Raw genomic sequence first — 144179 nt, forward strand, 5'->3', positions numbered from 1 at the left:
TCTTCTTCTTCTTCTTAGCCTCCATCTTCTGTGGTGGTGGTGGCACTTTGGGATTGGTCCTTACTAAAAGTGCACAGGTCAATAAGGGTGAAAGGTATTGGGGAAAATAGGTAAATATTGTATACGTAGTTTTGAGTATAAAGATAAGTGACCGCCCCGGGGGCTCTCAGTGTGCTCATGGCTGGCTGGTGCAGACCTCTGTCGGGCCGAGAGAAAATCTTTTAGATAAAAAACTAATAAACACTGAAGACCGAGAAAAAACCTGAAGCCTCTTTTCGTCCTTTGGAGCGCGGGCTGTCCAAGGCCATCCCGAGCCTTCCCGGGCCATTAAAACAGCCGAGAAAGAGACATTAGTGGGTACTACAAGTTGTGTCTGAGTGCAGTGGAACGCGCTGTTTTTGAAGTTTAACGACAGTGGGTTGCTATTGATGTAAAATAGTGAGTGACAGAATTTAGCAAGATGCTTTCTTTTTCGATGCTTTCTTTATCGAGGACAAATAGAAATTTGATTTGATGTTTCACGACAATCTTTTTTAAGGTGCTCTAGTTTACTACAATTAAAGCAGACAGGCTTTTTATTAGGATCTACTTGTACGGTATTAACAGAATTTTCTCAATGTTTTTCTTGTTTTTCTAAAAGCTTTTCAATTTTATTTATTCGTTGTGTCAAATTATGTTCTAGTGTTTTTTCTAAAGTATTGACTTGTGAATTTGCAGCATTTTGTGAACTCATAAGTCTACTGCAAGCTGTTAGCATCTGTGTAATTGTTGGAGGCTGATTAGGTAAAGCTAAAATAATTTTTCTACATTCATTATTAGCATTTACAGAAGCAAGATTTTGAATGATATAAGACTGGGCTTGTTCATCTGGACATTGCTTTTTAACAGCTTGAGTTAATTTATCTAAAAAAGAACTATAAGATTCAGTTTCACCTTGTTTGATCAGTGGATAAGAGCTTAAATGTGAGCTAGTAGGCTCAAGTGAAAGTAAGGCTTTTCTAGCAGCATCTTTAATGTCTGTTAACACAGGCTGAGGCAGTTCAGTTGCTTGATTTTCAGGCTTATTGTAAGGTGAATTACTAGCTAATTGAGCAACATCTAGATTGGCATAATTAGTATTTGCATATCTTTCAACTAACTTGTTAAGTAGTTTTTTCTATTGTAATTCTCATAGTAAGTACTGCGAATTGGTTAAGATCAGAGAAGCTACGTTCTTGCAATCAGCAGGAACTAAGTCATAAGAGTTAAAAGTATTTTTCAACACACTATTAAAATAGGGAGAAGAAAATCTACTTTCTTTCAAAGCTTGTCGCAAATCTTTTATATTATGATGATCAAGTTTTTTATATTTTGGACTTCTATTATTTCTTCTATATTTTACTGGTAAAGTAAGATATTGTTCTTTTAAATTTGAATCTTTTTCTAGTTTCTGATTAATGTATGACCAATCAGGCAAATTTAATGGAAAATCAAAATTGTCACTTTGCTCAATGACAGGTTGACTTTTACTTCTAACTAATATATTTTCTGATTCTGAGAAATCACTAAATCTAAACTTTTTAGGCTCTCTGCTTAAATCTAAATTCCTGACAGGGACACTGTACTCTTGTTTAGGAGTTCTGCTAACTCTGGGAACTCGGCTAGTTCTGGGAACTCGGCCAGCTCTGGGAACTCGGCTATAAAAAGCAGGGATGGACTCTCACAAACAACACGCTTCTTCTGAAGCTCGGCTCAAAGGGGCCGGGACAGAGGTGTGTTCTTCTCTTCTGGGAACAGTGCTATTTAACTTTGAGTTCGATACTTTACTACAAGTTTCACATTGTCTCTCTGTTAAGAAAAACTCAGCTGGGAAGTTTTCAAATCTAAGTTTTAAACTTACATGGTTTTGTTTTAAAATACAAGAACTAGGATCATGACATTTTAAAAACTCAACTCGTGTTTTTTCAGGTTTTTGAGAGTTATCTATCTTTTCAAAGGACTCTACCCTTAAAGCTAATTTTTCTTTCTCTGTATCTATAGACTGACAAACACTAGAACAACCATGTTTTTGCTTAACTGAAAAAGAGTTCTCCGGAACTACAATTTCTCGAGTGGAAGCAGCTACTTCAGCTTCTACTTCAGGTTCAACAGAATCTAATTCAGGTTTCAGTGTCTCTGCACAAACAATTTTAGAAGGTACAGACACTTTTTCATTCCCATCTTTTACACATTTTGTCTTCTTTACAAGAGTCACATATTTTTATATTAACAGAACAACGTGAAGAAAAGTCTGAAAGACTTCTCTTCTTTCTCAGAGAGAGAGAAGAAAGATTTTTTTTAACAGAGTTTAAAGCAATACTTTCAGCATTTGCAACAACACTTGTAACATTCTCTGATACACACACAGTCTCTGGTTTACTGGAATTTAAAGAGACAGAGCCAGAAGCTTTGTTTTCTGAGTCTAAGTTGATTTTATTATTATCAGTTTGTTTAAAACACTCTAACAGCGCTCTACAAATCGGCATAAGTTCTCTTAAGCTTTCATCTTTTTTGAGAGAGACTAGATTATAGATTCTCTAGTTTATCTGATCCCAAAAATGAAAAGTAAAAGCAGACTGCAAATTTAAATCTTGCGTATTCGCTTTAACCCAGATAAGTAAATTTTAAAGCTCGGTTTTTGAAATTTCAGAGTGACTTTTTCTTGTAACATTGTCTCTAATTGATGAAAAACATCTCATTCAACTTTTGATAAATTCGTTCCCATTTTTGTGTTCTTTTAATAATTTCTTTTTCTCTATTTTTTTTCACAACATCACCCAAGCGCTCTCCCGAGATAAGTTACTTACAATTTTCTTGGCTTCGGTGGGAGAGATGATACAGTGTCCTCCTTGTTAACACTTGGGTCTCTGCGGCTGGTACTTCCATGATTTTTCTTTTTTTTTTTTCTTCTATTCTATGTCCTCGGGTCTCCTCACACAGGGCACCAATATGCGGGGGACAGGGTAAGTATAAGTCTAATTGTGTCAGGAACTCACGTCTTAAAAAAGGAACTCACTAGGCTGTGGCAAAATATCCAAATATGGATAACATTGTAACCAGACCAGTGAAGAGATTTTTGCTTTTATTTCTAGCACATCAGTCTCAAAATACAAAATGGAGACATGACAGCTCACTGATCTACACCAAAAAAATGTCTCCTCCAGCAGAGCTAGTACAGAAATACATAAAATCATCTCGGACTAAAATTCAGCCAATCAAACACAAAAAACATGTATTAACAAGCATTCTATCTAATCCCACAAAGCACACACAATAATAGTTAAAACAAAGACAATTCATAAGAAACAAAGAACAAAGTTCTATTCATACGAACCTTCTAAAGATATGCATTAAATAACCTTGTTGCCATCTTAAAACCAATTCTACAGAACCTTATTATTATTTGTCATGTATGCTCTACTACTTAAAAAACTTTTCTACTTGCATAAAAAACTTTTCTGCTTACATAAGAAACTTTTCTGCAATGCTAACAAAACTCCAATCTAAAGCCTACATACTTCTTTAAACCATTTCTTAAAAATCTTCTAACCTTATAAATTCCAACACAGAACGCTGTGCCCAAAACTATAAATTGGTCCAAACTATATAAGGTTTGACAGGAAAAGAAGGAATCTCCCATTGTGTTTTTGGAGAGGCTTAAGGAGATAGCAAGGAAATATACAGATCTCCAAATGGACACAGAACAAGCAAAGGTTCAGCTCGCTCTCATATTCTTGGGCCAATCACAGGACGACATTCGTAGAAAATTGCAAAAATTAGAAGGGGAAGAACTAAGGAATTTGGATAAGCTACTTGAGGTTGCTTGGAAGGTATATAACAATCACGAAAAAGAAGCTAGTAAAAGGCAGCAGCAGAATCTATTGGCAGTAATACAAGGAGAAGGAAACCCAAATTTCAGGGGACGTAACAGGAATATTCAAGGAAGGAGACCAGTCACGCAAAGGTTAAACCTGAATCAATGTGCATATTGCAAGCAGGAGGGCCATTGGAAGCAAAATTGTCCAGACTTGAATAACTGGTTTCACCAGAACAATCAGTTCCAACAGGTAACCAAGGCGATGGTCCTGGGGGAGTATACCAGCTGACCAGGCATAGAACCAGTAAAACAAGTTAAGGAACCTGTTATAAATATACAGTTAGAGCATAAAGAGGTCAGATTTCTAATAGATATGGGAGCTACTTTTTCTGTATTGAATGATTTGTGAGGACAAATTGGGGACAAGGAAACAATAGTGAGAGCTACAGGGAAATGGCAAAAATGGCCATTCTTGCAATCCCTAGATTTGTGTTTTGGAAACAAGGTTAGAACACACGAATTCCTACACGTACCTATTACATCGACCTGATGAGGGTCTTCAGGGTGAGAGAGAGACGAGAATCTTGGTTCATGATCAGAAGGCTGGATTTATTGATATATGATACATAATGCATTACGACTATGCTAAAAGGAATAGAGAGACAAGTTGCAGAGGCTTGCTAAGCTAAGAATAGAACAGAATCTAAAACCAAGAGAGTTCTCTGTCACTGTGTTCCAGAGAGCTTGCCCTGTGATTGGCCCTTAATTGTACACATGGACCATGAGCCAACCACAGGGGCAACCTGCTACATTTCACAGCAACCGATAACAATTGTTTACATTCTTCTTCTGGGGCCTCAGCTTCCCAGAAGATGAACAAATCCCAAAGAAAGGATTTCTATGAAAAAATGTCTGTTACACGTACCTGAGTGTCCAAAATTCCTCTTTTGGGGAGAGATTTGCTAGCGAAACTTGATGCGGTAATAACCTTTGAAAATGGAGAGCTTATAATGAAAATACCTGAATCAAAGACGGGACAGATATTAATGATCAAAGAAAAACCTGTTCCCTCTATCCCTAGGGAGATAGAAGATGCAGTGATTCCCTCTGTATGGGAGACAGACATACCAGGGAAATCTAAATTGGCACAACCAGTGCATGTACAGTTAAAAGAAGGGGCAAGGGCTGTACAAGTCAAACAGTATCCCATAAAACCAGAAGCACGGCAAGGAATAGTAAAGATTTTTGAGAAACTCTTGAAATACAGAATTTTAGAAGAATGTGAATCAGAATTTTATACAGCAATATTTCCAGTAAAGAAGCCAAAATGGTGAATATAGATTAGTGCAGGATTTGAGAGCAATAAATAAAATAACAAAGGACATTTATCCAGTGGTAACAAATCCTTACACATTGCTAACATCCGTAAAGGAGATATATAAGTGGTTTACTGTAATTGATTTAAAAGATGCCTTTTTCTGCATCCCCCTTGACAAAGAAAGTAGGAAACTGTTTGCCTTTGAGTAGAAAAGCCCAGGGAATGGAAGAAAGACCCAGCTCACCTGGACAAGACTTCCACAAGGCTACAAGAACTCACTGACCCTATTCGGAAACCAACTGGCAAAGGAAGATTTGGACTGAAAATGGGCAAGTACCAAGAGACCAATACTTATTGTTGCAGTATGTTGATGATATACTAATAGCTACAGAAGAAAAAGCAACCTGTATAAAGGTAACCATGAAGATTTTAAATTCACTGGGAATGGGAGGTTACAAAGTATCCAGAGGAAAGGCACAAATTGCTCAACAGACTGTGATATACCTGGGATGTGAAATTTCACAAAGGCAATGAAAACTAGGTACTAACCATATCCAAGCTATTTGTGCTATTCCAGAGCCCCAGAATTTACATGAGCTGCGAGTCTTCCTTGCGATGGCAGGATGGTGTCACCTGTGGATCATGGACTATGGACTGATTGCAAAACCCCTGTATGAATCTCAGAAGACGCAGCCATTCACCTGGGGCAAACCACAGAAAGAAGCCTTCCTAAAATTAAAGGAAGTACTGACAACTGCTCCAGCATTAGGGTTACCTGATCTGTCTAAAGATTTTCAGCTGTTTGTACATGAAAGGCTTCGCCTATAGCCCTAGGAGTCCTGACCCAATGTCTGGGAAGCTGGAAAAGGCCGGTGGGCTACTTTTCCAAACAACTTGACAACATAAGTGCCGGGTGGCCTCCATGTCTGTGGGCAGTTGCAGCCACTGTCATGCTGATACAAGAAGCCAGGAAGCTTATTATGGGAAGGCACATAGATGTCTATGTACCACACATGGTAACCACTGTCTTAGAACAAAAGGGGGGCCATTGGCTATCTCCCAGCAGGATGATGAAATTCCAGGTAGTCCTGACTGAGCAGGATGATGTCACATTAAAAACAACTAACCTTTTGAATCCAGCTTTGTTCCTAGGTACCACAACTGAAGAAGGCCCATTAGAACATGACTGTGTAGAAGTAATAGTGTATACTTATTCAGCAAGAGAAGACCTGAAAGACGTCCTACTAGAGCAGCCGAGTGGGAGCTGTTTACAGATGGGAGCAGCTTCGTGGAAAACTGAACCCGATACGCTGGATATACAGTAACAACAGTCAATACAGTAGTGGAGGCAAAAGCATTACCACCAAATACATCTGCCCAGAAGGCAGAACTGGTTGATTTAACCAGGGCACTAGAATTTAGTGAAGGGAAAAAGGTAAATATCTGGAGTGGTGCATGCACGCGGAGCACTGTGGAAAGAAAGGGGACTATTGTCTTCTCAGGGTATGCACATTGAACATCAGGATGCAGTCCTGCAATTGATAAAGGCAGTACAAATACCTGAGCAAGTAGCAATCATACACTGCAAAGCACACCAATCAGGAAACTCCAAAATCTGTGAGGGAAATCAAAAGGCAGACTGGGCAGCTCGACAGGTTGCTCGAGAGGTACAAACAACAATGGCATTGATACCTTTAACGCTTAATGTATCCCAATTCAATTTGCCTCCAAAACAAAAATATTCAGTAGAAAATGAGAGACGCACGTTTGCTAAATGCACAAAAGAATTCAGAGGGATGGTATGTGACTGCACAAGGACAAATAGCGGTACCCCCCTTGATAATGAGAGAAGTTCTACAAATTAAACATAACGAATGTCATTGGGGAGCAGAGGCATTGGTAAAATTGCTAAAGCAGAGTTTTATTTCAATACGGATGTTAACAATGGCAAAATCAGTAATGTCAAAATGTGATATCTGCTTGAAAAACAACCCAGTGCTAGGTGACAGGCACAGCTAGGAAGGAATAGAGCCAGGAGACTATTGGCAGGTAGATTTTGTACAACTGTCAAGAACTTGAGGATACAAATACCTGTTAGTGGGGGTTGACACATTCTCTGGGTGGCCAGAGGCCTTCCCTGTTGCACAAACCAAGCAAAGGAAACAGTTAAATGGTCACTACAGAAGATTATTCCCAAGTTCGGGGTACCCCTAGGGGTATCATCAGATAGGGGGCCCCATTTCATGGCTACAGTAGTAGGAGAGGTAAGTAGATTGCTGGGGATAACTTGGGACCACCACACACCGTGGAGACCCCAGTCAAGTGGACAGGTAGAGAAGATGAATCAGACACTGAAAAGGCAAATTAGTAAAATATGCCAAGAAGCCAAATTGCAGTAGCCCCAGGCTTTGCCAATAGCATTGTTGAGAATTCGGATAAAGCCTAGGAGTTGGATGTCAGTCAGTCCTTATGATATTTTGTATGGGAAACCATATGAATCTCCTGAGCCTAACCCTAATGTACACGTCACAGGAAAGCAGGAAGTGTATAATTATGTTCTGTCTCATGGGAAAACTTTAGCACGGCTCTGGAGCATCCTCGTGTGGAATAGACCACTGATTCTGAGAATCCAGTTCATAACATACATCCAGGAGACAAGGTGTACATCAAGAACTGGAACGAAGAACCGCTTAAAGAAAAGTGCAGTTGACCCCATCAGGTACTACCGACCACCTTTACAGCAGTCAAAGTAGCTGGCGTGGACCCCTGGATTCGCTACACCCAAGTGAAGAAAATCCATCCGTGATCAAGGACTGTGTAAACTGTGAACAAACAAGGCTGCAGATAAGATGTGTTTAATTATGCTATCAGTAATTGTGCTAACGTTATGGTCATTAATGTCTTTGGGATGTGGAATGCAAACTGATCAACTAACTACTCTTCATTCTAGAATGAAGAGAGAAGTACAAACAGAAACACAGGTGATAAAGGTTTCTAATGCAGTTCGGGCTGAGAATGTAATGACTGGATTAGTCAAAGATTTTGCCAAAATGCAAAACACCAGTAGAATAACTGCCTGTCTGCCAATACCAAAGGCAGCAGGAGATCCAGTAAATTGGGGAATCATAACATCAAAACTACCTGAAATACAAAAGAACAAACAATTGCATGTAAACAGGTACCCGAATCGAGGCAAGTAATCAAGAAAACTTGGGAGAAAATAGGGACATGGATGAGACCCATGAGCCAGAAAGACTGTATTCTAAGTGATGGCATACTAGGAACCCCTATGGGAGAATCAGGAGGTGTCACACAATGGCAGTGCTATTTGCCACACTATAAAAAGATTATAGAAAATGTTACAGAAACCACTCTGGTATGGAAGTGTGAGGCCAAGGATCAGAAAGATCAGATAGAACCTTGGGACAGTGCATGGTCTGTGAGTATTCTTCAAAGATTCCAATACATGGCAAACACCCCTTGGTATATTAAGTGGGAAGGCCCCGAGAATGAAACAGATCCAGCAATAACGAACACTGCCACTAGCAGCAGAACGAAGACAGACAAAGTAAGTTGGTGGGCATGTAATAAAACTTATGACTGCGCTTTGGATGATGCAGAGATAAAACAGATGTCACCCCTGGGAATAGCCCTACAAATTGGTTGTGCTTGCAGAGGGATCAAACATAAACAAGGCAGAGTGAATTATAAAGTAATTATAGGGTGTACCAGGATTACAATCCGAGGTCCAGGACAATTTGTATGGGCAGCAAGCAGTGGCATCTGGACAACACATCTGCCTGTAGATGGGAAAGTAAAGGAGATTACTTTAGGCCTTCCAACCTTATGCCCAATTTGGAAAAAGTCCCCATTTAACGGACAACATGAACTTCTGCAGATAAGAGCAAGACGAGAAGTTCTAGACAATGAAAATCCAGATGACACTTGGCAAGAACCCTCTAGTGGAGTGGAATTTGGGTGGGCCCTAGAGTCATTGCTTGGTCCTATAGCAAAGTATCAGAGTAGAGAGATGCTGTACAAACTTACAGGTCAGGTAGACAGACTGGCAAGATTCACCCAGGAAGGATTTAAATAATTAAACATACAATTACAAGCTACCACAAAAATGACTTTACAAAATCGATTAGCCCTAGATTTGCTACTCCTGAAAGAGCATGGAGTATGTGGATTTTTAAAGGGACAGGTTGATCATTGCTGCATTCACATCCCAAATGTAACTGCAGATGTAGAATATGACATGAATCAGTTGAAACAAATAGAGCATGAAGCACAAGAAGAGCAAAAGGACTTGACTACAAGCTGGTTGGGAAAAATCTGTAAAGGATTAGGGTGGAATGTGACTTCATGGATTAAATCTATCATTGAGAGTGTGATTATCTTACTAATTGTATTCTTAGCAATTTGGTTAGTTTACAGCATCTTAAAGGGAGAGATACGGAAGAAAATGTCCTGGAACCATAAAATAATAAAGGCACTGACACGAGATCCATGCCCACCATCTTCTGGTTCTCCAGTTCATGATAACATTCACGACAACGTTTACGTCAACCCTGGATTTGAAGAACTAAGTATAAATTGAGGAATAAAGTATAAATTGAGAAATTTACACCTATAGTGAAGTGAAAATGCTTTCAAAGTGGGGAGAATGATAGTGGAGCCCTGGAAAATGTTAAAGATAGAACTCTGAAAAGACTTTGTATTTTCTCAGATCACTGCACCTGCATAAGCAGTATGATAAATGATGTAATTTTTAGATGTGATGATTGTTTAGTAAATAACTATAATTATTATATAATCATAAGAAGAATCATGAGAAACTACGTTGGAAATTTAAAGGGGGACTATGTTTAGCTGAAATCTATGTATACAATAGAACAGTATAAGTTTAATAATTAACATGAAGGTTATATAACGATAGAGTATGAAAACACGTTCATCTTGAATGTATGGTTGGAATCAGATTTGGGTTCTAATACCCTGATTCCCAGAGCTCTTAATAAAAAGTACCACATATAATCACTTATGTGATTATGTGGTTTTGAATGCTAACAAGACTAATGGTGAATAACAGCACATTCTAGTGCTATTTAGAATTTTGAATCAGGATAGTTGATATATGCTTGAGACCATTGAATAATTCAGAATTCTGCTGCTGTGAATGTAATTTATTCTAAAAATCTAGAATAGTTTCTAGGAATCTCATTTCCTGGCCTAATATACCACCTGGAGATCCCAAGGGAGCACCTCCTTCCTACTGAAATTTGCAAGCCTTCCTCTTGTTGCCAGTCAGCCATATTAACTGCAACTCTGAGTATCATCTGAAGTGAATGGGAACTTTGCTATTGGTTTGGGTCGTCAAAATACAGAACAAAATACAGAGAAGTAAACTTCAGAAATGTCTTATTATTCTGCATGTCATTCTAATGGTTTTTGAGTTAAAGAGGGCAGCTTTTTTAGAGCTTAGGTCTTTTTGGAAATTGCAGAAGTGAAACCTAAGTTGGTTTTGACTTTGTAGAAGTGTGCTCAGCTTCAGCAGCACTCACTAACTCAGTAGAGTTCTGGAATAAACCTTTCCTATGAATAAGTAAGTGCAGATTTTTCAATTTTTAATAAACCACATGGTCGAATAGCATATTCTTGCTTGTTGCACAGCTGTTTAAGATAATGTAGCGATAGCTAACTAGCTACTTAGAAATAATATTTTCTCATTGGTTTCTAGAAAATATATTCCAAAATACATTCCTTATTTTAGTTGGTATTCTTTCAATAGTAACACCAACAGGAAAAAGTCTGCCTTGGTTTGTTGTTGGTTTGTTGGTTTGTTTGTTTGGTTTTGGTTTGGTTAGGTTTTGTTTGGTCTGGTGTGGGTTTTTTTGATAAGCCGAAATATAAAGAAATCTTTTGCTTTGTTTGGAATTTCTCTCCTCCCAAATCAAGATTAATAAAGCATTTGAAGACATTAAGTTGTTCAGGCTGCAGAAGCAATAACTCTAAAAATATGTTGCAGTTTTATGCCCTCTTTCTTTCTTGTCTTTAAACTGAAACTTAATGTGCTGGTTTCTCTAGGGAACAGGAAAGACCTACTTCTTACTTTTCAGTGAATTTTTTTTTCCCCTGAAACCTGTTGGAAGTTTTCTTGGCTTTGTTTATGTTTAGGCCTTCATTATGTTATTGGGAAAGGGAGGTTACCTTTCTTTAAGCTTATTGATATCTTGTTCTGAAGAATGGGATCATGCTATTTGCATTGGTTCATATGAAGACAAATTGGACAAGATTACCATTATTACTACCTAGTACTTGGAAAATGTACTCACAAAAGTGAATCTAAATAATTGGTGAAGAAAGATACAGGCAACAAATATTTCAACTTCAAGAATGGTACATCAAATTTAACAGTTGTATTTGGACAAGGAGGACATGTGGTATCCTGTCATGATTTTATCTGATCTAATGGCCATTGACTAAGTCTATGAAAACTTTTTTGACTTTTTTTCCTTTAGTATTCATGAAAATTAAATTTAAAAGAGAGCAGAAAAAAACGTTAGTTTGAGTTCTTGCTTAAGGAGAATAACTGAATAATAATAGATGGTAAAGTGGATCTGGGCCCTGCATTTCTTTTTTCATTGGTTTATTTCAGTAGAGACTTAACATATATTTATAAATAAATTAAACTTTCAACCTACAAGTATTAGTCTCAATGTTCTTCCAGTCTTGATTCAAAAGGAAAAGTATGGTTAGACACTGACTTAAATTTTGTGATAAAAGATGTATACATGTTTATTAATTTTGCATTGCCTTGTTTGAAAATGACACAGGAGAATATGCTTAGCCAGTAAATTTTAGTTTTGCTTCAAGGCTTCAGCTTCTATGAGTGTTTGAGGGAAGGAAAGAAGGTGGAATCCAAGACTGTGACTTGATCTTTTAAGCTTGTTCTCTGTGAGGCTTTTGGCACTTTAACCTCCTGTCCAGGGTTTGGGTCAACAGTTTTCTTAAATAAAAGGTTTGTTTTTCTGCTCATTAATCAGGTCATGTCAACACTGATTTTTGTTTAATAATTTTTTACTTTGTGCTTTGCTCCATTCTTGTTTAGGAAGGGGTAGTAAACAGCAGTTCAACTGTAGGGACTGGCAGGTGATTTAAAATCTTCCTGAAAGAAAAGAATAATACCTGGTTTGGTGGAGATTTTGTGGTTTTGAGCAAATCTGTTCATTATCATAGCATAAAAGAAAGGATCTATAAAAACAAACCACTAGGAGTTCAGCTTTGTTGAACAGAAGGAAGACTTTGCTCTTTTAAGCTGAATGACATCCTGATTAAAAAATTAGTGGCCACATAAAGCACTTTTTCTTTATTTTCTGGATGTCTTAAAATCCAGTTCTTAAAGAGCTTTGTCAACTTTCAGGAATAAATTTTATGCACATTAATAAACCTCCAAAAGACATTTTGGAGAATTATAACTAGGTTTTAAGTTTTGGTAGAGAGTAAAGCCTTTCACAAATATTGCAGATACCTCCTTAATCACACTCAAAATCATGCATGGGTCATTTCATATTTCTGACTGGCACTATATACCATGCACATATTATGGGTTTCCATTTTATTTTACTTTTGTGCATGCTGCAGTAATTTCATAAAAAAAACTTAATCAAGGGCAGGTACTGCCTGAGCAGACTAGTTTCCTCTGATGATAGAGTGACTACATCAGTGAACAAGGGAAGAGCTATGGATAGCATTAACTGGGACTTCCTTAAGGCCTTTGACATGGTCCTTTGCAATGTTCTTCTCTCTAAAATGAAGAGATATGTATTTCATGGATGGATAATTTGGTAGATAAGGGACTGGCTAGATGGTTTAATGTAGAGAATTTAAACTGTATTTGACAACTAATATTGTGAAAGCATTTGTTTGTTTTCTGTGTGATTGGAGTGGAAAAAATGGGCCATGGAGTCACACATCCTTTCAGATAGGCTTGTCAGGCCAAATAGCTCACTGCTGCTCAATATTTCTTACTCCTTCAATTAGAAGGTCTAATTTTACCAAGAAAGCAGTCTTCTGATTCCTGACAGTGCAACACCCAGTCCAGCTATTAACAATTAGTATTTGAGACTTCCTTTCTTAATTGGCAGAAAAGATGCTCCTTTTATTGCCTACTTCCATATTGCTGCAGAGATTTTGCCATGCTCTAAAATAGGATATTAGTGAAATTACAGACAGAAAAGCAATTTGATAGACACTGCAGAGAAAAGAGCTATTCACTCCTGTTCCTTGTTTGCTCAATGAAAGTACTATTGTGATTCTATGAGATGACTTAAGGAATTAGCAGATATTTTTGGTATTTTTGTCTGCACAGATATTTTACTCTCTACAATAAAGCACTCAGAGTAAAAGGAACCACTTTGTTCCAGGAACCACTTACACTGTTTCTGAAACATGTTCTTACTGACACACAGTCTTTATCTGTAAGAATATTTTACTTTTTATCATATACATGATAGGAGCAACATTGCATGAAGCTCCATTTCCCTGGAGGTAGTAACACATTGCTGAGCAAGCATAAGACTTATGTATCACCTCTTAATTGCGCTGCATTTTGCATGGCTTATAAGTATTGTGATGACTTGTTGCATGGGTGCATTTCACTGTATTTGAGGAATGGATCTGCATACTAGAGAATTACTCAAGTGATAGCTCAGTAAGGTACTTTGTTCTTAGTGTCAGTGCTTTGAAAACTAGAAGTATACTATGTGCCCTGTAAGCCTTCTCACCATTTATTTTCAGTTCAAGATCTCAGTTTGGAGGGGTTGCACTTTCTGTACTTGAGGAATATCCTTTACTTTGGAGAATCTCCTTTAAATAAGAACATGTGTTCCCAATCCTCAGGGTTATAAGGATTAACTAGAAATTTATTATATAAGTTATAACAGCCCAAGGCCACCTGCTGAAATAATCCTGATAGCCAGCTACAACATTCCCTTGCCTTTCAGAAGGCTTTAATGCCTTCCTAAAAAAGAGCTATGTGCCTCAAGGTACATAGAGACAAAACAAGTGGGGAGGGAAGTAAGAACATAAAATTACTACTGTTGGAAAGGAATGTGCATGCCAGGGCAAAAGTGTAGGTCCACGGGCCTATACCATGGAAACCCAATGGTATGCTATTTCCTTCTCTGAAAATTTTCTTAATCAGTCCTGTGGAAACTGTCAGTGATCCAGATACAGAAGCTGTTTGGATGTTTGCTGTTGACATTAGTCATGACTGGAAAATTTTCTTACTCAGGGATAACAATGGAACTATTTAATAGCTCCTGCAGTGTTCATTTAAGGTATAGGTAAGAAGTAAAATGAGTATGATTTTCAGGTTTGTCATATTTGGAATGATGTGACTCATTTAGCATTTATAAGAAGATAAGTTGGCATATAGCTGGCTTTCCATCAGTCTTTCATAGCATGAACTCTGGTAAGTATCAGCATTCCATACTTCTTGTCTGATACAGAGGTAATAAATACTTTATCCATATGGAGTTGCTGTGATGAAATAGTCAATGACTTTGAGTCCATAGGTCTCTGTATTTTGTATAAGAAGTCATTATGTCTTAACCAATACATTTTCTAAGGCAGCACTGGCTATGGGTAGAATGTAAAAAAACATTGACACTGCTTTGTTATAACTAGAAATTACCTTAGTTACTACTTGAGAAGGTCATACTACAAAACATCATGTTGTTTTCTATGGTAAATTGTTTTCAAAATATTTTCTTCCCTTCTTCAGACCCATATTTCTAAAGGTAGCATACAACTCTGGAGGTGCTCAGTGCAGTCATCATCAAAAATATAATTGTGTTTTTCATCCATAAAGTACAACTCAGCATCATATCAAGCTTCACACTAATTTTTTAAAATTTTTCATTATTGATAGGAATATTATCCTATATATCTTTATTATGAACTGTATTATAGGAAACTTGATAAATACTTTGGCTAAATAACTTATTTTGAACTTAATAAAAGTCTCAGAAATATAATCTCAGCACTGTACAAATGTCAAATATTTTGGCTAGATGTATTGTTTGCACACTATAAAGCAAAAAATCCCAGCAATTCTCATGAATTTCTTTTTGCTTGTATAAAGAAAATGATAAGAAATTATTTTACAGAACATTTAAAAAAATAATCTGTAGGAACAGTCAAATATGGAATAAGAAGCTGGGAATAATGTTTTATTTATTAATCTGAAGATTACTTTCATTTTTACCTTTATTATTTTACATTCAAATTGATAACAATTGAAAATTAATTATGTAAAATTGGAGTTTTAAAATTCCAGTTTACTTTGGTTCTTATGAGGTTTTAAAAGCTTTAAATTAAATCATGTCCTTCTTTTAAAAAGCATTGGAGTTTATCACAGATGGAAATGTTTAGAAGAATGACAAATCTGCTTCCTTAACAGATCTAATGGGTTTTATTGTGTTCTGAGACCCTGTGCTCAGCACTGATGAAGCCACACCATGAATTCTATGTCCAGCTTTTGGGCCCCTCATAACAAGGAAGATGTTAAAGTGTTGGAATATGTCCAGAGAGAGCAGTGAAGCCAGGGAGAGGTCTGGACTTCAAGTCTGATGAGAAGCAACTGTGGGGGCTCAGTCTGGAAATAAAGGAGATTCAGAGGGAATCTTATCACAACTTCCTGAGAGGGGGTTGTGGGCAGGTGGAGATTGGTCTCTTCTCCCAAGTCACAAGCAAGAAGACGATAGGAAACAGCCTCAAATTGCACCAGGGCAGGTTTAGATTGGATATTAGATAAAATTTATTCATTGAAAGAAAAGTCCATGTAAAGTCCTAGAACAAGCTTCCCAGGGAAGTGGTAGAATCATGGTCCACGCAACTGTTAAACAGGTGTCTAGATGTGACACTCAGGGACATGGTCTAGTGGTGGACTAGGCAGTGCTGGGTTAATGGTTGGACTTAACGATCCTACAGGTCTTTTCCAACCTAAATGATTATGTGATATAAAATTACACACAGCAATAGAGAGTTGTCAGAGCTTCATGCCATGTCCATTGTGATACCTAATACGCATTTCCTCATCATGACAATGGGAATGTGGAACGAGAGGCCTGAGACCTCAGTCATAAAAACAGAGCTCTTGAAAATTTATTTTGAGAGACTATTGCAGCTGATATAACACTAATATAACAACATCATGAGATCTGTTACTTTTAACATACAGTTTTAACCTATATTTTTTTATTAAATGTGTTTTGCTGAAGTACTAATTTTTCTTCCTTTCCATAAAAGTATATGGCAACTGTTTTGAGATTCAGGCATTACTACATCAGTATAGTTCAGTCAAGATTGCCAGAATGGATAGAATGGAATATAAAATTACAGGATATTTTGCAAGTAGGTGGCTATGCCATGGGTGCTGCCAGTAGCATCCAGTTTCCACCGCTTTACAAGTTCTTCCTCAAGTAAAAGTCAAATTTCTTTGCTGTGACACAGTACATCGCCTAGCAGTGCCCAGTTTCAAAGTTAAAGAAGGCAATCTGTTAGTATAGTCATGATGGTATTGAGTAGGAATAAGTGCCCCTGTATTCCTTTCAGCTCTGATCTTCTGTGTAACATTATCAAGGAGCATTTTGGTACTGTATATTTAGCAGGTTCCCTACCTAACCTGTCATACCAAAATGCTGCTAGTGAGAGGCTCACACAAAACAAGAAGCTGCCTGAAAGAAATTGTCCTTCAGGATATTCTCTCTCCCAAAGAGCAGTTGTGGAAACCCAGGGCACTGGGAATATTTCTCTGTCTGCTCTGGGGTGCCCTGACCCCCCGATTTTTGACCCTCATTCATGAAGAAAGTTTCCTAGATAGACTTCAAGATATACTAGGATCCACAAAAGTGTGAAATAGATTATAGAGAATAGTGTAGGCGCATTACTTGCTGAGAAATTTAGATTTTGGGATTTTTAGTACGTTGTGGATGGAAGCAAGATGGAGGGCACAGGGTGTTGTCCTGGGTTTCTTCTCCATGCTTCTTCTTCCTTCCTGTTCATGGGTTTGGGTGGCATTTTGTAATGGGCAGAAAAGTCTGCATTGCAGCTCTTTGGGATCAGTTATTGGGTTAAAAGGGAAAATAATTTAGGTGTCAGTTCTTAATTGGATAGTTTAGTCTTAAAAGACCTTGTAACAAGAGATTGTTGGCCATTTTGTTCCTTCTAATTAAAAGCTGCCGAATTCACAGTTGTGAGACTGTTTTACTGATAAGAAATAATAAACACTTGAGTCCGAACACAAATTCCTCTCTCCAGTGTCTTCAATCCAGACCCAGAAAAACTGACGACTGGTACTGCCACAGGCAGTTTTTTCCCTTACCAAGTAGAGGTGCTTCCACCACTTCAGTTCAGCTGGCTAAGCAATCCTCAGCTTTGGAGCAGCAGTGATGGTTTCCAGCATGTTAGTAGAGGAGTTCTGCATAGAGAGAAAATGCAAATTGTAGTTTCATAATTTTCAGCAATCTAAGTAATTGGAGGATCTAAGTCTTGCTTTCTGTAAAATACCTGCCTCACTAAAACTTACATCTTTAGCATCTCAGAACTTTATGGACTATTGTTTAAGTCATAATATTATACAAAGTGATTGCTTATTTTCTAATTTATTGTTTTATATAAAATGTGAAAGCAAATTAAGGAAAGAGTTTTTTAAGTCTTGATCATTTCATACACTATCATTAACATATGTACATGCTAATATAGATTTTATTGACATATTTATAGTTAAGCATCTCAATATTGGGAGAGCAGGAAATGCTCTTGGCAAAATGCTGCTCACAAGGGAAAATTATTTTATACTTGCCTAATGTAGATCACATACAGATAACTGTGACAATTACAGGATTTTCTGAATGTCCTGTGATTGCCAATGATGGCACCCTTTGCTGTAGGATTCAATATGATTTGATAAACGTCTTGAAAGAGTAATTTTGATTAATTTTGTAAGATGAATAAATAGCTTAGTAAAGATTTTTCATGAAATTCAAAGTAGATTAATACACATTCCTTTTCACAGTTTTGCAGTACAGTAAGTCATACATATAGAATATAAACAGAGTCTGAGAGATCATCAAAAGGAAAATACTTTTATCTCATAAAACTAAAATGTTTTTGTGGTGCAATGTAGCAGGCCCTGAGTCTACAATGCCTCATAGCATTCAGCAGCCTAAGACAGGAAATGCCAAGTCATGGTGAATGGGCTAGAAGCCCCTCTCTTACGCCTTTGCCTTCGGGTTCTCTTGCTTATCTCTCTGTAACCCTATAGGTCACTTTCCTTTAACCCTTGCCACTGGACAATTTCTGATACCCTTGTACCCTATATGAAGAGTTTTAGCCCAGCTCTGGCAGAAGAGCTGTCATTGGGAACCTTCACAGAAGAATCAATAAAGATATCACTGTGGAACCCCATATGGCCTTCTCCTCTCTCTCCCTGCGTCTGACTGCCTAGGCACCTAGCAAGCTAAAGGGCTGAAATCACAATAAGCTGATAATCACAAAAGAGATGATCTCACTTAAGCTTGCTAAGGCTGCTTCTGGCTAAGAACTGCTTGGGAGCTCAGACAGTCTGTCTTGAACAGGACTGCGCTATCCAGGACCCATGCAGCCAGCTGGGGACACCCCGAAACCCAGCAAAAGGCTGCCTTAGTGTAACAACACTGTATTTCTTCAAAATATTTTTTGTAGTTTTCAGCTCAACTTATTTCAGGAGTCCTCCTGGAAAATGAGGTTTCTGACTCTTCAGCAGCAACATCAGGGCAGATATGGCCAGGGGATACAATGCCAAGTGTCATAACAAAAGAATTGATACAGTGAGAGTAAGGGAACTTAGAGATGTAAGAAAAATAGAAGAAACTAAACCAAACTCACAGCTTATAATTCTGCTAGCAAGTAAAAAGAAGGCAGTAACCTATTTGCTTCAGTTTACATTAATGTTATTTCTCATGTCTTTCTCTAAGCTTCACCGCGATAAAATAATGTCCTATTTCTACCATAAAATTAATCTGAAGGCATTTTAAATTAGAGTTAGAAAGACAGTTCCTGAGATTATCACTAATATCACAGAAATAGAACAATAATGGGTCTCTTTCTAAGAAAAAAAGGAATAAGAAAGGACTTTCTTCATGGCATATGTTCTCCTTGTACTTTCTACTGTTAGAACAATTGTTATGATTCCTCTCTTTGTACAGCTTTATTATTTTTCATTTATGAACATGCAAGTTATATAGGTATAATAAAGTCTCAATGAAGCTCATATTCCCCAAACTTTAATAATGTTTTTCAATAGTAGAATTAAGTATTAGGATTAATACTTCAATACTTTATTAGAATTAATTTATCTAGTAACCACTTAGGCTTCTAGCAAACACTAAAGACAAGAACAAATTGTCTTAATTTGTGCCTGCTATAAAGAAATTCAGTACTGAAGGAGTACAAAGTCTCCAAGAATGTTCTCTGTCTTTGGCTTAGTTTGGGATAGTCAGCTTTTTGCACATGTTGTTTTCATATATGGATTAAGCTTCATTTGACATATTATATTCCTTCTTGAACACATGTAAAATGGAATCATAATCGCAAGATCATATATATTTGATTATATCTAAAACAAGTGTGTCATCTTTGGGACAGTTGTAAGGGTTGCAAAGTTGCAAAGGCTGGTGGCTCTTTGGAAGTCAGTGCAGGGCTTCCTCCCGAGATGAAAGGGCAGGGCAGGGCAGCTCCTTGCCAAGCAGAGCTCATTCCCAGTGTCAGATGCCATCAATCTGAGAAGCTGCTACATAAGATTGACTAGGCCTTTGGGGGGCCTGGTTCAGCTAGCTCTGAACCCCTGGCCCTAACAATCTCACAAGGACAAAAATAAAAGACGGGAGGCTCTTTATTCTCAGGAGCAAAAAATCCCACTGATTTATTGTGGAATTCCTCTAGGGGGTCTAGGAAGAGCAAGTGGTCGATTCTGTGATGACAGGAGATTTTAAACCCAGGGGAAGGGGGGCGGAGGAGATGGGTCACAGCCAATGGGATACAACTGATGGGAGGGGCAAGGGGAGGAGAAATGTGGGAAGAGACCATCACGACCCGAGCTTTGTGGGAGAGGGGAAGGCAGAAAAAAACCTTGTGATACAACATAAACTATTCGTGCAATATAAAAACTACTCAGTGCAAAAATTCCAATTACCAGTGCAAAACAATAATTAAAGAAACCACTTAGTGCAATACAACACTGCTAATCACAGGAGACAAACTATGTCTTTTTTTCCCCAATGTCTGAAGGACAGGAAAGAAAAGAATGCACTTTAGTGCCTGAAATTTTCTTTAATCAGCAATAAATGAGCATGTGTCTGCACAAGTTCTTTATCAGTAGAGTAAGAATTGTATTTGGTGGGCTTTCATTATTTGCTCTGGCTGAATTGAAAGGGCTTTCATTATTTGGTCTGGCTCCTTTTCTGCAGTGATGTCAACATAGTTCTTTCTGTCCTCTCCATCTTTCTTATTGATTAATTTTTGACTTTTGCTTTTATATTTCATTCATATATGTTTGTTGCTATATTGTTGTATAGTTATATAGTTCTTAGTTAGCCCTAGTAGTTCTTCATACTGGGAGGGATGAAGGAAGGGAGGGAGGGATGAAGGAAGGGAGGGAGGGATGAAGGAAGGGAGGGAGGGAGGGAAACCCTCCAGGTCTTGCTGTCGCTTTCTGGCTTTCCTGGCATATAGACATGCAGTACATTTTTTTCAGCACATATAGTGTATCTTAAAAAAATCCCAGCTGAAAATGGGATCATCTAGCTCTCTTTCATCCCAAATATCGAACTCCAGATGTTAATGGCAACCATGTTTCATATTTTATAAGGTTAATGCTTAAATGTATTTATCCTTTGAAGTTTCAGGCACTCATTCTGACTGGTGAATTGTACCAATGTAACAGAAAGTACAATTAGAAATCTTCTTCAGCAAAAACTTGCTATGGTTCATGAAATAAAAAACCACTAGAATGGTTACATAAATTCACAGTCTCACATGTAAAGTTTTACATTTAACCCTAGATTAATATAGCCAGTTAAAAGAAAGACTTTCCCGCACTACCTATGCAACTGTGGCATCACAAGAGCAGAAATTTAACTCACACTGGAAAATACCTTACAGTAAAATTTATATAATTAGTGTTATTTTCTCTTAACTTCTCCTGTCGTAGTTTATTTTCATGAATTTTCTGTAGGATGGTGTTGGAATATGCCCCCTGTTGACAGAATGACCAAATTATCCTTTGTCTTCTTAAAAAGGAAAAAGCACAGAAATTTCTCCTACCTCAATTTGGTAAAAAGACCCTCATAGGACCTTGGAGACTTCACCTCAAACCTAGGGCTGCCAATTGGACAGAAGCCAAAAGGTCCCACCAAAGTAATTCACTAGAAGAAGAAGAGACTAAAAGAACTAATTGCTTTTGTGGGGTGTTTTCAGCAGAAGCAAGAACCTCTTGCCCCTCAGTTTTTCTCTGCAAGAGCTTTGTTATTTTGCCTTTTATTAAAACTTTTCTGTTTCCAACACCACCTCAGAAAGTCAATCTGCTACTTCTATGCCATTTGATGTAGCTGGGCTATCTCGGGTGTAATAGGTCCTCTGAGAGCTCTTAAGACCTGGCTCAAGGAGAAAATATATCACTTGGCACCCGGACCAGTGATTTCTCATATTGAGAGACATAGTTCAGGAATTTTTGATTGGCCCTCCATCAAAACAGGACATTTTTTCTTTGGTCTTGCGTTTTGGGGAGTGCAGGCCTGCAACTGGGTTTTTGTGGTGCCAGAGGAAAAAAACCCAGGTTACGGAGGATCTGAGACCATTAGAGAGGGCCACACAGATTGAAGCCTCATGCTCGTGAGAATGGGCTTGTGAAAAACGCCAATCACTTGTTTTTAAAATTTTAAAAGTTTAATAGTAATAAAATGGTTAAAAAAAGTAACACAACTAGAGTAATAATAATTTGGACAATTTGAATTAGGACAATATGAGACAATAAAAACAAAGAGTTACAGACGTCCGCGTACCTTTTTCTGGGCATCACAAGCCCGTAAATGGACACCTGTTAACAAAGGATTAACCCTTAAAAACAATAGTCTGTTGCATATTCACACACTTCATACATTATGCATAAATGCCATTCAAACACAGGATTCTGTCTGGTCATCGTCAGCTTCTTCCTCTGAATCCTAACAGCACCTTCGAGGCGGGAAGAAGTTCGTTTTTTCTGATAAGAAGGCAATAAATACTTTTTCTCTGAAAGATTTAGGTGTCCTGTGGCTGCCATCTTGCTGCAAGTCCTTTCTTTCAAACAAAGCATCTTACATAGCATAGTTTCTATTTTAACAGTTTTTATAATCTAAAATTATATTTAACACAATACTTAAGAGAATTAAAACACCATTACTTTCTAACACAACACATATAATGTTCATTTTAATATTTGCGAAAAGCCAATCATAAAATAAATGCATTTTTCACAGGCTGAAACCAGGTCAGGCTGGAGAATGCGCTGTCAAGTCGTAAGGACCTCTTCAGAGACAGCTGCTGTTGGCTGACACACTGCTTTGTTTCCAGACCTGGGGAGTTCAGGTCAAGGACGGTAGCTGCTCTGAAAACCATCCTTTGGTGAGTAAGAAAATAGGGAAAAAGCTAACTGTAGAACAGCAGGATCTTTATTTTTATTTGAACTACAAATTAGAAATTTAAGATGTAAAATTTGAGAAGGAACAGCTTAAAAAACTCATTAGATGGGTTTTCACAGAATTCCTGACCATAAATACAGCTGAGACACTTACCCTGAAGTTCTGGGATGCTGCGGGACTCAGATTATGCAGTTTGGAAACGAATAAGAACTCCAGCCTAAAACTACATCCTATATTTTGGACAGTGTTACAATTGGTAACATGTGAGAGTGAAAAGCAAGCTAGAGACAGTCACAAAAAGCTCAGACCATTGACAGAGCTGACCACAGGCTGAAGAAGAAAGGAAGGAGGGTGGGCAGAGGTTCCAAGCCCCCAGCCGTGTTCCCAACACACCCTGAAGCACACCAGCCCCAGGAGGGCAGGCGAGAGATGACCAGGCCAGCTGATCGCTGTCTGGCCCTAATTCCTTCCCCAGGAGGGAAACAGACTTGTCCTGGCCAGACAAGTCTGCAATCTGTCTCTCCTAACCCCCCTAACCTGATAAATTTCCCTCAGTTTCCTCTCAAAAGTAACATCAGATGCACTAAATTGGTGAATTTTGGCAGTCAATTGAAAAAAACTGAGCTGAATCCATGCTCAGTGAGGACAATAGCCCACATGGCCTCCACCATGTTTCAGAGTTGCTGAAGTCTGCCCTTCGTGGCGTTCCATTTTCTGTCTCCCAGGATTCCCTTTCCAATTCATCATTAAACTCCTGCCCATCAGACGCAGGACATTCCCCTTTTGTGGGCCGTGCCCCGTCTGTCTCACTACTCCAACTCCTGGCCCACATCCCGGGCCGCCCCTTACCCTGCCTACCATGGGAACCGGATGTGACTTCCCAGAAGTGACCCCTTCCAAAATGGCGGCACCCCCAATTTCAAACAGATATTCCCACAATCCCTGGGATAGACCCCCAAAATCTGAGGACCAGTTTTATACATCAGGAGGTACAGATACCTGGCAGAGTATAAGAAGGGATGCAGTCCAGGACAGAGAATGGGAAATTGCCTCTAAGATAGTGTTTCCAGTCTGATACAATGTTGGGGGTGCAGAAGGACCACAGTGGGAACAAATAAGCTTTGCAGAAATAAAAAAGATATGCAAAGCAGCTAGGTCGTATGAGAGGGAATCAGCATATTTCTAAGGTCTATTACAAGCCACCTTTTCAGCCAATGTATTCACCCCTCATGACCAAAGGGAGCTTTTTACATCTTTGCTGTCTCCAACAGAGAATTCTGTGAGGGAATTGGCATGAAAATGTTTACTAAATGACCTTTTAAGAGGTTATGCAAGAACTCTAGCCACTGCAGTAAGAGCCTGAATGCGAGATGCGGGACTCCAGGTGGCTTTTCAAAATGCAGTTTATTACATCCAAGACATTACCACAGTCCAGGGTTGTGAGCGACAGAGCCTGTGCCTACAGCTGTAAGCTCCAGCTGCAGACAAGCCTGGAGACCCTTAGTTTAGGTTACAAATGCATTATATATTTTTCTTTGCTGAGCATCTTAATTCAGTAGAACCAATCTATACCTTAACTTTTATCTACAGCCTATCATAACTACTATAATTACCATATTCATGTTAGTATTCTCCAATCACTAAAAGTTAGTATATTAGTTTAAGCTAGAAGTTGTTTTTCAGTTTTCTTGCAGTGGGAAATTCTGAGACCTTTTTTCTACTTGCAACATCTGCTGACTTGTTTGCCTGTGCTATCTTTCTGCTTGGTAAAAACATTTTCTTGTTTGAGGTGGGTTTATCCTTTGCTCTAAGTCATAAAAACCCCCTTCTAACTAACATACCCTTTGCCTCCTTATTTATCCAGTAAGACTGGCTCAGCAATTCTTCTATATCAAAACTTGATTTCATTTGTATTCCTTCTTCAGATTCTGCATTCAAAAATCTTTCTGCCAAGCATACATACCTGTGAGACTTTCTTGTCAAACTTTAATCCTTCCCAACAACTGCAAATATAACCCTTGATCAGCTTGCTAGGAAATGAGCCTACATACATCCACAAAGACATGCAAGGAACCTCTGCAGAGAATTATAGTTAAGGATTTAGTTCTGTTGTTCATTTTGTTAAGGAGTGGTTCTTAGTTAAATTCACCTAGGCAGCTAACTGATGAAGCAAGTGATGCCTTAGATAAGGTATCCCATGCCATTCAAACTCATCAAGCACACAGAATTAATCCAAACTTACCATTCCTGCCAGCTATTTTGGGAAAAGGACCCAAACCTCATGCCTCAACACACGATTGGGAATCTGACATTGAAACAGTAGAAGGTTCATCCCAAATAGCTGAATAAGCTGCAGTTGTCAGGGCTTTTTCTGAGTTCACACATTCTTTTAACTTGGTAACTGATTCTGCTTATGTTGCAGGCATCATTGAGAGAGCTGAAAATTTGTTCCTAAGAACAGTTGCTAATGATCAGTTATATTCTTTGCTTAAAAGTTTAATTTTTATTCTTTCTCAGAGACAACACCTCTATTGTGTCATACACATTCATTCTCATGCTTCTGTGCAGGATTTCTAGCAGAAGATAATAGACAAGCTGATACCTTGGCTGATACCTTGGCTATATACACGACACTTCCAAACATCAGATAATAGACAAGCTGATACCTTGGCTATATACACGACACTTCCAAACATCTTCAAGCAGGCTTTGCTCAGCCATGTATTCTTCCACCAAAATGCACTTGCACTAATACACATGTTTCATATCATCAGAGATCGAGCTAGAGCCATTGTCAGTACATGCTCTTATTGGAATAGGATCCCAATATTACCAGGTAGATTGTGCCTGGGCTCGTCTGACCCTTGCTGCTGGGCCAAAAGCGGCAACTGTGGTGTTTCACCTCAGAGACACCTTTGGCTGGCTGGATGTTGCAGCTGGGTGCTGAAACAAGTCCAGGTTTGTAGAAACTCAGTTTACCTCAGGTGAGAAGGCTTCAGGCTAGGGTGAAGAGGAAAAGTACACGGATTCTGCCAGAGGGTTAATATCCAGAGTTTATTCCATGGTCACAGACATCTGAATCTTAGGTAACAGCTCCAACAGAATCTCGAGCACATGGTCCTTGCTCAATTTAAGCCCAGGGACAGGGGGAGGGGAAGGGACAGATGAGCACCAACCAGGTGGGAGGAGGAGGGTCTCAGGGAATGAGGGACACATAGGCCAATGACCCCCAGGCTTGAAGAGCATCCTTTGAACTTGATCAACCACACGAGGCCTTGTTGGAATGTTAAGCCTGATTGACAGAACTCACTCAGCAAGGGGGTGAGGGGGAAGGGAGAGAGGTATTGCCACACCTGGGAAGGGGCTGGGAAGTTTAAACAGGAACTTGCAACACACTGCAACATCTCCCCCTAGTTTTGTTTAAAAAGAAAGGGACTGGGTTTGTGGTGAAACCGGTTCCTCCTCTACAGGAGGAGGAGATGGACTTGAAATTAACTTGAGAACCACGCGTTTGATTAGTCCAAAAACAATACTAACATTTGCATTAACAATAACTAAAAGAAACAGTACCAAAAACAGTTTCCAGAATAGATCCCAACCGGCCCGAGAGTCCCCAGCCTTTGAACAGTCCACTCAGCCAGTCATCAGTTTCTCTGTTGATGTCCGAGAGCTTTTGTCAAGGTAGTCCATATGTGCTTTGGGCTGAGGGACTATCCAGGAGATCGCAGGTGGCATGATCACAAGTAGGATGAGAAGCAGGCTCAGTCTCATGGCGTCTTGAGACTACACACTAACACTGGGATCTAAACTGGTACAAGGAACTTGAGACAAACAGATATTACAAACTGTTCCAAATAGGAGGCTTAAATGGAATTTCCTCCAGAGAACGCATGCGGCGTTTCCTTCTCCAGGCAGCATTAGCAACCTGGGGCACTTCTGTAGATTTCTCTGAGACCTTGGGAACATAGGGCTTTACCCATTTGGAAGGAACCCACTTTAAACCAGAGGAGGTGGACACACAGGTGTATCCACATCCCCAGGTAACCATTTTGTAAGGTCCCACCATTTTCCAAGTCTCAGGGTCCTTTACTAAAACCGGAGGCTTTTCTTTCATCAACCTATGACTGCTCCCCCCAAAGTGGCGTAGGATGGGCAGGTTCAGGCTGTCAAAGGAACAATTCAGAAAATTGATTGTGAATTGCACCCTGGATAACCGGATGTGGGGAGGTTCCACCTTCAGAACCTGTTGTTGCTGGTCCAGGACTCTCTTAATATCACAGTGAGTTCATTCTACAATGGCTTGACCTGTAGGGCAGTAGGGGATGCCAGTTTTGTGCTCTACTCCCCATTGCTGCAGGAAGCTCCCGAATTCCTTGGATTTACAAACAGGCCCATTATCAGTTTTCCACTTCTTGGGGATGCCCAAGAAAGAAAAAGCCTGTAAGAGGTGCTTAATAGCATCGATAGATGATTCTCCTGTGTGGGCAGAAGCATAGATCGCACCAGAAAAGGTATCTACACTAACGTGAACATATTTCTGCCGTCCAAATGACTGTATGTGTGTAACATCTGTTTGCCACAGTTCACAACTGTTCAGTCCCCTTGGGTTTGCTCCCATACTCACTGTAGGGAGTGCCTGTTGTTGGCAATTTGGGCATGTGGCCACAATCGCTTTGGCCTGTTCTCGAGTGATGTTAAACTGACGAACCAGGCCAGGTGCATTTTGGTGGAAAAGCTGGTTGCTGATTTTTGCCTGTTCAAAAACATTTGGGAGAGTGGCCATCACTGCAGGTGCAGCGAGAGCATCTGCTCTTCTGTTGCCTTCAGTGATAAACCTTGGCAAGTCAGTGTGTGACCTGACGCGCATCACATAAAATGGTTGCTCTTGATGAGTGACTAACTTTACCAGTTTTGAGAGCAATTTGAAAAGTGCAATGTTGGACACTTCTTGCAGTATTGCTTGATCTGCCCTGTATACTACTCCTGCCACATATGCAGAGTCTGTAATCAGATTGAATGGTTCTGAGAACCTTTCAAAAGCCCTAACAACTGCAACCAATTCAGCAACCTGAGGTGAACCTTTCATCTCAGCAATGTCTGTCTCCCACTGCTGGGTTTGAGGATCCTTCCAAGTCATAACAGACTTGTGGGACCTCCCAGACACATCTGTGAAGACAGAGCCTTTTTTAAAGGTCTCCTACTCTGAGCACTTCTCAATTTCAGAGTAGATTGAACATCTTGTTTGAACAATTTGTGTGCAGACCGCACTACAGAAATTTGTCCTGAGTAGGAATCCAGAGCAAACTGCAACACTTGATTTTCTTGAAACAATTGTTCCAGTATTTTCATAGAATTTTGACCTGATGTTAACTCAATTGGAATGTGAATGCACTTAAAGTCACATCCTGCTACCTCCCTGATCCGGTTCCTTGCTTTCCGGATCAGTTCCGCTACCAGCTCCTGAAGCTTTGTCAATCTCTTGGACCTTTTGTGACTGAGGAAAACCCATTCTATGATCAAGAGAGGGTCCCTCTGGTCCTGGTCCTCTTTTGGTGTGTCCTTTGCCTTAGGTGTTTGTTTTTCCTCTCACTGAAAAATGATTCCATGGAGGTGTGGCAACTTACCTAGGATGATAAATTTGAATGGCAGGTCAGGCCGGCATCGGTTGGCCTGTCTTGTGGACATTGCAATCTGAACCTTTTCTAGAGCTTTCTGTGCCTCTAGGGGTAATAGACCTAGGAGCACCTGGGTCCTCTCCCCCTTTGAATAAATCAAAAAGAGGGGCAAGGTCTTCGTTAGTCAAACCGAGCCATGGACTTACCCAGTTCAAAGACCCACACAACTTGTGGACATCCGCACGGGTCTTGATCCTTGGATTGATTTCTAGTTTTTGAGTCCGACTGGTCCTATTTCCAATTTCTAAGCCCAAATATTTCCAAGGTGGCATCTTTTGAATTTTCTTTTCCTGGAGCTCGAACCCTGCAACAATCAATGCATTGATTGTTAAGTCAAGCGCATGTGTGAGTAATCATCATTGGGGGCACACACAAAGATATCATCCATATAATGATAGATTATGGCCTTCTCTGAGGCTGCACGCACTGGGGAAAGCAGGGAAGAGACATACCACTGGCAGATAGCTGGCGAGACCTTTAGGCCCTGAGGGTGAGCTGTCCAATGGGACCTTTTCATAGGGGCTTTCATGTTGATGGTAGGGACCAAGAATGCAAAACGCGGTGCATCTTCAGATGCAAGGGAATTTTGAAGAAACGATCTTTAATATCAATAACAGCTAATTTCCAGTCTTGGGGAAGCATTGTTGGGGATGGCATACCAGGTTGGGGAGAGCCCATATCTTCAATTACATTATTAATTTGTCGGAGGTCATGGAGGAGCCGCCATCTCTTTTAGTCAGCTTTTTGGATGACAAACACTGGGGAGTTCCATGAGGACATGATCTCCACAATGGGACCCTTTTTTAGTTGCTTTTCCACTAGTTCCTCAAGCGCCTTTATTTTTTGTTTACTGAGTGGCCACTGTTTCACCTGAACTGGTTTGTCTGTTTTCCATTTCAGTTTTTAGGTAGGGCGCTGTTGTTCAATGACCGCTGTACAAAAATGCTGTGGAGAGTCTGGAATATCAATTGTGACACCCCACTGGGCCATTAAATCTCTCCCTAACAAAGGTTCCAAATAATCTAACACAAATGGACAGATATTTGCCAATTGTCTGTTTGGGCCTTCGATGTGAATGATGCTTTTGGATTGTCTTGCCAGTTGCAGACCTCCCACACCTCGAATGTGACCGGCAATGTTTTGCAAAGGCCAATGTGCTGGCCAGTCTTGTACTGGAATCACTGTGCGGTCTGCACCTGTGTCTACAAGCATCTCAGTGTGTTTTGACTCCCCACCCCCACTGCCATTACACCATAATTTGGGTTTGTCTTTCCCAATAACTTGGACCCGGGTGACTGTGGGTCTTGTTTTAAAGTACTTTCAGGTAAAAATGGCACAGGGATAGCTTGTGCAACAATTTGTCCCTTGGGAAGAAACAGGGGTGGGTGGAAACAGTGCAGCCTGAGAACGAATTGCTCAGGATCTGATGTTGTCATTCCTGGAGCAATTTCGATCTCTTGTGGTGTGTGTTTGGTGTCCCCAATGACGATGTACTTACAACAAATTTGGTGCCAAGTACCCTTCTGTTCTGGATTGACAGAGACAAAATGCCAGTCAGTGTCTTTCAAGTGAAGCGATTCTGTCAGCTGCAACCTGTAAGGCTCATTGACAGAAGACGTGGTTAACATACGTTCACCTAAATCATAACAAAGGTTATTTTGTTTAACTTTCAACAGTGGACTGGCAGCCGTGGTCTTTGAAGCATCTGCTTCACTTACAGAAATATTAATATTATCACGCGCTTAGTTTGTTTTGCTACCCTTATTCCCTTGGCCTGCTCTTTTTGTTTCTACATGCCTGGCAGGCTGACGCTCCCCTTTCAGTTTTTTTGTTGCTGTTGACCCCCTGGGAGTGCTTGTAATTGTCTTCCCCTGCCATTTCTAAATTCATCAAATTGCCTTTTCAGGGGGCACTGGGTACTCCAGGGCCCAAGGTTATTGCAAAGCAGGCATGGCTTTGTGGGGTCAACCATTGCTGGTCTTTGCTGCTGCCCAGGGTACCGCTGTGCTGAGGGAATAGGCGCAGGGCTGGCAACGGCGACATGCTGAGGGAGTTATGGCAACAGCCTTGGTCTGGTGTCTTCAGCCACACTCATCAGAGGCACTTTCCTGTTACAGACTAGAAGCATATTTTTTAGTGTAGGGGGAGGTTCTATATGGAGACTCAAAATTGCCGCTTGGCACTGTTCATTTGCATTTGTACATGCCATTTCCTCTAAAACCTCTCCCCTTGCATTCTCTTTTTTAACTTGTATTTCAATGGCTCTAGTCAACCTTTCTACAAATTTCAAAAAAGAGTCTGATAATAGCTGCTTGATCTTACTATAGGGCTCGAAAGGCCCTTCAGGTTGGAGGGAAAAGAAAGCTTTTTCAGCTGCTTCTTTTACTTTCTTGAGAGTTTCTACAGGAATTGCTGTAGCTTGGATTGAGAGTAAAGACCATGGTCCTCGCCAGAGAAATGCTCAATGGTGATAGGGGTGCCACTGTTGTCCTTCGCTGTGTTTGGATCAGCATGCAAGCCTGGAAGAGCCTCTTTTAGCAGTTGTTTCCATGCTAATTCCCATAATTTGAATTCTGTGGAGGTCATGAGACACGAAAAAAGCTGTTTTAAATCATGTGGGACTACTACAGTCCTACTCAGTTCAGAATTTAAAAGGCCATGGAGATATGGACTGTGTGGACCATATTCTTTATGAGATTTACACATCTCTTTAATCAATTGTCGTCCAAAAGAGTTCCAATTAGCAGTTGGGGCCGCCCCCCTTTGTCCTGCAGGCTGAAACGTAACAGGAGCAAATGACAATGTAGGACCCTGTATCAGGTCTGCAGTTTCTTGCTCTGTATCCCTTGAATTGGAAGCATTGGGATAACAGATACAGGTTTGGGGACAGGCAGTGGGTGTGGCCCCACCGTGGGAACCTGGGGAGAGGGTGGGGACGCAATGGGCACAGGGGGTGGAGACAGGGGGCTGGCAAGGGGTGGGGATACCGTGGGAACAGGGGACAGGGACGCCTGGTGACATCACGTCAGCAGACGCCCCCTGGGAGGAGTAGAGGGGCGGAGCTGAGGGTACTGCAGGAAAGGGAGGGGGAGGGGGAAAGGTATCAGGAGGAACAGGAGGGGAGGGGGATGGGGATGGAATTTTGGGATGCTTAAGAGGATCTTGGGAAGAAGAAGACCAGGTTTGGGACGGTGCCACAAGGCCTCCTCCATCTTGTGGATCCCCTAGGGACTGGGGGCCATTTTGGGCTTCACTGCTCTCTGAAAAGCTGGCACGTGCTCTGAGTTTCAGAGGAGGGGACACAGAGGTTTGGGAAAGGTTCCACGCAGCCTGGCCAGGGCCTTGTGGGCAAGAAAACTCAGGCATTTTAACCAGCTCAGGGAGTCGACTTCCCAATGAGTGTGCTCTCTTTAAAATACCAAGTTTTGGGGTAAGAGGTTTAGGGGTTTTAGAGCAAGGAGAGGGAGAAACAGGGAGAGCAGAGGTACATGGCTTGACATTTGGCTTTTTCTCCAATTCCTTTTGTTTGAGCAAGGCTGTTTGAATTTGTAAACTCCAGAACACAAATTTAGCTGAAGATGTGTTCCCAGACTGTCCTAAGGTTATCAATTCATTCCCTACTTTATCCCAAAATTAAAGAAGTCCATTGTGGACTTCTTCAGGGGAGATTTGTGGGAAGTGTAGAAAAAGCCATCTTATAAACTGTTTCAATTTTCCTTTAGAGAACTTTACATTACCACTGATTAAAATACCAACAATATGATACTACACTCCTTTTTGTACTGTGCTAAGCTTTGAGCTCTTCTTAGATGTAAAAGGCAAAGTACAAAATCCCATCTGACCAAAAACAGAGCCAAAATCAGCTACCGATTTCTAAAAAAACCCACAGATAGGAAAGTGGTAACAGAGCAGACAAAAGCTTTACAATGCAGCTGTATATACTGCTTTTAAAATTGCTGGGCGCAGCAGCGGGACATGCCCTGCTGAGCTGAGGAACAGACGAAGCCTCCCCCGCCTGAGAATGCAGCCCCGCCGCAGTGCTGAGAGAGAGCAGCCTCCCCGCACCACGTGGCAAGCTGAAACCGGGACCGGCCCGCGTGTACAGAGCAGCCCCGGCCACGTGTAGAGCCCCCCTCCCCTGCATAGAGAGAGAGCAGCGTCCCCTGCACCGAGAGAGCTCCACGTATAGAGAGACCCCCTCCCCTGCATAGAGAGAGAGCAGCGTCCCCTGCACCGAGAGAGCTCCACGTGTAGAGAGCCCCCTCCCCCGCATAGAGAGAGAGCAGCGTCCCCCGCACCGAGAGAGCTACCCCCGCCGAGAGAACCGAGCACGCTGCGCTGCCGAGCCGGGGCGAAGGGCAGGGAGAGCACCCCTGCTCCTCCGCTGGCGGCACGAATTCTAAAAGACGGCAAAATACGCCACAGAAAACTAAAGCCTAGAACGCAATGGTTTCCATCTGCGGGGCTGTGCAGCCTAAATGCAAGAGCAAAAAAGAAACAGAACTTATGGCAGAGCCTGTTCTTGAGCTCCTGCTCCACCAAGGATCAGAGATACTCACCGGAAATTGAAACTGTTGCTGGCCAGGTCCCGGCAGGCTGGTCTCCTCACCGGAATAGGACCCCACGGGCAGGAGAGGCTCCCCTATTCTCCCCTGGAAAATCAGCTCACCAGAAAGGAGCTGCACTTTCCAAAGGTGCAGAACAGGCCGCGAGGCTTCTTGTGGGTTAGTCCCAAAGTCTCTGCTGAGAGCAGTGCAGTCAGAACTCTTCAGCTGGGTGCTCAGCTGCCAAAGTCTTTCCGAGGTACTGAATGAAATAAACAAGGGCCAGGAGACTTCTTCTCCTGTTTAATGCCTTTATTAAAAGTGATCAGCTCAGGATTGGGCGGCTCGGCGGGTCTGCAGCGTCCCGTCGTCTCCCAGGGCGACTCAGAGGAGGAGGATATGCACAGCTCTGTCCACCAGGGGCAGAGCTGGGGATCAGATCCTCTTGGGAGCCTTTAGGGCCGCCTGATCCCATAAGATGGTGCCTCGGTCCGGGTCTCCAGACGCCCCCAGTCCTGGCTCGGGGGATCTCGAGGACAGGGTGAGGAACGATGAAGGTTTCTCGCATCTCTGCAGGCTCAGCACTTGGTTCCTCACGTCCAGACATCACTCCAGTCTCTCAACTCTTAGGTGGCTCGTTGTTTTTGGGGTTTCTCCATGAGTTTGGAGATGGGGGTCCCACAAAGCATTCTGGTCTTGCGAGTCACTTTGCATAACCCCCCCCACCTTCTCAGGTATCTTCTCTATTCTGAGAAAGGTAAAACTTAGCTTCGGGCAAGGTCCCCACCCAGGAGAAGGGCCATTACCTCGCCCCAGCCAGGGCTTTTACTAATACAAAAACAACCATTAACGACAACGACCCGTGATTACAATAACAAAACACACAGAACTTGGGCAGGGCCAGTGGTCTGGCTGCCTTTTTGAAACTTTTTCTCATAAAAAAAATATTAACCGAGTTTTTGTTCATAACACTGAAGTTCCTTCTTGGGGCTGCAGAGTTGCTCAGCCCCATGCTTGGGTGCCAAAATATTGGAATATGATCCCAGTACTACCAGGTAGAACGTGCCTGGGCTCATCTGACCCTTGCTGCTGGGCCAAAGGTGGCAACTGTGGTGTTTCATCTCAGAGACACTTTTGGCTGGCTGGATGTTCCAGCTAGGCACTGGAAAGAAGCCAGGCTTGTAGAAACTTAGTTTACCTATTGTGGAAAGGCTTCAGGCTAGGGTGAAGAGGAAAAGGAGATGGATTCTGCAGGGGGTTTAACCCAGAGTTTTATTCCATGGTCACAGACATCTGAATCTTGGTAACAGCTCCAACAGAATACCTGAGCACATGGTCCTTGCTCAATTTAAGCCCAGGGACAGGGGGAGGAGAAGGGACAGGTGAGCACCAAGCAGGTGGGAGGAGGAGGGTCTCAGGGAATGAGGGACACATAGACAGGCCAATGACCCCAGGCCTGAGGGGCATCCTTTGAACTTGACCAACCACACGAGATGGCCTTGCTGTAATTTTAAGACTGACTGACAACCCAGCAGGGGGCGAGGGGGAGGGGGAAGAGAGGTATTGCCACACCTGGGAAGGGACTGGGAAGTAAAACAGGAAATGAGCTCTTCCTGCAATAGCCATTTTTACCATACCACCCCGTGACTCTCTGCATTGCTCTGATTGCTTTTTGTGAATAGATGCCCCTGTAATAATTCTAAATTGTAAGCTATCCTTTTAAGCGGAAATTACCTGATATGTGTTTTCAAAGTACCCTTTTCTGACTAAAGAAACTGAAAGAGCAGCTCCCACCTCGCAACTTCCCTGATGTGAAAAAAGTTACTACTGGAATGAAAGACCTAACCCTCTCATCCTAAAGCAACTTTTGACTCAGGGCTTGTTTTCTCATGAAACCACTTAAGGAGATAATGTTAATATAATTGTAATGTCCCAAGCCTAGATTTAAATACCTTCTGTGAAGGAAAATAAGCAGATTTAAGTATTGTCAAGTCATTTTTTGCATTTGTTAAAAAGTAACTTTATGTTTTCACTGAATGACTGTTCATTAGCGAAATTCAAGGTTAGCTATGTGATTATAGTGTATTTCTGGAATCAGATAGCATTAATATATAGAGTTTTCATGAAGGGATTTGGTTGTAAGATAATTATTTTATGTTACTTATGCACATTCCTTTAGTTATATTAATAAAAGTTTTCTTACAGGTATTTTAGGGAAGCACTTTCAGTCAAGGCTTGAGGCTCTGGCCAAGCTCTAGCCCTAGCTGACTGGGGATTATACTGTCAAACCCAGGTGTTTCTGTCCTAAAAATTAAATCAAGTTACTTTGACTTGTAAATTTGGTCTTATGAAAACTATACCCCTTTTCAAGGTAAACTTGAAGGCCTTATCTGGGAGGGGCTCTCCAAGTCCTTGCTAGGAAAAGGGGCTCTCCAGCTATGGCAGACCTTGGGGGATGGTAAGCATTTAGGCAGTTGTAAGTATTTTTTGTTTACTAGTCCATATTGTTTTGTTGGATGTATTGTTTTACTCTTCATAACAAGATAAGTGCTAAACACCCTTTTGAATTTAATAGGTTAAATAATGTTCATTTTATAGTTATTAAGGCTGAAAACAGCAGTGAGTACTGATAACCTATTCAGATACCACAGCAAATATTTATTGTCTTGATGTAAATACATCTATATAGTACTATACGGTGGAATGGGAATGAAAGACTAGAAAAAGTATCAACTTGGTTGCTTGGTGCTGTGCTCTTTCTGCATTTCTGTGTCAAAAAGCAGAGATGCAAACATAAAAAGTCAAATTCTGAACACCCATAAAAGTGCATTTTGATTGACTAGTGCTCAACAAGTCAAGTCCTGCACAACCAGTAAAACCTTTTAGATGATCCTATTATAAAAACTATGGTACTTTAGCCTGACAGCTAGTGTTTATAATCTTAAGGCTTCTAAAAGGATTGTCCAAGATACCATAATCCATTAAACTTTTTGAAAAGACCGGTATCTGCTAAGGAAGGTAGGAACCTCCTTTGAAATGGAGAATGTAAACCCTCTCCCTCTAAATTATTATAATTTTGAAATTAAGGGGCTCTCAGAGATATTGGGAATAGGAATAACAATTCTTTATTAGGGAAAAAATAAAAAGCAAAGAAAAATGTAGTAATACAAAACAACACTCCGAGAGTCAGAATATGACCTGACACCTGTTGGTCAGGGTGTTGGTCGTAGTCCGATTAAATGGTGGCTGCAGTCTTTTTGGAGTGACAGATGTGGTTCTGTTGAAAAAGTGATCCTGTAGAAGGGTGTCATTTTCCTCTGAAGGTTCAGTGGTGATGTAGATGGGCCTGGTCTTCCTCTGGGAGTCTAGTGGGAAAAGGCTGCTTGTGGTGCTCTAAATCTCCAATTAGATATAGGTAGGAGTGCTTGGCACCTCCCCCTGGGTGGAGCTTCTCACAATGGGATGATGTAATTTTATCAGTCAAGCAGTGGGACTCAATGGCCCATTAACAGAAGATATTTCCCAGAGGGAGGATTAGTTGTGGAAGAGATAAAAAAAACTGCCACACCTGGTTTTAACAGGTGGCCCATTAACAGAAGATAACTGCCCCACCTCTAACAGATGGCAGTAGAATATACAGCCCCATTTGTGACCTAAGACAGATGCCAATATTCAATTCATGCACACCTGCTTGGTGTGTGTGACCTCGTCTACGCTCTGCTTGGGACCACAGCCAGCAGCATCTCCCTGACGGCCCCTCAGCAGATGCAGTGGAGCAGTGAACAATCTTCTGCACTAGCTGGATGGAAATCTGAGTGGAATGACAATTCACCTGTGACTTCACCTGGACCTCAAGATTCAGACACTTTAAGGACATTACTTACTGAAGGAAATGCTACCTCTGATAGTTTTAAATGTTGCCTCTGATAGTTTTAAAGTTATTTTGTTTATAAAGTTACAACAGTCAAGTTGTAAGTTTTAGGAAATTAGCCTGCCGCATGGCTCCCAGTAAAATTGTGCCTTTGATAGCTCCTGGTGATGATCCTAAAACTCTTTGACAGGACACACTGAAAGCTAGAAAGATTTGGCTTGTCGAGTTTAGTGAAGAATTTGATTCTCCTTGCACCTTGTTTGTTGTTCTCTCTGCAAGGGGCCCTTGCCAAGAGAGGGATGAAAAATACAGGTTTTATATTAAAAACAGAAAGGGAGAACTATGACGGTGAAACAGCTGGACTATGAGCCTCATAGGAAAGCAGATGCAGCCAATCCCAGAAGATAACCTAAAGAGGTAGATGTTGGCCAGTGAGCTGGGTGGTAACCAAACCTTAGTCAATCAGGTTCAAACACAGAGTCTTTTGAATAGAGCAGTGCACACCATTAATTCTCTCTCCATCACATGAACCTCAGAGTGTTTTGTCATTTCTCCCCTGACTCTTTTTTAAATTGTAATCTAGACTCAGAAAAGGCAAATATTAACCTGATTGTCTAATATGTCAGCTCAATCAGCCAGGCAGATTCTCATTATTAGAGTAAAGGCTAGGATAGTGTTTACCAAAGCTAGAAAAATTCTAAAGATGTAACTGCTGTGAAGGCACAAACTCAGCTCTGTTTTGATACCCTCTCTGTAATGTGTGTTCAGGATCTTAAATCTGAGAGTTCTTAATATGCACAGCCTGCTATGAAATACCTAAATCCATAGCTGTGATTCTGAACACTGTAGATCAAATTGTCTGACAGCATTACTTCACAATTTTACCTTCCAGAGGAGTATTCTTTTTTCTCCTTTCGGCATCACCTATGGCTAGTGTCTGCACATGAACAGAAAATCTTTCAGACTGGTCAGGTGTTTGCTCTTACTTTATCCTGAGGCCAAAGAAAAAGCTGGAAACATAGACAGCTACTGAGATGGTCATCCCACGTATGCCTGGGCTCCCTGAATTCCATAAGCCTACAGATATTTGCAAACATTCATCCTATTCCTTCTACACACTCAGCTGTAGGCTTTCACAGCCTGGGAGGATGAGTGAGGCCCTGTTGGCATAAATCCCCTTTTTCAGAGAATATCCAACATTCTTTGCATCTGAATGAGAAAACGGATGAAAGTAAAACTGTGAGTTTTGGGCAGTTAGGTGAGGAGAATAGTAAAGAATACTCCTGTAATTTCATGTGTATAAACTAGACATCTAGAAAGAAAATTAATGCCACTAAAGATTTTGTTTTTAACATAGAACTTAGGTAGAAATCTGATCCCACCAAAATCAGCAGTTAATTTTTTTTTCCTTTTTTTTCCCTCCTGTTTCACTGTCAGGTTTGAAAGCATTATAACCTTGGTATGTATGCACACCTGTCTTCTGTGTTTCCTCAGGAGGAGTGTTTCATTTGTGGAGAGCTCACATGCAATGCAAGTTACAGTCTTTAATATATAAACTGTTGTGGTATTTTTTACAGTCCAAATCCGTGGTGATTTTCATAGGTAAATGCAGGGCATAAGCAGAGTAGCTCACATTTTGATGTGTAAATCTATGCACTTCAGTAGATCAGTCACACATTTACTTGATTATGTAACTTTGGGCCAGCCCTGCTTTTCACATAATGCTTAAGGGAAAGAAAACAGCTTTTCACATGAAGTTAACCACAACCCTAAGTCTTGGTAACAAGACTATTGTTGCCCTCTTATGATTCGAAAATCCAAATGATAAAATTGACATAGACACTGAAAATGCATGTATCATTTAGTCATCAACTTATCCCTAAGTTCTGTTATTAGACATCAATACTAAAAGCAAAAATTAGACAGAAAAAGTGGTACATCATTGTTGATCAATGAAAATTAAGCCTTTATTTTATTTGCAGTACATAAAACACAAGTGCATCAAAATGAATATGAGGAAGAACATTTATATTGTGCAGGTGACTGTGCACTGGAAGAGAATGCCTACAGAGGTTGTGAAGTCAGATTCTGAGTCTGGTTCAAATTTTTTAGAATTTTGAATGTCTTCATTTTTTGCCATTCTGTAATTTTTTTTCTGGTGAGATCTGACACCCATTTGCTCCATTGCTTAGTTCTTTCTTGTTCTGGGTTGGCTGTATGGTGCTTTAATCCCCAGTCGTCTTGTTCTGTTTATGCTGAATAGTAAGTTTTGCACTTTTAAGACTTATTGGAGAGAGTGAAGGGGGAGAGAAGTGCAGGGTTTTTTCCTCCAGACATTGCTCTCACTCCCCCACATTCCTCCTCCTGGACTGTTGTCTGCGGACAGACAGCGGGACAGAGTTCTTTCTTTTGCTTTTTAGTTAGCGTTAACTAGCTGAGGTAAAGAAGTTCCCTGGACTGTGTTTTTTTTCTTTTCTTTGGACCTCTTGAAACCTGCTCTGGACTGAACACCCAGGGAAGTACCGGCAGCTCATGTCTCTGGCCCACCGGGCCAGGCATGGCCTGCAACAATTCCTGCACCTGAGGGACTGATCAGAGACTGAGTGACCTGCAATGCGGGGACGGGGTTTTCTCAGTTTGTCATCTCTTAGAGTGCCAAGGGGTCTCATTGTTTGATATTGTTTTGGTTTTATTGTTTAATAAACAGGTTTTTTCCACCTTTCTCCAAGGAGGTATTTTTTCCTCCCGGACCAGTTGGGAGGAGGAGCCGATTGGATCTGCTTTTCCCACCGGAGCTCCTTTGGGAGATTCTCCCCCAAATTTGCTCTAAACCTGGACATTTCTGTAACCCTGTCAGAGTTAATCAGAACTGGTACTGTGTGCTTCTTTCAAACACTGTCCTTGGACTTTGTGTGAAGATGTGTTGTTTAGACATGAATTCTACCATTTTCCATTGAATGTCAACCACTACCAAAGTCAGATAGCACTCTTGTATTGAAATGCTGAAAGCATATCTACCAAGACCAAATTTAAAACACTATGTAAATTCGGAAACATAAGTTAACATGTTGATGTCATCAGACCATCAGCACAGTTGCTAAGTGATTTGCAGTAGGTTCTAGATGTTCAGCTGTCACCATTATATTTTCTGAAAAATCCCGTGGCTAGGATTTTTTATCCTGAGAAGCCTCAGAAAAGAAAACAATATTATCTGATCGCTTATCCCTGTGTTTTGCTGCTTTGGAATGTGACAGGTGCATCTTTGATTGGTTGCATATGAATTGCTTTAACTTAATGACCAATCCGAGTCCAGCTGTGTCAGACTCTCTGGTCAGTCACAGGTTTTTATTCATTCTTGTCTAGCCTTCTGGTGTTCTTTAGTATAGTTTGAGTATATAATTTCTTTTAATATAATATCATAATATAATAAATCAGCCTTCTGAGAACTTGTAGTCAATTCTCATCTCTCACCTCGTCCTGGGATCCTCACAACACCACAACATTCAGCTGCTTCTGTGATGTTTTAAATCTGGTAGCACCTAATTTTCATATTCACAGGGCTTTTGAATGATGATATGGTTAGTTGTCTCTTTTCCTTTCCTCCAATCCTCTTCCTTCCTTTGAACCTAGTGCTTCTCTTTCTTTCCAGTGATAAGGGAGCTTGGCTTCCTGCCCAGACTTCTAGCTGCTCATATGTCTATCTTGAAAAATGTAATAGCTGCTGCTCAAAAGCTGAATTTTAACTATTCTCCACAAGAATACAAAGTTGGAGATAGGATGGAAAGAGGGAAGGGTGAAGAAAAAAATCACTCATCATGCAGTAAGAATGCTCAAGGATAAGGTACAACTGCTGTGGGACAGCTTTCATCACTCAGAAATTTCTGAGGTAAGGATGACAGGGAGGCACAGATCCTGCAACTTGCAAGTGTGGATAAGAGGGCAGAAAATAAAGGACAGGGAGAAGAACATTCTGTAAAAAGTCAGTATCAATAAGACATTCAGATAAGTCCCTGTAAATTTCTGTATTCCTAAATATTACCACAGTAGACATATCCCTCCCTCTTCTCAAGTAACTTTGACTCCATAGGTCCTTGGATATGCTCAAACCCTAAATCAGACTCAGGCACACACTATAAACTCATTTGACTATAATTTACTGGGGCTAGTCCTCATAAATATGTAAAAATTACTATTATTACTTGTTGTGTATCCTATTTCTAGGGTCTCATACCTTCTCTCAGTGTTTTCTTACAGCAGCTCTTCACAGCAGTGTTGTTGGCACTTCTCAGTCAGGGCTCCTCTCCCCAGTGTTCTCCTTGAATGCCCCACTGCCTTTTATCCCGGCTACCTCCACGGGCTGTAGCTGCTGCCCAATTAAGGACATCACAGCTGCAGCCCATTTGCAATAACTAGAATCGGGGCAGGGTCACTTTACAGTACAGAGATCTTTTACTGCCATACATATATTTAGTCAGGCCCCTATAATTACTATGCTTTCCAAATTTTATTCCCTCTGGGCAAGTTTCAGGGCTGTTGAAGTATTGGGAAAATTCCTCTCTGTGTGAGCATAAAATAAATGAGATCATGTACTACTACTACATAGTGGTAGCAGAAAGCAAAGATGCTACATTAGAGTTGTTACAAAATAAAATTTATCAACATTAAACAACTTCCTTCAATGTAATTAGCAAGGCAACAAGCAAAGACTCCACCTCACATCGTCTTCAGTGGTGCTCCAAACCACACACTCCATGGGACAAGTGCTCAATTACAGTCTCTGGGAATACATTTCATTTGAAACATTTTCTTGGTCATGTATCTAATTTCATCTCCACATTCTTCAAGTTATATGTCTTTACTGATTCTTCTAAATTCTGTAATATATGGTAGGGATAATTCATGCTATTAATGTATGGTATAAAATATTGTGAAATCCAAAACATGTCTTTTGACCACCCTGGCCAGGAGCAGCTGTCTTATTTAGATTCAACTAGTTCCCAGACACGAGTTAAGATAACCATCGATGCCTTAACGTAAGAATAGAAGCTTCCAGGACAATGATTACCAGTTTCCCGAGTTGTTGGGAGCCACCCAAGAGCGATTATTGCTTTGCCGATTGCATCAATCAAGATAGTCAGTGGTGCCAACCTGATACATCTGAATACACGGCTCCTCCAAAGCCGATTTACATCAATGGCACACTCAGACTCGGCCTTTGTCCACCTCTGCATGTGGAAAGAAACAGCAATGCATGTGAAGAGACACAAAGGAAATTTGGTCATCTTTGCCTCAGGCAGAATAAACTGTATAAAACCTCACCGTGCGAGGCAGTGAGTGTGAACGGGGGAGACTCTGACACTTGGGAGGTCAGATCCGAGTTCACCTGGTCCTGATCCCAGGCTCAATGTTGTCTCTTTGGCTGTGGTGGTTTCGAAGACCGAAATCTTTACTTAATTTTTTTGATAATTTTGTCTCACGATTTGATTATTTATAACAATACCAAATAAAACCTTAAAAAAAGCACTTTCATAAATATGTGTGTGTTTTGGTTTTTTTAAGACATTCCTATGGGAAATGCAATTCCTATGGGAAATTGAGCTCCCAAGGCCTCAAATATCCAAGCTCAGAGATAGAGATGGATACAGCGTTTGACCTAAGATCTTGGAGAAGACTTGAAGGTTTAGAACAGGAAAGTGAAAGAGACATGAAGTAAGAATAAAGATTTGTAGATTAAGCAGATATATGGTTTAAGCAAGTAGAAATATGCCTCATGTAAGCAAATAAATTTGTTAAGCAAGATAGTAGAAAACAAAGTCTAAAAATAGAACTTGTTAAAGTATTGATAAAAAGTAGAAGATACAGAAGTAATTTTCTGTAGAGTTATATGAGTGGATAAAAAGAGACATATTGCGACAGAATTGTGTCAAATGTTGCCATTGGTTTATGAAGATGCTAGAAAACTTTGTGGAAGTAGCTGATTAGATAAGAAATTTATAAAAGATGTAACTAAAATCATAATGGCTTCTGATGTATGGCTTGCTGATGTGATAGCTTTGGATATAACAACCTTACAGTCTCGCTCCTCCATGAGACTGATTTTGCAATAAACCATCTTTTATTCGCCTCATCAGTCAACCCCATCTGTTCTGTATCCCAAACACATTTCCCCTAAGCATTATTTCCCAATTTCTCAGTTCTCTCCAGTTTTAAGTTATTATATTTTAAAATTAGAATCTGAAAAATCCTCATAAACCCATGACAGGGTAATCTTGTATCCCAGAGAAAAATTGTAAATGCTGACTTCAATTTTTTAAGTAGAACTACTTTAAAAACTGGTCTGGGAAAATAAGAGGGCAGAATGGAGCACATTTAAATATTGTCGCATATGAGGAAAACCTTATATGGGGAAAGGCCTTGTTACTTCAGCTAAATTCCCATGAGAAAGGAGTGGTAACAGTGAGAATCAGCTTGCATATCAATTTATTCTTGGGAGGAAAACAATTTGCATCTCTGAAGAGGAAAAATTCTGCCCGTGTGAAACTGTTCTTCTCAGGGGACACAAATGTAAACATCTGTAAAGAGGAAGACCATTAGCATGTATGCTCATGAACAGCTACTAACCAATGAACAGAGTGGAGAAAGGTTACTGACCAACTGGAATTAAATGCAGTGCCTTCTGATAACCTTATAAATATAAGGTGTGTGTAATAAACATTCAGCTAATGCCACTTGAACTTTGAAGTGTTGTGTCTGTCTTTGTCTGTCCCCAGAGCAAACATATAAAAATATATTTTAATGTAAACATTTGAAAAAATTTGAATTTAATGGGATCTGTATATTTATTTCCATGGTTGTTTGTATAAATATTGCACTTCAACCTTTTCCTCCTTTTTAAGGATATATGCTCTCCTGTAAGGATTATATAGTGTTTGTTGGAGAGTTTTGTTCAGACATGGCTTGAAGGAAAAAGGGCCGTGATCATATACAGCTGGTTAAGCAGTAAAAAGCAGCTGTAAGCAGTAAGTTCTCAGCCTTCTGATTACGAGACAAACAAAAACATTGCATCCTTGAGCAAATAACAAGAAAAACACAGTGAAAAACATGGAGTCCTTGAACAGTCAACAGCATGATATGAAAAACAAGTATTAGCCTCAACAAGAAACCACAGGTATTAGCAACAAAGGAGGGGTTGGCATGTAATCTGTAACCTATGATGAGCTCGGTTTTTGCAATATGTATGAGCTTAATTAACACTACTATAAAAGTATGTAAGCTGGATCAATAAATCCAAGACAAAGATCATCAATAGGACGTGCTCATCTCCCTTCACTTTCCTCAGTGTTGATAGAATTCTTTTATTAATATATTTCTACTGGAACTATTCAACTGAGTCCATTTCTCCCATACAGACTGAATTTTTGGAAGGACACTAAACTGACCTTCAAGTTTAAATAAGAGAGATAATAAATAAATAATTAGTAGTAATTTTAATAATAAAGTTTGTTTCCAATGTCTTTTAGTTTTTTCCCTGCCAAATTATTGATACAACATCCTAGAAGACAAATCTTTTTAACATTTAGCTATAAACTTGATGAAGCCTTCAATTTGAGCACAATAAATGTGTTAACTATTCAACCACATTATTCCCAATGTGCTCTTTATTATGACTGAATGATTTTCAGTGTTTCCTATTCCACACTTTTCTTTTGAAATTTCCTAATCATAAAGCTTCAGGTTTTAACGTAGAATAAATGATCTGTTTGTCAGAATAGAACACAATAGAAAAACTATTTTGTCTCATAATAGGAATGACACAATAAGGACTCCTGGCACTTCTTAAATAAAAAAAATTTTTTTGGTAAGCTTCAGACTGTTCACGCTGATGTTTAAATATGCCTGGTCGCATCAGACTGATTGTGCATCCATCTCCCATCTTTGTCTTTTCAGAGTGTCAAAATCCAAAAATGGCTTGTTTTGGAGTGGTTTACACCCAGTTTTACAACGGTATAAACCTTTGTAAAGGCACCTCAGTACAGACCATATGTCAGATTTCTTTGTGAAGTGTGTGCATGTTTTATGTGGTCCCTTGACATATAGAACACTTTTACAATCAAATCAGAACTTAGGGAATCTAAGGGAGCATGTGATGGAATGAAGAAATAACATTTTACAGGTGCTTGATAGAAAGTCTTGGATCTAAATGTCTTCAAGATGGTGTTTTCCCAGATTGTGAAAGACGAGTTTATGCAAGCCTTCTGTTGCTGTTTTTTTCTGTGACTGCAATTCATGGATATGTTTCCTAAGCTCCTAAGATGTCACATTGATTAACAAAATATAGAAGAAAGGTTGAATTGTTGATGCCTTTGTCAGCCATCAGGAAGAGGATCCAGGAGCTGGGAATCCAAGTACTCAGTTAGTAACTGGTATCTGCAGCATCTTTGGGGCTGCTTGAAATATTGGTTCTAATTCTAATCACACTGTTCATTATTCTAGTTCAGAGATAAAACTTTGCCATCAGAATGCTCCAAACCTCCTCAGCTTGCAGTAATCAGGCGTATTTGGCACTTTATTTTCTTGCATTAAAACCTTTTTATTTAAAAGTAGTCAATCAATAGGAAATATGAGGTTTAAGTAGCTGTATTTATTCTTAATGCATTTAAGGCTTTTAACTACTGTAACAACCATGGACTCATGTAGCAGCAATACTAAGATGATTATTGAGAGAAATTAACTGGTTTTATGCACTTCCTCAAGACACAGTATTTCCTAATAGGACATTTTTCACTTAGCAACCTATCACACATTACCATGTCAGCAGCATAATATTTTCATGTCCTTATATGGGGTGATCACGCACAGTTCAAGTGTCAGGCAGCTTCTCGCAGGCTCTTCTCTGTGGGGTGTCTGCCACCTGGCATTTTTTTCCCCCAAAGTCAGGAAGAGACCAGTTTCTCCGTGCTGCCATGGTGTTCTGCAGGCATGTCCCACAGTCTGTAACTAATTCTACCTTATCTCTCCCTACAATTCCCCCTTTTTTGTTTTCAAACTGTACTACCAGAATATTTTCCAATGTTTGATCAACTATATGAACAAGAATCATAAAAGAAAACACTCCGAGCATTAGAACATTTTTGACCCATTGCCCAAACCAAACAAGCTCCATTCATCTTGTTCCCTCAGCTTGTCCACAAGCTGATGATGAAGCAGTGGTAAACAAGGCTGGTCAGACCACTCTTGCAGGTACCCATCATGGACTGGAATCTGGAATCACAAGCATATCCTCACGCCCAGGTTATCAATGGAAAGGGTCCTCTCCATTTTCCACTCTCAAGATTCATAACAAGTATTTGAGCTTTATTCTAAGTAAACCTGTGATTCACTAAAATGTTGTTGGATGGGGATTAGGTCGTTCTGAACGCAATTCAAAAAATTAACAGCATATAAGTCTTTTTGTAGTCTTTCTTGGGGGGTATATCCCATCCCTGCACTCCCCCATTTTTGTTTTAACAAGGTGGACTTAAGAGTGTTATGGGCCTGTTCAAAAATCATTTGACCTGTAGGGGAATGTCGAACACCCACAGCGGAAAAAAATGCCATCCATTTCAATGCATAGGCTCATCCATTATCAGTTTTCACAAAGACAGGAACTCTACAAGGGCTGCAAAAGTGGACAAAAAATGACAGTGGATATCTTTTACACATTCACCTGTATAGGCAGAGGCAAAAATACATGTAGATAAGGTATAAATCATAACATGAATGTATTTAACCTACCAAATTTAAGAATATGTGTAACATCAGTTTTCCAGATTTCTCGAGCTTGAAGTCCCCAAGGATTGAGTCCAAGGCCAGACAAAGGTGCGACCTGTTGACAGTCAGCAGAGGCTTGCACAATTTGCTGTGCTTCCTTGTGTGGAAGCTGAAAAATTGTATTCGAAGAGCTGCTGCACTCAGGTGAAAACCCCCCGTGATGGATATTGTCGTGGTTTAGGGCAAATTTGAGAGAAAACCTCCAAAAGGGGGGCCCTCCAGAAAGCAAGCCCATACAGTCCCTCCCTCCAACTGGTTCAGGAAGGATTTCTAGGAGAGAAGTGGAAAGAACCTGTTTATTTAACTGGCACAGCACCCCCCAGCACACAAAATGAACGACATTGGATGACACCACTCTTTCACCACTCTGAAAAAAAGATGACAAATATAGAAAGTCTCTCTTGGGGGTGGTTGCTCTGTTATCAGTCTCTCCTATGCTGGGGGTAGCTGCTGCAGCCACAAGGTGCAAGCTCTCGGTGTTTCCCAGGTTCCAGTCTGGAGCAGGTTTGAGTAGGTCCATAAAAAAAGGGAAAGGAGAAACAGTCCAGGAAAAATTTGGATTGCTTAGCTAAACTAGCTAATGAGCAGAAGCAAAAAGCAAGAGCAAAGCAGGTGCAAAGCAGAAGCAAGAGCAAAGCAAAGTGAAAAGCCAAGAAAAAAGCAAAAACAGCACTATGTACTATCCCATCTGTGTGTCCCACCGAAGCAAGAGCAAAGCAAAGTGAAAAGCCAAGAATAAAAGCAAAAGCAGCACTGTGTACTATCCCGTCTGTGTGTCCCACCGGCCATGGGAGAGCGGCTGATAGCAAAACCAAAACAAAACATTCACTCTTCAGAGCCGGTCTTGAAGGCACAGAACATAATATCCAGCATAAACTGAACACACGAATGGAGATACAAGCATCATAATATCACCCTAGGACAGGCATGCATGACAAAAAACATCTGTAACAACAACAGCCCTAACTAACTGGTCTGCACAGGGATTACCTTCAGAGATGGGGCCAAGAAGACTAGTATGAAAATGTACACATAGGATATAATGCCTTTTCATACACAACTGCACTGCAAAATGCAAATGTAAAAATAAAGAAAAAGGCAAAACATAAGTGGAGTCCGTAACAATGTTGAGTTCATCTTGAAATTTTTCAAAATCTGTTACTGTAGGTGCTAGTTCTACCAATTGTGAAGAACCAGGAGCTACTTCTGTATCTTGTAGCCATTGCCCATTACTTTACCACACCATTATACGCCGCCCAGTCCTTCCAGAGTCATCTGTGAACACCATACGAGCATTGGCAATTGAAACTGGGGAACAATAAGATTTTTCAATAAAATTCAACTGTGATAGGCTGCTCAACAAAGTATGGGAAGGCAAATAAATATTTAATTGATCAGAAGACCCTTGGAGGGTAACCTGAAAAACCAATGAGTGTATCGCAGCCAATCTAAATAATCTTGGGTCATGGGTAAGTGCATAAGAGGGATCAGCATCATCAAGTCACAGCAGGCACTGTCAACCTCTCTGTATTGACAGTGAAATCAGATCTGTGCAGGAAACAATGTTTTTTCCAAATTGATGTGGCAAAAAAATCCACTCTAAAGTAACAAGGCGGTCCTTTGAGCATCATCCCATTGGGCCAAAGCATACAGCTGATAAGAAGCATTGATTGATAAGATAGAAATTGACAGGAATACCATCAACTTTTCTACAAGCCTGTCAAGCAGTTAACATCTGCTGTTAAGTGTAGAACATCTGTGATCTGTTCTAAGGCTCCTGTTGCTCTGGGTGTCAGGGTGTAGGGGGAAGTAAGTTTGGGGTCCCCTTTCTGTAACTGGAAAAGGGGGTTGAATTGTTCAGTGGTGATACCCAATAAAAGGTGTTCCTAATAAATTGCTCCTAAGAGCTTTTGCAAATCATTGTGGGTGGACACTTGAGATATCAATTGCAGCTGCAAAGGTTGAATAGTTTGATTTTAAAATTTCCACCCTAAATATTTCTAAGGAATTTCTTCTAGTAGCTTTTAATTTGCTACTGTCAAACCCTTTCATTCTACAGCCTCAGTAATCAACTGTTTTAGCCTTGCTGCTTCAGCACGAATGTTAGCAGCAATCAAAATATTGTCCATGTAACAATAAAGTAAAATATTAGGTGATTTCAAGTGTACTGGAGCTAGTGCTTGAGCAACAAAAAGTTGGCAAATGATGGAATTATTTTTCATGACCTGAGGTAAAAATTTCCAATGCTATCTTTGCTAGGGCAGCATTAATGGAAGGCACAGAAAATGCAAATGCGGGGGCATTGTGTTCACAAAGTGGTATGGTAAAAAAAAAAAACATCTTTGAGATCAATAACAATGAGAGTCCAGGGTTGTGGCATCACAGGAGATGGTAGCCCTGGTTGTAGGGCTCCCATAGGCATGGTAACATCGTTGATTTTTCTAAGATCGTGCAGCAATCACCATGATCCATTTTTTTTTTCTGTATAACAAAAACGGGAGAGTTCCAAGCACTAGTTGTATGGACAATATGTCCAGCTTGCAGCTACTCTTGCACAAGTTGGTGCAAATGTTGTCACTTCTCCCAAGACAGAGGCCACTGGTTCACCCACACAGTAGGTGTTGTCCAGGTAACAACAGGGACATGCTTCTTGGCAGTATTCCCTATGGTAAATTTGTTCCAAACACAAGACCAAATTGGCTAAGGCAGTCTTGTCCCCACAAAGCAGCAAGCAGTGAGAGTACAGAAGGTTTCACGGTGGCAGTGCAACCTTCAGGGCCCTTGACTGTGGCAAAATTAACACTCTGCTTTGGAATAGAGAGGCCTCCAATCACAGCTAGGCCCTTAGTGGCTTGAATCAAAGGCCAATGACTGGGCCAAGACAAAAAGGCTATAACAGTACACAATTTGTAGCTTCTCATTTTGATGCCAGAGGGCACATTTGAGAGTGGGTCTATGACTGGAAAGCAATTGTGCCCATAGGATTTGTGGCTGCTCAGTGGAGCTAAAACTTCTGTTTCCTCTAACAGCCTATGGAAGACTGCCATGGTGGTCAGCATGGGAATAAACAAGCTGAGCAATTTGTGTGCATTCACAAATTTGACACAGGGGTACAGGTATCCAAACCATTATCTGAATCTTCCCAGTAAAATCCTTATCTATAAGTCCAGGGAGAACAAAAAGCCCTTCTTTGTGATTGATAATCAACAGATCACAAGTGCACTGCACCCCTAGCCCAGTGCTCCCCTGACATCCGAAGGCAAACAGTACATACCATTATCCTGAAGAATAATTGTGATGGTGGAGACCAGGTCCATGCCAGCACCACCTGTTGTTTGGGCTCACAAGGCATTTGCTGCAATGAGTGCAGCAGGGCCTGGTTTACTCTCCATGCATGGTTCCTCCTGGCACTCCGCTGGTGGTTTCCCAAAGGGTCCATAGATGTAGCTGGGAGCAGCTCCTCTCTCTCCTTTAGTAAATTTAGATCAGCATTGTTTTGCATAATGCCACTCCCTCCAGCAATGCAAGTATATGCCTAGTCCTTCAGAACCTCATTTTTTTTCTGGGAGCACTCACACCTCATGTGACCTGGCTTCCTGCAAGAAAAGCAAAGATTCAATCCAGAGTGAACGCTCATTGTAGCGAGAGCCTCAGAAAGCAAAGCCATGACATGGCTGGCAGTGCTGATTCCCTGACAAACCTTAAGCATTTCTGTGACAGTGGGGGCTCACAGGGGCTGTAAAACCTTTTGACAGTCAGGGTTTGCGCTTACCACTGCTAAGTGCTTCAGTAATATTTCTCATGTGGTGGTGCTATTTGCTTTTTAGGGCAGCTTTTAGCTTATCTAGAAGCTTAATAAAAGGTTTGTCAGCTTTCTTTCTTATATTAACAAATGAGGTTGTAGAGAGACCACCATCTGGCACTTTATGAAAAGCTCATAAAACAAGTTCCTTTGAATGCCGAAGTGCTTCCACTGGAAATCAGTCAGTGCATATTGGCCCACCCCCATAAGAGCTTCAGGACCAATAGGTCGCAAAATGTGCCCTTGGGTTTGCTAGAAACTGTCCCTAGCTTGAACAGTGCAAAGCTCTCTCCTCTCTGACATCCAGACAGTGAATAGTATACCCATGTCAGCATAATTGGAACAATTTGTGTAAAGTCTTGTGGTGCCAAATCATACAAGTTCACCATGGTTTCCAAAAGGCTAGTAAAAGGGACATTGATGCCATTATCTACGGCAGTGTGAGGCAGCTCTTTTATGATACTGTAAGGCAAGCCTTCCCATCTAGGTGGTTGGTTGTGCTGATAAATAACCAGAAAAGCATGCAATAAGTCTGCATCCTCCTCTGTTTTCTCTCCACTGCCCATAGATCAGGGGTGAAAATATCAGGCTCCCTTCCAGAATCAAACAGATCAGGGGACCAGGGGCCATCCTCTGATTCTCCTTCCACAGCACCGAGAAACTTATGATCAGAGATTTGTATTTTGTTCAATGCTAGCACAAAAGGAGCAGACATGGAAGGAGCCGGCACAGCTGTCACAGTGGCAAAGGGCATCCTTCTTTCTCTGGTCTATGGGTGCTGCATGTGCCATGAGCGCTTCACACACAGTCCGCCACAGACACAAAAGCTCTGCCAGCGCTTTGTCGCCTCATGTTAACTCAGTCCCAAAAAGTGCCTCCTAAAACATCCTGTGGTAAATAGGTATGATATGTGTTGACAAAATTGAAACAGTAATCAATGTTGATACAGTAATTAATATTTGGAAATAATGAAACAGTTAAAAGGTGTAATGCCAAGAAAAAAAGAGAGAGGAGATGTTCACACCGCCCCCCCCCCCCCCCCCCCCCCCCCCCCCCTTTCTTGCAGATGTTCAAGGCAGGAAAAAGCAAGAGATAACAGTTACTAAAAATTAACAGAAAGAAAGAAAAATCTGGTTGGGTCCCAGGAAAATGCTAGTTATAAGAGATTTATTGCTTTGATGCTTAAATATAATATTATGTTAGTTTTGGCTTACATTGTACTAGCTTGGTGCACATGTGTAACCCGAAGGTGAATTAAAGGACATCGAGGAAGAGGAGAGGCCTTCAACAATGACAATCCCTAAAAGAGTGGTGCAGCATGCGCGGTGAACTTGGTGATGAGGGCGGAGGTAGAAGTGTGATGAATTGAATATGGGAGGAGATGGCATTGACACATGGCATATAAGGGGATATTTTCGCTTGACAGGCTTGTATGTGAGGTGGCAGGGGTCCAAGGATCCTGCAGTCTGTACCCCATGCGATTTTTTTTTTTTTTTTTTTGCTGATGGGCTATTATTGAAACACAATTATTCCTTATTTTTAGCCAAATTATATTATCAATATTTCAAGTGTATCTGATTTTATATATTTTCTAAGCTATTAAATTAAAATTACTGCTACCTCTAATATTGTTTGGGGGTTTTTTTGGATGATGGGATAATTAGGAAAATATAACAGTCCCATGTCTGAGGGTAAAAAACATTGGTACTATCTAAAGTTGAATCACAGTCTTTAGCCCATAACAAGATTAGATTCAACTTTCCTTCTGTGTTTTTTCAAAATCTGTTTCCACACCTCCACAGCTCCTTTTGTTCCCAGGATACACTGCTCCCCATATTTCTTGGCTGCTTACCTTCTCTTCTGCGGAAAGTCGATCAGCGCCACAGGCTTCATTCAGCCACTGGGTTTTGTTTCAGCCCGCCTGGAGTTCAGCCACTCATTGTCACCAGTGCAGCCACTACTTGCCTATCAAGTCCCTGATGCAGGATGCCATTTATAACAACCAGGGCATGGACTCAGACCGGCAGGGATACTGAGACATTAATTGAGAGAAACAAGTTGGTTTTATGCACTTCTTCAAGACACACTATTTCCTAATTGGATGTTTTTCACTAAGCAACCTATCACATGTTGTCACATCAGCAACACACTTTTTTAATGTCCTTATAAGGGGTGATCACGTGTTGTTTAGGTGTTTGGCAGCTTCTGGCAGGCTTCTCTCTGTGGGGTGTTGGCCGCCTGGCATTTCTCTCCCCCAAGGTCATGCAGAGACAAGCGTCTCTGTGCTGCCATGGTGTTCCCCAGGCATGTGTCACAGCCTGTAAGTCAATTGTGTCTTGTCTCTCTCTCCAAACTATAAACTGGGTTTATTTGGATGGTAGCTTTATTTAGAGGACAGGACAAACAAAATGAGAAAGTTGATGAGCAGCTTAATACGGAGTTGGTCTCTCTATCTAAATGTGAGATGCTACTTTTTGTGTGCTAAATTTTCAGTGGGCTCCTCTGCTAGCGCAATTGCTTTCTTTTACACTTGTGAATTATTCATCCTTTCCAAAATTAAAAAATTTGAAATTTAGAAATTGAGACAGAGAGATAAAGATCAACAGTATTTGCTAAATTAGGATGAATCTGTTTTTTGAACCAGGCAAGATCTGACAACACCACAAAACCTTTCCCATATCTGAATGAGCCATAATTTATACTGTTTTCATCATTTCAGCACTTCAGAAATTCAGGTCAGGCTGTAAAAAAGAAGTGATCCCAGTCTGACTAGAATGTCAGAGGTGTGATTTGCTTTAACTGACCATTTTTATAGCTCTTGAGAATTCAATTTTGAGAATCTTTCAATTTCTAAAAAAACAAAGTATTCTCTAAGGCATATATTGGATCATTTCCAAAGCAGTTTTGTCTTGTGAACTGAATGAATTTGGATTCTTTTATTCCATCCCCTATACATTACAGTATAGCCTATAAAGTCATTATCCTATCAATGTATCTCCTGTTCAGGTATTTGCAACTCCAAACCAATTAATCAACTAGCCATTTTGCACATAGATATTTAATAACACTTTGCAAAGGAGTATTTATTTTTTTTTTACCTTGAGATCATAAAATCACAAAAATATGATCTTGTGAGAATCAAATGAATAAATATCTGTTGAGCAAGTAATGTGTTATAGAGGAGTGTTGGTCTAATTGCAGATTTCTCCTTTTATGTCTGGCAAAGAGAGCTAGCTTCTTGATTCCAATTGAACAGATTCTGAACCTAGACTTTCTGTTATTTTCACTGCCTTGAGGAAGCAGTCTTTAAAATAGCTTGAATATCTCATTGTCCTTTAGTCATACTTGGAGCTGCACTAATACGGCCTTGGCCAGGTTTCAGGGTATCCCGGGCTGCCATGAGTCTGGATAGTGCAGTCCTGTTGAGCACGAGTCCTGATAGCACACTCCTGTTCAGCACAGCCTGTCTGAGTTCCCAGGCAGCTCCCAGCTGCAGGCTACCTTAGCAAGCTCAGCTCTTAGCAAAATCAGCTCTTAGTGATAATCAGCTCATTTTGTGATTTCAGCGCTTTTCTTGCTAAGTGCCTTAGGCAGACACAGGGAGAGAGAGGAGAAGCGCTGTGTGAGGTTCCACAGGGGTGTCTTTATTGAATCTTCTGCAGAGGTTCTCAGGGACGGCTATTCTGGCCAACTGGGCAAAAGTAGGGCTTTTTATAGGATACAGGAATTTTAGAAATTGTCCAATAGTAGTGGTCAAAAGGAAAGTGACCTATAGTCTTACAGAGGGATAAGCAAGGGTCCAAAGGTGGGAGAGGGGCTTCTAAGGTCCAGTCATCATGACTTGGCATTTCCTATCTTAGGCTGCTGACTGCCAGAGAGGCCTTGCAGGCCCTGAGCCTGCTACACTGCACTGCAGACACAATGAAAGAAGATGAGTGATAAAAATCCTTCTGTATAGCAAAAAAATATTTAGTGTTAGCATCAAGTCAAAATAGATCACCAATATGACACATCTTATCCCTTCAGATTCTCTGAATAATTCCTTAGAGGACATGAAAATGTCCTTCAACTTACATGTATCTCCTGCATATTCTGTTAATATTTGCTCTGGTAATACTAGCAAAAGGTTTTCTCAGTTTCCTACTTTGATTCCTTGGTAAGTTTGCTTTCAAGATGGCTAGGAGGTCTTCCATGCTTTTGGAATCATCTTTATAGCTTTCAAAAGGGACAGCTTTGGGGGTATAAAATAACCCCTGAGGCTCTGCACTAAACTGAATGTCTTTCCAGCAGGGAAAATTTGCTGTCTGCCCTGAGAAATAGGACCAGGGGAAAGGGACAAACTGATAAGAGAACCTTGGAATGTCTTGGTTTTTAGTTGCTGCCTGAAAAGGTGGATAATTGCTGGTGGCAGAAAAAGTCAGAGAAGATGCTCAATATAGCCTGAGTACTCTGTTAGCAGAAATACCAAACCAACAACAATGATTAAAGGCAAAGTGTGAGGCCATGGTAACTTACTGTTCTCCTGCAGTCTGCTTGCTTATTTAGGATCTGGATTCAGATCTGACACAGTGCTGATTCCAACAGAAAAATAAAGGAACTTCGGTTGCTATAGTTTAAATTAAGGTGCTGTAGTTTAAATTTTTAGTTCAAATTACTAAGCAAAGTAATTTCTGCTTCTGACAAGCTGAAAGGTCATGATTGGCATGAACATATATATATATACATATGTATCTTCTATGTACACATTCAGGCTATCATGATTTTAAGGCCACAATTTTTTTTTGTTCTGAGAGAATCTTTTTAATGTCTAACCACTGCATCTTCCTTTACTCCATAGATAGTTTTCAACCATCTAGATTGAAAAGAAAATCTCCAGCTTCATATTTGAGTCCTGGTCTGACACCCATCACTCTCAGATTAGTAAATACTTCACTTGCATATACAGGTAATGATAATGGCATTTCAAAATCCAGTATCCTTTATATAAGACACTGCCTGTTACTGATGAGTCATTGTATATGACTTATGCCACACATTGACTCACCTTCAATGAGTTGAAAGGAAAGCTGCAGCAACAGCAATTAAAGAAGGTTGTAGACTAGCTAAATAACATTTTTCCCCCCATGTGCTTTCTAAGAATTTTCTTCTCCTTTTTATTTTTAAAATATAAGAAACCTCTGATTTCACTGACTTCCTGAGCATGTATCACTGCTGCAAGTGGGATAACTAAATTGGAATATGACCATTGATTTTGATTGTAAGGTATTATTAGCTCATTAGTCAGTACAATTGACTCTTCTGCATACCAAGAGTTAGTAGCTTTGGGGAATTTAAATTAAACCTTTGGTATTTTAGTGAGATCAGTGGATGACGCAAGTAGTGGGGACAGGGATCTTCTATGAGGAAAATCACACAACATAAATAATTTCTCTAAAACAGCCAAATCAGACAATAGCTGAAATCTGAAAGGTTAAACAGCCTGTAATGAATACAATGTATCCTTTATCAAGTATTATCAGGTAAGTTAGGTAGTTGTAATATGAAGGTGTTATAAGAAATGTATTTTCCAGAGAACTTTAATTTTTAAAATTAATTTTTAAATTTTTAAAATTAAATTTCTCCATAAGTTCAATAGTTACATATTTTTTAAGATGTGATACTAATGCTTTTTACTGTACTTCCAAGGAGTGAAGACTTAAAAATTTACATGCCCAAATGTTTCACATCTGATCCTCATTTACCTTCTCTAGTTCGTATAGTTAGGCTTTTCTTTTCTAGTGTGACATCAGTGTTATAAGGAACACCATAAAAAATTAATTCTAATGCAATTTACATTATGACACTGACACAACTGAAACTCTAAGAGAGCTTTCTCTTTACAGAAAGATATATGTTTAAATCCTCAGATCAGTTATCTATTTATGTGCCTGAACTTAACATAGATAAACAATTGAAAAATTGGTAATGCGAAAACAATGGCACAAACCTGAACAAATAAATGACTGGAGTTCCTGATATAATTGATGGATGAGTAATAGATCAATAAAATTAAAACTATATTGCATCAGAAACCCAAGGCAATCTTACCCCATAATATCAGATAAGAGTTGATTGTAAAAGGAACATATTTTCTGAAATTAAGGCTTTATTTTTCAGAATTTATAATTAATAAATGAGAGGATTTTTTGTTCTGTTTTTTTTTTGGTTTTTTAAATTATATAATTTATTACATTTATTACCTTATTACATAAGGTAAAACATGGGAAAAATATATATAGTATATTAGTATATATAGTATACTGAAGCTCCGTATTTTTCTCTGTATTATGAGATGGCTTATAAAGGTTCTGATTTCATTACCAGCAGCCTATCACTCTTGATCAGCATCAAGCATTTTTTGCAGGTGTAACAAAACTTGCACTGTTTTACAAGTAAGTCCTATTTCTAAAGAATTAGAGTGCAGCAGCATAGTATGTTAGTCATTGGCAAAGAGCATAGTACTGTCATAGAGCTTAACTCAGGAGTGACAAATACTGCAACTGTGTGAGAGTGACTTTGTGACCTGAGTTGTTTAATGTACTACACAATAATGTTCCTTCATTAAAGATTGACCAGACAATAATTTTTGGCACCAAGTCGCTACATTTAAGTTCAACTCTTCATCTTGGAAAATTCAAGCCTGGGAACTACCAGAGTTTCTTATGGGCTTATATTCAAATACTAATATTTTATTCACTTACTCCACTTACCACTAAGATATCTATCTTAGTGGTAAGTGGAGTAAGTGAATAAAATACGCATCACAGTTCACTTCACTAGGCAGTTTCAGTTTAAGTGACTGTGATGCTGGTTGTCTTGGCGATTCAATAACTCATAGTTTAATTATTATGATATTGTCCTAAGGGGACTTTATAATGCTCATATCCCCATTTGTCTGTTTATCCCAGAAATAAGTTTTGCATCTTTAAGATTAGTTCTGAAATTGAGGGGGTGTGGAAGAAGAAGCATGCAGTTTGTTTTTAGAAACTACACTGACTCCTCCATATTCCTGCTCCTAGACTATATTGTCTGTGGAGAGACAGACAGTGGGACAGAACTCTCCTTTACTTTTAGTTAGTTTTTAGCTAAAACTAAAAAAGTTTCCTAGACTGTAGTTTTTCTTTAGACTGGTTTAAACCTGCTCCAGACTAAACACCCAGAAGAGCAGCAGCAGCTCACACCTATGGCCCACCGGGCCGGGCCTGGGCTGTGGCATTTCCAGCACTGGAAGAACTAATAAGAGACTATTGAGCTGAGCTGCAGCCCACAAAGGGGACTTTCTAAGTTTATCATCTTCTTTAGAGTGGCAAGAAGTTTTGTTGTTTAATATTGTTAAATTTTTGTGCTGGTAAATGCTTTACCTGTTAAATAAATTACTGTTTCCACTTTTCTCCAAGGAAATATTTTCCCAAACTGGTTGAGAGAGGAGCTGCTTAAATGTGCTTTCCAGAGGAACCCATTCAGAGGTTCTGTCAAAAATTTGCCCTAAACCAAGACAAATACAATTTTTGGCATCCAACATACAGCTCAAAAAAGTAGAAAAACCTGTACTGATTGCATTGTGGTTGTACTTACTCTGTATTAAGATAAATCACTCAGTAGCCATGTTGCTTGAATTCATAATATATTTCTGGGTGGAAGCCTTCACGTGTTTCTAGGCCTTTTTGAGGTATTAATACCTTTCTAGTCCCTAAGTTTATTTTCTTATCCAAAAATAGTCCCAATAATATCCCTAATATGTAGCTTTTACAGTAGAGGGGCACAGATTGGAGTAACTATTATGCTGGGCTCCATGATAATGATTTATAGGGAGTTTACAAAAGTACTGGAGTCCATTCAAAATATATATAGTCTCTTCATCCTTCCCTGCATCCCAGTTCCAGTAGAATGTTTCTTGGTAATTACATCCTGTTTATTAGTGGAAGAGCAGGGGATGAGGCTTTTCAGCCTTTCCCTTCCTTTTTCTCCTTTGAATCCATTCAGTCACTTTTAAGAATGTTCAGCGTTATAAATGGATAATGAGATGATTGGCTCTCGCAATTATGGGATGAATATCGTGTGTATATCAAGAGAAGGTTTATTGATATATAGTTATGTTATTGTTGTTTAGATGTCCCCTGTTCTCCCCATAGTCCCCTTTTCCCTGCTCTGTACTGTTACTACTGCAGAGACTGGGATATCTAGGACAGGTAGAAAGAAGGCATGAAGCAGTTGAGAATGGAAAAGCTTGGTGCTAGGGGGATGCAGCATGACAACACCTGATCCTCTAATCAAGTTACAAGAAAGTAGTCTCCACCAATAAGCAGCAAAGAAGAGTCCCCTGACAGACTTTGGGAGCGGCCAGGCTTGGCTCATGCAACCTTCCAGGGGTATAAAAGGTGAAGCATGCATCTTGAAAGTGAGTCATGGGGAAGGGGGTCGGGAGGTGGGGGGGAACTCCTTATTTTTCCTTATTTAGTTATTTTTGTTGTATTTTTTGTAAAAGCTTAATAAACCTTTAAAATTTTCCAAAAGTGACTGGTCATTTGTCACACTCAGTTTCCCCTATATATTAAAGAGACCACCTTCTTAGTATTTAATCTGGTAAACTTCCTCTATATGGTCTGAATTGTCCAGAAGAGCTGATGAGACCCTGTCAGACCATACCCAGAGATGGGGCAACGGAGAGGTGTTTTAAAAACTTATATTTCATTTTCAGTCTCATGAGAAGAGTGAGACAATACAGATGTTATAACTCATGCCATCACAACCAGAAGCCAGCTATTTCCTAATTACAATACACTATAAGCATTTCTTGGCCTATCAGCATTTTTGCCACACCATGCTGTAGATACCTTAAACATCATCTAAAACTACCTCTTGTGGGTCCTACTACAATGCATCTTTCATAGTTCTATTTCTTCAAAGTATCTGGTCTTATTTGCAAGGCCATCCTTTTTCTAGCTCCATTTCTGTCTCAACAATATCTGTCCTCTTCTGTGGCATTTCTAAGTCAGCATTTCTTATCTCAAAGTTTGCATACAGGTGCATACTCTATGGGCCTGCTGTCAGGCCCTGAGAACTTTCTACAAATCCATTTCCCACATTCCCCCTAACCCAGGTGTAAAATTCCTCAGTAGCGTAGAAAATGGGAGAAAATAGGTCAAACCCTGAAAGAATCTTCTGATCTCTCAGCCTGGGAATTTTCATGTAGACAAATTCAGAACCCAGACAAGGTAGGGAATTATCTAAAATAGAACTGCCATAGTGACTCTAAGGAGAAGAAGATCATTGCAATAAGCTAAGCCCCAGCATATACTTACCACTGCTAAATACTGTAGGGCTGCAGATAGAGGCAGGGAGGCAGGGAGATAAATCAGCAGCTATTCCAGTCACTCAAGCTGCAGCCAATATCCCAGCTACTCAAGTTGTAGCTAAATCAGTCAGTGAATCTAAGCCTGCAACTAAACCAGACAGTAGGCCTACGTCTGCAACTAAACCAAACAGTGAACCTCAACCAATAGCTGTTGGTCCTACCACAACAAGCAGAAAACACACATTTAAAACCGATGGTCCAGTGGATGGTAGTAATGATCTGGAGGAACGACTCTCAAAGCCAAGAACTCAGACAAAATCAGAGATCACTCTTGAGTCCATTTCTCTGAAGGACCTTTGTAACCTAAAAAAAGATTATACTCAACAACCAAATTAATCTATCATTGGTTAGTTAGTCCATCTTTGAGAGGCTGCAGGAAAGGCTACAATCCTGGATGGTACTGAAGCGAGGCATTTGAGATCCATGTACCATGATCCAGTTATTGACCAAAGAATGATGAGAGGGGTTGACCCTCACAATCTCTGAGCATGGGTCCTGGGAAGTATAGCGCAAAGACACCTGTGCACAGACGATCTCTATATGCAGCAAACCAAATAAAAGACCACAGAACAAGGGATTCAACACTTAAGAGAAACTGCAGTGGCAGAGATCGTCTTCTTAGATTACCTAGACACTGTAAATTAGGACAGATTTAGGACCATGTACATCAGTAACGATACAACTTAAGCCACAAAAGTACACTTCTACTTTAGCAATAATGAAGCGGGATGACAGGGAAGAGACCGTGCTTGATCTGGCGAAGAAGCTCTGAGCATATGTAGATGCTGTGCAGGGCCCAACCCATGCAAGAATCACAGCTTTAGAAACACATACACAGAAATTAGAAGATAAGATAGAGGAGAATCACAAGAAACTCAAGGAAGAGATTAAAGAGGTGTAGGAATGTGCCCTCTGTTGACAGAGTGACCAAATTATCCTTTGTCTCCTTAAAAAGGAAAAAAGCCCAGAAGTTTGTCTCCTCAATTTTGTAAAAAGACACCTCATAGGATCTTGGGGAATTCACCTCAAACCTAAGGATACTCAACTGGAAAGAAACCAGAATGTCCTGCCTAAGTAATTCACCAGAAAAAGAAGAGAACAAAAGAAAAAATCACTTTTGTGGAGTGTTTTTAGCAGGAGCAAGAACCTCTTGCCCCTGGCTTGGGTTTTCTCTGTAAAGAACCTTGTCATTTTACCTTTTATTAAAACGTTTCTGTTTCCAACACTAACTCAGAAGCTATCCTGCTGATTTTATGCCATTTGAGGTAGCTGAATTATCTCGGTTATGATATGTTTCTCTGAGAGCTCATAAGACCTGGCTTGAGGAGAAAACATATCAAAGAGAACCTTCTCCAAATCTCAGTAATACAGATCAAAAGTTCTACTACCAAATGCAAAAGTCCCCCAGATGGGGAGAGAAGGTACACTCCACAAGCTAAACTGTAGTTCTTCCTGCATGATAATAGAGAAAATATGAGGAGGTGGAATAGAAAATATACTACTGCTCTAGCACAATGGGTGCTTGAATTAAAAGGCAACAAGACTCAGAGAAGAAGTTCCACCAAAAAAAAAGAAAAGCAGCTCCAGTAGTCCATAGCTGAACTGCCAAATATGATAATGATGACATGTCTGATGCCTTATAAAGAACCTCCAAGACATATGCCAAAATAAAAAGGATAACCAGGCTTAGAGGAGCCTCTAGCCAGGTAGAGGCTAGGGAAAATGGTGGTTTTTAGGCAGTGTAGATTCGTTTGCCTAGCACATCAGGACCATAAAAATATGAAGCCTTAGTTGACACTGGTGCACAGTGCACATTAATCCCATCAAAACATGTGAGAGCAGAATCTGTTTCTATTGCTGGCATGACAAGAGAATCACAGGATTTTACTTTAGTAGAAGCTGAAGTGGGTCTAATTAGAAATGAGTAGAAAAACTAGCCCAGAGGCTCCATGCATTTTAGGCACAGACTTCCTCCAAAATAGGTATTTCAAAGACCCAAATGGACTCAGGTGGGTGTTTGGGATAGCAGCTGTAGAGACAGAGGATGTCAAACAATTAAACACCTTGCCTAGACTATCAAAGAACCCATCTACAGTAAGATTCCTGAAGGTATAAGAGCAACAAGTACCAATTACCATCTCAACAATGCACTGCCAACAGTAATGAACAACTTAAGATGCCGTGATCCCCCAAAATGATGCATAAACTAAAGAGCCAAAAAGTAGTCAGCAAAATCCACTCACCCTTCAACAGCCCCATTTAGCCTGTGCACAAATCTAAAGGAGAATAGAGAATGACTGTAGACTATCATGCCTTAAATGAAATTACTTCACCATTAAGCTCTACTGTACCAGACGTGTTAAAACTTCAGTACAAGCTAGAGTGCAAAGCAAAAGTAGAATGCCACTATTAGCATTGCAAATGTATTTTGCTCCATTACTTTAGCAGCAGAGTGCAGGCCTCAGTTTGTCTTCATGTAGAAGGTTGTACAGTACACCTAGAACTGGTTGCCGCAGGGATGGAAACACAATCCTACCATCTGTCATAGACTGATCCAAACTGTACTAGAAAAAGGTGAGGCTCCAGAACATCTGCAATACATTGATGATATCATTGTGTGGGGAAACACAGCAGTAGAAGGGTTTAAGAAAAGAAAGAAAATAATCCAGATTCCCCTGAAAGCCTGTTTGGCCATCAAGAAGAACAAAGTTAAAGGACCTGTACAAAAGATCCAGTTCTTGAGAGTAAACTAGCATGACAGACAGCATCAGATTCCTACGAATATCATCAACAAGATCACAGCAATGTGTACACCAACAAACAAAAAAGAAGTGCAAGCTTTCCTCAATGACGCAGACTTTTAGAAAATGCATATTCCTGAGTACAACCAAATTGTGAGTCCTCTTTACCTAGTCACCCACAAGAAGAACACTTTCCAATAAACCTTTACCCAGATAAGCCAGAGATTGCGCATGCAGTAGCCCTTAGCCCAGCCAATAAAAGATCAGATGTAAAAAACATCCTCTACACTGCATCCAGGAGCCATAGTCTGTCCTGGAGCCTTTGGCAGAAGGTGCCTGGTGAAACTCAAAACCAACCACTAAGATTTTAGAATCAAAGCTACACAGAGAGTCTGAAGCCAACTACACTCCAACAGAGAAGAAAAATTTTAGCAGCCTGTGAAAGAGTCCAAGCTACCTCAGAGGTGATCAGCACTAAAACACTATGGAAATACATAAAATCAGAGGGTTTGGGGAAAACTGCAAAAGGCAGGCGTCAGAGATAGCAGAACTTTGATTAGACCTAAGTAGTAGCTATAAAATAAGTCAGCAGAAAAATTATGTAAAAAGTAGAAAAGTAAGGACAAATAGAATAATGGTCTGTGTATTAACACATGTCTAGAATAACTCACTAAGCTGCAGAAAAGTCTGTCTATTAAGACATTAGGAAGTTTTAAGCTTAATAATGGAGCTCTGTGCATTGTGTTTTAGGTACTGTATTCAAAATAAGCAAGCATTGTTTTAACCGAAGGTACGTATGCTTATAGCAATCGGATGGAACTACTGTCAATGTGCTTTTGCTTTGTGTGATTGGTCAAAAAACTTATAAAGTAAGTTGTAACATTAAGTTCTTTGTCTGCTGCCTGGGATGTGGGCTGATGACATCTTCCCATTGTCATAACCATGTAATGAGACTGATGCTGGAAAATAAAACAGCTCAAGGCATGTTCCTAGCAGTCCTGTCCTGATCGTGATTTGTACATAGACCCCGGCTGGCGATAAAATACAACTCCTCTTGGCTCCCCAAATATCAGTACTGAAGTAGATGTTCAAAGCAAAAGCTCCCTCTATACACCATGCCTGATAACCGCATAGAGCAAATAGATTGCCCTCATCACACAGCAAGCCTGTATGAGAAAGTGCAATCGCCCTGGAATTTTAGAGATAATTACAAATTAGCCTACAGGTGAAAACTTTAGTTTCGCTAACAAAAAAACCGATCAATAACACATGCTAAAGAAGTTCCACCCTACAACCAACTGCCAGCAGAAGAAACATTACCGTCTTTTTACTAATGGTTCTTGCTGCATCGTAGAGATGAAACAAAAGTAGAAAGAGGCCATATGCAGCCCCTCAGAACAGGTCACAAAAGCCACCTATTGAAAGCGAAGGGAGATGACCCATCCTTTGATCAGCATCGAACTCCAGTTTATTGATCAACCATGCACCTTTTATAACAGTGTCAATTAAGTTCATACATATTGCAAAACCCGAGCTCATCATAGGTTACAGATTAAACATTAACCCCTCCTTTTGTTTTCAATACCTGTGGTTTGTTATTGAAACCAAGATTTGTGTTCTCACCCTGATATGAATGGTTCTCCAAACCTCCATGTCTGTTCCCAAAACAGCCAAGGACACAATGTTTACCTGTTATGAGAAGACTGCCTGAGAACTTAGCTCTTTACAGAAACAGGCTGTGAGAATTTGCTCCTCACAGCTGCCTTTTACTTTTCCATCAGCTGTATATGATTATGGCATGTCTGAACAAAACTCTATAAGCCATTTCTGAGCAAAATTCTCCAACAGCCACCAAAGGAGAAAGTAGATCAAGCCAACTTACTGAACACAAAGCTGTTCAACTGGACATAGACAAAAGAAAGAAGTGACCAAAGCTCTACCTCTACACTGATTCATGGATGGTGGCCAATGCTTTGTGAGAATAATTAGAAAAGTGGAAAAAGGTTAATTAGTAGTGTAGAAGCAAACAAATTTAGCCTGCTGATAAGTGGAAAGACATCGCTACCAGGGTGGAAGAACTACCTGTAAAAGTCCACCATGTAGATGCCCATGTCTCCAGGAGTAAAGCCAATGAAGAGCACCAAAACAATCAGCAGGTAGATCAGGCTGCAAATATAGAAGTGTCAAAAATAAACTTAGATTAGCAACACAAAAGAGAGTTGTTCCTAGCTACATAGGCTCATGATGCCTCAGGTCATCAGGGTAGAGATGCCACCTATAAGTGGGCATGAGACTGAAGAGTAGATCTAAACTTGGACAGTATTTCTCAAGTTATCCATAACTGCAAAACCTGTGCTGACATCAAACAAGTCAAGCAGGTGAAGCCCCTATAGTGTAATAGTGTCCAAATATAAATATAGAGAAGCCTGACAGATTAATTACATTACACTGCCCCAGACACGCCAAGGCAAGCGCTACATGCTCACAATGATAGAAGCCACCACAAGATAGTTAGATACCTACCCTGTGCTGCATGCTACTGCCCATAATACCAACCTGGGCCTTGAACAGCAGGAGGCATGGTACTCCTGAGAAGACTAAGTCAAACAGGACTCATTTCAAGAACAACCTCATTCACATTTAGACTAAAAAACATTAAATAAGTATACCATATCCCCTACCATGCATCAGCTGCAGGCCAAGTGGAAAGGTACAATGGACTGTTAAAAACACTTTAAAAGCATTAAGTGGGGGATCTTTCAAAAATTAAGAGCAGCATCTAGCAAAAGCCACCAAGTTAATTAAAATGTGATGTTCTACGAACCAAACAGGCCCGGCCCTACCCAGCCTGAGCCCCTGTATACAGCAGACAAAGTCCCAATAGTACATGTCAGAAGTTTGTCAAAGAAGACATGAATAATGAATTCTGCCTCAAGTACAAACAAACCTATTTGTAGGGTTGTCTTTACTCAAGAACTAAGTTGCACATAGTAGATAATACAGAAAGAGAGAACAACAGAATATATACCTCAGGGAGATCTAATTGTTAAGTGAGAACTATGCGTAAATATCACTGTTTGCTAAATGTTACTGCCATTGTCTATATATAGCTATATATTGTATCTATAATGTAAGTGTTTGTAAAGTTAGAATATATATTAATTTTAGTAGTAAACTGATGATATAGGGATAAAGGTACTATTACAGTGAGAGATTCTTAGGGTCTATCCAACCCTGGTTGCCATAGGTATCTGGATAGTGAAGTACAGGTAAGCACCTGTCCAGGTTGTTCAGGCAGGCTCCCAGCCACAGGCAATCTTAGCAAGCAGCTCAGCTCAGCTCAGCTCTTAATTGAGACCAGCTTTTTGGTGAATTCAGCTCTTTAGTGATTTCAGCTCTTCGCTTGCTAAGTGCCTTGGCAGACGCAGGGAGATGAGTTGTATGAGGAGATGAGTTGTATGAAGTCCTACAGAGGTGTCTTTATTGGCAGCTTCTGCAAAGGGTAACATTGACAGCTCTTCTGCTGAACAGCGCAGAAAGGGTATAGGGGTTTTGGGAAGCAGTCCAATAATAAGGATAGAGGTGAATATGACCTATAATCTTACAGAGAGATAATGAGGGTCTGATGGTGGAAGAGGGGCTTGTTTGGTCCAGTCACCATGACTTGGCATTTCTCATCTTGGGCAACTGACTGCCAGGGAGGCTTTGCAGGCCCTGTGGCTGCTACAAGATACTGCAAAAGTAAGATAATGAGTTCTGAATTTTCAGCCAGTGCAATAATATAGGCCCATTGAAAACTTTTTTGGGGAACAAATTCCTTAGAATTTTGAAGTCATCATGCAAAAGATAATTCAAACTAATTTTGGAATTGATGGTCTTAGAGGTTGAAGACAAAAGTGAAAATTTGTTAATTGTAACATCTATATTTAATTCTTTTGCAGAATATATATCCCTCCCAGCAGAAGACTGCTAATTTTTTAAATGTAATGAAAAACCAACAGACAGGAAAAATCAACTCATTTTATTAGTATTTGATAGGACTTTACATTTCTCCATCTGTTTATATCAACCAAGATTTATAACCTCACTTGCTTTTCACTCTTGAGTGAATACATTTAATAACAAAGCTTATATTAAAATGAAGATGAACACTGCATTCACTAAATCTTAGTACAGATCACTGTGAAAAGGAATTATATGTACAAGGTGTGTACATTACAAATTAATTTAATGTATGTCAGTCTGAATTTTTGGGGTAATGATGGGCTATCTTAACTCTTTCTGGAATCATTAGACTATCAAAAGTGTTTTGTGTTCCTAAAACCCCCAAATATCAATCCTGGAAATCAAACAAAGACCAAGACATGAAATCAGATAGCTCAAGTTCACAGAGGTTGTAAGTGATGAATGTGTGAGAGTGATTTTACTGGACAAGAACACCAATTTTAACTGCCTTAGGCTCACATAATTAGGCTTCTAGAAACTAAGTCAATGAAGATGAATTATTTAGCTTATAAAATTATTAAAATTAATCATCTGTATCACTAAAATAAATTATTAATTGTGTAGCAGCAACTGTTTGAAATGGTTTTACTCACACTTGGCTCTCTTGCTTCAAAAAAATCAAATAATTGTTGTAAAAGTATAACCCAGAAATATTAATCAAAATAATTAATCAATATAACCAGTGAAATCAGACCTGTTCTGAGATTATCTATCTAGTCTGTTAATTTACTCTTGAGTTGTACTACCAATGGTAAAATTTGGTCTTAAAAAGCATAATTGGCACTGAAAGGCTTTATTGTTCTTGGATGTAATAGGGAAGTATTAAACGTTATAAAATAGCACTGACAATCACATTTATGAACAAGGAGTTAGATGTATTTTCCTAATTTTATTCCAGGTTACAGCCTCAGAATATGAATATAGAAGCAGAGTGTCCTCTTGAATAGGCTTGAGCTTGATGTTCTTGAATGTATGTAAGAAAGGGAGTAAAGGTAAAAATTAGATTTCAGTATGATACTCAGGCTTGTTTTGCTGCTGGTTTTTGATGGCAGAAGAACAAAATTCAATGTGATTCAGCTCAGTATGAGCTACTGAATGCAGAAAGCATTCCAGAAAGGAAATTTCAGTATTTCTGTAGAGTTACCAAACTGATAAGAAGAATGAAATGCAGAAATTTTCAACTCACATAATGAAAAATGGTTTAAAAAGCACTCCTAAAAGCAATGTCAGAGAGAGTAATTTTGAGGGGTTTTTTGACTGTTGCCTCAACTCCTTGTGGTGACTATGAATATAGTGATGATAACCTATTTAAACCATAAGTACAAATTAGAGCCTAGCAAAAATTATATGGTGATTTGAACAGAAAGATATTACTTCCCTGTAGAAAGAGATTATTGAATGCCTTTGGAATTATTTGCAAAGAAATTATAAATATAATGGGTTTAATTATATTGCATTGTATCATATTATATTGTACCGTATTACATTGTATCATACTGTATTGAATAATATTTATTATATTATATTGCATTATATTTATATTATATTGTATTCTATTATATTTTTAAAAAAGGAAAAACCAGATTAGAACTCCATATCGAAGAACTGAAAGCTGAAAAGTCTAATTGTGATCATAAAATACTTTTTTGTTTTGTTAGACTCCTATAAGTTGGTGAAATATTTGCTCAAATAAGGATGCCAGGACTGCAATCACACTGTGCACCAAAGGAGGATAGTAGGTTTTGCATTAAAAAGCATAGACTCATTAGATTAACAAGTGAGAATGTTTTCCAAAATAGAATATTTACCAGTATGGCATTGTGCCCACATTTTGCAGCTATAGAGTATCTGGAATAGTCCTTGTAGACCTACCAAATCATGGCACAAAATGGTTCAAATACAAAATGTCAACTGTATGTGCCTGGTATGTTTTCTTGTGTCTTGTATTAGTGTTGTTGAAATCAGAGTTGTTTTTCCAAGGATTTCAATTTTTTTTAAAACACTTCATGATTTTGAAATACTGCTCAGTAGCAATTCAAGTGTAAACTAGCCGGTTTATTCTTGTTCTGACTGCCTTTGGACAAATAATAGCAGCTGTTTGTCAAATTTCTTGGCTGCCTTATGTATCCTTGACCCACCATACAAAGACATCTTATTTTTTATTTTAAACATTCATTGTTCTCCTAAATTGTATAAGGAAGGACTTGAAAGAGAGGAATCAAAAAGAAAATCAATCAGGCATGTTGGTAATATGGAAAATGCAGTATTAAGGGGAATAAAATCCATGGCTACATTAATAGCTTGTATTGTGTAGACTCCTGGTCTATGCTTCCACTCTGATCAGGCTGTGTGAGCCCTGAACCAGCTCCAGTCCAACTGTCTTCAGAGCTAGGGCTTATTCTCTAAACAGAGGCACAATGCTTGTGTAACCGGAGGTGTTATTTGGCAAGGTTCATGTCTGAGACTTGATTAGACTGTAGTCCTTGTACTGATGCAAATTGGTGATGCTGGATGAACCACTTGGTTTTGCTCTTGTGCCAAGTCTATGCCTGTGTTCTGCCTGTAAGTTCTAATATTATCTTTGTGTTTGGTTAGAAGTTCTAGGCATTTTTGTGCTATATGTTTTATTATATGCATGTAACTTTTGAAGCACTGAGCTGCATCCAAAGTCTAGTGGGCAGCAGGGGAGGGAGGGGACTCTGCCTCTCTGCCCCACTCTGGTAACACCTCCCTGGCAGAGCTGCCTCCAGCTCTGGGTCCCAGCACAGGAAAGGACATGGAGCTGTTGAAGTAAGTCCAGAGGAGGCACACCAAGATGATCAGAGGGATGGAGCTCCTCTCCTATGGGGAGAGGCTAAGAGAATTGGGATTGCTCAGCCTGGAAAAGAGAAATCTTCTGGGTGACCTTATTGCAGCCTGAATTCCAGTATTCAAAGGGAATCCACAAGAAAGATAAGAGGCTATTTACAGAAGCATGTAAGGGACAGGATGAGGGGCCCGTGGCTTCAAACTGAAGGAGAGTAGAATTAGAATAGATAATATTAATAAATTCTTTCCTGTGAGGGTGCTGAGGCACTGGAACGGGTCGCCCAAAGAAGCTATGGCTACTCCATTCCTGGCAGTGTTCAAGGCCTAGTTGGATCAGCCTGGTCTAGTGGAAGGTGTTCCTGCCCATGGCAGAGGGGTTGGAATGACTTCTAAGGTCCCTTTCGACTCAAACCATTCTATGATAAATTTAAAGATGCACTCTGAAGCTTACAGCAATTCTGGTCTAGTGGTATGTTAAGTAGATTCCAGAATGCCAAGTGTTTTTTGTTTTATTATGTGCATGTTACAGAGATTAATACTGTAGGAAGACCTACACAGGTAACTTGTAAGTACTCTGATGAGCTTCCCACTCAGACCACTGTCTTTGAGCTAAGTGTGCATTTATGTTTAATAGTGGCCAAGATATTTCACACAGGTGCCAGAGCAAATCTTGCTCTCCCTTGGAGCATCGGATAACCTTGGATAAAGTTGAGTTGAGGTAAAATTTTCAGTCCAGTCAGTTTTCCCACATTTAATTTTTTTATATGCTGCTTCACTGAGGCACAATGTCATATCATCATTCATGAAAAAATTAACTTCTTTATCAGTGGCAGGATTAAATGGATATTCAAATGGTCACTCAAACTTTTACATAGAGGTTGTCCTGAGTAGGCCCTTGTGTTTGAGGACATAAGAATAAAGCTGTATGTAAAAGAATCCCTTTCAGTTAGCAGAATATAATATTTTAATTGTGAATGATTAAAGCATTATATGTATTTTATACAAGTATGCAAATGGACTAGTAATGCTTGAGAATTAAGGCATCACAGCAAAAGTTATTTGTTTCTCCAGATTTAAGATGTGTTACCCTTTTGGCTTTATTTGTTAGTAAATTGTGCATGACTTGCTCGTTCTGTTGTAATAAAAATCCCAAGTATATAAACTTGTTCAGGAAGAGCACCATCAACTAGACAAGAAAACTGACATTAAGACATTTTTACTACTGAAAATATGTCTAATTTGCCCGCACTTGGGCTGTGGTAATTGAAATTCAGACTGACATCTGTTTTTCAACTACTATAGACCTGAAAGTAGAGAAAATAATCACATGGAAAGAAAAATTCTTTTATGCATTGAGTCAGTTGGTGTTGATGAGAAATATTCACTTTAATTGATGTTGGCAGATGGACAAGGATAAAGATTTTTGAGCTTCTAATTTAAGAGAATAAGAAAGAAATTACTGCCCAGGTTTTTAGCAAAGCACCATGTTCCTTACTTTGCCAGGTATAAGAAATCTGTTGTCTTCAGGCTGTTCTACTGCTCTGGGGATCTGTCTCATGAATCCTGCCCACTGATATTATTAATCTTGAAATTAGAAAAATCAAGTTTCCTGAACAAGACAAGAACATTAGCTCAATTTTCTTACCAGACACTGCTCATGGTGATTCAGCTCCTATTCTGTGAGGACAAGGGTGTTTAAACCAGATTACTTGTTAACAGTCCTGTTTTCAAATGGCTCTGCGCAAACCACATTTACCATTTCATGTTGAAAATTATAGTTTGGCTTAAAAACCCAAACAGATCCATAAATGAAGATCAATAGGACAGAGCTAACCCTCTATAAAATACAGTAGCTGGGTATATTATTCCAGTTTCTGAAGTGAAGGAAAGTTTTCCTTTAATTCCCAGAGTAAGTATATTAAGAGATAAACCAGTGTTTCTAGAAAATATGACACATGAAAATATTTATCTTGGAAATTGAGGTTAATTCAGCTTTAAGAACTTTCAAACACATTGCAAAGGAAAAAAAGAAGCAAAATGGTTCATTCTGTAGGATGGAAAATCTTTTTCTTCTCACAAGTAAGAGAAATAAACAGATTGTAGTATTATTTTTAATTGTTCTGTGGAGCCACTTCTATAGATTTCTATGTATCCTTTAATTGGCATTGGATGTTTCTTTCCTGATCTGTTTTTTTAATTTCTGTGGAGATGCCTTGAAATTGTCCTGTTACAATAATAATCCTAGAATTTGGATTAGAAGATTGGAAAGCACAATAAATACTTGCATGTACTCTACAATCCTCAGAGAAATCACAAACATGATCTACAGTAAAGAGCAGCAGCAACTATTATGTAAGTTACTGTTAGTTGATAACTCCAAGGCTTTCAATTTAATGGAAGAAGTCTGACCTCCCTTACTGATGGGATGTATAGATACCATCTTCCTCTTTTCCCAAAATAAGCCTAATAATGGGAGAAATTCTCTATAGCTGTTTATTTCTATTGATAAATAAGACTTTTGGCTTAGTCATCTATTGTAATTGTATGTTTAATGAAAAGTGTTCAAGACCTAATCCTCCATTCTAGACCAAATTACAGAGGAAATTTCTTTTATATTTTCCTTTCCCAAATTTTATTCCACACAAAAGTGTTCTTAAGTCAATTTCAATAAATTTTGAGTGTATTTCACCAGATGTGATCTTAATTATTTCTCTGTCTATGTGAAAGAATGCAGTCATACTCAGCAAAATAATATCTTTTTAACATTGGTTCTACCTGCTATTGGAATATTTTTGCCTTCTTGCCTTCTAGGGAAAATTTGACTAAAAGGAAGAAAAATTTTTCTTCATTTGGATTCCAAAAATAAAGATAGGGGATAGGTTGCTTTGTTTCCTTCATCTGAGCTACAACTGTAACAAAAAGTCAATTTGCAAGAAAAGTGGTAATTGCTTGATTCTAATTCATGCTCCTGCACCTATGCTCAGCTTTGACACCTTAGAAAAATTGAAAATTAAAGGTCAATGGAAATGGGTATACTTTCAAGGTATGCCTGTATAAGGACAGTCAGTACAGAACAGAAAAAAGATGAGAAAAAAATATGGCCTTCAAATATAAACAAACACAGAAATAAAGGGTTTTTTTGACAATGATAATGGAAAATTGTTTCCTTTGTATGGAAGAGATAATCTCCCTGGAAAACAGGATTAAATGGATATTTGTGTTTCAACTTGGAGTCAAGTCAATTTTTTAATTGAAATCCTAGTTTCTAAGGAATTTGATTTCAATCTGGAGATACTTCTTCATGGTCCTTTGAATCCATAATATTTTTAAGCAGCTAAGATTGTTTAGTACTGCATTTATTTGTCAGGATTATTTGTCTGCTAAATCAAATTGGTGATTTTTAAGAGTCAGGTTAGGAAAAATGTCTGCATGGTAAGCACCTTCATTGTATCTAGAGTTTCAGCTATTGCTAAACAGAGTCAAAGCAAATGTGTAGGAAAAAAAAACCCAGGGACATTTGTTAAGAGATTATTTCTTTACTGTACTTAATCTGAGTATTTTTTGCCTCTTTCAAGGAAAATGCAAAGTAATATCTGAGAAAGTGTCAAGATTTTACTTTGCAATTCGGGTCTGATCTTTAGACAGGTACTGTGAACTGATGACATCACAGCAAATTCATTTGTGTAAAAACGATTAATAGGAATTAAACTCCAATATTTGTGATTTTTAGAGAGTATTCAATCTTAATTGCTGAAGTCTGGAGCTGCCTGTATTCAGGTATTGTGTTATACATACTATATTATTTTTTTCTTATTTAATAAAGGTTTACAGAGACTGTAGTCTTTGCCCAGAAGAACTGGGCTCAAAAGTCCACATATTACCTGGAAAATCAGACACAAAATGCCAAAATATTCCAGTAACATATACTTTACAGCATTCTGAAATGGTAACCAGCTAATTTAAGAAACTATTATTCTAATGATTTTATGTTATTGACAAGAGGTATTTTTTTCAACATTACAGTAAACATTTAAAAAATGTTTTGTGGAATATTTTGCCCAAATTGTGGTTCTTCTTCTGAATTATTTTTTCCTTACTCTTTAACGTGTTGAGACACAAAGTGAGCATCCTGATATTTTACCTAATAGTTTATTCTATTTTCTGAAATTTACTCAAGCAGACCTCTTTTTGAGGCAAAGAAAACCAAGTGATTATAGTGGCTTTTGATTAACAGTGAGAATTATTCATCAGCTAGGAACAGTAACTTAAGCTATAATTTAACTATAACATCACAATAACTTAAGCTTCTACTACTAGAGATTTGTGTGTAGTGAGAATGGAAGAAACCCTCTGTCCTTTCATATGGAAAAGAAAAGAAATATAGTTAAGAGTAAAATTTGATCTACTTTACAGGATATAAGTTTTTGGAAGACCATTATGTTAAGTTCCATTTTCACAGATTTCACAGAATATTAATACAGTGAATTTATAAACAATGAAAGAAGAAAGAAAAGTTACTTGTTTTACCAATAAATTACAGTTATTAGTTCAACAAGATTAACACAGTGACTTGACTCTTTTGTCTTCTGAAAAATAAGTAAACAATTAAAAATAATCAGATGCCGGGATGTACAATATCTAGTTTTATTTTATATACTTGAATTTTTTAGAATATAAGCTGTAGAAATCCACATATTTAAACCCTCTACTCTTCCAACTTCCTTCAACATAAGAAAATTCTCCTTTTGCTCTCCCTCATGTGCTCCTTGTTTATCTATTTACTAATATTAGACTTCAAGAACACGTTGTAGCATACATTGATTCGAGCTACTGGATTGAATTACTTTTTCTAAGAGCACAGGGGATCAAGGGCTACTGTCATCAATATGCAACTTGTAGTAACAGGAACAAGACACCATGCATGTGAAAGGGCAAATGTAATGATGAGTTAGGTGTGACTTACGTCAGACAGCCTTTGGCTTTGTTGCCCTACTTTGACAATTCACTTGCTAGTGGCATAATTTAACCAAATTAGAATCCTCTGTCAAGTGGGGGTCCTATTTGTCTTTCACAACATGGAACATCAAACTAAAAGGGAATTAAGGCACAAATTATTTTTATGACTGCAGGTATTTTCTATTATGTGAGTTCCCCTGGCTAGGGGAATTCAGGCACACTGCATTTTCTAAGGTATGTGTTAGCTGAGATAGAAATACACAGATAAAAGGGGAGGTTTTGAAGGTGGACTGTCATCTTTCACTTGCATTTCTTCAAGGACACATTCTTCCTTGGGATGCAGGTTTGCTTTACACTCTTTAGTAACAGGAAGTACTAAAAAATGTCCACAATGAATCACTGGTTACTCTATTTCTGAAACAATTGTGTTATTTGGCAAGTCCAGTGAGATACTCTTTACATTACATGATAATGAAGATATATCAGGTTTGCAGTATCTCCTACAGAAGAAACCCACATGAAGTGTTATTTGAGGGTCATCATGGGTTCAAGCAGACAAGCAGATCCAAATGAAACTATTTAACTCATTACTTGGAATAATTAAGTACTTTAATATTTAAGAATTAAGTCCTATGGGCAACTAAAATAAACAAGAAATGGGTTTAGTATATCTAGTTTCTTTGTCTTGTATCTTTTCTCGCCCCTCAGTTTTTAAAATTTTATTTATAAGAATTCCTAGTCTAACATAGCTATTTTGCTAAATCTTTTGAAACATAAATATTTTCAAGTTACAAAGAATAAAGAAATACTCAATTTTACATAATTAAACTAATGAGAAAGGGGTATAGCCATTCAGAAAGCAAAAGGTTTTACCAGATAATCTCAGAGAGCTCAATCTTGACCTTTAAAAAAAACTCAGCAAAAACATTTCCTAAGAACCTGAGTAATAATTTGGGTAAATGCTAAAATATGGCCTCCATATTTCTTTTCTATTAAGTAAAAAAGAAAAACTAAAACCCCAGAAATAAAATCCAAACCAAAAACCCACCAAAAAATGCCCTAGCAATATATCTTTTCCTCAAAGCTGGACACATGACATTGCTTGCTTTTTTTTTCATGTCTTACAAAAGCCTAGTTTTAAGTATGAACTTGGGAGAGCCCAAATTGCATATTCAATGATTCATTAGTAAAGTCAGATAAATAAAATCTGCAAGAGATTTTTCTCAAACTTGTAGTTCTTTGGGTATGGAGTAGAGGTGACATTTACAATACAAAATTATTTAATGCTTTTCATTTGTCAAAACATTGAGTGCATGCTTTTAGCTGGTCTGTTACCTGTTTTGTGTGAACATTGTAACTACAGCCAGCTGCATTCTGTATTGTAACTTCAGTGTCTGTTTTTGGGATGGGACAGTATTGGGTAAGTCTGAGAGGCATTTGAAAGGCATTATTAACTCCAGATTTGATGTATGTATATAACTTGTAACATTGGTAGCAAAGACATGGGAATTATAGAGCAGTGAAAATGTGCCTTCAGAACATGCTTCTATCTGCAAGTGAAATGCACACTGAAAACTTTGGATCTGGGTGTGAATTGTGATCCACCAGTTCTCAGACTTTGGGGAATGACTTACGGTATGGAATATTATGAAAATTGTTTGGTATAATATAGATTCCAGTAATAGGTCAAATTCCAGATCCCCTCTGGTAGCTGTTAGCAGGGCTGCCTGCTGTAGTCCGATTCATGTAATTGCATCTGATATATCTGAAAAGTAAAGTATTATTACCTTCATTTCTTACATAGGAAAGTTTAGGGAATGACAGGTTAGTAATTTTTCAAGTCATATGGCACAATCAATAGCAGGGAAGGAGAGAATACCTGTTCACTTCATGTGCTGATTCTGACTCTGAAATATTTTTTCAAGTAAGCTACACATTTGTCCATTTCACTAAGAAGTAGCACCCATCTTACGCAGTCCTATGAAAAAGTGGAATGTCAGAGTCCTTGAAGAACAGTATTTTCTATAGGTGTTTTCAATTAAATTTGCAGTAGAGTCTTTGTTCTGAGGGTAGGATATGTGAAATCTCTGAAGATTTTTATTTTTGTGCAAGGAAGTAACTGGAGGCTTATGATGAGGGCATATTTAAATGAAGGAAAATGCTGTTATGCTAGGCACTATGGCAGCCAAGTCAGATTCCATCTGAGAAGTATTTTCCTGATCCATTGTAATTTATATCTCTTAGTTATTGCAGTCTGAAATAATCAAGATTGTCCTTAGGCTATTTTCCCTTGAAAATGCTTTAGTTCTAATAAAAACTAATGCAATGAAGAGAAAGGGCCAGATAAATGAAGGACAGGCTCAAAAATCACCACAATGCCTTCTATCTGTTATTTGTTCTCTGTTTTATCACTGTCTTGCCATGTCCCCTATCTGACGGGTCCGGCTTTTGTTTCTGCCTGGTCACGCGTAGGATGGCCTTGGGACAGCCCGCACTCCAAAGGACGAGTGCACTCTTCAGATTTTCAGTCTTCAGTATTGTTTATTATTTCTTATCTACAAAATTTTCTTCCAGCCTGACAGAGGTCTGACTCTGACCAGCAAGGCAGCCAAGGGCACACTGGCCTCCCACTGGGCAGTTGTCTATTTTTATACTAAAAACGACATATATTATATTTACCTTTATTTTCCAATACCATTCACTCATATTAACAAGTGTACATTCACTATGAACCAATCCCAAAGTGCCAACATCACTACAGAAGATGGATGACAAGAAGAAGAAAGAAGAAGGACAAGACACGCCCTGATTCCTCCATCTTGTCTCCATAACCCCCCTGTACCAAAATCCTAAAACCTGTATTTTCACCCTGTGAATAATTAATTCTTACACCACTTATCCTCAAGTGATTCTCTTGTCCTCATACAGGTGGCACATCCCGTGCAGGGTCAAAATCCAACCACCAAGCACTTCTGGCAACATTTCAGGATTTCCGAGCCCGCTAAGGGTTGTCTCGTGGTAGATAGGGACAGGCGATCGGAAGATCTTGCGATGTAACGGGAAGGCAGGACCCCCGTTCCCCTAAGATAAGAAATTATCATAGGAATGTAGCCTCCCTAAACCGAGTGCCAGTAACTTTCCATTCCCTACCCAATAACTTTCCACTCCTTACTAACCATAGATAGTAAAGACAGACCCCCTCTGACGTAGAAGACCCCCTAGATTATAAAACCCCACGAGATGAGATAATAAAGGCCTTTGGACCTCCACCACATTGGTGTCTGCGTGCTCCTTGGCCCGAGCGACCCTGGAGAGTTTGAATTGCTGTGCTTTTCCTCAGAACCAGGTCGCCTTGCCTTATATCAGAAGGCAACAACTGGTGCCAAAACCTGGGAGCCGATCAGCGCCCGGGGAATGAGGATTCTCCTGGACAGAGGACGGCGGCTGCACAGCTGGCCTAGTGCAACGGAGGGGATGCCCTCGGACCAGTGTGGTCCATGAAATCCACAGCGAAGGTCATAAGTCAGGCTCATGAGCAATGGGGAATTAAATGTGGAATTTTAATCTTGCTATTGCAAGGCTCCGATCGGACGTCCGGTAAATATATTGTATTCGGAAGTGTGGGAGAAGTGCACTTCCGCTTTAGCAGAGGACACTAAGTCCTCAGACAGTGGTAAAAGCCTCAAAGCGTGGGGGAAAGTAGAAGAGGCCCTACGCAAGGCGTTAGAAGAACAGGAGACGTGGAAAGCCGCGTGTACACGTTTATTAGCTCCACCAAAGCTGGGGGTGGGGGTTTCAATGCAAACCACCTCTGAGAGCAATCGGATTGAAGGCGGGAATACGCGGGGACTGGTCACGTTCCACCCCTCCCCAAGCCTGAGCCCAAACCCCCCAGAGCCCCCAGGAGATCCCCCGGAGCCCTCAGATGACCCCCCGACCCTCCCGCGGAGCCCGCTGGGTCCTGGCCCCCCCCGCGGAACCTTCCGAAAAATCCGTGGTTTCTCTACCCAACCCTTCCCCGCCGGTCACCGATCTGATGCAGGGGGCAGAGCAGCGCACGCGGTCCTTTTGGCAGGGGCTTGCGGAAGAGGCGCGGGAAGCGGCCGGATTGTTGGACGCCATAGGGATTGGTAAAAACTCGCCCCCGCCATATGCGTTTGAAAATGGCGCCGAACTGCATGGCAAGGGCGGAAGGGAGGAGGCGGGGGGCAGAAACGCAGTCAGCCTGCTTAACAACGCATGCGCAGGTGAGCGGGGAGAAGGGGCGGCCCCCGCGGTGGAGCGTAAGACCAGTCAGAGCGCTGTATTCAAATTAGGTCCTTATAGGGCAAGGACCTCCCCCAGCAGGAGGCGGGGGGACCCCAGGGGGAGGGAACAGCCCGACCCCCGCAGGAAGGGGCGGGGTCAGACCCCGAGAAAAAGGCAGAGCAGCCCGGAAATGCTCGGTCATTTGACTTCCAACTCCAACTCAGGCTCGAGCTCTATGCTCAAGAGGGAATCGGAGGACTCCGATTCAGATTCTAGCTTTAACAGAGTGAGAGCAGCAGCATATAAGGTCTCTAGTCGCAGCGCTCCCGCGTGGGTGAAGGGGTTATTAGAGAAAGACCGGACCCCGCTTACAGATTGGCGGAAAATAAAGATAGCTTGCGCGGAATGGGCCCCGTCTGCCAATCTGGTGTTCCCGGTCCGTGGTGGGGGGGGCAGGCGAAAACCAACGAAGGACCTATTCCCCGGTTAATCCAAAGGACGTCCAGGCAATCATTAAAGCGATTGCAGAAAAGGGAATTAATTCTGTCATGGTTACCACACTCATTGACGGCGTTTTTGGAGGAGATGATATGTTGCCCTTTGATATTAAGCAGACGTGTAGTATGATTTTCGATGGCGCGGGGATGATTGTTTTCAAACAAGAGTGGGAGGATCAATGCATAAAGGAGCTAGCCGAGATAACGGGACCTGACCATCCACTGCACGGTTCCAGCATACAGAGGTTGATGGGCAGAGACCCCACTATGATTACCCCCCAGGCCCAGGCTGAGGGCTTGCGGGCCCATGAGGTTATGACAACCACGCGGGCTGCCTGAGAAGCCATTCGTGCTACTTCCAAAGTAGTAGCCAAACCTTCACCAGGGTCAACTATAAAACAGAGTGAGAGTGAGAGCTTCACTCAGTTTGTGGACAGGCTTCAGGCAGCATTAGATTCCTCGTCATTACCCTCAGAAGCTAAGGGTCCCGTGCTGGCAGACTGCCTACACCAGTAATGCAACTCAGCCACCAAGGACATTTTAAGGTCTGCCATCTGGGTCTAATACAGCAGCCATGATCAGACACGTTGCAAAGGAGGAACACCTAGCTCCCATCCAAGCAGCAGTTCACACTGCAATAACCAGTGTGATGGCATGCCTTAAGTGTGGCCAGGCAGGCCACTTGGCAGTAAACTGCCCCCAGCCAAGGCATCTATCAGCAGCTGCTCCATCACGCCAAGGGGGATATAGGGGACTGTGCTGGGCATATGGAAGGAAGGGGCACTTAGCTAAGGAATGCAGATCCAGGCCTCAGGGAAACGGGAGAGGGAGGGGGCAGCCAGGCCACATCCAGCCCCCTCCCACCTGGAATATGCAGTGGCCCAGGTACAGCAACCCCCAGTGAGGCAGGGGACCCTCATACCCCATGCCCCCACAGGGAGCAGTCAATTTTGCATCCCCGCCTACGGTGCAATGGCAGAGTTATGCAGCACCATCAGTACCCTCGCACCCCCCACTACCACAACCTGTGTCGGTGGTACAGGGCCAGCAGGAGACACCCCAGAGCAGGATCCCTGGGTGGCCTTGGCCATGAGAATAGGAAAGGAGCCCCTGATGGTGTGGGGGACATGCCGTCTCTATGGCAGTCAGGATCCACACATCATAGGGTTTCAGTTTTGGGCGGACACGGGATCAGATTGCATGATTTTTCCCCAAGCACATTGGCCCGGACATTGGCAATTCAAAGAAGTCCCTTCAGTGAACGGAGTGGGAGGGCAGTCCCGGGCATGGAAAAGCACCCAGCTGGTGGCTATAACACTTCATATATTCGTGGCAAGGCTTTGCCTAGCCATGGCAGGACCAGGAGTGTCAACATCAGCAGCAGCCCTAATGCTGGAAGAAGCACTCTCCTCGTGACAGGGCACCGTGTCAGTCATTCACATCAACAGCCATGACCCAGTCAAAGGTTACTTCCAGATTGGCAACGACAAAGCGGACGCCGCAGCAAAAGGCGTATGGACGTTGCAGGAAGCTCATCAACTGCACGAGTCGCTCCACATCGGAGCCAAAGCACTGGCGAAGAAATGCAGAATCCTGACAGCGGACGCAAAACATGTGGTAGCCACTTGCCCTTATTGCCAGAAGTCACCCCTATGGACTTGCGGGGTCAACTCAAGAGGTCTCAAGCCTTCAGAGATCTGGCAGTCGGACTTTACCTGGTGTCAACTGCTGAAGCCCCGAGTATGGCTTGCAGTGACAGTGGACACTTATAGCGGAATGATCATAGCCACACAGCACCCCAAAACAAACTCCAAGGCCACAATTCAACACTGGCTGACAGCCATGGCTTGGCTTGGTATCCCCAAGCAGATCAAAACGGACAACGGGTCCAATTTCACTTCCAAACCAGTGCAAGAATTCGCCTCAAAATGGGGCATCACATTAGTGCAAGGTATCCCGTATAACAGTACCGGGCAGGCCACAGTAGAGAGAGCAAATCAGACCCTGAAAACCAAGATAGAAGTATTGGCGAAAGCAGAGGGCTTTGCCAATGCCATTCCCCCAGGAGATCAGGCGCGTATGCTGGCAACTGCTTTGCTAGCACTGAATCAGTTCCCTAGGGGAGGTGAAACAAACAGTCCCGTTCAAAAACACTCGGCCAACCGAACGCTAGAGGAGGGCCCACAGGTGGTAATTAGAAACGAGCTAGGCGAATGGGAACGGGGCTGGAGGTTGATGCTCACAGGGCGAGGGTACGCAGCTGTCAAAAAGGACAGCAAAATCAGGTGGTGTCCACTTAAGTCAATTAAGCCTGACCTTCATAACGAGCAGAATGAGACTGACGAGAATTGTGAGTTTCTGTTTACAGGACATGCTTGTGGGACGTCCTCGTGATGCGTACATCCCCATTCCAGAGGAAAGTGACAGACCACCAAGCCGCCAGGCAGCACCCGAGAGACCCGCACGGGTGAGACCCAAGCATCAAAGGTGTTTCTGTGTGATTTTGCTGTTGGGGCTTGTTGCCAGAGGGCAAGCCAGCCCAGACCACTACCCCCATCGGCCATTCAGGTGGGTCATGCGACACCTTAGTAGTAACAAGGTGCTCAAAGAAATCACCACACCGAACACCCCATCCTTCGTGCTCCGGATCACCGACCTGTTTCCAGGACGACCAAAGGTAGACCCCAATTCTCCACACGCCACACACATGTACTTATCCTACTGGTGCCCAGCTTCAAACCCTGGGAAAAGCTACTGCAATCACCCAGGGGGGGGATATTGTGGGCACTGGGGCTATGAAACCATAGTTACAGATGCCAGACTGTTGGGGCCTGGGTGGGATCCACAAGAGCCCGACAAATTCTTACAGTTCACCTGGGCACCAGCGGCTGCAAAACACCCGTCTTCCTTCACGGAAGCTTCTATCGAAATCACCATAAAGTCCCAAAAATTCGAAATGTACTAGCTATAACATGACGGTCTTGCAGCCACATCACCCCAGTTGGGCCATAGGCAGAACGTGGACAGTAGTCCTTCAAGGGTCGAAAGAGAGGGTGAATGTGTGAATTACCAGGCTCCAACTGTTGGCGCCCCGAGCGGTCGGACCCAACAAAGTGATTAAAAGCGTGCCGAAAGGGAGAAACGCAACCTACCCCAAAACCTTACCCACAAGGGTCAGCAACGTCCCGACCGGCCATGCGGAAGCCTCTCAGATAGGCCGCTCAGCCGGGTCAGACTCAGACCAAATCCTTCGTATGTTAGAAGCTACCTTTGTATCCCTGAATGAATCCAACCCTAACCTAACTGAATCCTGCTGGCTTTGTTACGATGTCAAACCCCCCTTTTACGAAGGAGTCGCTTTAAACACTCCCTTCAGTTACTCCACAGCCGACGCCCCTCACCAGTGCAGATGGGATAACCCTTGCAAAGGAATCGCCCTGAGTCAAGTCACAGGCCGGGGCAGATGCTTTGGCAATGCAACCCTAGCTAGGCGGAGAGGCAACCTCTGCACCAAGGTTGTCAAGCCCAACAGGAAAAACAATAAGTCGGGTAGTCCCATCCACATCTGGGATGTGGGTTTGCCAGCGATCTGGAGTGAGTCCCTGTGTGTTCCTTGCCAAATTCGATGACTCTAACAACTTTTGTGTCCAAGTTCTGATTGTTCCTAGGGTCCTGTACCACTCAGACGAAGAAGTGTATCACCTTTTCGAGGAACCCAGCCGGCTCCACAAAAGAGAAATAATAACAGGTGTAACTATCGCAATGCTGCTCGGTCTAGGAGCAGCAGGAATGGCAACGGGTGTCTCAGCCTTAGCGACCCAACACCAAGGACTGTCCCAGCTGCAAATGACAATCGATGAGGACTTGCAAAGGATAGAGAAATCCATCTCCCTTCTAGAGAAGTCAGTCTCCTCGCTCTCGGAGGTGGTCTTGCAGAACAGGCGAGGACTGGACCTCCTGTTCATGCAGCAAGGAGGCCTGTGTGCCGCCTTGAAAGAGGAGTGCTGCTTCTATGCAGACCACACAGGAGTCGTAAGAGACTCCATGGCGGAACTCCGAAACAGACTGGCTCAGAGGCAGAAGGACAGGGAAGCCCATCAGGGTTGGTTCGAGTCCTGGTTCAATCAACCACCATGGCTAACCACTCTGATTTCTACCCTAATAGGCCCATTGGCATTGCTGCTTCTAGCAGTTACCTTCGGACCATGCCTGCTGAACAAGCTAGTCCATTTGTTCAGACCCGCCTAGAACGGGCCAACATCCTGTTCATAGGCTGGCGACAACTGCTGTGAATTCAACCAGGGAACACTGCCAGTCACAAGTCCTAAACCTGTCTGGCAAAAACGTACTCAGGTTTACCAAACCCCTTTCCCTGTCTAACTACAACCTTATACCTCATTTCAGTGCCTATGTCTATGACTACCTCATTTATTTGTGAAAAAGGGGGGGGAGATGTGGTAGATAGGGACAGGCGATCGGAAGATCTTGCGATGTAACGGGAAGGCAGGATCCCCTGTTCCCCTAAGATAAGAAATTATCATAGGAATGTAGCCTCCCTAAACCGAGTGCCAGTAACTTTCCATTCCCTATCCAGTAACTTTCCACTCCTTACTAACCATAGATAGTAAAGACAGACCCCCTCAGACGTAGAAGACCCCCTAGATTATAAAACCCCACGAGATGAGATAATAAAGGCCTTTGGACCGTCCACCACATTGGTGTCTGCGTGCTCCTTGGCCCGAGCGACCCTGGAGAGTTTGGATTGCTGTGCTTTTCCTCAGAACCAGGTCGCCTTGCCTTATATCAGAAGGCAACAGTCTCGGTAACTCTGGACATCCGGAGTGATGTGCTGAGTTCCCACACCTATCAACTCAAATACCTAACCACAGAAATTTTTTTCAAGTTAGGGAGTGGGATTTCTGAAGGACTGCATCATGATTGAGTCATCAGTACATGCATTCAAAGGTGAAATTGCGGTGGAGGTAGCATTTGTCTACCTTCAGAGTGGAGGTGATGCACAAGAGATTATCTGCCCACTGATAGAGAAGTAATCAAGAATCAGACAGTGTCCTTTACTATACAGATTTCTGATAAGACAACATCACAGTAAAAAAGAAAATAACTACTACCACACTAAGTCCTTTCACTCAGTCTTCAAGAGAGTAAAGCGGCATACTGATTTTAGGGGAAAAGCCCACATTTATGCAATAAGTGCATAAGTCAGGTTGTCTCAAAGTCCTTTCTAAAATTTACTCTTGATCCTTAGTGTAAAACATCATCAATTCAGTGTAAGTTAGACTGACTCCTACTCTATATTGTTCTCCTGCTAGCTACAACATAGGTATATTTATGTTGAGCATTGTTTGGTGTAATGTACTAGTATTTTGTTTTATCCTGTGTAGTAAGTGACTCTGGTTTTTGTCTGTTAATATCCTGTCTATTCAGTAAATAACTCATTTTATAATATAGCCTGATATGTCATTCTTGAGAATTCATGAGCCAGAGCAATTTATGTGCATGTCACCCAAGTAGAGCTGCTGCCAAAAATATGAGTTAGGCAGGTCTTGTCTAATGCTCTCACTTGATCCATGTTATTGGCACAGTCAGAAGGGTAGTGTTCTCTGACCCGAAGTGCCTTTGACAATTCATAATGTTATTAACATAGTCAAAGGCAGGATGGCAAATGACTTAGAAAAACAGACCAAATGCTTAGCAGATTATCTACAGAGGAAAGTGTTCATACAGAAATTAATGACCCTTGGCCAGTAGATAACTGCTTTCATTGGGGAAAAAATACAAGAGAAAATAAATGATAAACAGGAATTGCTGAAAGATAAAACAGGAATTTTGTCATGAACTTACACCATATTTAAAATCTGCTTGCCAATGGAGGCAATAGATGATGAAATAACAAATTAAAACAACAGGTAAAAGGATCAAAGGAAAAAACAAAAACCTTAAAAGAAAAATTGAAATTAACATTATTAAAAAAAACTAAAATCTTTAGCAATTAAACTCATTCTGAAGTTAATAATATCACCTGATGATGGGGATGGTGATATTTGTAAAAGGTCTGATGAAATAATGGTGACAGTGTTGAATTTGATTTTCATGAAAGCACAGAACCCTCACCTCTGAGAGAGGAAGAAATTCCAGAATTTTAAATGAAACCTGTAAGTAAGACTGAACTTTCTGAAGAACTTAAAGGAAGTCAGAGGAGTAATAGGTCCACTCCTGTAGTAAACCCCTCAGGTTTAGCCAGGGCCCCTTGGAGAATAGAATGCTGACACAGCGGCAAAGAAGTTTCCTGTCTCCAGGGACATCCGCCTTGTACCTTATCCCTATAGCCATGTAAGGCAATATGTTGTTAACCCTACTACTGGTCACTTATGGTCACTCTAACACCTTTGCCATTGGTCAGGATTGGATCCGGGCCAAGGGTATAAAAGTAGCATACGGTACCCCTACTAACTCAGAAGAAGAAGAGCTGAGACCCTTCACGGACCCTCCAATAAAGCCATACTCGTGGAACAGCCAGCGTCTTCTGCTTCTCCTCTCTCTACCATCTGCTGGAGCCTTAGGCCAAGGGAAAAGCTACCTAGCAAGCAAAAGAGCTTGAAATCATAAGAGCTGCCTAATCACTAAGAGCTGAATATTCCCTGCTTGCTAGGGCTGTCCCGCGGCCTTGGTCTGAGAGCGAGCTGGCTTCTAGCACCCAGTCCTCTTGGGGACTGAGCTCTGGAGCTGTAACAGCTTGCATAGGATAAGACCAAGCAAGGCTCATTTAAGTGGCCACCCAACGTGTTGTCGGACCCTGGCCCCCAGGAGCGAAGTGTCACCTGAGCATCGGAGCCTTTCAGGGCCTCCTGTTATTGCCTGTTTGGGAAGTCTCTACTTCTGCGAAAGGACTTTTCGTTTTAGAAAATCCTCTCTGCGGAAGGCTCAATTCGACCCTCAAGAAACATCTGGACAAGATAAAGTCTGAGGAGAATTGAGGAGCAGACACCCTTCCACACACCCCTGACCCCAAAGGACGTAAGTATCGTAAGTATTAGGATTGCGCGCATACCTTTGGGTGCTCTAAAAACCTTTTTTATTTTTTCTTCTTTTTTTCTCGTTTTTCTGTGGAAAGGGCTTGTAAAATCATGGGTACTTGTTTAAGCACCCTAAGACTAACAACACGTGAGAGAGAGTTATATTTAACCATTGTAGAAACCTTATCTGTAAACAATTTCACTTTTTCTAAAGGTAGTCTGTCAAAAAAGACTATTAAAAAATTTGTATCTTGGATTGTGCTGAATTTCCCTGAAACTGATAAGACCACAATTACTGAAAATTCCTATTGGGATACAGTTGGAAACACCATTTATATGTCTCAAACAAAACAGGACTTTTCTGTTACTAACTTCTTACCTTTATTTCATATAATAACAAAAACGATTGAAAAATCGAACTCTGAAAAAAGTTCCAAACTAACAGATCTTTCCTCTTCATATGCTAATTGCGCTGATAAGATAACAGAGGAATGTGATTTGCATGCCGCACAGTCGCTGGGCTCTGCAGTGCTTCCTGCAGAAACCACCTCGGAGGAAGAGGCCAAGCAGCCCCCACCCACATACCCCCCCTTCGCGGGACCCTCGCTGCCCAACTCCCCGCTTCCTGCAGCCCCCCATCTCCCCGGCCCCGCTTCCTTCCCGTGTCCGGCCCCGGGGGCCTCGTTCACCGTCCCTGCCGCCATACCCTCTGAAATAAACAAGGGCCAGGAGACTTCTTCTCCTGTTTAATGCCTTTATTAAAAGTGATCAGCTCAGGATTGGGTAGCTCGGCGGGGCTGCAGTCTCCCGTCATCTCTCACCGGGCGACTCAGAGGAGAAGGATATGCACAGCTCTGTCTGCAAGGGGCAGAGCTGGGGGAATCCAGTCCTCGCTGGGAGCCTTTGGGGCGTGGTATTCCCATCAGATGGTGCCCCTCCCATTCCGTCAGCTTGGTCTCACCGCCGGGGTCAATTCCCATGGTCAGGGCGAGAGGGTCCGAAGGTGTTCCGCGTCTCTGCAGGCTCAGCACTCGGCTCCTCACGTCCAGACATCACTCCAGTCTCTCAACTCTTAGGTGGCTCGTTGTTTTTGGGGTTTCTCCGTGGGTTTGGAGTCGGGGGTTCCACAAAGCATTCTGGTCTTGGGAGTCACTTTGCATAACCCCCCCCCCCCCCACCCTCTCAGGTGTCTTCACTATTCTGGGAAAGGTACAGCTTAGCCTTGGGAAGGTCCCCACCCATTACAGTCTCAGGAGAAGGGCCATTAACTCGCCCCAGCCAGGGCTTTTACTAATACAAAAACAACCATTAACGACAACGACCCGTGATTACAATAACAAAGGCAGCAGCCCAGCAGTAGTGGTAACTTTTTCTCACAGAAAAAAATATTAACTGAATTTTTGTTCATAACAGTCCCCCCTCTATTTCTTTGATCGAGCTTAAATTCTAAGCTCGTATCAACTCCCAATTTTTTGTTTTGAATCTACTATAAATCTCTTGTGCACTTTGGTAATCATGGTTACTTAACCTTGTTACTTTCCTTGGTTTCTTCAGGTTGGTCTGCACGGCAAGTACTATTCTACTAAAACAGATAAACAAGCATAGTAAAAAGAGCAGTCCTCCAAGTACACACACAGTGAGAAAAACTACCTTTTCCCATACATCCTTTTTGAAAATCTCCAGGTTCTCCCACCCACTGGGATCAAGTGTAGGAGTTTGTTCTTCATTATTTACACATGCTAACCTTTTTATTTCGTTTGAAATGTTCTTAATAATTGAATTCTTTATTTTTAATACTGCCTGGAGCCGGATAACTTTGTTTAACATAGATATTGGGATCCGAATTTGGCTTTTACAGTCTTGGATTTTCTCAATTTCTATTCCACTTTGCTTGTTCTGTTTAATTTCTCCCAAATCATTATATATAGGAACTCCCAAACTTGATCCAGTTTCTTTGGGTAATAAGAAAATTGGTTTTATTACTCTAGTGGTGCAGCTGCCAGATACGATCAAACCTAGGGGTTGAGCTCCCCTGAAATGTGTTCTAAAGGGGTTTATCTCTTTTCCAGTACACTCATATAAATACTTGTAACAAACAATTTTTCTTACCATTTTCACCATTTCTTTGCTTTTTACTAGATCTGCTGAGCTTGTTTCAGCAGTATCCCATTCAAAGCACAACCAGGCTTCCCCTATAGGGCACTCTACTAGGAGTGGCTGCCTAAAAGTGGCAGTATAGTATGCTCTCCAATACACTCTCTTATTTTTCTGATAAAAGACCAATTGGGAGAGGTTAACACAATCAGGGTTAGAACTGATGTGGACTCTCGACAAGGAGCTCACTTCCTCCTCACAGAGGGTTGGTAGCATTCATTGCACGGCTCAGCTGGGCTCCCCTGAGCACCACCAGCAATCAGAGCCATCATTACTACCCTTCCCAAGAGTCCGGTATGGGTCATCTCACACAGCCTGCCCACCCGGCCTTGCCTCTTGGGGAATTTTACTGAGGAAAAGCTTCCAAGCTCTTTAGAGTCCCTTCTACCCGCTTTTCTGCTTAAACCTCTCTTGGTCTGTTCCCTACCAATTTTGGTTTCCCCTCCCAGGGGAGTGTTCTGCAGAGGATTAACCTGGAGTCTTTAGAAATAAATTGGAGAATTAACCAGAATTACTTATTTACAGTCTTAAACTTTTTACCAACATAATTTACACAGAACAGTCTTAAAACATTTTAAGCAATATTAGAACTCTTAACAAACAATTTTTTTCCCACACAGTTCAGTCTTTTTGACTCTTCCTTCTGAGAGTCAACTTTAAATCCTTTGGTCCTTTTACCACAGTGTACTCAGGTGTTTTATCTTGTGAAGCAGATGAATCTCGTCCAGCGCTGGGGGGGTGAGAGTGGTGTGGACTCTGGTCCAATGCCAGAGGGGGAAGCTGATGTTGGATCCGGTCCCGTACCTGGGGGTGAGACTGGCCCTTTTATTCTTGTGATATGAGTCCAACCTTTTTCTTTGGTCCGCACAGCTGAATTTGTGATCAGGAGCACCTGGAAGGGGCCTTCAAATTTAGGCATTAATGTTCCCGTAGTCCATGATTTTATCAAAACCCAATCTCCTGGACTAATGTTGTGAACTTTTGTGTCGAGAGGGGAAGTTTGAGGAAGGTATCCTTTCTTTCTAAGTCCCTCCAGAGTTCTTCCAATTATTTCTAACTACTTTCTGGTAGCTTCTTCCCCTTCCAGATAGTCTCCTGTGCTATAAGGTGTTAACAAGAATGGCAGCCCAAACATCATTTCATAAGGTGAAATTCTTATGTCAGCCCCGAGGTCTCGTTCTGATGTGCAATAGCGCTAGGGGCAAACACTTCAGCCAATTCATCTTTGTTTCTTCAATCAATTTAGTTAATACATTTTTGAGAGTTTTGTTCATTCGCTCCACCCTCCCAGAACTCTGGGGGTGCCATGGAGTACGCAACCTCCATTTCATTCCTAAAGCCTCAATTATATTTTGTAATGTTTGGGACACAAAATGTGGACCTCGGTCTGAGTCTATGGTGTTCACAATACCATATCTGGGGATAATATTCTCTAGGATTGCTTTTGCCACGACTTGAGCTGTTTCCCTCCTGGTCGGGAAGGCTTCTACCCAGTGTGTGAGATGATCAACTATAACCAGTAAATATCTGTATCCTTGCACTGGGGGGCATTTCAGTGAAATCTATCTGCATGCTTTGGAAGGGTCTCAAGGCTAATTCCCTTCCTCCAGGTGCTACTTTTCTCATAACTTTCTGGTTCACTTTTTGACAAATGATACACCCTCTGGTAACAGCTTTAGCCAGACTATATACCCCGATGCATAGGTTATTTCTTAGGAAATGATCACGTAGTCCTTGGACTCCCCAGTGAGTTAATTTATGTAGTTCTGTTAGCACTGTCCGAGCCAGTGCTTTATTCAAAAACACCCGTCCATCTGAGGTTAACCACTCTCCCTGTTGTCCTTGATGTAACTTTAAATCTTTTATTGCTTCTAATTCTTCTTCACTAAATATAGGTTCCTCCCCTTTTTCAGGTGTCATTTTTGTCTTCAAAATTTTTACTGGATCCCCTGGTTCTAGAGCTGCTTCTTTGGCTATCTGATCAGCCAGTCGGTTTCCTTTAACTTCTAAACTGTCTCCTCTTTGGTGCCCCTTTATATGGACCACTGCTATTTCTGTAGGTTTTTGTAGGGCTTCTAGTACTGATCAGACTAGGTTCTCATGGGCTAAGCTCTTTCCCTTTGAACTTAAATACCCACGTTCCTCCCACATTTTCCCAAATGTGTGAACTGTCCCATACGCATATTGGGAGTCTGTATAAATGGTTCCCCGGTCCCCCTCCAGTAAGTCCAGTCCCCTTTTCAGGGCATATATTTCACAACTTTGGGCTGACCAGCTTGGGAATAGTTTCCCTTTTTCTGCAATTTGTAATGTTTCTCCATCTATAGTGGCATAACCTGAAGCTCTTTTTCCATTTACTATTCTCGAAGAGCTATCTATGAATAAGCTTCTTCCAGTTGCTAGAGGCTGATCTTCCAAATCTTCTCTTACTCTTGTTTGGAGATAAACCAATTCTAGACAATCGTGTTCTAAATTCTCTATAGGCTCTCCCATTAGGAATTGTGCTGGATTGAGGGCATTTGATGTGATAAATTCTAAGTCCTCTGTATTCATTAGTATTATCTCATATTTTAATATTCTAGCATCGGTTAACCACTGCGGAGCTCTCTGTCTCAGTACTGCCTTAAGATCATGAGGGGTATGCACTTTAATTTTTCCCTGTAAGGTCAATTTTTGAGTCTCCTCTATCAGGATTGCAGTTGCTGCTACTGCCTGTATACAAACTGGCCAGCCTCTAGCCACTGGATCTAACAATTTGGAGATGTATGCCACGGGTTTCCTGCACCCTCCCCATTCTTGAGTTAATACTCCATAGGCTATGCCTCCTTCTGCACTCACAAACAGGTCAAAGGCCTTCCTGAGGTCTGGTAAGCTTAGGACCGGGGCAGAAGACAATTTGTTTTTTAAGTTTTCCAATTGTTGATCATCTTCAGCTGTCCAAATTAGGGGTTCTGGATCCACTAGTTTATTGTACAGAAATTTCACACTCTGTGTGTATTGATCCAACCATAACTTACAATACCCAAACAAGCCCAGGAGTTTTCTCACATCTCTTTTCGTTTTTGGGGCCGGGAGAGCTAAAATACCTGAAATCCTGTCAGGGCTCAGTTTCTTATACCCTCCCCCTATTATGTGCCCCAAGTATGTTACTTCTGATTGCACAAATTGTAGTTTCCCTTGGGAAACTTTTAGTCCTTTCTCCCCCAGAAAATTCAAAAGTTTAATACTAGTTTGTCTGACCTGATCTTTTTCCTTTCCTGATACCATCAGGTCATCAACATACTGCAAGATCTGCACTTCTTGTTCAGGGACAAATTGTTCCAACAAACTCTCGAAAGCTTGTCCAAAGAGATTGGGGGATTCAGTGAACCCCTGTGGTACCCCTACTAACTCAGAAGAAGAAGAGCTGAGACCCTTCACGGACCCTCCAATAAAGCCATACTCGTGGAACAGCCAGCGTCTTCTGCTTCTCCTCTCTCTACCATCTGCTGGAGCCTTAGGCCAAGGGAAAAGCTACCTAGCAAGCAAAAGAGCTTGAAATCATAAGAGCTGCCTAATCACTAAGAGCTGAATATTCCCTGCTTGCTAGGGCTGTCCCGCGGCCTTGGTCTGAGAGCGAGCTGGCTTCTAGCACCCAGTCCCCTTGGGGACTGAGCTCTGGAGCTGTAACAGCTTGCATAGGATAAGACCAAGCAAGGCTCATTTACACTCCATCCACAACATTATTGGTACAGTCATTGCAGGATACTCTTCCCTGGCCAGAAGTGCCTTTGACTACACATAACACCAGAGTGCAGAAAAATGCCAAATTCTGAAAATGTAGAGTACCGTACATGTACTTGTAGATTATATATATTTATCTTCTTGTGTGATGAAACTTGGCTATGAGTTTTCATTTCGGCTGAAACTGAATAACTGCAGAATCTGTTTATATGGATCTGCATGGTGAGAATATGTAATTTGATCTTGTGTGCTTTTTTGGTTTTTTTAGGTTTTTTTTTCCTTTGGTAAAAGTGAAAATTGCCATTCATTTTAGCAACCGTGGTTAACAGTAAAACAGCTGTGCAGCTTCATTTAAAGGCTACAAATTGTTTCACATTCTTTTTTAAATGAATCAAGAATTGTGACTTTTAAAAAAACATATAATTGATGACTTGTCCAGACATCCCAAAGGATTGTTGAAATAAATTTCTAGCTGCTCACTATACTTATAGGAAATACATATTCATGAAAGAACATGATTTTTTAATAACAAATTTCTCCCATCTGGTACGAGAAATTGAAGAATCATTGTCAAGATTTTTATCCTGAACTCATTGGTATATTGCAACTTAGAAAGTTTAACCTCATGCAGAGATCTGCACGGGGTCTTAGAAGTAGACTGTCTTATTAGAAAATGCACAAATACTGAAGAAATTTCATCAGAACAATACTCTTAAAATTGCAAGTCACAAAGTTGTTAGGAAAAACTTAAATGGTTCTTCTACATTCAGCATTTTCATGATACTTGTAAATATCCATGGTCACCATAGATAAAATAGAATAATAAAATAAAATAGCCATTAATTGATTTTCAAGTTATTTTCTTCAGTTACACCCTGTCTTTATTGCACTGATCATTTGGCTTTAGCCGTCTGATTTCTCCAAGTCATAAAATATCAATAGCTTATTAAAATTAACAGAAATATTAGCAGTGATTGAGAACAGAAGAGATAACAAAGCAATTTCAAAACTGTTTGGAGTAGGAGCAACTTTTATAAGAGCTGGAATAAAACAACCACCAGTCCTTTTTTTTTAGTGGCAGTGGTTATTTTATGATAGGTTAGTAGTAGCATGCCTTGGTGCAAAATATCTAGGAATGATGAAAAGCAATTTTTTGATCTCTCACAGTATTTTCAAATATATTCTAAAGAGCACCAAAAGGGTGAACTCACATGCCTCACTTTATCTTGCTTACAGAGTGCTTATTTGATTCTATTATTTGTATTTCACACTGTATGTGGGAAATGGATTTGTAGAAAATTCTGACCGCAGACCCATACAGTATGCACCTGTATGCAAACTTTAATATAAGAAATGCTGACTCAGAAATGCCACAGAAGAGGACAGATATTGTTGAGAGAGAAATGGAGCTAGAAAAAATGTTTCAAAGGATGGCCTTGCAAATAAGACTAGATACTTTGAAGAAATAGAACTATGAAAATGCATTGTAGTAGGACCCACAAGAGGTAGTTTTAGATGATTGCCTTTAAGGCATCTACAGCATGGTGTGGCAAAAAAGCTGATAGGCCAATAAATGCTTATAGTGTATTGGAATTAGGAAATAGCTGGCTTCTGATTGTGATGGCATGAATTATAACATCTGTATTGTCTCACTCTTCTCATGAGATTGAAAATGAAGTAAAAGTTTTTAAAACACCTTTCAGTTGCCCCATCTCTGGGTCAGGAAAAGGATATCGTCCGACAACTGTATCGTTCTATTTCTTAACAAACATAAGAAGTTGAAATTAGATGTTTCAAGAAAAGAGGACAGATACTCCATTCAAAAAGTTCAATTTCTAAGTTAATTTCTTATTCTGCATGAAACTATGAAGGCATCATTCAATTTCCACTCTAGATAAACTAAAACTAGATAATGAGAAGGGAAAAAAAAGGGAAAATGGTGACTGGTAGCAGCAGGTCCATCATCTGAAGATGATGAGATATGAGATAAACAACTATGAAGAAATTGATTTTATGCCATAGTATCTGGCAAAGCATATTTTCTTTCTTGGTCATGGAAACCTTCTTTTCAGTATCTATATGAAGATTCCCAAGCAAAATATTCTTGCATAGTAAAATAGTGAATATTTGCCCAAATGCTACCTTTTTTTTTTGAGATTTAATGACACAGAAGTTTATATCTTTCCACCCTTACTTCTTCAGTATTTTGATCAAGTTCTCTATATTTACATTTGTTTTAGTTAAATTTTACTCCAGTTGCATGCATTGAATTCTGCTAACGTTAGGTGATTTTAGCATAGATCACAATTGGACTTCAGATATTTTCTGATTTGCTTTTTCTTTTTTTCGTTTTTGGAGGCTAATAGAAAGGGGAACAGCACTTGTCTTCACTTGGTAAATGAAAGAATTTATAATCCTAGTTTGCCATTACTATACTGGCTATGTGAGAAAAAAAAAAAAAGTAGCTATACCCAAATATATTTTTGGTTTATAAGTTAAAATTCACGGCTGGTGCAATCTTGTCCTTTGGTGAGCAGCAGAAGACTAACTGCTTGGAAATATATGTTTTGGTTTGGGTGTTTTGGTAAACTCAAGGTAAGTCGTGTCTGGAAAGAATGATTTCCAGACTGTACATGAGAGAGGATAAATGTTAAGCCACTGGGGATTGAACAATTCTAGCTCTTTCTCTGGCAGTAGATTTTTTAACAGGAACTCCCATGAGAACTCCCAGCTCCTGTCCTCTGTAAAATCTGCAAGTAGTAGGCGTATATATTGGTTATGTTGGGTATTTCAGTGCAAAACACCCCCTGCAATCTCCAGCTGAAAATGCAGATGCTGAAGTACCAGATGAGTAACAATGTTGTAAAAATGTGGTTCTTTTGTTTTCCTGCTAAAGGCATTCACATCAGTTACTGTGTGACATGATAAACCTGTAATGAAGTGCTGAATTTTATTTGCTTACTTACCTGTAATATTTCAGGGGTGATAGCCTAGTCATACAGCAATCTAGCTTTTCTTTTCTGATAGACTAGAACTATTACTGATGATGTTAAGCAGGAAAGTGAAACTTTAAAAGAAATTCTGAGATTTTAAACCCCACCATAAATTCTTAATAGTAGGAATCTTGGAATGGAGTGCTTCTGCATGTGTACATTTTGATGTCATTTGAAGTAAATTCCCACTGCATTTTCATATTTGGGTGAATCAGGGAGAAAGTGATAATCCCAAAGATGACAGGTTAGTAGCTGAAAATTAGAACTGGGATTAAAGAACAATAGTGCTGTCAAAAAGGAGTACTTGCTGAGAAATAATAAGAGTAGTTCTAGAGACAGCAGGCAGCAAAAAGCATTAAGTCAGTTCATCAATATAATAAATTGCTTGGAATTTCTTTTGTTTTTCAAATTTAAAAAAGTCTCTTCTCTATTAACCACTGGCTAGTTGACATGCTGAATTTACACAGCAAGCATTAAGTTCTTTGCTAGTGTTACTTACAGCAAGTCTTCATTGGTGGAAGTAGATATTGATGACTCCTACAGCAAGGGATATTTATAAGTCCCATGAAATGAACTAGATTATATCTTCTTATTTGGGAAAACAATTATTAATGGAAGTCTACTTTGATGGTCTTAATGGAGAAGAAAAATCCGTTTGTGGTCCTTAAGAGGGAACAGCTACTGTTCTTCTCAGTGAGGAGGACTCATTCCCTTTCATTAACTTCCTTGCAAGTTAAATATCCTAACCTTACAGCCTAGTATCTCTTATATTATTCCAGGCACTTTAGTGGCATTGTAGTGTCATTGAAATAAGAAAGGACACTGCATTATGTTTTCCACTTTAAATCTCTTGTATCTCAGATGTGAAACAAGATTTTATATTAAAATACCAACATTTCTTTTAAAAACATCTGAATATTTGGAAGAGAGGTTTTTATGTACATTACACTCATGTTGTTTTCCTACAGCTATATAGGTGGGGTTTTATGAGCTATTTAAGACTTTTTACTTTTCCCTGAAAATGCCTCAGCATAAAAAAAATCCTCAAAAATTGCAAAGAAATCTTATTTTTGTATTTGCCTTCTTGTTATATCATCGTGTCTTTCCTACATATACTATGAGAGATAATATTTTCTATTTTTGTTGCACAGGAAAATAGCAAATAAGTATTTTGTCAAAGGCTGTTGGGTAAATACTGTAGTGTTAGCACAGCCAATGCCAGATGTGGAGACCATGACTGATTAAACTCATTAATAAACTCCTCTCACACAAACACTACACTTGGCAATTTGTAAAAATCAACAATTCTTGTTTTCACATTTAATGTGGTATGTTACTAAAGCTTCTCAGTATTCTTCTTTGTTTTCCTTCCCAAAAATGAAGGTACCCCTCCCTGTTCACATAAGAAGGGAATTATACTAGAGTCAGGTAAATCAACAGGAAGAAAAATTAATGGGGTATAGAAAGAATGTTCTGGTAATCTACTTTGCTATCAAAGTCTCACCGTATCCTTATATCAGGAATCATCAATATGAAAGCCTTCCACCCAAAGATGTTACACCATAGACATAGCCATAAACTTCAATGCTATTAGGTTTTAATGGTAATATCTGAAATTCTTCTGTATATTATATATGTAGGTAAAGAGTGGCTTGACTGGTGCTATAATCTCCTTTTTTTTGCATGCGGGGGTGACATGTTAAAATGTTATTTTAACAAGGGCATGGCACATCTCTGGGGCATGGACACTGAAGTTTTTGCGGGCAGTTCGTGCAGACAGGGTAAGCAGGCAGGGTTGCAGAGTTTCTTGCTTCTAAGGTGTGTTCATCACGCAGCAATTGACAGAACTAGAGGATACAGTCTCAAGCTGTGCCAAGGGAAATATAGGTTGGAAATTAGGAAAAAGCTTTTCATGCAAAGAGTGATAAAGTTCTGGAATGGTCTGCCCGGGGAGGTGGTGAAGTGTTTAAAAAAGGACTGGATGTGGCACTCAGTACTATGGTATAGTTGAGGTGTTTGGGAACAAGTTGGACTTGATGATCTTGAAGGTCTCTTCCATCCTTGTGATTCTGTGCTGCTATGACTGCGCTCATGCCACAGCGCCCCCTACAGCTGCAGGGGAACCATCACAGCTGATGCGCCTGAATGGGAGGCACCAGTGCCCCTGCTGGCTGTGATCGTAACTGCACTGATGGGGAAAGTGCCTGCAGTTGAGAAGGCTGTTGTTGGGTCTCTGTTTTTTCCTGTTTGTTGTTGCTGCTGTTGCTGCTGTTTGCTTGCCTTGTTTTACATGTATATATATGTATATTCTAGTAAAGACTTGTTATTTCTTTTCCCATATCTTTGCCTGAAAGCCTCATAATTTCAAACTTACAATAATTTGAAGAGAATGGGATCATATTTTCCATTCCAAGGGATGTTTCCATCTTCCTATTGTTATGAACAAAAATTCAGTTAATATTTTTTTCTGTGAGAAAAAGTTACCACTACTGCTGGGCTGCTGCCTTTGTTATTGTAATCACGGGTCGTTGTCGTTAATGGTTGTTTTTGTATTAGTAAAAGCCCTGGCTGGGGCGAGTTAATGGCCCTTCTCCTGAGACTGTAATGGGTGGGGACCTTCCCAAGGCTAAGTTGTACCTTTCCCAGAATAGTGAAGACACCTGAGAGGGTGGGGGGGGGGGGGGTTATGCAAAGTGACTCCCAAGACCAGAATGCTTTGTGGAACCCCCGACTCCAAACCCACGGAGAAACCCCAAAAACAACGAGCCACCTAAGAGTTGAGAGACTGGAGTGATGTCTGGACATGAGGAGCCGAGTGCTGAGCCTGCAGAGACGCGGAACACCTTCGGACCCTCTCGCCCTGACCATGGGAATTGACCCCGGCGGTGAGACCAAGCTGACGGAATGGGAGGGGCACCATCTGAGGGGATCAGCAGGCCCTAAAGGCTCCCAAGAGGATCTGATCCCCAGCTCTGCCCCTGGTGGACAGAGCTGTGCATATCCTCCTCCTCTGAGTCGCCCTGGGAGACGACGGGACGCTGCAGACCCGCCGAGCCGCCCAATCCTGAGCTGATCACTTTTAATAAAGGCATTAAACAGGAGAAGAAGTCTCCTGGCCCTTGTTTATTTCAGCTGGGGGCACTTGTCCGGGATAGCCATGCCGCAAGAGGACTCAGGACTGGCCATCTTGGATCTTCAGAGGACAGCTGGCTACCAGGACCAAGAGGGACCGGCTCAGGACAGCGACGCAGAGGAGCACCGGAGCACCGGACTGGTGAGAAATCCGGTGGCGGGAGTGGGAGACGTGCGCATGTGTGTGTGAGTGAGACGAGGGCCGGCAGCCGGACCTTCGAAGCGAGAGTGGACCTCTCAGTACCGCGTTTCCTGACTCCTGCGAAGGGGCAGGCTGGGAACAGGGGGACGCGAGTGGAATTAGTGCGAGTGAGTTGTCTCCCAAGGGGGAATAAAGGGACCCCCCACTCCGGGCGTGCGGAGTGAATTACTGTGTATGAGTGGCACGCACCCCAAAGTCCTGACAAAGGGAGGTCAGGCACTTTTGTAAGTCTCGAGAAGGATTCAGGTGATTCACAAGCCCTGCAGGCAAAGTAAGTCCTGACACAGGAGTCAGGCACAAACCCCAGCAAAGGAGGCTGCGGTTTGCTTTTAAGTCCTGATACGGTGAAGCCTAAAAATTGGCAGGTTAGGCAAACTAAAAAATCAGGCAGTTGTTTTTCCTGACTGAGGGTGTCAGGCACGACCCGGATTCTTAGGCCGTGGCTTCGTGTGTTTAAGTCCCGATAGATGTAAGACCTGACGCTGGGAAGTTGGGCAATCAAGAGATTGGGCAGTTGTTTCAGTATAAAGTCCTGAGCATCAGGCAGAAATTTGAAGTTCAGTGGAGGAGGCTGGAGCTCCTCAAAGAAGGTGTTTTTTGAAATTTCTGGTCAGTAGAGGCACCTTCGGGATTTTTTATTGCGACTTGAAAAATGGGATGTTGTAGTAGTAAAAAGACTGGCAAGAGACTGAGGGATATACCTCCTAGTAGTCCCTTAGGAGAACTGTTAGTAAAATGGGATTCTATAGAGGCCACGGAGGGATTAGATAAAGTGAAAATGATCCATTATTGTATGGAAGCATGGCCAGAATTAGAGTTGCAAGGAGGATGGCCTTGGTGTGGGACCAAGGATAAGTGGATGTGCCAACAATTAAATAATTATCTGACAGCTCGAAGAGATACTGATCCTGAGCAATTATTGTATGTGGCTTGCTGGTTAAAGAGTGCTGTTGGGGATGATGGGGTGTGAATTTGTAAGGTACAGAGGAAGAAAGAGGGGAATGAAGGAGGGGATGATAGAACTAGTAAAAAATGGGACCCCCTGGATTATTTGCCTCCTTCTGCCCCTCCACCTTATAATCCTCTTCTTCAAGCACCTCAAATGGCAGGTCCGGTTCCTCCCTCGGCTGCCATCTCATTACCACCTGCTCAAACTCCTTCTTCTACCTCTTCAGCTTCTGCTATGATGAACCCAGTATCTCCTCCAGTTCCTTCTGCATCACCACAAGCGCCTACTCCACTTGCTGCATTCTCCACCCCTTCTCCAGCTCCGCTTAATATCTACTCAGGCTCTTCTCCCCCTCCTATTGCTGTCCCTTTACCTCCTCCTAGTTGGGACACAAATGTCTCCTCGCCCAGTAAACAGCTATCAGCAAATACACCTGCTGATGGGCAGAACATTCAGGGTAACCCAGAGAACCCTCAAAGTAGCTTGGCATCTGAAGATGGGCCTTACTGTAGCACCAGATCCAAGACCTCCAAGGCAGAGAAACTCTTTCCCCTCAGAGAGGTTCCTATGGGAGGAATAGCGGGAGGTGTTGGCTTTGTGAATGCTCCCCTAACTGCTTCTGAGGTGAGAGGATTCAAGAAAGAGTTGGGGCATTTAGTTGAGGACCCAGTGGGCATAGCCAACCAAGTGGATCAATTTCTAGGTCCAAATATCTACACTTGGGGGGAGATGAATTCCATCCTGAGTATATTATTTTCCCCAGAAGAGGTCCAGATGATAAGGGCGGCTGGCATAAAAATTTGAGAGAAAGATAACAGTCCAGGACCCCAGGTGCCAACAGGTGAACAGAAGTTGCCACTAACAGAGCCCAACTGGAACCCTAATCAGGAGGAGGGGAGGAAGGCCATGAGGGAATATAGGTCTTTGATAATACGGGGGATCAAAGAGTCAGTTCCCAAAGGAACTAATACCCAATTGGCATTTAAGGGTACACAGGAGAAGGATGAAGCTCCTGCTGCCTGGCTTAATCACCTAAGGCGGAATTTCCAGTTGTACTCTAGAATAGACCCAGACACCCCAGAAGGTCAAATGCTACTAAACCGTCCAATTTGTTACCAAATCTTGGCCTGATATACGGAGAAAACTGGAAAAGATGGAAGATTGGCAAGAGAAGGACATTAATGAGTTATTAAAAGAGGCATTGAAGGTGTATTTAAGGAGGAAGGAAGAAAAAGTAAAGGCCAAGGCTAAGATCATGGTTGCTGTAGCTAGAGAAAGTGCAGGGTGGGCAGGTCCACCACCAGGAGGAGGCAAGGATAGGCCAGTACTGACCGGTGCACGAAGGACGGAGAGACCTCAAGAAGTTCCTTTGAGAGGACGACAGTGTTATTACTGTGGGGAGGCAGGACACATCAGGAGGTTTTGTAAAAAGCTCAGTCTCGATGAGGCAATAGCCAAGGAACAGGACAATTTAGGAAGGATTCTTAAGGGGGAGGACTAGGGGTGTCAAGGGCTTTTTACTATAGGGGACCCGATGAAACATCTAGAAGAGCCCTTGGTAAACTTTGAAGTGGGACCCCTAAATGAAGAATTTGAATTTTTGGTTGATACAGGGGCAGATAAGTCCTGTCTCAACAAAATACCACAAGGTATGGAAATTGGGAGACAATTTTGTGAAGTATTGGGTGCAGAAGGGAGACCATTTAGAGCATCTGTGATTGAAGAAGTGAAAATAATTGGAAACTCAAGGCAATGTAAAGCTAATTTTCTTTATCTGCCTAACTTAGAAAAAAGTTTGTTAGGAAGGGATCTGCAAGTCCATTTGGGGGTTGGGATTGTTCCAAGGGAAGGGAGAATGGTAGTACAAGTGATGAAGCTGTCTCAAGGAGATGTTGCAGAAATAAATCCTGAGGTATGGGCTGAGGGGGGAAGGAGAGGCTTATTAGACATCCCACCGATAACAATAAAAATGCAGGATGATACCTCACCCATACGGGTTAAACAGTATCCGATTTCCCTAGAAGGAAAGAAGGGGCTTGCTATAGTCATCGAGCAACTGTTGCAGGAGGGAATTTTAGAACCCTGCATGTCACCACATAATACCCCTATACTGGCAGTTAAAAAGGCTGAAGGGAAATATAGGCTGGTACAAGATTTGAGGGAAGTCAACAAAAGAACCATTGCCAGACATCCAGTTGTGCCCAACCCATATAGTCTCCTAAGCAGAATTCCAAGAGAACATGCTTGGTTGCCTGTCATAGATTTGAAGGATGCTTTCTGGGCGTGTCCTCTGGCAACAGAATGTAAGGATTGGTTTGCCTTTGAATGGGAGGACCTGAGTACGAAAAGGAGACAACAGTTAAGGTGGACCCGATTACCACAGGGGTTCACTGAATCCCCCAATCTCTTTGGACAAGCTTTAGAGAGTTTGTTGGAACAATTTGTCCCTGAACAAGAAGTGCAGATCTTGCAGTATGTTGATGACCTGATGGTATCAGGAAAGGAAAAAGATCAGGTCAGACAAACTAGTATTAAACTTTTGAATTTTCTGGGGGAGAAAGGACTAAAAGTTTCCCAAGGGAAACTACAATTTGTGTAATCAGAAGTAACATACTTGGGGCACATAATAGGGGGAGGGTATAAGAAACTAAGCCCTGACAGGATTTCAGGTATTTTAGCTCTCCCGGCCCCAAAAACGAAAAGAGATGTGAGAAAACTCCTGGGCTTGTTTGGGTATTGTAAGTTATGGTTGGATCAATACACACAGAGTGTGAAATTTCTGTATAATAAACTAGTAGATCCAGAACCCCTAATTTGGACAGCTGAAGATGATCAACAATTGGAAAACTTAAAAAACAAATTGTCTTCTGCCCCGGTCCTAAGCTTACCAGACCTCAGGAAGAGCTTTGACCTGTTTGTGAGTGCAGAAGGAGGGATAGCCTATGGAGTATTAACTCAGGAGTGGGGAGGGTGCAGGAAACCCGTGGCATACATCTCCAAATTGTTAGATCCAGTGGCTAGAGGCTGGCCAGTTTGTATACAGGCAGTAGCAGCAACTGCAATCCTGATAGAGGAGACTCAAAAATTGACCTTACAGGGAAAAATTAAAGTGCATACCCCTCATGATCTTAAGGCAGTACTGAGACAGAGAGCTCCGCAGTGGTTAACCGATGCTAGAATATTAAAATATGAGATAATACTAATGAATACAGAGGACTTAGAATTTATCACATCAAATGCCCTCAATCCAGCACAATTCCTAATGGGAGAGCCTATAGAGAATTTAGAACATGACTGTCTAGAATTGGTTTATCTCCAAACAAAAGTAAGAGAAGATTTGGAAGACCAGCCTCTAGCAACTGGAAGAAGCTTATTCATAGATGGCTCTTCGAGAATAGTAAATGGAAAAAGAGCTTCAGGTTATGCCATTATAGATGGAGAAACATTACAAATTGCAGAAAAAGGGAAACTATTCCCAAGCTGGTCAGCCCAAAGTTGTGAAATATATGCCCTGAAAAGGGGACTGGACTTACTGGAGGGGGACCGGGGAACCATTTATACGGACTCCCAGTAGGCATATGGGACAGTTCATACATTTGGGAAAATGTGGGAGGAACGTGGGTATTTAAGTTCAAAGGGAAAGAGCTTAGCCCATGAGAACCTAGTCCGATCAGTACTAGAAGCCCTACAAAAACCTACAGAAATAGCAGTGGTCCATATAAAGGGGCACCAAAGAGGAGACAGTTTAGAAGTTAAAGGAAACCGACTGGCTGATCAGATAGCCAAAGAAGCAGCTCTAGAACCAGGGGATCCAGTAAAAATTTTGAAGACAAAAATGACACCTGAAAAAGGGGAGGAACCTATATTTAGTGAAGAAGAATTAGAAGCAATAAAAGATTTAAAGTTACATCAAGGACAACAGGGAGAGTGGTTAACCTCAGATGGACGGGTGTTTTTGAATAAAGCACTGGCTCGGACAGTGCTAACAGAACTACATAAATTAACTCACTGGGGAATCCAAGGACTATGTGATCATTTCCTAAGAAATAACCTATGCATCGGGGTATATAGTCTGGCTAAAGCTGTTACCAGAGGGTGTATCATTTGTCAAAAAGTGAACCAGAAAGTTATGAGAAAAGTAGCACCTGGAGGAAGGGAATTAGCCTTGAGACCCTTCCAAAGCATGCAGATAGATTTCACTGAAATGCCCCCCAGTGCAAGGATACAGATATTTACTGGTTATAGTTGATCATCTCACACACTGGGTAGAAGCCTTCCCGACCAGGAGGGAAACAGCTCAAGTCGTGGCAAAAGCAATCCTAGAGAATATTATCCCCAGATATGGTATTGTGAACACCATAGACTCAGACCGAGGTCCACATTTTGTGTCCCAAACATTACAAAATATAATTGAGGCTTTAGGAATGAAATGGAAGTTGCATACTCCGTGGCACCCCCAGAGTTCTGGGAGGGTGGAGCGAATGAACAAAACTCTCAAAAATGTATTAACTAAATTGATTGAAGAAACAAAGATGAATTGGCTGAAGTGTTTGCCCCTAGCGCTATTGCGCATCAGAACGAGACCTCGGGCTGACATAAGAATTTCACCTTATGAAATGATGTTTGGGCTGCCATTCTTGTTAACACCTTATAGCACAGGAGACTATCTGGAAGGGGAAGAAGCTACCAGAAAGTAGTTAGAAATAATTGGAAGAACTCTGGAGGGACTTAGAAAGAAAGGATACCTTCCTCAAACTTCCCCTCTCGACACAAAAGTTCACAACATTAGTCCAGGAGATTGGGTTTTGATAAAATCATGGACTACGGGAACATTAATGCCTAAATTTGAAGGCCCCTTCCAGGTGCTCCTGATCACAAATTCAGCTGTGCGGACCAAAGAAAAAGGTTGGACTCATATCACAAGAATAAAAGGGCCAGTCTCACCCCCAGGTACAGGACTGGATCCAACATCAGCTTCCCCCTCTGGCATTGGACCAGAGTCCACACCACTCTCACCCCCCGGCGCTGGACAAGATTCATCTGCTTCACAAGATAAAACACCTGAGTACACTGTGGTAAAAGGACCAAAGGATTTAAAGTTGACTCTCAGAAGGAAGAGTCAAAAAGACTGAACTGTGTGGGAAAAAAATTGTTAAGAGTTCTAATATTGCTTAAAATGTTTTAAGACTGTTCTGTGTAAATTATGTTGGTAAAAAGTTTAAGACTGTAAATAAGTAATTCTGGTTAATTCTCCAATTTATTTCTAAAGACTCCAGGTTAATCCTCTACAGAACACTCCCCTGGGAGGGGAAACCAAAATTGGTAGGGAACAGACCAAGAGAGGTTTAACCAGAGAAATGGGTAGAAGGGACTCTAAAGAGCTTGGAAGCTTTTCCTCAGTAAAATTCCCCAAGAGGCAAGGCCGGGTGGGCAGGCTGTGTGAGATGACCCATACCGGACTCTTGGGAAGGGTAGTAATGATGGCTCTGATTGCTGGTGGTGCTCAGGGGAGCCCAGCTGAGCCGTGCAATGAATGCTACCAACCCCTCTGTGAGGAGGAAATGAGCTCCTTGTCGAGAGTCCACATCAGTTCTAACCCTGATTGTGTTAACCTCTCCCAATTGGTCCTTTATCAGAAAACAAGAAGAGTGTATTGGAGAGCATACAATACTGCCACTTTTAGGCAGCCACTCCTAGTAGAGTGCCCTATAGAGGAAGTCTGGTTGTGCTTTGAATGGGATACTGCTGAAACAAGCTCAGCAGATCTAGTAAAAAGCAAAGAAATGGTGAGAATGGTAAGAAAAACTGTTTCTTACAAGTATTTATATGAGTGTACTGGAAAAGAGATAAACCCCTTTAGAACACATTTCAGGGGAGCTCAACCCCTAGGTTTGATCGTATCTGGCAGCTGCACCACTAGAGTAATAAAACCAATTTTCTTATTACCCAAAGAAACTGGATCAAGTTTGGGAGTTCCTATATATAATGATTTGGGAGAAATTAAACAGAACAAGCAAAGTGGAATAGAAATTGAGAAAATCCAAGACTGTAAAAGCCAAATTCGGATCCCAATATCTATGTTAAACAAAGTTATCCGGCTCCAGGCAGTATTAAAAATAAAGAATTCAATTATTAGGAACATTTCAAACGAAATTAAAAGGTTAGCATGTGTAAATAATGAAGATCAAACTCCTACACTTGATCCCAGTGGGTGGGAGAACCTGGAGATTTTCAAAAAGGATGTGTGGGAAAAGGTAGTTTTTCTCACTGTGTGTGTACTTGGAGGATTGCTCTTTTTACTATGCTTATTTATCTGTTTTAGTAGAATAGTACTTGCCGTGCAGACCAACTTGAAGAAACCAAGGAAAGTAACAAGGTTAAGTAACCATGATTACCAAAGTGCACAAGAGATTTATAGTAGATTCAAAACAAAAATTGGGAGTTGATGCGAGCTTAGAATTTAAGCTCGATCAAAGAAAAAGAGGGGGGACTGTTATGAACAAAAATTCAGTTAATTTTTTTTCTGTGAGAAAAAGTTACCACTACTGCTGGGCTGCTGCCTTTGTTATTGTAATCACGGGTCGTTGTCGTTAATGGTTGTTTTTGTATTAGTAAAAGCCCTGGCTGGGGCGAGTTAATGGCCCTTCTCCTGAGACTGTAATGGGTGGGGACCTTCCCAAGGCTAAGTTGTACCTTTCCCAGAATAGTGAAGACACCTGAGAGGGTGGGGGGGTTATGCAAAGTGACTCCCAAGACCAGAATGCTTTGTGGAACCCCCGACTCCAAACCCACGGAGAAACCCCAAAAACAACGAGCCACCTAAGAGTTGAGAGACTGGAGTGATGTCTGGACATGAGGAGCCGAGTGCTGAGCCTGCAGAGACGTGGAACACCTTCGGACCCTCTCGCCCTGACCATGGGAATTGACCCCGGCGGTGAGACCAAGCTGATGGAATGGGAGGGGTACCATCTGAGGGGATCAGCAGGCCCTAAAGGCTCCCAAGAGGATCTGATCCCCAGTTCTGCCCCTGGTGGACAGAGCTGTGCATATCCTCCTCCTCTGAGTCGCCCTGGGAGACGACGGGACGCTGCAGACCCGCCGAGCTGCCCAATCCTGAGCTAATCACTTTTAATAAAGGCATTAAACAGGAGAAGAAGTCTCCTGGCCCTTGTTTATTTCACTATTGCTAATCAAATTTTCATATCACTGCAATACAAAATTTGTACATTTTCTGAATGAATTTTTCTAAGAACTTGCTCCTCTGAATCTTTGATATCTGAATCTTCATCTGAATTAAAATTTTAATAATAAGAGTAAAAAATATTTTGCTTTGTATACTGCAAAATACAAACTTTCCATTACAGCTTTCTGCTATTCAGTAAGAGCTATTCAAAGACTGACTTTATAGTAAGCTGCATACAAGATCTTAGATAAAAATTACTACATGTTATCAGATATCACAAAGCCTCCCTAATATAAAGGCCACCCTTTGGTGGAGGGGTGGCCATACCCATTTTTACAGGGTATGTCTTAGTGGCTCTGTAGGACAGGAGACAGTAACTCTTCAGTGTTTTAATTTTCTGACCAATTTTTCTGTTATTCTTCAAAAATTTTCTTTTGGCTTAGATTCTCGAGAGTAACTCATGTTTCCTTATAACCATGTTAGGGTCTGGAATATTGTTTTGTTATTTATTTCCCCCCAGTTTTGAGGATCAGTCTTTACTGCCTGCTTGTATTATATGCACAAACACACACAGGAGCAGATGAACAAGAATAATAGAAATCTTAGCTGTACAAAATTTCAGAAAATGACATTTAGAATTGGTAATTCCTTATTGAATTTTTTTTAAAAGTAAGAAATTAAAATTTCATTTTTCCATCAAATTTCAAGAATTTAATTGTCTTTTGGCCTTTAAAGTGTTTAAACTTCACAGTATAAATTGATATATATATTTTTAGGACAGAACTGAAGGAATGCTTGCTCTTGTTGCACTTGAGTCATAACCTGATGTTTAACATCTCATCTGTTAAACCTGGGGACAGCCAAAGGTGTCTTTGTGGCTTGATTTTTATTTATCTTCATTCTCAATTGAAAACTGAAAATTCAGACAGAAAAATTGTATCTGAATTGTAGGAAAATTTTGGTATTGGCATTATAAAGGGGCATGGTTTGGGAAGGAGAATTGTTTCATCTAAAGTCTAGTTAATATAACTTTAATTATTATAGTACTTGAGTAAGTAAAATTGAAAGGATAAGTGAACCATTTTAATCAACATAATTCCTGCATTCAAAGGCCAGAGTGTGTTGTTTGAAGGTAAAGGAAAGAAATTGTAGAAACATAAAAATATGTTTGGAAACCTATTCTCACTTCTTATAACTGTAGCTCTCCAAGGCCCATGCTTTTCATGTGGTGTTTCCTATGCAAAACATTTCTGTTTCAGTGCAATGAGGTGCAATTTCATTAAAGACTTGTCTATGTGTTTGTTTTCCTTCCCAAACAGATGAAGCATGAAGCTGCTTTAACTAATACCATTCAGCTGCAGAGAAGCAGAAGACATTTTACATAAGACCACAGTAATACCTTGGCTAGGAGAGTGAATCAGTTGATTTTTGAGAGAAAACTGTGTTGTCTGGGCAGAGTTGTGTTGTATGAAGGGGAATTCTATTGGTTTTGAGAGGCAAGGTTTTGGTTGTGAGGGGACTACAGGGGTGTCTACTGTGAAAAGATACAAGAAACATCTTCTGTGTCTCTTGGAGCCACTGCCAGCCAGCTCCAAGAGGGACCTGACACTGGCCAAGGCTGAGCTCATCAACAACAGTGGCAGCAAAACTAAAACAAATTTAAGAAGGAAGAAATATTGCTGTGAAACAGAAGAGGAGGAGTGAGAATATGAGAGAGAAGCAACCCTGCAGGCACCAAAGTCAGTGGAGAAGGAGGAGGAGAAGGTGCTCCAGGTGCAGGAGTTGAGATTCCACTACAGACTGTGGTGAAGACCATGGTGAGGCAGCTTTGCATCTGCAACCCATGGATGAACTCTCAGTGGAGCCTGTGGAGGATTTCTGAAAAAAAGACTGAGAGCTTGTGGGCAGCCCATGATGGAACAATTTATGAGGAATTTAGTCTGTGGGAGGGACCCCATACTAGAGCAAGGGAAGAGTATGATGAAACAGGAGTGTCAGAGAAAAGATGAGATATACTGACTGCAGTTCCCATTTCCATGACCATGCACAACTGAGGGGAGGAGTTAGTGAAAACTGGCAGTAAAGTCAAGCCTGGGAAGAAGGAAGAGGTCAGAGGAAGTTGTTTTTAAGATTTGGTTTTATTTTCTCACTATCCTCATCTGATTCAATTTGTAATAAATTAAAACTAGTTTCCCAAAGTTGAGTCTCTTTTGTCCATGACAAGTGTCTCCCTGTCCTTATCCTGACCCATAAGCCTTTCATTACATCTTCCCACTATGTTCAGTTAAGGAGGAGAGTGATAGAGCAACTTGGTTGGTATCTGGTGTTTGTATGGGGTCAACCCACCTCAGGACCAAAGAACCTACTCCTTCTAAATCAAAGAAACGTGTAAAGTTGTGCTTCCCTCTGTTCCATCATGTTTTTCTGAGTTCAAGTTGTAATTTTTTAATGAGTATAGCTAGAGAAAAGCCTCAATCAAATAGAAAATATTTAATATCTGATTAAAAGATTTAATATCTAGGACAGTGACATGCCGTAGGAATTCACACAGAATTCACAGAAAGACTAGGTTGGAAGAGACCTTCAAGATCATCAAGTCCTACCCGTGCCCTAACAACTCAACTAAACCAGGGCATCGAGTACCATATCCAGCCTTTTTTTAAACACATCCAGGGATAGTGACTCCCCCATCTTCCCAGGCGGACCATTCCAGAACTTTATCACTCTTTGCATGAAAAACTTTTTCCTAATATCCAACCTATATTTCCCTTGGCACAGCTTGAGACTGTATCCTCTAGTTCTGTCAATTGCTACCTGGTGAAAGAGACCTGACTACAGCCACCTTTCAGAAAGTTGTAGAGAGTGATAAGGTCACCTCTGAGTCTCTTTTCTCCAGGCTAAACAATCCCAGCTCCCTCAGCTGTTCCTCATGGGGCTTGTGTTCCAGCCTTGTTGCCCTCCTCTGGATGTTCTCGAGTGTCTCAACATCCCTCCTAAACAGAGGGGCCCAGAACTGGACGCAGCACTCAAGGTATTGCCTCATCAGTACTCAGTACAGGGGAGGAATGAACTCCCTGCTCCTGCTGGCCACACTATACCTGATACAGGCCAGGATGCCGTTGGCCTTCTAGGCCACCAGGGCACAGTGCTGGCCCCACCAAGGCACCCTGCTGGCTCACATTCAGTCAGCTGTTGACCAGTACCAAGAGTACAAACACTGCCATAGTGTGCGCAGCTTGCAAACTGAGAGAAAACAGTACCTTAGCAACCTCCTTCCTTTTCCATTCATATGAATATTCGATTGGAAGCTGTTTTGGACAAATTTCCTTTTCTTCTTGCAAAACACTCTTCAGACCTCCATGGAACTTCTAGAACATGATGGGAGATGTTTTCTGTGCTGATACAGTTTCTCCTTGCCAGACATATTAAAGAAGTTTTTTGCTAAGATGTAGATAACAAGAGATGCTAAAGACGAAGGTACGGCATGCCCCCAAGCTAAGCGCCGTTCCTGCGCGTCTTTAGACAGAACCCGTGCTCCGGACAGCACTGTGAGTGGCACAATCGTCTTTGCGCGAAGAAGCCACTTCTCCTCCGGTAGCCTGAGAGAGCAGCAGATTAGGAAAGGTGTAGAAGGAGGCTGCACAACACTGGGATTTTGTGCGCAGCTTGCCAAATGAGAGAAAAGAGTACCTTACCACTCTCATGCCTTTTCAAATCACATGAATATTCGATTGGAAGCTGTTTTGGACAACTTTCCTTTTCTTCTTGCAAAACACTTTGCAGACCTCCGTGAAACTTCTAGAACACGATGAGAGATGTTTCCTCTGCTGGCATTGTTTCTCCTTGCCTGACATAGTGGAAAAGCTTTTTGCTAAGATGTAGACGACAAGAGACGCAAAAGAAGAAGGTACGGCATTCCCCCGAGCTAAGTGCCACTCCTGGGCGTATTTCAGAAGAAGCTGTGCTTCAGAGATCACTGTGAGAGGCACAATCGTATTTGCGCGATGAAGCCGCTTCTTCTCCTCTGGGAGCCGGAGAGAGCATCAGCTTCGGAAAGGTGAAGAAGGAAGGTGCACAACACTGGGATTTTTTGGACAGCTTGCAAACTGGTACAAAAATGTACTTAACCATTCTCCTACCTTTTCCATTCCCATGAATATTTGATTGGAAGCTGTTTTGGACAACTTCCCTTTTCTTCTTGCAAAACATTCTGCAGACCTCCGTGCAATTTCTAGAACACGATGGGAGATGTTTCCTGTTCTGGCACACTTTCTCCTCTCCTGACATAGTGGAAAACCTTTTTGCTAAGACGTAGACGACAGGAGACACTAAAGATGAAGGTACGGCCTTCCCCCGAGATAAGTGCCGCTCCCGGGTGTCTTTCAGAAGAAGGCGCGCGCCGGACAGCACTGTGAGCGGCACAATCGTCTTTGCGCGAAGAAGCCGCTTCTTCACCCCTGGGAGACGGAGAGAGCAGCAGCTTCGGAAAGGTGAAGAATGAAGGTGCACAACCCTGGGATTGTGTGCGCAGCTTGCAAACTGGTACAAAACATTACACTACCACTCTCCTACCTTTTCCATTCACATAAATGTTCAATTGGAAGCTGTTTTAGACAACTTTCCTTTTCTTCTTGCAAATCATTCTGCAGACCTCTGTGCAACTTCTAGTACACGATGGGAGATATTTCCTCTGCTGACACAGTTTCTCCTTGCCCGAAATAATGGAAAAGCTTTTTGCTAAGATGTAGACATCAAGAGATGATAAGGAAGATGGTACAGAATTCTCCCGAGCTAAGCGCCGCTTCAGGGCATCTTTCGGCAGAAGCCGCACTCCGGGGAGCACTGTGACTGGCACAATCGTCTTTGCGCGAAGAAGCCGCTTCTTCTCCTCCGGGAGCTGGAGAGAGCAGCTGCTTCGGAAATGTGTAGAAGGAGGCTGCACAACACTGGGATTGTGTGCACAGTTTGCAAACTGGTACAAAAAAGTACCTTACCACTCTCCTGCCATTTCCATTCTCATGAACATTCTATTGGAAGCTGTTTTGGACAACTTTCCTTTTCTTTTTGCAAAACACTCTTTAGACCTCCATGCAAATTTGAGAACACGATGGGAGATGTTTTCTGTGCTGGCACAGTTTCTCCTTGCCTGACATAGTGGAAAAGGTTCTTGCAAAGATGTAGACGACAAGAGACGATAAAGAAGAAGGTACGGCATTCCCCCGAGCTAGGCGCCACTTCCGGGCATCTTTTGGCAGAAGCCATGCTTCGGAGAGCACTGTGAGAGGCACAATCGTCTTTGCGCGAAGAAGCCGCTTCTTCTCCTCCGGGAGCCTGAGAGAGCAGCACCTTGGAAAGGTGTAGCAGGAGGCTGCAGAACACTGGGATTGTGTACTCAGGTTGCAAACTGGTACAAAATAATACCTTACCACTCTCCTGCTTTTTCAAATCACATGAATATTTGATTGGAAGCTCTTTTGGACAACTTTGCTTTTCTTCTTGCAAAACACTCTGTAGACCTCCGTGCAACTTCTAGAAGACGATGGGAGATGTTTTTTATGCTGGCACAGTTTCTCTCCTGCAGACATAGTGGAAAAGCTTTTTGCTAAGATGTAGACGACAAGAGACGCTAAAGAAGAAGTTCCTGCTGTCTGCCTAGCTAAGGGCCACTCCTGGGCGTCTTTAGGCAGAAGCCACGCTCCAGAGAGCACTGTGAGCGGCACAATCGTCTTTGCGTGAAGAAGCCGCTTCTTCTCCTGTGGGAGCTGGAGAGAGCAGCAGCTTCGGAAAGGTGAAGAAGGAGGCTGCGCAACACTGGGATTGTGTGCACAGCTTGCCAAATGAGAGAAAACAGTACCTTAGCACATTCCTGCATTTTCCTTTCATATGAACATTCGATTGGAAGCTGTTTTGGACAACTTTCCTTTTCTTCTTGAAAATACTCTGCAGAACTCCTTGCAACTTCTAGAACACGATGGGAGATGATGCCTCTGCTGGCAAAGATTCTCATTGCCAGACATAGTGGAAAAGCTTTTTGCTACGATCTAGAAGACAAGAGATACTAAAGACAAATTTACGGCATTCCCCCGACCTAAGCGACGCTCCCGGGTGTCTTTCAGCAGAAGTCGCGCTCCGGAGAGCACTGTGAGCAGCTCAATCCTCTTTGCGTGAAGAAGCCGCTTCTTCTCGTCAGGGAGCCAGAGAGAGCAGCAGCTTCGGAAAGGTGTAGCAGGAGGCTGCAGAACACTGGGATTGTGTACTCAGGTTGCAAACTGGTACAAAACAGTACCTTACCACTCTACTTCCTGTTCCATTCACATGAACATTCGATTGGAAGCTGTTTTGGACAACTTTCCTTTTCTTCTTGAAAACACTCTGCAGACCAACGTGCAACTTCTAGAAGACGATGGGAGATGTTTCCTCTTCTGGCAGAGTTTCTCCTTGCCAGACATATTGGAAAACCTTTTTGCTAAGACGTAGATGACAAGAGACGCTAAAGACGAAGTTGTGGTATGCCCCCGAGCTAAGTGCCGATCCCAGACCTATTTAGGCAGAAGCCGTGCTCCGGAGAGCACTGTGAGCGGCACAATCGTCTTTGCGCGAAGAAGCCGCTTCTTCACCCCTGGGAGATGGAGAGAGCAGCAGCTCCAGAAAGGTGAAGAAGGAAGTTGCACAACAATGGGATTGTGTGCGCAGCTTGCCAACTGGTACAAAACAGTACCTTACCACTCTCCTGCCTTTTCCATTCACATGAACATTCGATTGGAAGCTGTTTAGGACAACTTTCCTTTTCTTCTTGCAAAACACTCTGCAGACCTCTGTGCAACTTCTAGAACACGATGGGAGATTTTTTCTGTGCTGGCACAGTTTCTCTTTTCCAGACATAGTGGAAAAGCTTTTTGCTAAGATGTAGACGACATGAGACAATAAAGACCAAGGAACGGCATTCCTCGGAGCTAAGCACTGCTCCCGGGTGTCTTTCGAAAGAAGCCATGCTCTGGACAGCACTGTGAGCGGTACAATCGTCTTTGCGCGAAGAAGCTGCTTCTTCTCCTCCGGGAGCTGGAGAGAGCAGCAGCTCCGGAAAGGTGAAGAAGGAAGGTGCACAACACTGGGATTGTGTGCGCAGCTTGCCAACCATTACAAAACAGTACCTTACCACTCTCCTGCCTTTTCCATTCACATGAAGAGTCGATTGCAAGCTGGTTTGCACAACATTCCTTTTCTTCTTGCAAAACACTTTGCAGTCCTCCGTCCATCTTCTAGAACACGATGGGAGTTTCTTTCTGTGCTGGTACAGTTTCTCCATGCCAGCCATTGTGGAAACAATTTTTGCTAAGTTTTAGACGACAAGAGACACTAAAGAGGAAGTTGCAGCCTTCCCCCGAGCTAAGCGCCGCTCCTTGGCATCTTTCAGCAGAAGCCGCGCTCTGGAGAGCGCTGTGAGCGGCACAATCGTCTCTGTGCGAAGAAGCCGCTTCTTTGCCTCGGGGAGCTGAAGAAAGTGGCAGCTTCGGAAAGGTGAAGAAGGAAGGTACACAACACTGGGATTGTGTGCGCAGCTTGCCAACTGGTACAAAACAGTACCTTACCAGTCTCCTGCCTTTTCCATTCACATGAACATTCGATTGGAAGCTGTTTTGGACAACTTTCTCTCTCTTCTTGCAAAACACTCTGCACACCTTTCTGCAACCTCAAAAACACGATGGGAGATGTTTTCTGTGCTGGCACAGTTTCTCCTTGCCAGACATAGTGGAAAAGGTTTTTGCTAAGATGTAGACAACAAGAGACGTTAAAGATGATGGTACGGCATTCCCCCGAGCTAAGCGCCGCTCCTGGCCGTCTTTAGGCAGAAGCCGCGCTCCGGACAGCACAGGAGAACGGCTCAATCTTCTTTGTGCGAAGAAACCACTTCTTCTCCTCCGGGAGCCGGAGAGAGCGGCAGCATCGGAAAGGTGAAGAAGGAAGGTGCAGAACACTGGGATTGTGTGCAGCTTGCCAAATGGTACAAAACAGTATCTTGCCACTCTCCTGCCTTTCCATTAACCTGAATATTTTATTGGAAGCTTTTTTGGGCAACTTTCGTTTTCTTCTTGCAAAACACTCTGCAGACCTCCGTGCAACTTCAAGAACACAATGGGAGATGATTTCTGTGCTGGCACAGTTTCTCCTTGCCAGAAATAGTGGAAATGCTTTTTGTTAAGATGTAGACGACAAGAGACGCTAAAGACGATGGTACGGCATTCCCCCGAGCTAAGCGCCGCTCCCGGGTGTCTTTCGGGTGAAGCTGTGCTCCGGAGAGCACTGCGAGCTGCACAATCGTCTATGCGCGAAGAAACCGCTTCTTCTCCTCCGGGAGCTGGAGAGAGCAGCAGCTTCGGAAATGTGTAGAAGGAGGCTGAACAACAATGGGATTGTGTGCGCAGCTTGCCAAATGAGAGAAAACAGTACTTACCACTCACCTGCCTTTTTCATTCAGATGAACATTCTATTGGAAGCTGTTTAGGACAACTTTCCTTTTCTTCTTGCAAAACACCCTGCAGACCTCGGTGCAACTTCTAGAACATGATGGGAGATGTTTTCTGGGCTCCACAGTTTCTCCTTGCCAGAAATAATGGAAAAGTTTTTAGTAACATTTTGATGACAAGAGAGACTAAGGACGAAGGTACAGCATTCTTCCGAGCAATGCGCCGCTCCAGGGCATCTTTCAGCAGAAGCCGCGCTCCGGAGAGCACTGTGAGCGGCACAATTATCTTTGCGTGAAGAAACCGCTTCTTCATCTCCGGGAGCCAGAGAGAGCAGCAGCTTCGGAAAGGTGTTGAAGGAGGCTGCTCAACACTGGGATTGTGTGCGCAGCTTGCCAACTGGTACAAAAAAGTGCCGAACCACTCTCATGCCTTTTCCATTCACATGAACATTTCATTGGAAGCTGTTTTGGACAACTCTTCTTTTCTTCCTGAAAAACACTCTGCAGACCAACGTGGAAATTCTAGAACACGACGAGGAATGTTTTCTGTGCTGGCACAGTTTTCTCCTTGCCAGACATATTGGAAAATCTCTTTGCTAAGATGTAGACGAAAAGAGACGCTAAAGACCAAGGTGCGGAGTTCCCCCGAGCTATGCGCCGCTCCCCTCCGTCTTTCGGCAGAAGCCACGCTCTGGAGACCACTGTACCAGCAAAATCTTTTTGCGAAGAAGCCGCTTCTTCTCCTCCGGGAGCCGGAGAGAGCGGCAGCTTCGGAAGTGTGAAGAAGGAAGCTGTACGACACTGGGATTGTGTGCACAGCTTGCAAACTGATAGAAACCAGTACCTTACCCCTCTCCTGCCTTTTGCATTTACATGAATATTCGATTGGAAGCTGTTTTGGACAGCTTTCCTTTTCTTCTTGCAAAACACTCTGCAGATCTCCGTGAAACTTCTAGAACACGATGGGAGATGTGTTCTGTGCTGGCACAATTTCTCCTTTCCAGACATATTGGAAAAGGTTTTTGCTAAGACGTAGATGACAAGAGATGCTAAAAAAAGGTACGGCCTTCCCCCAAGCTAAGCACCGCCCCTCGGGTGTCTTTTGGCAGAAGCCGCGCACCGGAGAGCACTGTGACCGGCTCAATCGTCCTAGCGCGAAGAAGCCGCTTCTTCTCCTCCGGCAGCTGGAGAGAGCACCAGCTTCAGAAAGGTGAAGAAGGAGGCTACACAACACTGGAATTGTGTGCAGAGCTTGCAAACTGATAGAAAACAGTACCTTAGAACTCTCCTGTCTTTTGCATTCACATGAACATTCAATTGAAAGCTGTTTTGGACATTTTCCCTTTTCTTCTTTCAAAACAATCTGCAGATCTCCTTGAAACTTCTAGAACATGATGGGAGATGTGTTCTGTGCTGGCAAAATTTCTCCTTGCCAGAAATAGTGAAAAGCTTTTTGCTGAGATGTAGACGACAAGAAACGCTCAATAAGAAGGAACGGAGTTCCCCCGGGCTAAGTGTCGCTCCCTGGTATCTTTCCGAAGATGCCGCGCTCCGGAGAGCACTGTGACTGGCACAATCGTACTTGCGCAAAGAAGCCGCTTTTTTTGCCTCCGGGAGCCGGAGAGAGCAGCAGTACAGAAAGGTGAAGAAGGAGGCTACACAAAAATGGGGTTGTGTGCGCAGCTTGCCAACTGGTACAAAACAGTACCTTACCACGTTCCGGCATTTTGCCTTCATATGAACATTCTATTAGAATCTGTATTTCACAACTTTCTTTTTTTCTTGCAAAACACTATGCAGACCTCCATGCAACTTCTAGAAAATGATGGGAGCTGTTTTCTGAGCTGGCAGAGTTCCTATTTGCGAGACATAGTGGAAAAGATTTTTGTAAAGATGTAGACGACAAGAGACGCTAAACACGAAGGTAGGGCATTCCCCCGAGCTAAGCGCTGCTCCCAGGCGTCTTTTGGCAGAAGCCGCGCTCCGGAGAGCACTGTGCCAGCAAAATCTTCTTTGTGCGAAGAAGGTGCTTTTTCTCCTCCGGGAGCCGGAGAGAGTGGCAGCTTCGAAAAGGTGAAGAGGGAATGTGCACAACACTGGAATTGTGTGCGCAGCTTGCAAACTGGTACAAAACATTACGTTACCTCTCTCCCGCTATTTCAAATCTCATGAACATTCAATTGGAAGCTGCTTTGGAACTCTTTCCTTTTCTTCTTGCAAAACACTCTGCCGACCTCGGTGAAACTTCTAGAACACAATGGTAGATGTGTTCTGTGCTGGCACAGTTTATCCTTGCCAGACATTGTTTAAATGCTTTTTGCTAAGATGTAGATGACAAGAGTCGCTAAAGAAGAAGGTACGGCATTCCCCAGAGCTGAGCGCCGCTCCTGGGCGTCTTTCGGCAGAAGCCGTGCTCCAGGGAGCACTGTGAGCGTCACAATCGTCTTTGTGCGAAGACGCCGCTTCTTCCCCCTGGGAGTTGGAGAGAGCAGCGGCAGCTTTGGAAATGTGAAGAAGGAAGCTGCACAACACTGGGATTGTGTGCGCAGCTTGCCAACAGCAACAAAACAGTACTTACCACTCTCCTGCATTTACCATTCACATGAACATTTGATTGGAACCTGTTTTGGACAACTTTCCTTTTCTTCTTGCAAAACACTCTGCAGACCAACATGGAACTTCTAGAACACAATGGGAGATATTTTGTGTGCTGTCAGAGTTTCTCCTTGCCAGACATAGTGGAGTGAGCGTCAGATGTGGAAAGTTAAAGAAGGAAGCTGCACAACACTGGGATTGTGCGCTCAGCTTGGAAATTGATACAAAACAGAACCTTTCCACTCTCGTGCCTTTTCCAATCCCATAAGGATTCGATTTCAAGGTGTTTTTGACAACTTTTTTTTTCTTCTTGCAAAGCACTCTGCAGACCTCCGTGTGACTTCTAGAACACGATGGGAGATGTTCTCTGTACTGGCACCATTTCTCCTTGACAGAGATAGTGGAAAATCTCTTTGCTAAGATGTAGACACAAGAGACGCTAAGGACGAAAGTACGGAGCTCCGCTCGGCTAAGCGCCGCTCCAGGGTGGTTTTCGGCAGAAGCCGCGCTCCGGAGAGCACTGTTACCGGCACAATTGTCTTTGCTCGAAGAAGCCGCTTCTTTGCCTCCGGGAGCCGGAGAGACCGGCAGCTTCCAAAGGGTGAAGAAGGAAGGTTCACAACACTGGGATTGTGCGCGCAGCTTGCAAACTGAGAGAAAACACTGCCTTACCACTATCCTTCCTTTTCCAAAATCTTTCATATATGTGCTTAAGGTGTTTTCTATAACTTTTTCTTTCTTCTTGCAAAACACCCTGCAAACCTCCGTGGAAATTCTAGAACATGATGGGAGTTGTTCTCTGTGCTGGCACAGTTACTCCTTGCTAGACATATTGGGAAAGCTTTTTGATAAGATGTAGACATCAGAGACGCTTAAGATGAAGGTTTGGAGCTCCCCTTGGCTAAGCGCCACTCGCGGGTGCCTTTCGGCACAACTGCGCTCCGGAGAGCTCTGCGACTGGCACAATCGTCTTTGCGTGAAGAAGCCGCTTCTTGGCCTCCAGGAGCCGGAGAGCACGGCAGCTTCGTAACGGTGAAGAAGGAAGCTGCACAACACTGGGATTGTGCGCGAAGCTTGCAAACTGATAGAAAACAGTACCTTACCACTCTCCCACCTTTTCCAATCACATTCATATTCAGGTGGAAGGTGTTTTGGATAGCTTTCTTTTGATTCTTGCAAAACACTTTGCAGACCACTGTGCAACTTGTAGAACATTATCGGAGATGTGTTCTGTGCTGGCACCGTTTCTCTTTGCCAGACATAGTGGAGAGAGTGGCAGCTTCGGACAGGTGAAGAAGGAAGATGCACAACACTGGGATTGTGCGCGCTGCATGCAAACTGATAGAAAACAGTACCTTACCCCTCTCCTGCCTTTTCCAATCACCTGAACATTCGATTGGACGGTGTTTTCGACAACTTTTTTTTTCTTCTTGCACAGCACTCTACAGACCTCCGTGCAACTTCTAGAACCCGATGGGAGATGTTCTCTCTGCTAGCACCATTTCTCCTTGCCAGACATAGTGGAAAAGTTTTTTGCTAAGATGTAGACACAAGAGACACTAAAGACGAAGGTACAGAGCTCCTCTTGGCTAAGCACCGCTCCCGGCTGCCTTTCGGCAGAAGCTGCGCTCCGGAGAGCATTGCGACCAGCACAATCATCTTTGCGCAAAGAAGCCGCTTCTTGGCCTCCGGCAGCCAGAGAGAGCGGCAGCTTTGGAAAGGTGCAGAAGGAAGGTTCACATCACTGGGATTGTGGGCACAGCTTGCAAACTGATAGAAATCAGTACCTTACCACTCTCCTGCCTTTTCCAATCACATGAACATTCGATTTCCAGATGTTTCGGACTACGTTTTTTTCTTTTTGCAAAACACTCTGCAGACCTCCGTGCAACTTCTAGAACACGATGGGAGATGTTTTGTGTGCTGGCACAGTTTCTCCTTGCATAGACATAGTGGAAAAGCTTTTTGCTAAGATGAAGACACAAGAGTTGCTAAAGACGAAGTTAGGCGCTCCCCTTGGCTAAGCGCAGCTCCTGGGTACCTTTCGGCAGAAGCTGCGCTCCGGAGAGCGCTGTGACCAGCACAATCATCTTTGCTTGAAAAGCCGCTTCTTGGCCTCCGGGAGCTGGAGAGAGCAGCAGCTTCGGAAAGGTGCAGAAGGAAGGTTCACATCACTGGGATTTTGGGCACAGCTTGCAAACTGATAGAAAACAGTACCTTACCACTCTCCTGCCTTTTGCATTCACATGAACATTCGATTGGAAGCTGTTTTGGACAACTTTCCTTTTCTTCTTGCAAAACACTCTGCAGACCTCGGTGCAACTTCTACAACATGATGGGAGATGTTTCCTGTGCTGGCACAGTTTCTCCTTGTCAGACATAGTAGAAAACCTTTTTGCTAAAATGTAGGCACAAGAGAATCTAAAGACAAAGGTAGGAGCTCCCCTTGTCTAAGCGCTGCTCCCGGGTGCCTTACGGCAGAAGCCGCGCTCCGGAGAGCACTGCGACTGGCACAATCTTTTTTCCGCAAAGAAGCCGCTTCTTGGCCTCCGGGAGCCAGAGAGAGCGGCAGCTTCAGAAAGGTGAAGAACGAAGCTGCAGAACACTGGGATTGTGTGCGCAGCTTGCAAACTGATCGAAAACAGTACCTTACCACTCTCCTGCCTTTTTCATTCACATGATCTTTCGATTTCACGGTGTTTTCGGCAACAGTTTTTTTTCTTGCAAAACACTCTGCAGACCTCCGTGCAACTTCTAGAACACGATGGGAGTTGTTCTCTGTTCTGGCACCGTTTCTCCTTGCCAGACATAGAGGAAATGCTTTTTGCTAAGATGTAGACGACAAGAGACGGTAAAGATGAAGTTACGGAGCTCCCCTTGGCTAGGCGCATCTCCCGGGCCTCTTTCAGCAGAAGCTGGGCTCCTGAGCACTGCAAGAGGCACAATCGTCTTTACTCGAAGAAGCCGCTTCTTGGCTTCGGGGAGGCGGAGAGAGCGGCAGCTTCGGAAAGGTGAACAAGGAAGCTGCACCACACTGTGATTCTGTGCGCAGCTTGCAAATTGATAGAAATCAGTACCTTACCACTCTCCTTCCTTTTCCATCACATGAACATTCGATTGGACGGGGTTTTCCACAACTTTTTTTCTTCTTTCAAAGCACTCTGTGCAACTTCTAGAACACAATGGGAGATGTTCTCTGTGCTGGCACCGTTTATCCTTGCCAGACATAGTGGAGAGAGCAGCACCTTCGGAAAGGTGAAGAAGGAAGCTGCGCAACACTGTGCAGCTGTGCAACCACCCCGAGTTGCAACAACAGCCACCTTGAGTCAGGGAACCATCCTGCGTGTTGCGGAATTTCAGGATCCAGCCACCCACTCTCACCCACATGCCTTCAAACAGAAATGCTGATTTATTTTCCCTGGCAAACTCAAATCACCTGCTCTGGTTCTTGATGGAAGGTTGCAAGAGCCACTTGGCACTCTCAAACCTGGCCCACTTGGCACTGGTTTCAGCTTCAATCTGGGAACCATCCTGCATATTGCGGAATTTCAGGAGCCAACTGGCTACACTGGCCACAGGCCCACGAATAAATTCCTTGCTTCTTTTTCCTGGCAAACAAAACTCACCTGCTCCAGTTCTTGATGGCTGATTGCAGGAGCCACTTGGCACAGTCCAACCAGCCCAATTTTGCAACTGGTGCAAGCTTGGGTCTGGGAACCATCCTGCGTATTTCGGAATTTCAGGAGCCAGCCGGCCACTTTAGTCACGGACCCCTGAAATACAATGTCCAACATTTTTCTGTGAAAACAAACCTCACATTCCCTGGTTCTTGATGGCAGATTTCAGGAGCCACTTGGCACTGTCAAACCTGCCTGAGTTGCAATTGGTGCCAGGTTGAGTTTGGGAACCATCCTGCGAATTGTGGAATATCAGGAGCCAGCCGGCCACTTCAGCCATAGGCCCCGAACACAAACCTCGGCGCATTTCACTGGCAAACTAAATGCATGTGCCCCAATTCTTTATGGCAGATTGCAGGAGCCACTTGGCAAACCAGCCCGAGTTGCAACTGGTGCCAGCTTAGGTATGGGAACCATCCTGCGTATTGCAGAATTTCAGGAGCCAGCATGCCACTGCAGCCACTGGTCTCGAACACAAACCGTGGCTCTTTTCACTGGCAAACTAAACGCAGGTGCCCCGTTTCTTGATGGCTGGTTGCAGGACCCACTTGGCACTGTCAAACCAGCCCGAGTTGCAACTGGTGCCAGCTTAGGTATGGGAAACAGCCTGCGTATTGCAGAATTTCAGGAGCCAGGTTGGCACTCCAGCCACAGGCCCCCGAGTAAAAACCTTGCTTCTTTTTCCTGGCAAACAAAACTCATGATGGCAGATTGCAAGAGCCACTTGGCACTGTCAAACCAGCATCTGGTGCCAGCTTGGGTCTGGGAACCATCCTGCATATTGTGGCATTTCAGGAGCCATCCGTCCACTCTGGCCACGGTCCCCTGAATAAAAATCACACTCCTTTTCCCTGGCAAACCAAACACACCCACCCCAGACCTTGATGGCAGATTGCAAGAGCCACTTGGCTCTGGCAAACCAGGCCTACATGGCCCTGCTGCCAACTCGGGTCTGGGAACCATCCTGCGTATTTTGGAATTTCAGAAGCCAGCCGAGCACTCCGGCCACCGGCCCGTGAATAAAATCCTTGCTCCTTTTTCCTGGCCAACAAAACTTACCATCCCCCGTCCTGGATGGCAGATTTCAGGAGCCACTTGGCACTGACGAACCAGCCTGAGTAGCAACTGGTGCCAACTTCGGTCTGTAAACCACCCTGCGTATTTTGGAATTTCAAGAGCCAGCTGGCCACTCAAGCCACTGGCCCCCGAATAAAAACCTCTCTCCTTTCTCCTGGCCAACAAAACTCACTTGGTCTGTTTCTTTATGGCAGATAGCAGGAGCCACATGGCTCTGTCAAAGCAGCCTTACATGGCACTGGTGCCAGCTTGGGTCTGGGAACCATCCTGCGTATTGCAGAATTTCAGGAGAAACCCGGCCACTCCATCCATAGGCCCCGAAAACAAACCTTGGACACTTTCCCAGAAAAACAAAACTCACCTGACGCTGTTCCTGATGGTAGATTGTAGGAGCCACTTGGCACTGTCAAAGCAGTTTGACATGGCACTCTCGCCAGCTTGGGTCTGGGAACCATCCTGAGTATTGCGGAAATTCTGAAGTAAGATGGCCACTCTGGCCACAGGCCTGGAACACAAACAACAGCTCTTTTCCCTGGCAAACAAAACTCATCATCCCTGGTTCTTGATGGGCAGATTGCAGGAGCCATTTGGCACTGTCAAACAAGTCCGTGTTGCAACTGTGGCCAGCTTGAGTCTGGGAACCATCCTGCGTATTGGGGAATTTCAGGAGCCAGCCGCCCACTCCAGCCACAGGCCTCGGAATAAAACCTCCTATTTCTGGCAAACAAAACTCACCTGCCCTGGTTCTTGATGAAAGATTGCAGGAGCCACTTGGCACTATTAAATCAGCTTGACTTGGTAGTTTTGCCAGCTTGGGTCTGGGAACCATCCTGCATATTGTGGAATTTCAGGAGCCAGCTGAACACACCGGCCACAGGCCTCTGAATAGAATCCTCGCTCCTTTTTCCTGGCCAACAAAACACACCTGGCCCAGTTCTTGATGGCAGATTGCAGGAGCCACTTGGCACTGTCAAACCAGCCAGACTTGGCACTGGTGCCAGCTTGGGTCTGGGAACCATCGTGCAAATTGTGGAATTTCAGGAGCCAGCTGGCCACTCCAGCCATAGGCCCCGAACACAAACCTTGGCTCTTTTCCCTGGCAAACTAAACTCACCTGCTCCAGTTCTTGATGGCAGATTGCAGGAGCCACTTGGCACTGTCAAACCAGCCCGGGTTGCATCTGGTACCAGCTTCGGTCTGTGAAACATCCTGCATATCGGGGAATTTCAGGAGCCAGGTTGGTACTCCGGCCGCAGGCCCCCAGATAAAACCTCGCTCCTTTCTCCTGGCAAAAAATCCTCACCTTTCACATTTATGATGGCAGATTGCAGGAGCCACTTGACACTGTCAAACCAGCCCGAGTTACAACTGGTACCAGCTTAGTTCTGGGAACCATCCTGTGTATTGCAGAATTTCAGGAGCCAGCACGCGACACCATTCACAGGCCCCCAGGTAAAAACGTCACTTCTTTTTCCTGGCAAAAAAAACTCACATGCCCTGGTGCGGGGGACGGGACAGGTATAAGTCCAAGGGTGTCAGGAACCCACGCCTTAAAAAAAGAACCCACTAGGCCACGGCAAAATATCCAAATATGGATAACATTGTAACCAGACCAGTGAAGAGATTTTTGCTTTTATTTCCAGCACATCAGTCTCAAAATACAAAATGGAGACATGACAGCTCAGTGATCCACACCAAAATGTCTCTTCCAACAGGGCTCATACAGCAATACATAAAATCATCTCAGACTAGAATTCAGCCAATCAGACACAGAAAACACATATTGACAAGCATTCTATCCAATCTTATAAAACATATGTAATCGTAGCTAAAACAAAGACTAGTTCATAAGAGACAAAGAACAGAGTTCTATTCATGCTAACCTTCTCAAGATATACATTAAATAACCTTGTTGCCATCCTAAAGCCAATTCCACAGAGACCTATTGTTATTTTGTCACGTCTACTGCTTGGGAAACTTTTCTGCTTGCATGGGAAACTTTTCTGCTGTATTTACAATGCTAAAAAAACTTCAGTCTGAGGCCTACATACTTCTTTTAACCATTTCCTAAAAACCCTCAAACCTTATAGATTCCAACATCCCGGTTCTTGATGGCAGATTACAGGAGCCACTTGGCACTTTCAAACCAGCCCAAGTTGCATCTGGTGCCAGCGTGGGTCTGGGAACCATCCTACGTATTATGGAATTTCAGGATCCCGCCAGCCACTCTGGCCACAGTCCCGTGAATAAAAACCACACTCCTTTTACCTGGCAAACAAAACTCACCATCCCCTGTTCTTGATGGCAGATTGCAGGAGTCACATAGCTCTGTCAAAGCAGCCTGAGTTGCAACTGGTGCCAGCTTGGGTCTGGGAACCATCCTGTGTATTGCAGAATTTCAGGAGAAACGCGGCCACTCCATCCATAGGCGGCCAACATGAACCTTGGATCCTTTCCCAGAAAAGCAAAGCTCACCTTAGGTGGTTCCTGATTGTAGATTGCAGGAGCCACTTGGCACGGTCAAACCAATTTGACATGGCACTCTAGCCAGTTTGGGTCTGGGAACCATCCTGAGTATTGCGGAATTTAAGAAGCAAGACGACACTCCAGCCACAGGCCCCCAACATAAACATCAGCTCTTTTCCCTGGCAAACAAAACCCATCATCCCTGGTTCTTGATGGCAGATTGCAGGAGCCACATGGCACTGTCAAACAAGTCCGTGTTGCAACTGTTGCCAGCTTGAGTCTGGGAACCATCCTGCATATTGGGGAATTTCAGGAGCCAGCCACCCACTGAAGCCACAGGCCTCAGAATAAAATCTCGCTCCTTTTTCTGGCAAACAAAACTCACCTTCTCCGGTTCTCGATGGCAGATTGCAAGAACCACTTGGCATTGTGAAACCATCCCGAGTGGTGCCAGCTTGGGTCTGGTAACCATGTGCGTATGGCGGAATTTAAGGGCCAGCCGGCCCCTCCAGCCATAGGGCCCATGAACTCAATCCTTGGCCATTTTCCTTTGAAAACAAAAATCACCTGGCCTGCATTTTTATGGCCGACTGCAGGAGCCACTTGGCACTTGTCAAACCAGCCCCATTTGTGACTGGTGCCAGCTTGGGTCTGGGAACCATCCTGCCTATTGCAGAATTTCAGGAGCCAGATGGCCTCTCTGACCATTGCCCCCAAATAAAATCCTCGCGTCTTTCTCCAGAAAGGCACCTGGTACCCGTGCTTTTCTTCAGAGAGCTCCGTCTCAGTCTTCTGCGTCTCTTGTCCCCTTCATCTAATCAAAAAAAGCTTTTCCCCTATGTCTCGTGAGGAGAAACTGGGCCTGGACATAAAACATCCTTGATATTGTTCTAGATGTCGCATGGGAGTCTGCAGACTGTTCTGCAAGAAAAAAAAGAAACTTGTGTAGAACCCCTTCCATTTGAAAGTTATTCTGACTGGAAAAGGCAGGAGAGCGATAAGGTACTGTTTTCTACTAGTTTGCAAGCTCCACACACATTCCCAGTGTTGTGTAGCTTCATTCTTGCCCTTTGGCAGCTACCGCTCTCTCTGTCTCCCAGAGGTGAAGAAGTGGCTCGTTCGCACACAGAACATTGTACCAGTCACAGAGCATTGTGCCAGTCACAGAGGATTGTGCCGGTCAAGGTGCGCTCTGACAAGCGGATTCTGCCGAAAGATGCCCAGGACCGGTGTTTAGCTTAGAGGAGCTCCGTATCTTCGTCTTTAGCGTCTCTTGTCGCCTACATCTTACCAGAAAGCTTTTCCACAATGTCTCGCAAGGAGAATGCATGCCAGTACAGAAAACGTTTCCAATCATGTCCTGGAAGTTGCACGGTTTTCTACCAGATGTTTAGAAACAAGCAAAAGAAACTTGTTGACAACTCTTTCCATTTGAATGTTATTTTGACTGGAAAAAGAAGGAGAGTGGTAATGTTCTGTTTTCTATCAGTTTGCAAGCTGTGCACACAATCCCAGTGTTGTGCGGCTTCATTCTTTGCCTTTTGGAAGTTGCTGCTCTGTCCGTCTCCCTGAGGTGAAGAAGCAGCTGCTTCGCACGAAGAGCATTTTGGCCGTCGCAGAGCATGGTGCCGGTCCTGGTGTGCTCTGGAACGCAGCTTCTGATGAAAGATGCCCGGGACCTGCGCTTAGCTACCAAGAGCTCTGTATCTTCATCTTTATCGTCTCTTGTTGCCTACATTTTAGCAAAAAGCTTTTCCACTATGTCTCGTGAGGACAAACTGAGCCACTACAGAAAATATCTCTTATTCTGTCGAGAAGTTGCACGGAGGTCTGCCTAGTGTTTTGCAAGAAGGAAAAGAAAGATATCGAAAACCCCTTGCATTTGAATGTAAGTGTGAATGGAAAAACCAGAAGAGTTGTCAGGTACTCTTTTCTATTCAGTTTGTAAGCTACGCACTCAATTCCAGTGCGGCTTCGTTTTTCGCCATTCGGAATCTGCTGCTATATCCGTCCTGCGGGGGCGAAGAAGCAGCTTCCTCTCACAAAGATCATTGTGCCGATTGCAGAGTACTGTGCCCGGTCACGGTGTGCTCACCAGAGTGCAGCTTCTGCCAAAAAACGCCCCTGACCAATGGTTAGCTTCGGAGAGCTCCATTTCTTTGTCTTTAGCGTCCCTTGTTGCCTATGTCTTAGGAAAAAGCTTTTCCACTATGTCTCATGAGAAAAAACTGTGCCAGCACAGAGAACACCTCCCATCGTGTTCTAGAAGTTGCACGGAGGTCTGCAGAGTGTTTTGCAAGAAGAAAAAGAAAGTTGTCCAAAACACCTTCCAATTGAATGTTCATGTGATTGGAAAAGGCAGGAGAGTGGTAAGGTACTTTTTTCTCTCAGTTTGCAAGCTGCACACAGAATCCCAGTGCAGCTTGGTTCTTTGCATGTCAGAAGTTGTTGCCCTCTCCGTCCCGTGGAGGTAAAGCAAGTGGATTCTTTGCACGAAGGGGATTGCGCTGGTTGAAGAGCATTGTGCCGGTCGCAGAGAATTTTGCCAGTCACCGTGCACTCCGGAGAGCGGCTTCTGCTGAAAGAGGTTTGGCGCCGGCTCTTACCTTCGGAGAGCTCTGTATCTTCATCTTTAGCATCTCTCGTCACCTACATCTTAGCCAAAAGCTTTTTCAATATGTCTCACAAGGAGAAACTGTGCCACTACAGAAAATATCTCCAATCACGTTCTAGAAGTTGGACGGAGTTCTGGAGATTGTTTTGCAAGGAGCCAAAGAAAGCTGTACAAAACTCTTTTTTTTGGAATGTGAATGTGAATGGAAAAGGCAGGAGAGTGGTAAGGTACTGTTTTCTGAAAGTTTGAAAGCTGAGCACAAAATCCCAGTGTTGTGCGGCTTTGTTCTTCGCCTTACAGTAGCTGCCCTTCTCTCTGCCTCGCAGAAGCGAAGAAGTGGCTTGATCGCGCACCGAGCATTGTACCAGTCACAAAGCATTGTGCTGGTCACCGTGTGCTGGGGAGAGCGGCTTCTGCCGAAAGATGCCTGGGACCTGCGCTTAGCTTCAGAGAGCTCCATACCATCATCTTTAATGTCTCTTGTCACCTACATCTTAGCAAAAAGCTTTTCCGCTATGTCTCGCAGGAAGAAAGCATGCCGGTACAGAAAACATCTTCGGTTCTGTTGAGAAGTTGCACCAAGGTCTGCTGACTGTTCCGCAAAAAGGAAAAGAAAGTTTTTTAAAACCCCTTCCATTTGAATGTAAACATGATTGGAAAAGGCAGGAGAGTGGTAAGGTAGTGTTTTCTATCAGTTTGCAAGGTGCACATGCAATTGAAGTGTTGTGCTGCTTTGTTCTTCGGCTTTGGGAAGCTGCCTCTATATCTCTCGCACAGATGCAAAACAGCGGCATCTTCGCGAACAGAGCTACCAGTCGCAGAGCATTGTACCAGTTGCAGAGCATTTTGCCAGTCGCAGAGCATTGTGCCAGTCGTGATGCCCTCCAGAAAGCAGGTTCTGCCGAAAGACGCCCAGGAAAGGCGCTTAGCTTCAGAAAGCTCCATACCTCTGTCTTCAGCATCTCTTGTAGCCTATATCTTAGCTTTTCCACTATGTCTCACAAGGAGAAAGCATGCCAGTACAAAAAACATCTCTGAACATGTTCTAGAAGTTTCATGGAGGTCTGCAGACTGTTTTGCAAGGGGAAAAATTGTGGTTCAAAACCCCTTCTATTTGAACGTAAATGTGAATGGAAAAGGAGGAGAGTGGTAATGTACTGTTTTCTATTACTTTGCACACAATCCCAGTGTTTTGCAGCTTCGTTCTTCGCCTCTCAGAAGCTGCCGCTCTCTACGCCTCCCAGAGGCAAAGAAGCGGTTGTTCGTGCACAGAGCTACCAGTCGCAGAGCATTTTGCCAGTCGGCTTCTGCCGAAAGACAGCCGGGACCGGCGCTGAGCTTCAGAGAGCTCCGTATCTTTGTCTTTAGAGTCTGTTGTTGCCTACATCTTAGCAAAAAGTTTTTCCACCATGTCTCTTGAGGAGAAACTGGGCCAGTACAGAAAACATCTCCGAATGTGTTTTATAGTTTGCACGGAGTTCTGCAGACTTTTTTCATGGAGTAAAAGAAAGTTGTCCAATACCCCTTCTATTTTGAATGTGAATGTAAATATGAATGGAAAATGCAGGAGAGTGGTAAAGTACTGTTTTCTATCAGTTTCCATGCTGCTCGCATAATCCCAGTGTTGCGCGGCTTCGTTCTTTGTCTTTTGGTAGCTGCTGCTCTATCTCTCTCCTGGAGGCGAAGAAGTGGCCTCTTCTTGCACAGAGCATTGTGCCTGTCGAGGTGCGTTCCTAGGAGCGGCTTCTGCCAAGACGCCCTGAATCGGCGCTACCTTCAGAGAGAGCCGTACCTTCGTCTTTAGTGTCTCTTGTTGCCTACATCTTAGCAAAAAGCTTTTCCATTATGTCTCGCAAGGAGAAACTGTGCCAGTAGAGAAAACATCTCCTATTGTGTCCTAGAAGTTGCACGGGTGTCTGCCAAATGTTTTGTAAGGAGCAAAAGAAAGTTGTTCAAAACCCATTCCATTCGAATGTAAATATGAATGGAAAAGGCAGGAGAGTGGTAAGGCACTGTTTTCTAACAGCTTGCAAGCTGCGCACACAATCCCAGTGTTGGGCAGCTTCGTTCTTCGCCTTTCGGAAGCTGCCACTTTCTCCGTCCCGCGGAGGCAAAGAAGTGACTTGTTCGCTCACAGACCTACCAGTCGCAGAGCAATGTGCCGGTCGCAGAGCATTGTGCTTGTGGCGATGTGCTCCAGAGAGTGGCTTCTGGTGAAAGACGCTCCAGACCAATGCTTAACTTCATCTTTAATGTCTCTTGTTGTCTACATCTTAGCAAAAGGTTTTCCACTATGTCTCGTGAAGAGAAAGCATGCCAGCACAGAAAACATCTCCGATTCTGTAGAGAAATTGCACGGAGCTCAGCAGATTGTTTTGCAAGGAGCAAAAGCAAGTTGTTCAAACCCCCTTCCATTGGAATGTAAATATGAATATTAAAAGGCAGGAGAGTGGTAAGGTACTGTTTTTTATGAGTTCTCAAGAAGTGCACACAATCCCTGTGTTGTGTGCCTTCATTCTTTGCCTTTCGGTAGCTGCTGCTATATCCGTCTCCCAGAGGCGAAGAAGTGGCATGTTCGTGCACAGAGCATTGAACCAGACGCAGAGCATTGTTCTGGATACAGAGCATTGTGCCAGTCATGGTCTTCTCCGGAGAGCAGCTTCTGCCGAAAGACGCCCAGGACCGATGCTTAGCTTCAGAGAGCTCCATACCATCATCTTTAACGTCTCTTGTCACCTACATCTTAGCAAAAAGCATTTCCACTATGTCTCGCAAGGAGAAAGCATGCCAGTACAGAAAACATCTTTGGTTCTGTCGAGAAGTTGCACAGAGGTCTGCAGAGTGTTTTGCAAGGAGGAAAAGAATGTTGTCCAAAACTCCTTCAATTCAAATGAGAATGTGAATGGAAGGCAGGAGATGGAAAGGTCCTGTTCTCTATCAGTTTGCAAGTTGCGCACACAATCCCAGTGTTGTGCGGCTTTGTTGTTTGCCTTTCGGAAGCTGTCGCTTTATCCGTCTTCCTGAAGTGAAGAAGTGACTTCTGTGCGCTCACAGCATTGTGCCAGTCGCGGTGCGCTCCAGAGAGCAGCTTCTGCCCAAAGACGCCCGGGAGGGGTGGTTAGCTTTGGAGACCTCCGTATCTTCATCTTTAGCATCTCTAGTCGCTTACATCTTAGCAAAAAACTTTTCCACTATGTCTTTTGAGGAGAAACTGTGCCAGGACAGAAAACATCTCCGATCGTGTTCCAGAAGTTGCACGGTTATTTGCTGAGTATTCAGCATGAAGCAAAACAACGTTATCTGAACTCCATCTATCTGACTGCAATGTGAATCGAAAAAGCAGGAGACCTGTAAGGTAGTGTTTTCTGAGTTTGCAAGCTACACACACAACTGCGGTGTTGTGCATTTTCGTTTTCGCCTTTCATATATTTCTGCTCTCTCCGTCTCCTGAGGGTAAGATGCAGCTTCTTCGTGCACAGAGCATTGTGCTGGTCACGGTGCGCTCTGGAGAGTGGCTTCTGACGAAAGACATCCATGACAGGCGCTGAGCTTCGGAGAGCTCCATATCTTCATCTTTAGTGTCTCTTGTTGCCCTCATCTTAGCAAAAAAAGCTTTTCCACTATGTGTCGTGAGCAGAAACTAGGCCTGGACAGAAAACATCCCCAATATTGTTCTAGAAGTTGCATGGGAGTCTGCAGACTGTTCTGCAAGAAAAAAAAGAAACTTGTGTAAAACTCCTTCCATTTGAATGTTCATGTGATTGGAAAAGGCAGGAGAATTGTAAGGTACTGTTTTCTATCAGTTTGCAAGCTGCGCAGACAATCCCAGTGTTGTGCGGCTTTGGTCTTTGCCTTTCGGAAGGTGCTGCTCTATCCAGCTCTTTTGATGCAACTCTTAATCAGACAATATCAGTGGGAAAATTTGCAGTGGCAGAAAGCAAGCCCTTCCCAGGAAATCTACTGAAACTGTTCAGAAGTTATTCTCTTTTACTCTTGCTAACCTCTGCACTCTAGCTGTCAGATATATTTGGCACCATATTTAAAGAATTCTAAACAATGTTGTGATGCTGTAATATTGAGTAAAACATTGGTCTTTTCCATAGGTGTCAGGGAAAAATATTTCTATTGGGAAAAATGATTGAAATCAATACCAGCATGGCAGAAAAAAATTACATCAATAGAATGAAGATGCCCAGAATTCTAATTTTGAAGTTATAAAGAGTCCATATTTTTTAAAGAAGGTTGTGAAACCTATTAAGAAGAAGGCGTACATTCCACGTGACTGGTGCAAAAGTTCATATTTCCAACTTACAAAAAACATAATATTAAAGGAAAAATGTTCTGCCTTGTAGAAAAGTAACCCACTAGTAACTTCATCCAAGGTAGGATTAGATCAAGTATTCCTACAAGACAGTAGTATTACTACGAAAAGCCTTTTGGTGTCTATTAAATTACAGGAAACTTGAGAAAGCAGAAGAGGGTCTTTCCCTGCTGCAAGCTGTAGTTCCTATTTGCTAGTGCTGCTTCAACATTGTCTAAAGAAAACTTGTCAAAATAAGACTATCGTATACAAGCAACTGTAACTATCCATTCTGTTCCGGCTATTTTAACCTAGCAGATATGAGTCAGACACTCTAGTTGAATATTCTAATGCATAGATGGAGTATACCATCGCTAATAAATGGAGACTCTGGACAAAGGAGCAAATGCAGATGAATTTCAGGGAAGGAAATTAGTGGAGAGCTAACTGCAGTCCCTCGACTTCACAAGAAATGGTGTCCGGTAATCCCAAAACCAGAAAAAAATAGAACTCCATTTTCAAATGGGTTACATCTATAGTCCTCTGTTCTTCCCATATGAAGAAACTGTGTTTTGAATCAATCTTCTAAATGGTATGACTAAAGACCTTAGATGCCTCCAATTTTATTTTTCCAGAAGCAACTGTCTCAAAATCTCTTTAAAGATGACTTTTTCCCTTAAGATGCCATATTTTAAAAGAGCACCTTGTCATTTAACATGGTATTTCAAACATCATTTACTAATTTAGACTAAAAGTAACACTCTTCCCAGTAATCTTTCTTTTTTTGCAGCTCAGTGCTAACATAGATAGCAAAGAAGAGGAGGGACCACAGGTCTTTCTGGAGCATCTTGAGCAAATGCCCTTGCTTATGTTCTAATCATTCGCTTCACCAAAATACCTAATGATGAAGAAAAGGTTGTGAAAGCATTACATGGCAATGGATGGGTGTGATTTCTCAAGTAGAATTTGTGTCACATAGATGATACTTGGCAAACAGCAAATGAAGGGGTTTTCTTCAGCTCTCAGACTGATGTTGCATGTGGGTAATTTTAAAAAAAGATAACAAGAAGGATCTTTTTTAACATGTGAATTTAATTACATCCTTACCACGGACAACTGAATCTTATGAATAGGCAGTGTCTGATTCAGAAAGAAATAAAAAATTATTACATTATAAAGAAACATAGGATGATAAGCCCTTTGCTGACGGACCGTAGCCTATTCATTGGTTGAAAGGAAGCAGGTAGACAGTACATATGAAATATTTTTTTGTGGTTCAAACATTTATTTTCTAAAGTGATGCTGACAGATGGTGAACTCACCAACTTAGATATTCCACAGTAGACAGGGGTACATCACTTGTTCCATCAAGTTATCCCTCAGAATCATCATCCAAGGGGTTTTTCCCCTGCTTCTGTGAAAATATGCCTACCTTTTTCACAATACTTATGCAGCAGCATTGTTAGGCCTGATCAGCTGGTATGGAGGGTGAATTAGCAGCAGCAAGGTGACTGGCCAGGGGAATTTGCTTCAATGGATTTTGATCTCCTGGATATTTTGAAGACCTGCTTCAGCCCTGCTTGTCAAACACCACCTTTAAAGGGTGCTAAACAATTGTTCAGGCTGTGGATCACATGAAGAAGTACTTTCTGGTGTCCATACTGGGCCATATGCTCTTTATTCTCTCCCTCAGCTTCTCCATCACCTCTCATCTCTTTCACATGAGCTGTCTTCAAGGTCCACAGGCTACTTTTCACAGAATCTTCAGGCCTGATGCAGTAAGAACGATGAATAGAACAGAGCTGGGATCAATTTTCCAGTTTGGATAAAATGCATTCTGCACACAAATCCAAGGAGAAGGTGTTCCCCCTATGCCCAGAAAAACCTTCACTACTACTAGTGTTCTACGTCAACCGCAACTTAGTCTGAAAGAAAAGCTTTATCTCTGAGAGCATCTGAGAGGTTTGTATGAAGCACAGATATTTGACATATGCAATTTTGAATATCAGAGGAAAAAGAAAATGGCAAGAAGTTTTTAATTTTACTGGTTTCAATTTTAAATTCCATGCACTTTTTCCAATAGGTTTCAAGCTCAAATGCCCATCAACATCTTTTAGCCATCTGTAACTCAGTACTCATATAAAATGTGCTTCAAATCAAAAGAATTTCAAATTTGCACTCCAAGTTTCTATGCCTAGATTTATTATTTCTGACACATATTAGATGAAAGGAAGGCCTTTTTTACTGTGGGAGTGCTGGAACACTGGAACAGGTTCCCTGGAGACGTTGTGGGTGTCCCATCCCTGAAAGTATTCAAGGTCAGTTTGGATGGGGCTTGGAGCAGCAACAAAGGAGAATCTTTATGGTAGAGAAACAAAGTTTGAATATAGAAGAAATTCAGATTGATGTATAGGAGCAGGTTTTCTCTCAGCTCTTAAGATAAATTAAAAATTTTTTTTCTATTTTTCGAAGAAAATATTTCTAGACATACAACACGTGAGAACTAAGTAATTTTAAAGAAACAAATGAAATGAAAATATTCCATAAATAGAATGAAATGAAAAACTGTGTTTTAAATAGGAGGTAGATATTAAACAGAATTTTTGTACCAGGCATTTGAATTATTGCACCAGCTATTTTGCCCACAAAGAGATGTATTTAGCATTTCAGTCTTTTCCAAGGTGTTCATGGTCTGCTATGCTGACCTCTGTGTGTTCCTAGGTGTGTGTGGAAGGGGGGACATGTAAAGGGGAGCGTGCATGTCTGCCTAACACTTGTTGTGGCAGATTCATGCCTCAGCTCCATAATTTATTTTAGAAACGTCAAAGAGAGTGGATATGAAGTTTAATATAACAAGAAATCAATTCCCAAATCATCCATTTTACTTTACCTTCTAAATCATGTGCTTTGTGGTGTATTTTATCAAATATACTTTCAAGCCAGATGGGGGAATGAGAATGTGGGAATCCCTCCAATGTCTTGCAACTTTTATGCAAGTAGATTGTCAAGAAAGCAAAATTTCTCATTTAAATATGTCTGGGACAAGCATGATGGTGGTGTCAACCTGTTGGAGTTTTTGTTGCTGGGAGAAGTTGTACAAAAGGATTGGTTTTTACATTGACCAATTACTGAATCAAGCTCAGGAATACATTGGAAATTCAACTGGGAGTCTCTTTTTTTCTAGCAGACTACTTCTAGAATGAGCTTGCACACTGAAGCTGACTCTTTTGCTCTCTTTTTGTTTCTATCCTATTTTCTTGGCTTCTTTGCCACTATCTAGACAAATTTGGAACTTTTTCCCAACTAAAATTGTTTCAATAGTCTGATCATGATAATACATTTTTACAAGGAATTTTAAAAATCTTTCTTCAAGTTAAGAAAGTTAAGGACTTAGGTCTTTTTCTTCCCTTATCAATATTGCAATGAAATTGATAAATAAAGACCAACTCTTTATTTTTGTTTTTAACCCAAGTACAAAATTCCCATCCATTAATCCATTTTGTGGACCAATATTTGCCATTCTGATGTAAGTTGTCACTTCTTAACAATATACCTTCTGTGACTATGTTGACAGCACTTTTGGTGAAGATCCTAACTGGTCTTAGACACACATAGGGAGAAATTTGCTCAGCCAGTGTCAGTCTTAAGCATGCGTATCAGAAGATCTTTCTAGAGCTGGGAATTTTCCCATGAAAGGGATTCAGTTATGGAAGAGACACTTGTCCCAGAGTTTTACATTCTTCTTGAACCCTACTTAAGGAACTTAGATCCCATGTCCATTTGGATCTCTGTCTGCACAGAACTTTGTCATGCCAGTGCTTGAAATGCATCTGGAAGAGAATTCACTAGCACAGAATGAATGAGAGTGGAAGGGGTTGGTGGGGCTAACCAGGCCCAACCCCCCTGCTTAAACCAGGATACCTAGAGCCTCTTGCCCAGGATTCTATCTGGGTGTACTTTTAATGTCTTCAAAGATCCAGGCTCCACAATCTTTCTGGGCAGTCTGTGCCGTGGTTCAGTCACCCTCACAGTAAAAAATCATTTGGTGCTGTTCAGAGGCAATCTCCTGTATTTCAGTGTGGCCACTGCCTCTTGTCTTTTCACTGAGCATCATTGAAAGACACTGGTTCCCTCCTCTTTGCACTATTGCTTCCAGTATGTATGTGTGCTGCCATGTAGAGAAATGTCAAAAACCTCCCTGAAGTCCAGGCAGTCAAAATTCCCTTCATCTACCAAGCAAGTTGATTCATCAGAGCAGTTTTAAAAATTGTCAAGCATGAAGTTCCCCTGGTAAATCCATGCTGACGACATTATTTTGTCCTCCTTCATGTGCCTGTCAATGCTTTCCAGGAATAGCTGCTCCATCAACTTCGGGGGGATAAAAAAGAGGCTGGCTGGCTTGTACTTTTCCAAGTCCTCCTAGCTGCCTTTTTTGGAAGATGGGTGACCTTTGCTTTCATCCAGTCTTTGGGCACTTTCCTCAGTCACCATGAGCCATCAAACATGATCAGGAGTGGCCTCAGAATAGCATCCGCTAACACCCTTGAGACCTGTGGCTCCATCTCAACAGGGCCTGTGGACTTCATGGAATACATACTAATTCAGTGTCTGTGCCCATAAAATTTTGCACGGGATAACAGGACATATTAACAGCTACCTGAAGAGTGAGTGAAAAGCTATGGAAGCAATCCAAAAGGACAAAGCCTAGAGTTCTCTTTTAAGACAAAGCGTCCTATCATGAAGATGAGCAGCTTTAGATTTAGGGAAGTTTCCCCTCTGAGAGGATGTAGAAGACATTCTTTTACCTTATCTAGTAATAAAATGGATTGACCATTCACTTGCAATACAAAAAATTAAATTATTTCCAAAATTGTTGCCGCCTAACTAGACAATCATGTACTGGCTGGGTGTTCTCCTAACAGATGACAGCACCTCCTTGATGTCTCTTATGTGTACAGACTATACGAATTAAGTCACTTGAGTGGGGGTTACTGGTCTTTGAACTTTCTTTCTCATGAATTTGGAATATGTACTGAAGCAAGGACCTGAAGATGAAAACTTCATTTCTCATCAGTGTACTTTAACATCCATGGCTGTAATGTTATTGTTTCTCACCAACTGGGTCAAGAATTTTTTGACTACAAAGTGGATCAGCTCCAAAAGGAAATATAAAGGCTGCATAATATTCTCTCTTGGTAAAGCTATTTACCTCAAATGAAGTGACTAAATTCTAATCACTCGCTGGCCTAAAGCTTCAAGGAGGGAGAGATGGACCAGGTTTCCTTCCACTGCTGTTCTCTTTGTCACCTCAGGGTTTAATAGGGTTATGCAGACATTCAAAGAGATAGGTCTGCTGAGTTAATAAAATTTAGTCTTAAAAATAACTTTTTAGCAGCTGAAATGAAAAGAACAAATAAAATGCAATTAATTCCACGGAAGATTGAAATGATTATTTCTTCATTTTGCAATTGAGGATGTATATTGTGTAAGTTTTTCTTGTGTTTTTCTACAGGTTTTCTAACTGGCACACTTTTCTTTATGAATGGACTGGTCATTTCCTAAATACTTTCATACAGAGGAACATGCTTCTGATAAGAAGAACACTAGGATGTCTTTACTTGACCTTTTATTTTTACTGATGGTTGGTCCTCTGAAATGAAGGGTTTTTTAAAATTGAAATGTGTTACTATTGTTCCCATGGGATAAGCCACAGACTCTTCTGGTCAGAGCTGTCACTAGTCAGCTATTCTCCTATCTGCCCTTAAGTAGTTGAATGTTCTGGCCAAAAATAGCACCTTCTATGTAGCCATGCTCTTAGTTGTCAGGGTCATCTTGAATCTAAACACCCTCCTCCTGCTTCTGTACTCACCTAAGGGGAAAAATCAGTCCATCCATGCTTCCTGATTTAAAATATAAAGGAATATAAAGGTATGGTGTTCCTAAACGTTTCTCTGAAGTTGAACACTACTTATCTTTGCTGTGTTTCTTCAACTCACTTGCAAGTCATTCATGCAGTAGGTTATTGTGAAAATTGCTTGGTTTAAAGATGATTTTAAAAGGGTATGAGAATATTTTTGCGCCTCTGCTATAAGGACACTTTTCAAATCCATACAAACTTCCTGCAAATGCAAAAACATGCATCTTGTATTGTCCTAGGTTACAATATAAAAATGTGTTCTGTTCCCACCCTCAAGAGCTGCTGAAACCAGGAGGGGCATAGTTTTTTCCTTATCTCCTGTTAACAGGCCCATCAATGTCTTGCCACATGATTCAGAGATGACTCCCTCCAGGAGCCATTTCTGTTCAACGGGTAATCAAGGACCCACTGCATAACTCAGAATGATACCAGCGCATTGTGACATGCTCCGCCCAGGGCAGAGGAGCTAAGTATCCCCAGCTGGATATAATCTGGGTTTTGGACACCACAAGCAGTCTTTCCACTGGATTCCCAGAGGAATGACCACCCTTACCCACTGGTCTTCCAGAGGACAAGAGCTACCAGATGGTTTCTACAGGATCACCACTTCAACAAGACCATTTCCTCTGGGTACTGTTGCCACCACCTTAACTAGCAGGGTGTCAGCTTGTATTCTCTCTGTGGTTTTTGTTTTGTATTATTGCATGGATTTGGGGTTTTTTCCACTTTTCCTAATAAATTGTATTTGTGACTTGGAGTCTTGCTGTGGTGCTGGATTTCTTCAGCCTGACTAGCTCCTGACACCAACAGCGAGAGTGGGCTGCCCCCAGAAAGCTGTCGAATCCAGGGTGCAGCTGTAGGGCACAGCTGCTCTATGACACAGGTGGACTGCATTGGGGATAGGACTGAACCAAGGGCAGGGACAAGGAACAGGGAGAGGTCTTCTGTATGTTTTCCAAAGGAGTTTCTTCCCTGGAGGGTCAGGGACAGAAAGACACTGACTCAAAGGCATACATCAACTTAGAAATGGGGAGAGGTCCCAGGGGAGGATACAATCTTTAACACACTGGGAGTAAATCGGGGTGGACCACAAGGTGGGGAACACAATGTTTAAACCAATAGGGGACTACAGGGGAGGAGAAGAACTTAAACAAACCAATCGGGTTTTGAAGGCTATAAAATTGATAGAGAAGTTTTTAGAGAAAGGGACAGGCTTGGGGAGGGATTGACATTCAGTGGGAAGAGGAGCAGCGAACAAAAGGGCAGGTCTTTGGGGACATGGACAACTAGGGCAAAAACTAGCAATACAGAGGGGAAAGGAACAATCCATTAATAATAAAATATGCTACAACAGCACAAAAGAGGATGTATTCTAAAACTGACTACTAGAACTGCATTACAATCAAACATACACACTGCAACAGCATCTCTGACTGGTTTTGCTCTCAAACCAGAAGAGGTGCCAACTGAAAAATTTGCAAACTTAAGAGTTAACTGGCTGCAGTTTTGGTTTCCTTCTTAAATATATCACCAAGGCCTACCAGCTTTTCTAATTAGCTTAGCAGCATGTCTTTTCTTAGTGCCAAGCAGGGATTCACTTTGCCAGGCATGGAGGAAGCTTCTGGGAGCTTATCACAAAAAATCACTTCTGCGGCTGGCTTCTTCCCTCCGCACCAAAAACAAGCCATGCAAAACCAACACCTTAACTAATCCGTAGTACTTAGTATGCATCCAATAATTACTTTTAAATGATACTTTACATTTTTTATCAAATGCACTGAAAGTAAATGGATCAATAATATTGATCAAAATAGTTCCAGTTCAATAGAAATATTGGGTCATGCAACGCTGCTTTACATAACTATTTTTTGTACAATCAACAGAAGCTTTTTGTCACCTCTCAAGAAATATTTCCTGATGGTTTGGATCAGAAGATCCAGTATTGCCATCATGAGATTTTTGGTTTGAAGGCCATAAGCTGTGGTCAGTGTTTTGGGTGTAGTCTTTGTTGTGCCTTGCATATATTTTGGATAGAAAGCCAGTAGAGATGATGTCCTTGCTGCAGTAGCCATGCTAAATAAGGCAGAGTGTCTGGCTAATGTACTGGGGCTGTAGACTACCTACCAGTCGCCCAGGGCGGTGAGGATCCCTAAAGGAATATAATATTGGCTATGCTCTGGGAGTTTTACAGAGTGAAAGATCCTCATAGCTCTAATGATTTGTCTCCTGGAGTTTTGAAGAATATGTTGTAAAGATGGCTGCTGTCTTTCCCAACAATCTTCCATGCATTCAAGAGGATAATTTAACTTCTTGTCTGAGAATGAAAAGAAATTCTAGTAGTAATTAGTTCTTTTTCTCTGTTTGTGCATCACTAATTGCATTTGTGAAGGTGACATTTTATTTATTTTTTCTTTAAATATTACATCGTAAGGTGTAGGAAAGACATTCTGTGAGCCAGCAGGGCCTCCTGAAGATAAGGAGAAGCCCTGTACCTCTCCTGAAGTAACGTCAAGGTCGTTACCATGGAGACCAGAGAAGGAGAGAAAGTTGGGAGATACGGACTCTCGCTGTCTCAAGAGTGAGGTGGCTCTCTGGGTGTCTACTGAGAACTTTGTTTCTCTTTTATGACCAATGGCCACTGTATATGTGTTAGAGGGGTGTCAATATCTGGAGGAACTATAAAAATTATGTTGTTTTAATAAAATCTCTCTTTTGCCCTTCTGATGGAGTTGTGTATTACTGTACTGTGTCATGCTCTACAGCGACAGTAAGGTCGCTTCCAAATTCACAAATTCTGCTTCACTTTATTTTGTAGGCCAGACTGGTTCATCTTCTCTCTGCTGTACTATTGCAGACCATATGTGAATGGATTTTTTTTCATTTTGAACATTATTAGATTTAAACTGTATGAACAGAACACTTTCTTTATCATTATTTTACCAGTTTGCAAAGAAATACAGAATTTTTAAAACAATGACGCAACTTCACTTGTGGTTTTCAATGGAAGAGAAGAATTACAACGTCCTACATTCACAGCATTGTTTACAGTAATATTGCAGCTAGTTTCCAGCAACTTAGGGCAGGTTCTGGAAGCAGGCACCCATGATAGTATAGAAGTCTAAAAAGTTTTAGTTTGGCGGCTTTTCTTGAAAAATAGCTAATATGTCTCAATGTTGTGCTGCATCTTGTTGTAGAGACGCTTCTTTTGACGTCTGAACTCCTTGTGGGACTTCTGTATCTCAGAATCAGCTACAGTAAACCTGTGTTTTCTTATGGCTTTAAGAATTTGGTTCTAATCTATAAAAGCAAGAAAATGTTACCATATTAATACAAGATAAAGAATATGTTAAGAAAGCAGTTAATGGCATGGTTTTTTTTCTACAAATTGGAGCAGAGATTTAGTTCCTTGTTTTTTTTGCTTCTCAATACAATTTTAGAAGTGGTGGGTAAGAAAGTGTGGACTTATACAGGTTTGCCTTAAAAGAAGAATTACAGGGGAAACTGTTGAAAAGAATAAATCCAGAACTCTATGCCTTTCATACAGAGATTCAGAAGTGAAAAGCAAGAGGAGAGTGCAGACAAGATGATTGAATAGAATGAATTCAAAATAGCTTTCTTGTCTCTCTGAATTACAGCTCTAAACCTCGGGTATTAAGAGGAAATAAATCACAATCTCTAAGATTTAAAAATGGATGATGAAGTTTTATATCGATTAAAGTGTAAGGCTTCACATTTTAATCTGATTTGCATTTTGGTGGAAGCCTGGCATCTTTTGCAATTTGCCAGATAACAAAGGATTTAGAACAGTAAGTATGCAAGTAATCTTTTGGACCCTTCATCTCCCTTCTTATGACAATGAATACATTTATTATGCTCCTATTTTTTATTCCATCAAGGGATTTGATCATGCAAATGTCTAGTCTTTCTTTTCTTGTTTTCAACTGCTCAAAGAGCATTAATCAAAACTATTCAGAAGTTCTTGATCTGCAACAGTGGCAAGCACTAGACTGGTAAGAGTCAGTGGGCATCAGCAGATCCCCTATGACAGCACAGGCTGTTCTGGCAGGACTGATGTTTGAGGGGCTCGAATTCTGTGAAATATAGCATTTGAGGGATAGGAAAGAGGGAAACAGATTCTGAACTTTCAACCCAACACATGAACAAGTAGTAAGGCAGGTAATTTTCTGTGGAAATTTCTTTAGCCCTAGTGTTGTGGATCATGATTACTCTTCCTACCTCCTTTGGCCAACTACCAGCTTTCCCCTCCGTTACTCCGCTTATTGACAGAAAACCAGAAGTAGTGATTTTTGACCAAAGCACCTATCAGGACTTTTGAGTGTTTTTTGCTCCAAAATATTTCAAGGCACATAGGGAAACAATTCCATTTTCGAGAGTGTGTTGAGAAGACAAGGTTGAAAGTTAAAAACCATGGGTTGTGTTTCTATAGTTACTGATTGTGCTTATTATCTTAGTCGTGTAATATATATATATATATTTGGTAAGGTTTTTTTCTTTTTTTTTTTTTTTTTTTTTTTTTTTAATGCATCCTTGAGATAAAAGGCCAAAAGTACAGAAAAGTACTGTACGGTTAAAATACTATTGTGATGCCTCATGCTGAAAAACTTGTAGCTGCTGTTACGGCCCATTGGCCAATTCCTGCTTAATTTCTGAGAAGCTATAAAATTCCCATCTGTATTTTAGTTCTAATGATCTGTTGTTATGATGGAGATGCAAATGAAGAACAACCATTTTTGAATCTGTAGGGATGATGTATTCACCATTTTGTAGCTGCCTTTTTAGTTTCTGAGCCACTAATGAATAAAAGGAGAAGTATCTACAGTGTTTTCCACCTGTAGACCATCCACTACTGTCCACCTGCTCAGATTCAAAGTCAAACAATCCTGTCTGGCCTCATTGGGAGGAATTATTTGCATTCAAAATACTAGACTAGTATTTGATTTCCACCAACAGAGTCCGTTGGGCAGCTTCTATCATCTGCATTTCAATATTTATTCCTCCTCTATGTTTACTGAACAAAGCTCTTTCAGAATGATGGTGTGCCTACTGCCTCACCAGCTATGATGTTTGCACGGAGTCTCCCATGGAAAGAAGCTGCAAAAAAGGCAAGCCAGGGCAGTGATTTCTGTTGCTCACTTGCAATACCCACAAATCAAAGCTATTTAGCCTAATTCAAGGCTGAAAAAGAACATGCCTTCAAAGAATTCAAAACTTCATCATTCAGTACTGCAGTTCAGTATTCAGGACAAGAGCACATCCCCACAGGCTTAGAGAATTGGGACTGTTTAGCCTGGTGAAGAGAAGATTGCATGGAGACCTCACAACACCTGATATCTGAAGGGGAGCTGGAGAGGGACTCTTCATTAGGAACTGTGGAGACAGGACAATGGGCCATGGCTTCAAAGTGAAAGAGGGCAGGTTGAAATTAGATGCTAGGAAGAAATTCTTCCCTGTGAGGATGGTGAGGCACTGGCACAGCTTGCCCAGAGAAGTTATGGACACCTCAGCCTGGTGTTCAAGGCCAGGCTGGATGGGGCTCTGAGCAACCTGGGCAAGTAAAAGGTGTCCCTGCCCATGTCAGAGGGTTAAAACTAGATGGCCTTTGAGGTCTTTTTCAATCCCGGCCATTCTACGATCCTGTAATTCTCCTGTGGTAGTGTTCAGGATGGAGCGTGTTCTCCATGTTGGCCATTTCCAATATACCACTGGTTCCTGGTGCCATACACTAGCTTGCTCCCTGAAACTTCTGTCAGAATGAGGAACATCTATATATATATTATATACATAATAAATAAACAAAAGGGTTTGCATATTTGTCCACTATGTTGTTGATGAGATTGCTGTGAAGTTTCATTTGGTTTTCTTGACGGTCCTTGTGTCAGCTGCCTCAGGCAGCATTTGCCTCTTCCTCCTCCCTCCTCCGTCCTCCCTCCTCCTTCTTTCAATTTCTTTCCATCAACAATTTATTGTCGTTTTCCCTTTCATGCCTGAAAATCCCTGCATGCTTCTGGGGGATCTCCCTTTTCATACAGATCTTCTTCCACCCTTGACAATCCATACTTTTCATACCATAAGGGCATGCTTGCAGGCATAAAAGACTTTGATTCCTTATTATATCAATGGGAATTTAATTATTAGCTTCATGCCTTTTCATAGAAACAATAGGGAATTGATAGTTTGTTCCCTGAAGTACATTAGGAAGAGAATGAAACATTCTCTTGAATCATGTGGAGTGGAAAAGTTGCTATCTATTTTCTTCTAAGAACTACCCCAAAAGATGCAGGGGTTGATGAAGCCTGGCAAGATGAGTTTCCCTTCTAATGGAAGGAAACTACCATGCCAATAAGCGCTCTGTGCTGAGGTCTCAGAAGAAGACAGAAGCAGATGTATTTGTAAAGTGGAATGTCTGTTAGGCACTTCCTTTTTCAAAGCAGTGTGTTCCATGCCAAGCAGA

This window comes from Ammospiza nelsoni, chromosome Z, assembly GCF_027579445.1.
Source record: "Ammospiza nelsoni isolate bAmmNel1 chromosome Z, bAmmNel1.pri, whole genome shotgun sequence".
Classification (NCBI taxonomy): domain Eukaryota; kingdom Metazoa; phylum Chordata; class Aves; order Passeriformes; family Passerellidae; genus Ammospiza; species Ammospiza nelsoni.